This window comes from Sebastes umbrosus, chromosome 1 (genome assembly GCF_015220745.1).
Source record: "Sebastes umbrosus isolate fSebUmb1 chromosome 1, fSebUmb1.pri, whole genome shotgun sequence".
In the NCBI taxonomy this organism is placed as follows: domain Eukaryota; kingdom Metazoa; phylum Chordata; class Actinopteri; order Perciformes; family Sebastidae; genus Sebastes; species Sebastes umbrosus.
Window position 1 is genome coordinate 1,024,591 of NC_051269.1, and position 144,179 is coordinate 1,168,769.

The following is a 144,179-nucleotide window of genomic DNA, read 5'->3' on the forward strand; positions in this document are numbered from 1 at the left end:
TCAATTTCAGCTGTTCATGCACTCGTCTATATTCCTTATACTGCTGGCTAAGGATACAAGATGTTATAAATATTACATTTATCAACCCATGTACTCTGATGTGTGCAGACGTTTGAAAATATGTGCCTTGTAGTGGATCTTATAATTGTTTGGTATTTAATATCTAATTATCATAAAGTCAAACTAGAGTGTTATGAATAAAACAGTTTGTATTTGTCTGTAAAACATCAGATTTGATTTGTTTGTGCTCCTTCAGATTGTGAGGAGGAGATGTTGGTGATGCTCAACTCGACCTCCTCCGGCCCTCTGGACCTGCTGATGAGTAACAGCAGCTCTACGCTGCCGGGGGGCGCTGTGGCGGGCTCTAAAGACAGCTTCTCTAACGCCCTCGCCAAGAACATAGTGGCCATGCTGGTGTGGCTCGCCCTCAGTGTCATCAACGGCAGCATGGTACACACCTTCCTACGACACAGGTAGACACACGTCTCTATGTGATGACTGATGAGCTGTTCAGTCATGTGATGTTTGACATGATTCTCACTGTAGATGTAATGAGCATCGCCTCCTAAAGTGGTGGCAGAAGCAAAACATGTATAAATACTAGGGCTGTCAATCGATTAAAACAGTTAATCGCAAATTAATCACATTTTTTTATCTGTTCTAAATGAACCTTAAAGGGAGATTTGTATTTAATCCTCTTATCAACATGGGAGTGGAAAAAAAATGCTGCTTTATGCAAATGTATGTATATATTTATTATTGTAAATCAATGAACAACACAAAACAATGACAGATATTGTCCAGAAACCCTCACAGGTACTGCATTTAGCATAAAACAATATGCTCCAATCATAACATGGCAAACTGCAGCCCAACAGGCAACAACAGCTGTCAGTGTGTCAGTGTGCTGACTTGACTATGACTTGCCCCAAACTGCATGTGATTATCATAAAGTGGGCATGTCTGTAAAGAGGAGACTCGCGGGTAGCCATAGAACCCATTTACATTCACATATCTGGAGGGCAGAGGTCAAAGGGACCCCTTTGAAAATGGACATGACAGTTATTCCTCAATGTATTCAGTTATTAATTATTCTAAAGGGCAATTTGATAATAGGACTGCGTGGCTTTTGCGGCCGCTAAAGCTGCACAAATAAGACAAGAAGAAATACACCTCTAACTGAGCTGCCAAGCAGACAGTGTCTCAGTGCTCCTGTGATAATTGCACGTAATTAAATGAGGTAATATACTATCTTATATAATACTGTATCTTTGGGATTGTACTGTTGGTTGGACAAAACAAGATATTTGATGGCATCCCCTTGGACTTCAGAAACTCAATTATATACACCACACAATACATCGATAAGCAGGTGAATAATCATAGTTTCAGTCCCACTGTAATCACAACGGTTCAGCTCTTGTTTGTCTTTGACCTCAGTCTCTTCTATGAGAACCCGCGGTACATCATGTTCATCTGCATGGTGATCAACGATGCTCTGCAGCTCAGCCTCGTGACGGCTCTCTACATGGTCAGCTACATCTTCAGGAAGATCCACGCCTCCGTCTGCTGCTTTCTGGTGAGTCCTCACTACGTCAACTTCCTATTTATTTCTAAGACATTTAACCTTAAAGACCTTAAACACAACATCCTACTGAGCCTCACCTATCCTGGACTGTCTCGAGCATCCGATATTATGAACAGAGGAAATAGCAGCGGCGGGAAAAAGAAGTGATTCGCCTATGTATCGTGATTTTTTTTTTACAATTTCTAAACAGATGTTTTAACGCCAGAGTCGATATATTTGCTTCATTTGAGTCTATTTGGAGGTAGAAGGAAGTTACCGCTTTTATTGTTGTAGTCTGAGTAACGTGACGTCATATCCGTTCCGTATCCGTCAACCAAAACAAACCTTAGAAAGTCTAAAAACGTTGGAGGGTCAGCGTGGATACGACCTGCACCCTCCCATGTTAAATCCAGCGTGGTAAACACTACACATCCAGTAAAGGATGGAAACACTTTGGGTTTCACACATTGACAGGAAAAGCAGAGCTAGACATCACGGCTAAAGATGCATGCTAACTCTGTCACGGACAGGAAACGTTATCGTATCGGCAGTAACGTGCGGTTGAGCCGGCCGTCGCTCTCATCTCCGTGGTTCAAATGGGCCGACGCTACAACTGTAGAGCACCCAGATACTGACATTTATGTTCTCTGCATTCAAACGGCCCCGATGGAGCTGACCATGGATGGATAAAGAGAACGGAGCTGACGGGAGAGCTAGAGACCACCTTGGAGAAGTTAGAGGAAGTAGACACGTGGGACTACATCCACTTTTCAAAATAAGGTGTTAACAAAGGGAACTGTATATACAAAATACATCTATGGAAATAAGATTGATAGATTATATTCACCAGAAGTATAAAACATTACATGTCCTTTATAAATTAAAAATAAAATACCACTAATCTGTGAGGGAAATGTCTTTATTCTTTGATTTTTGGGTTGCTGGATAATAAATGTAATAAATAATTCCTGACAATGATCCTGATATATTTGACTTCAGGACATCTCTGACTACATACATGCTGAAAATCAAAATTTTTACTGGATTCATTTAGAGATTTTCCAAAGTAAAAGTCCCTAGAAGTGTATGATTCAACTTGTTCCCATGGTCTAGAGTTAAAACAGTTAACAAAAATCACAATAAATCAGAATATCGAATCGCGATACTTGTAGAATCATAATACATATCGAATTGGCATCTAAGTGTGGTGATAGTATTGAATCCAGAGATAGGTGTATCGTCCCAGCCCTAGTGTTGGGGGAACGGCTCCTTTAAGGCTGCTTTGAATTCAGGTTAGACGCTACCACTACTAGGTAGTCACAAGTTTAACTAAGAATAACAACAACAAACTACTAAGCCAGTATTATTTCAGGATCGACAAAATAATTAATTATGTATATTTTCATGAACTATTCTTTTTTACTCCTCAGATCATGACGGCGGTCCTCACCACCCGCTCCACCCCTCTCATCCTGGCTGGCATGGCGGTGGAGCGCTACATCTCCATCTGCTTCCCCTTACACTACATCCATATGTGCACCGTCCCTCGCACCCTCCTCCTCATCGGTGTCATCCTCATCCTCACCGCCACGCCGCCCATCACTGACCTCATCATCACCATCGTCCACCGCCCTCTGAGTTTCTTCCACACCACCATTTTTTGCGACCACCCACTTCTCTTTCGCCACCAGTCCATCTACTACAAGAACTGTGTGTTTGACGGGGTGTACCTGTCCTTCGTGGCGCTGACACTACTCTACACCTACTGTAAGATCATGCTGACGGCAACAAGCTGCCTCCATGGGCCTAGCCTCGGTGAACAGAGCCAGGAACACGGTGCTGCTTCATGGGCTGCAGGTCGGTATTTCTACACTGAAATTGACTCCAACCAGCCGATATTAGACTGTTGTCAGGCTATTGAATAGGCGTTATCAGTCGCTATAACCCACATCGCTATATATAGATGTGGGTCAGTAGGGGCCTACTACACCCACTAGTAGGTTTTATCATCTATTCACATGGTAGATCACAAAAGAAGGTATAAAAGAACACAACAGCGACCTGTAACGACCATAATAATTATGACAGGACAGAAGGCACTGTAGTTTAGACGGTGTGGAACTCCATAAGGGGTCGAGGTCTGGAACGATGGATGGGACCAGGAGATCGGAGTTCACATCCAATGTAAAACAATGTGTAGTTGTCTTTGTGGTCGTAATTATTTTAACCCAAAACACAATGTTTTTCCCTAAACTTAACTGTTTGTTTTTGTTGGGTAAACCTAAAGAAGTTGTAGTTTTGTTGTCTAGACCTAAAGAAGTTGTAGTTTTGTTACGTAAACCTAAAGAAGTTGTAGTTTTATTGCCTAAACCTAAAGAAGTTGTAGTTTTGTTACGTAAACCTAAAGAAGTTGTAGTTTTATTGCCTAAACCTAAAGAAGATGTAGTTTTGTTGCCTAAACCTAAGAAGTTGTAGTTTTGTTGCCTAAAAACTAAAGAAGTTGTAGTTTTGTTGCCTTAACCTAAATAATTTGTAGTTTTGTTGTCTAAACCTAAAGAAATTGTAGTTTAGTAGCTTAAACCTGAAGAAGTTGTAGTTTTGTTGTCTAAACCTAAAGAAATTTTAGTTTTGTTGTCTAAACCTAAAGAAGTTATAATTTTGTTGTCTAAACCTAAAGAAGATGTAGTTTTGTTGCCTAAACCTAAAGAAGTTGTAGTTCTGTTGTCTTAACCTAAAGAAGTTGTAGTTTTTGTTGCCTAAACCTAAAGAAGTTGTAGTTTTGTTGCCTAAAACTAAAGAAGTTGTAGTTTTGTTGCTTTAACCTAAATAATTTGTAGTTTGTTGTCTAAACCTAAAGAAATTGTAGTTTAGTAGCTTTAAACCTGAAGTTGTAGTTTTGTTGTCTAAACCTAAAGAAATTTTAGTTTTGTTGTCTAAACCTAAAGAAGTTATAATTTTGTTTGTCTAACCTAAAGAAGATGTAGTTTTGTTGCCTAAACCTAAAGAAGTTGTAGTTCTGTTGTCTTAACCTAAAGAAGTTGTAGTTTTTGTTGCCTAAACCTAAAGAAGATGTAGTTTTGTTTGCCTAAACCTAAAGGAGTTGTAGTTTTGTTGCCTAAAACTAAAGAAGTTGTAGTTTTGTTGCCTTAACCTAAATAATTTGTAGTTTTTGTTGTCTAAAACCTAAAGAAATTGTAGTTTAGTAGCTTAAACCTGAAGAAGTTGTAGTTTTGTTGTCTAAACCTAAAGAAATTTTAGTTTTGTTTTCTAAAACCTAAAGAAGTTATAATTTGTTGTCTAAACCTAAAGAAAATGTAGTTTTGTTGCCTAAACCTAAAGAAGTTGTAGTTCTGTTGTCTTAACCTAAAGTAGTTCTAGTTTTGTTGTCTTAACCTAAATAAGTTCTAGTTTTGTTGTCTTAACCTAAAGAAGTTGTAGTTTTGTTGCCTAAACCTAAAGAAGTTGTAGTTTTGTTGTCTAAACCTAGAGACATTGTAGTTTTGTTGTCTAAAACTAAAGAAGTTGTAGTTTTGTTGTTTAAACCTAAAGAAGTCTTAATTTGGTGTTTAAACCTAAATAAGTTCAGTAATAGAGCATCAGCTCAATAATCAATACTTTGATACCCAAATAATTGTCATTTGGTTTTAATAAAAAGTATCATTTAATGTTTTTATTTGAAGGGTTTTGATTTATATGTTTGTATAAGTTGAACGACCGTTAGTCGACCTGACTGTTTGTTATAAAAGTCATCATAACTATTAATATGTTTCTGTCCTGTTGTTTCAGCTGATGCTGTGCATGCTTGCCTTCGTGGTTCCTTCCCTTCAGGCCGCTCTCATCTCGCTGTTCCCCCGCTTCAGTCTGGAGATTCGCTACATCTTCTTCCTGGTCGTCTACATCATCCCCCGCTTCATGAGCCCTATGATCTATGGCTTTCGGGATGAGCAGTTCAGGAAGTACTGGACCCGGTACTTGGCTCGTCGGGGCCAAAGAATCGCCAGGGTCAGACCGGTGTTTACAGAAGGTGACCCTGTAGGTGACCCTGTAGGTGAAATAACCACATCAAGAACCCACAGTTCCCACTGACTGTACGGGAGCTCCTGGTTCAGCTCACCTCAGTTCAGGTTTTGTAGCTCTATTGCATTAATTTGTTTTTTTAATGCATTTAAGGCCTTCTGTCCACGGCGACCAATGTTGGAACGTATTTTCAGAATAAAGCTTTAATCACCGTTAACAGAAAGTCAGCGAGACATACTTGGATGAATGGATGAACTCACAGTGAAACATATGAATATTAGGGCTGTCAAAGTTAACGCTATAATAACGCGTTATCGCATACTCAATTGATATTTCGGAGGTTGTAGCGGCTCAGTTTTAAAGCTAGAGTTGAGATACTGGCATCATATGAAACTAGAAACCTCAGTAATCCATTGGTACTAGGCTTGACACGGTAGTTGGTGTTACTGGTGTTACACGGTGGTCGGGCACACACGATTACATTATGTACCCATCGCCCCCACCATCGTTTTGCTTTTTTTACAGAAATAAAACCCATTTAGTTCATTTGGTGTATCAGCGCCATGTTATCAATACAAAGTTGGACGACGGACGCTATAATAAATAAAAATAATAATAATCATAATAAATTTGACTTATATAGCACTTTTCAGGAACTCAAAGACGCTTAACAAAATAGACGGGAAGCGGTGTGAGACAAACAGCAGACAAACGACACACACAGGCGCACACTCATACACACACAGACAAATGGGTGAGGGTAGGGGGGCTAGGAGTAGGCAGAGGAGAAAAGATGGGTCTTGAGGAGGGACTGAAGTAGTGAGAGGGATTCAGAGTCTCTGATGTCTTGTGGGAGGGAGTTCCAAAGCCTGGGAGCTGCCCTGGAGAATGCTCTGTCCCCAAAGCTGGGAAGGTTGGACTTGGGGGTGGAGAGGAGACCAGCTGAGGTGGATCTGAGGGACCCTGGGGGTTGGTAGGGGGAGAGGAGGTCAGAGAGGTAGGGGGGAGCCAGTTGGTGCAGGGGTTTGTAGGTGATGATCAGGATTTTGTAGGTGATCCGGTGAGAGACAGGGAGCCAGTGGAGGTCTTTGAGGACTGGGGTATGTGGTGCCATGATTTGGTGTGAGTTAGGAGTCGGGCAGCTGCGTTCTGGACCAGTTGGAGTTCATTGACGGAGGTAGTGCTTATGCAGCACAGAAGAGAGTTGCAGTAGTCGAGGCGAGAGGAGATGAAGGCGTGGATGAGCCTCTCGGTGGCAGGGGGTGTGAGAGAGGGTCTGATTTTGGCAATATTGCGCAGGTGGTAGACAGAGATTTTGACAACTTGGCGGATGTGGGGCTCAAGGGAGAGGGTGGGATCAAATATCACACCAAGGTTGCCAGACTGGGGGGAGGGGGGAAACTGTGGTGCCATCAATGGTGAGTGTGGGGTTGTTGAGTTTGCTGAGGGTAGATTTGGAGCTGATGAGGAGGAGTTCAGTTTTGTCGCTGTTGAGTTTGAGAAAATTCTGTTGCATCCAGGTTTTTATTGCAGAGAGGCAGGAGTTGATGTTGGAGAGGGGAGGGTTGTGGGTGGAGTTGGTGCTGAAATATATCTGTGTGTCATCGGCATAGCAGTGGAAAGGGGTTTGGGGGTTACGGCTGGGGTCATTGATAATGGTGGAGAAGGAGGCAGACTTGGCAACTGTGAGGGCATCTTTGTAGGTGATGAGGTGGGATTTATAGGCTTTGAGGTGAACAGTGAGTGATGTTTTTTCCAGAGGTGTTCTAGTTGGCGGCCAGTCTGTTTGAGGTTTCGGAGGTGGGGTGTGAACCGGGGGGAGGAGGTGTTGAAGGAAACAGTTTTGGTTTTTAGGGGTGCCAGTGAGTTGAGGGAGGCAGACAGGGTGGAGTTGAGGTGGTTGGTAAGATCATCAGGTGAGGTGAGGGGTGGGCCCAGGGAGAGGGCAGTAGATAGCAGGTCGGAAAGATGGAGGGATCGATGGACTTAGTGTTACAGAATTATATGACTCTGGGGAGTTGCAGACGGGGTGTTGGGGACGGGATTGTGAATCAGATGAGTTTGTGATGGTCTGGATATTGTATGTCTGGGTGGTGGGGGTAATAGAGGAGTGTAGATGACGGTTGTGTTTGGGGCCACAGTGAAGGTAGCATTTGCGAATGAGGATACCGTCGGATTGGGCAGAGGAGAGAGCAGTGGGGGATAACCTGTAGTTTTTTCTAAGGCGGAAGAGTTGACAGGGAGAGTAGTGTAGAGGAGGGGAGAAGGTATTGAGGGGAGAAAACAAATGTGGGAACCAGGGGAATCCTTTGAATAGCAGGGGGGGTAATGTAAGAAAAAAACAGGAGAGGGTGAGTAGTGTTAATGGTTCCATGGTTTAGCAGGCGGGTTAGCGGTTAGCAGGCTGGGAGAGGGACAGTAGAGGCAGCACAGGGTAGCATTAGACGGGAGGTGGGGGAAGCAGAGTCAGATTTCACACACAGAGAGAGAGAGTTGACAGACAGACGATGGCGGAGGATTTGGTGTCAAAGTGAAAAGCAAACGCGCCTATTTTGGCAATATTTCAGATTTAAAACCCAATGCTATAAGGGAACCATAACGTTAATGAGATAATCGCTGTGAGGAGGATGGAGCGGTCACAGCCGGTGTGCGCGGCGCAGCGGCGCTGGGTTGAAACCTGCCAGACACACCTGACGGTTAAGATCAGAGTCAGCACTCTGCACATATTGACCGTAATCTTTTCTTGTAAAATGTACGGTGTAATCGGTAACACCGCTGTTGTTACAACTTTATTAACTGGTGGGAAAAATTCCTCACCATCACATCACTAATATGGTACCAACCATGTCATACCAGCTTGTCACAAAGGAGGCTAAATATAACGCTCCTAACTTACACTAAATTTTGGCGAGGAAAAACTGTCATGTCCATTTTCCAAGGGGTACCTTGACCTCTGACCTCAAGATATGTGAATGAAACGGGTTCTATGGGTACCCACGAGTCTCCCCTTTACAGACATGCCCACTTTATGATAATCACATGCAGTTTGGGGGCAAGTCATAGTCAAGTCAGCACACTGACACACTGACAGCTGTTGTTGCCTGTTGGGCTGCAGTTTGCCATGTTGTGATTTGAGGATATTGTGTTATGCTAAATGCAGTACCTGTGAGGGTTTCTGGACAATATCTGTCATTGTTTTGTGTTGTTAATTGATTCCCATAATAAATATATATATACTGGGAAAAAAAAGGGAGGCACGGGAGAACCAGAACCAGGACTGAGCGGGGCAGACGTCAGGTCCTGCTGCAGTAAAATGAGAGGTTTTCTAAAGGGACTCTGGTGCTTGGACCGGCAAAATCAACACAAAATTGAAGTTCCTCGTAGTAGCTTTGAATCTGGAAACTAACAACACCCGTTTTAAGAAAAGGTTTTGAGGACGCCAAGCTAAACGGATCCTCTACAGATGCAGTAAAAGTGGGATATATAACTCATCATTTTAAAAATTAACTCTAGTATCTGTTGCAGGTTGATGGAATACAAAAACACACAGTAACATTCAATAACATAGTAGTGAACTGCTGGGGTCACTAGTATATTAATAATGCACATATCATACAGATACATGACTTACACGTCTATTATTGATCATCACAGTACTGCAGTGTTAATTACTTCATGAGATGCAAAGTAAAGATCACAAAATCTCTCATTCATAGTTTAAACATTTACATTCAAACTGTACAGTAGAGTCGAGGGCTGCAACTAATAATTATTTTTTTAATATCGATAAATCTGTCAATTATTTTCTTAATTAATTGTCTATAAAATGTCAGAATAAAATGAAAAATGACCATCACAGTTTCCCAGAACCCCAAATGATGTCCCCAAATGTCTCGTTGTGTCTGAACAGTTAAACAACCCCAAATATTGAATTTAGAGTGATAAAATATCATATCCTCACACTGGAGAAACTAAAATGACTCAAATAATTAATCAGTTATCAAACGGTTGCAGTTTCCTTTTTGGTTGATCAACTAAATTGCTCAATTGGCTAATTGTTTCAGGGTTATTCCTTAACTAGACACTATCACTCATCGTACAGTTGACCCGATAGCAAAGGAAGGACCCCCCCCTCGGCCGAAGCTAAATTACAAACAGAGGTCAGTTTCAGTGAAGGCCCTGGTTCTGTCCATGGAGACGATTGTGTCTGTTCGAGGAAGCACAAATTACAGGGCGATGTGCACATGCGCAATAGTCACATCGCAGGATGTGCGATGGCGGCAAATGAACTCCAACACGTCATGCTGCAACTTTTTTGCTGCTTGATACGAAAGGAAAACTCTCACAGTTCTCATTATCAGGACTAATGCAGTGTTTCCCAATAATTACAGACGGAGTAGGCCCGCAAGCTGTTTTAATATTTAATAGCTAGACAGGATACTCAGAGATATCACATCAAAGGACGATGACATCACTGTAATACATAAAAAGGATATGTATGAATATTCTAAATGACGTATTGGAAAACTAAATTTAAAATGTCCAGAAAAGTGGCAGTGTTGCTGTGCAGCAGTGTCTGGTGACCATTGTGAAGCTGTGTGTTGAGCAATGCGAGTTGCATCCAACTCATATTTACTTGGCATGAAGATACAATGATCAAGTATTTCATGACAATAATTTGTTTTTAAAGTTAAAAACAAATACAGATTAATATCAGCCATATTCTTGAAAAGAAGCATTATTTTGAAGAAAAAAATATGTATGTTACAAATATCCAACTGAGTAGAGATTGTCAACTGTGAGTGTATTGTAGCAGCACGCTTCAAGTGTTTACCCAAACTAGCCTAATGTTCCAGAATGTGTGACAACATCAAAGGATGATGACATCACATCAAAAGACGATGACATCACATCAAAGGACGAAGACATCACATCAAAGGACGATGACATCACTGTAATACATAAAATGATATGTATGAATATTCAACATGACGTTTGGAAAACTAAATTTTAATGTCGAGAAAAGTGGCAGTGTTGCTGTGCAGCGGTGTCTGGTGTACATTGTGAAGCTGTGTGTTTGAACAATGCGAGTTGCATCCAACTCATATTTACCTGGCATTGGAGATACAATGATCAAGTATTATATAAAATATATTTTTTTAAAGTTAAAAACCAATACAGATTAATACCATACATATTCTTGAAAAGAAGCATTATTTTGAAGAAAAAAATATGTATGTTACAAATATCCAACTGAGTAGAGATGTCAAGTGTGAGTATATTGTAGCAGCACGCTTCAAGTATTTACCCAAACTAGCCTAATGTTCCAGAATGTGTGACAACATCAAAGGACGATGACATCACATCAAAGGACGATGACATCACTGTAATACTTAAAAGGATATGTATGAATATTCAAAATGACGTATGGAAAACTAAATTTAAATGTCCAGAAAAGTGGCAGTGTTGCTGTGCAGCAGTGTCTGGTGACCGTTGTGAAGCTGTGTGTTGAGCAATGCGAGTTGCATCCAACTCATATTTACCTGGCATGGGAGATACAATGATCAAGTATGTTATGACAATAATTAGGGCCCGAGCACGAAAGTGCCAGGACCCAACGGTGTCCTGGCACGAAGTGCAAGGAAACCTATTGTTTTTCTGGGGATTATTATTATTATTATTAGGGCCCGAGCACGAAAGTGCCAGGACCCAACGGTGTCCTGGCACGAAGTGCAAGGAACCTATTGTTTTTCTGGGGATTATTCTTTTTCTGCTGGAAGTGCTGGAATGATAGACACCTGTGAACTTTATGTAAATGTATAGCCATTAGGCTCAGTGTGTTTAGCCGGCTCTATAGCGCCCCCTAACGCGTTGAAATTTTAACTTTGTCAAAGTTGATCCGATATTCATGAAATTTGGTATGCATATCCCACTCATCATTTGAAACATATTCCTCATTGGGTTTCATTAGCTCCACCCACCCAGAAGTCGGCCATATTGGATTTCATGTCATTTTTAGAGTTTTATAGGCCGCGTACTTTAACGAACTCCTCCTACAGATTTAATCAGATCGAGTTGAAATTTGGTCAGGACCATCTTAAGACCTTGAGGATGAAAAGTTATTAAAATCGTGAGTTTTCACTTAACGACCTGACCGTGGCGTGGCGGCCATTTTGAGCCATTCGCCATGAAATGGAAAAATTGATATCCGCGCTCCGGTTTCACCTACAAGTACAAAATTTGGTAGACAGATGTAAGATGTGGAGAGAAACAAAAAAGCCTCTTGGAGGTATGCCCAAAACTCAACAGGAAGTCAGCCATATTGAATTTTACGTGCGATTTTGCCCATTTTTCGCCCATTTCTGGGTTTTTTTGTAGGCCGTATACTTTAACGAACTCCTCCTACAGATTTGATCAGATCAAGTTGAAATTTGGTCAGGACCATCTTAAGACCTTGAGGATGAAAAGTTATCAAAATGGTGAGTGTTCACTCAACGACCTGACCGTGGCGTGGCGGCCATTTTGAGCCATTCGCCATGAAACAGGCAGTTATTGTAACTCAACTGTACATAGTCCGATCTGCCCCAAATCTCTCAGGTATGATGGTGGTCCAGTACTAATGACATGTATATGAAAAAATATACTCATAGCCCCGCCCCAAGACGTTAGCCCCGCCCCCTTTCATATCTCATGAACTGTTTATAGTAGAGTCTTGTGGGATGTGTCATATCACTCAGCAGAGAGTGGGTTAACCCTAACTCAACTGTACATAGTTCGATCTGCCCCAAATTTCTCAGGTATGATAAGGGTCCAGTCCTGATTATATGTAAATGCAAAAATATAGTCATAGCCACGCCCCCTACACATTAGCCCCGCCCCCTTTCATAACTCATGAACCGTTTGTCGTAGAGTCTTGTGGGAGGTGTCATATCACTCAGCAGAGAGTGCCTGTTTCATTGGTGAAGGTTATGCCCGCCCCCTACACATTAGCCCCGCCCCCTTTCATAACTCATGATCCGTTTGTCGTAGAGTCTTGTGGGAGGTGTTATATCACTCAGCAGAGACTGCCTGTTAAGTTGGTTTTGTTATCCCCGCCCCCTACACATTAGCCACGCCCCTCTTCATAACTCGTGAACCGCTTGTCGTAGAGCCTTGCGGCAGGCGTCGTGGCGCTCGTCAGAGTTTCGGCTTCACCGTGCCCGGCCGCATCGGTCCGCGTCCCGCCAGCATCCCCGACGCGCAAGTAGGGGCGAGGGCCCGTTCATCGCTGCTTGCAGCTTTAATTAGGGCCCGAGCACGAAAGTGCCAGGACCCAACGGTGTCCTGGCACGAAGTGCAAGGAACCTATTGTTTTTGTCGGTATTATTAGGGCCCGAGCACGAAAGTGCCAGGACCCAACGGTGTCCTGGCACGAAGTGCAAGGAACCTATTGTTTTTGTCGGTATTATTATTAGGGCCCGAGCACGAAAGTGCCAGGACCCAACGGTGTCCTGGCACGAAGTGCAAGGAACCTATTGTTTTTGTCAGTATTATTATTCTTTTTCTGCTGTGAGATCGCTTTTTTAGGACCTTTTCCATCCCCAAAAACTCATGAAAATTGGAATATGCATCAGAAGTCGCGAAAATTGTAAAGTTCTGTAGTGATTGGGCTCGGGTGTCTCCAGCAAGGCTCCATAGCGCCCCCTAATGATGGCAGGCTGTCAGACAAAGTTACTCCGATCTTCACGAAATTCAAGTATGTCATTGATCACGACCTCATACCTGGATTAAATGATTTTGAGATTTTTTCGGCAAACAGGAAGTCAGCGATCTTGGACTTCCTGCGTTTTTTTTAAATTTACGAACACATGTTTGAGGACTTTAGGATGCACAAAAACTCATGAAACTTAACACGCACATCCAAACTCGTAATTTCTTTGATTTAGTGGTGAAATTTTTCTTGGGCGTGGCATGTTGGCTCTCTAGCGCCCCCTTATGTCTTTTAGCCTTTGAACATGCCTTTGACACCCTTGGGATACTCGAAAACTCATGAAATTTGGCAAAATGATGGACACCTGTGAACTTTATGTAACTGTATAGCCATTAGGCTCAGTGTGTTTAGCCGGCTCTATAGCGCCCCCTAACGCGTTGAAATCTTAACTTTGTCAAAGTTGATCCGATATTCATGAAATTTGGTATGCATATCCCACTCATCATTTGAAACATATTCCTCATTGGGTTTCATTAGCTCCGCCCACCCAGAAGTCGGCCATATTGGATTTTATGTACGATTTTCCCAATTTTCGCGTTTTATAGGCCATGTACTTTAACGAACTCCTCCTACAGATTTGATCAGATCGAGTTGATATTTGGTCAGGACCATCTCAAGACCTTGAGGATGAAAAGTTATTAAAATGGTGAGTGTTCACTTAACGACCTAACCGTAGCGTGGCGGCCATTTTGAGCCATTCGCCAGTTATTGTAACTCAACTGTACATAGTCCGATCTGCCCCAAATCTCTCAGGTATGATGGTGCTCCAGTACTGATGACATGTATATGAAAAAATATACCCATAGCCCCGCCCCAAGACGTTAGCCCCGCCCCCTTTCATATCTCATGAACCGTTTATAGTAGTCTTGTGGGATGTGTCATATCACTCAGCAGAGAGTGGGTTAACCCTAACTCAACTGTACATAGTTCGATCTGCCCCAAATTTCTCAGGTATGATAAGGGTCCAGTCCTGATTATATGTAAATGCAAAAATATAGTCATAGCCACGCCCCCTACACATTAGCCCCGCCCCCGTTCATAACTCATGAACTGTTTGTCGTAGAGTTTTGTGGGAGGTGTCATATCACTCAGCAGAGAGTGCCTGTTTCATTGGTGAAGGTTATGCCCGCCCCCTACACATTAGCCCCGCCCCCTTTCATAACTCATGATCCGTTTGTCGTAGAGTCTTGTGGGAGGTGTCATATCACTCAGCAGAGAGTGCCTGTTTCATTGGGGATGGTTAGCCCCGCCCCCTACACATTAGCCCCGCCCCCTTTCATAACTCATGATCCGTTTGTCGTAGAGTCTTGTGGGAGGTGTCATATCACTCAGCAGAGAGTGCCTGTTTCATTGGTGAATGTTAAGCCCGCCCCCTACACATTAGCCCAGCCCACTTTCATAACTCATGATCCGTTTGTCGTAGAGTCTTGTGGGAAGTGTCATATAACTCAGCAGAGAGTTCCTGTTTCATTGGGGATGGTTAGCCACGCCCCCTACACATTAGCCCCGCCCCTTTCATAACTCATGATCCTTTTGTCGTAGAGTCTTGTGGGAGGTGTTATATCACTCAGCAGAGAGTGCCTGTTAAGTTGGTGTCTTTATCCCCGTCCCCTACACATTAGCCACGCCCCCCTTCATAACTCGTGAACCGCTTGTCGTAGAGCCTTGCGGCAGGCGTCATGGCGCTCGTCAGAGTTTCGGTTTCACGGTGCCCGGCCGCGTCGGTCGGCGTCCCGCCAGCATCCCCGACGCACAAGTAGGGGCGAGGGCCCGTTCATCGCTGCTTGCAGCTTTAATTAGGGCCCGAGCACGAAAGTGCCAGGACCCAACGGTGTCCTGGCACGAAGTGCAAGGAACCTATTGTTTTTGTCGGTATTATTATTATTATTAGGGCCCGAGCACGAAAGTGCCAGGACCCAACGGTGTCCTGGCACGAAGTGCAAGGAACCTATTGTTTTTGTCAGTATTATTATTCTTTTTCTGCTGCGAGATCGCGTTTTTGGGACCTTTTCCATCCCCAAAAACTCATGAAAATTGGAATATGCATCAGAAGTCGCGAAAATTGCAAAGTTCTGTAGTGATTGGGCTCGGGTGTCTCCAGCAAGGCTCCATAGCGCCCCCTAATGATGGCAGGCTGTCAGACAAAGTTACTCCGATCTTCACGAAATTCAAGTATGTCATTGATCACGCCCTCATACCTGGATTAAATGATTTTGAGATTTTTTCGGCAAACAGGAAGTCAGCGATCTTGGACTTCCTGCGTTTTTTTTAAATTTACGAACACATGTTTTGAGGACTTTAGGATGCACAAAAACTCATGAAACTTTACACGCACATCCAAACTCGTAATTCCTTTGATTTAGTGGTGAAATTTTTCTTGGGCGTGGCATGTTGGCTCTCTAGCGCCCCCTTATGTCTTTTAGCCTTTGAACATGCCTTTGACACCCTTGGGATACTCGAAAACTCATGAAACTTGGCAAAACGATGGACACCCGTAAACTTTACGTGAATGTAAAGCGATTGGGCTTTGCGTGTTTAGCCGGCTCCATAGCGCCCCCTAACGCGTTGAAATCGTAACTTTGTCAAAGTTGATCCGATATTCATGAAATTTGGTATGCATATCCCACTCATCATTTGAAACATATTCCTCATTGGGTTTCATTAGCTCCGCCCACCCAGAAGTCGGCCATATTGGATTTTATGTACGATTTTCCCAATTTTCGCGTTTTATAGGCCATGTACTTTAACGAACTCCTCCTACAGATTTGATCAGATCGAGTTGATATTTGGTCAGGACCATCTCAAGACCTTGAGGATGAAAAAGTTATTAAAATGGTGAGTGTTCACTTAACGAGCGGACCGTGACGTGGCGGCCATCTTGAGCCATTCGCCATGAAACAGGCAGTTATTGTAACTCAACTGTACATAATCCGATCTGCCCCAAATCTCTCAGGTATGATGGTGGTCCAGTACTGATGACATGTATATGAAAAAATATACTCATAGCCCCGCCCTAAGACGTTAGCCCCGCCCCCTTTCATATCTCATGAACCGTTTATAGTAGAGTCTTGTGGGAGGTGTCATATCACTCAGCAGAGAGTGCCTGTTTCATTGGTGAAAGTTATGCCCGCCCCCTACACATTAGCCACGCCCCCTTTCATAACTCATGATCCGTTTATAGTAGAGTCTTGTGGGATGTGTCATATCACTCAGCAGAGAGTGGGTTAACCCTAACTCAACTGTACATAGTTCGATCTGCCCCAAATTTCTCAGGTATGATAAGGGTCCAGTCCTGATTATATGTAAATGCAAAAATATAGTCATAGCCACGGCCCCTACACATTAGCCCCGCCCCCTTTCATAACTCATGATCCGTTGTCGTAGAGTCTTGTGGGAAGTGTCATATAACTCAGCAGAGAGTGCCTGTTTCATTGGTGAAGGTTATGCCCGCCCCCTACACATTAGCCCCGCCCCCTTTCATAACTCATGATCCGTTTGTCGTAGAGTCTTGTGGGAGGTGTTATATCACTCAGCAGAGAGTGCCTGTTAAGTTGGTGTTGTTATCCCCGCCCCCTACACATTAGCCACGCCCCCCTTCATAACTCGTGAACCGCTTGTCGTAGAGCCTTGCGGCAGGCGTCGTCGCGCTCGTCAGAGTTTCGGTTTCACGGTGCCCGGCCGCGTCGGTCGGCGTCCCGCCAGCATCCCCGACTCGGAAGGGGCGAGGGCCCGTTCATCGCTGCTTGCAGCTTTAATTATTATTATTTTTCCGCTGCAAGAACGCGTTTTTGACGACCTTAGCCATCCCCAAAACTCACGAAAAGTGGAGTATGCGTCAGAACTGGTGGGAAATTCAATGTTCTGGAGTGACTGGGCTCAGGTGTCTCCAGGGGGCTCCATAGCGCCACCTAACGTACGCAGTTTTTCAGAGAAAGTTTCTTCGATCTTCACGAAATTCAAGTATGTCATTGCTCACGCCCTCATACCTGGATTAAATGATTTTGAGATTTTTTCGGCAAACAGGAAGTCAGCTATGTTGGACTTCCTGCGTGATTTTAGAATTTACGAACGCATATTTGAAGACTTTAGGATGCACAAAAATTTATGAAACTTTACACACACATCCAAACTAGTAATTACTTAATTTTAGTGGTGAAATTTTGCTTGGGCGTGGCATGTTGGCTCTCTAGCGCCCCCTTATGTCTTTCAGATTTTGAACATACCTTTAGGTACTCGGAATCTCATGAAATTTGGCAAAATGATAGACACCTGTGAACTTTATGTAACTGTATAGCCATTAGGCTCAGTGTGTTTAGCCGGCTCTATAACGCCCCCTAACGCGTTGAAATTTTAACTTTGTCAAAGTTGATCCGATAATCATGAAATTTGGTATGCATATCCCACTCATCATTTGAAACATATTCCTCATTGGGTTTCATTAGCTCCGCCCACCCGGAAGTCGGCCATATTGGATTTCATGTCACTTTTAGCGTTTTATAGGCCGCGTACTTTAACGAACTCCTCCTACAGATTTAATCAGATCGATTTGAAATTATACCATCTTAAGACCTTGAGGATGAAAAGTTATTAAAATCGTGAGTTTTCACTTAACGAGCGGACCGTGGCGTGGCGGCCATTTTGAGCCATTCGCCATGAAACAGGCAGTTATTGTAACTCAACTGTACATAGTCCGATCTGCCCCAAATCTCTCAGGTATGATGGTGGTCCAGTACTGATGACATGTATATGAAAAATTATACTCATAGCCCCGCCCCCTTTCATAACTCATGAACCGTTTGTCGTAGAGTCTTGCGGGAGGTGTCATATCACTCAGCAGAGAGTGCCTGTTTCATTGGTGAAGGTTATGCCCGCCCCCTACACATTAGCCACGACCCCTTTCATAACTCATGATCCGTTTGTAGTACAGTCTTGTGGGTGGTGTCATATCACTCAGCAGAGAATGCCTGTTAAGTTGGTGTTGTTATCCCCGCTCCCTACACATTAGCCACACCACCCTTCATAACTCGTGAACCGCTTGTCGTAGAGCCTTGCGGCAGGCGTCGCGGCGCTCGTCAGAGTTTCGGCTTCACCGTGCTAGGCCGCGTTGGTCCGCGTCCCGCCAGCATCCCCGACACGCAAGTAGGGGCGAGGGCCCGTTCATCGCTGCTTGCAGCTTTAATTTTTTTTAAAGTTATAAAGAAATACAGATCAATAACAGCCATATTCCTGAAAAGAAGCATTATTTTGAAGAAAAAAATATGTATGTTACAAATATCCAACTGAGTAGAGATTGTCAACTGTGAGTGTATTGTGGCAGCAGGCTACAATGTGTCGATCCAAACTAGCCTAATGTTCCAGAATGTGTGAAAACATCAAAGGACGATGACATCACATCAAAGTACGATGACATCACATCAAAGGACGATGACATCACATCAAAGGACGATGACATCACTGTAATACATAAAAGGATATGTATGAATATTTCAAATGACGTATGGAAAACTAAATTTAAATGTCCAGAGAGTGGCAGTGTTGCTGTGCAGCAGTGTCTGGTGTATGTTGTGAAGCTGTGTGTTGAGCAATGTGAGTTGCATCCAAGTCATATTTACTTGGCATGGAAGATACAATGATCAAGTATTTCATGACAATAATTGTTTTTTAAAGTTAAAAACAATACAGATTAATACCAGCCATATTCTTGAAAAGAAGCATTATTTTGAAGAAAAAAATATGTATGTTACAAATATCCAACTCAGTAGAGATTGTCAACTGTGAGTGTATTTTAGCAGCACGCTTCAAATGTCTACCCAAACTAACCTAATGTTCCAGAATGTGTGAAAACTTCTAAGGACGATGTCATCACATAAAAGGACGATGACATCACATCAAAGGACGATGACATCACTGTAATACATAAAATGATATGTATGAATATTCAACATGACGTATGGAAAACTAACTTTAAATGTCCAGAAAAGTGGCAGTGTTGCTGTGCAGCGGTGTCTGGTGTACATTGTGAAGCTGTGTGTTGAGCAATGCGAGTTGTATCCAACTCATATTTACCTGGCATGGGAGATACAATGATCAAATATTTCATGACAATAATTTGTTTTTAAATTTAAAAAACAAATACAGATTAATACCAGCCATATTCTTGAAAAGAAGCATTATTTTGAAGAAAAAGATATGTATTTTACAAATATCCAACTGAGTAGAGATTGTCAACTTTGAGTGTATTGTGGCAGCACGCTACAATATGTCGATCCAAACTAGCCTAATGTTCCAGAATGTGTGAAAACATCCAAGGATGATGACATCACATCAAAGGACGATGACATCACATCAAAGGACGATGACATCACTGTAATACATAAAAAGGATATGTATGAATATTCAAAATGACGTATGGAAAACTAACTTTAAATGTCCAGAAAAGTGGCAGTGTTGCTGTGCAGCGGTGTCTGGTGTACATTGTGAAGCTGTGTGTTGAGCAATGCGAGTTGTATCCAACTCATATTTACCTGGCATGGGAGATACAATGATCAAATATTTCATGACAATAATTTGTTTTAAATTTAAAAAACAAATACAGATTAATACCAGCCATATTCTTGAAAAGAAGCATTATTTTGAAGAAAAAGATATGTATTTTACAAATATCCAACTGAGTAGAGATTGTCAACTTTGAGTGTATTGTGGCAGCACGCTACAATATGTCGATCCAAACTAGCCTAATGTTCCAGAATGTGTGAAAACATCCAAGGACGATGACATCACATCAAAGGACGATGACATCACATCAAAGGACGATGACATCACTGTAATACATAAAAGGATATGTATGAATATTCAAAATGACGTATGGAAAACTAACTTTAAATGTCCAGAAATGTGGCAGTGTTGCTGTGCAGCGGTGTCTGGTGTACATTGTGAAGCTGTGTGTTGAGCAATGCGAGTTGCATCCAACTCATATTTACCTGGCATGGGAGATACAATGATCAAGTATTTCATGACAATAATTTGTTTTTAAATTTAAAAAACAAATACAGATTAATACCAGCCATATTCTTGAAAAGAAGCATTATATTGAAGAAAAAGATATGTATTTTACAAATATCCAACTGAGTAGAGATTGTCAACTTTGAGTGTATTGTGGCAGCACGCTACAATATGTCGATCCAAACTAGCCTAATGTTCCAGAATGTGTGAAAACATCCAAGGATGATGACATCACATCAAAGGACGATGACATCACTGTAATACATAAAAGGATATGTATGAATATTCAAAATGACGTATGGAAAACTAACTTTAAATGTCCAGAAATGTGGCAGTGTTGCTGTGCAGCGGTGTCTGGTGTACATTGTGAAGCTGTGTGTTGAGCAATGCGAGGTGCATCCAACTCCTATTAACCTGGCATGGGAGATACAATGATCAAGTATTTCATGACAATAATTTGTTTTTAAAGTTAAAAACAAATACAGATTAATACCAACCATATTCTTGAAAAGAGGCATTATTTTGAAGAAAAAAATATGTATGTTACAAATATCCAACTGAGTAGAGATTGTCAACTGTGAGTGTATTGTGGCAGCACGCTACAATGTGTTGATCCAAACTAGCCTAATGTTCCAGAATGTGTGAAAACATCAAAGGACGATGACATCACATCAAAGGACGAAGACATCACATCAAAGGACGATGACATCACATCAAAGGACGATGACATCACTGTAATACATAAAGGGATATGTATGAATATTCTAAATGACGTATGGAAAACTAAATTTAAATGTCCAGAAAAGTGGCAGTGTGGCTGTGCAGCAGTGTCTGATGTACATTGTGAAGCTGTGTGTTGAGCAATGCGAGTTGCATCCAACTCATATTTACCTGGCATTGGAGATACAATGATCAAGTATTTTATGACAATAATTTTTTTTTTAAGTTAAAGGGACTATTTGTAACTTTGTATGCGCAGAAATGTAGCGGGTCGTCACACATGCGCGCTCGCATATGCGCATTCGTGTGTAGCCGCTGTACCCTCCTCCTCTGCCTGCTCGCCTTCACTCAGACAGCTCAGCTCGCTCCACCTCTAGACGTGAACGCGCGTTCACTACACACTGCAGAAGAGTTAGTTTAGCTCTGACAATATCTAGTGAATGTACAGGGGACGTTTGTGCAGAAATAACTGCTGCAGCTCCTCCAGACCAACAGAGGTTTTCCGTGTCTTGTGAAGTGACGGAGCTCTACAGAGATTTACGTTGTCTTCTCGTTACCGACCGGGTGCGTGTCTCCTCTGCTCTCTCCGGCTGCGGGCGGAGAGAGCAGGGAGACACGCTGGAGAGCCCTGCTGCCTCAGCCTGCACTTAGGCAGGAAAAGCCAACACTAGGATCAGATCTAAATCATGTTCATGGAGAGACCTTCGTCTGGTCAGCTAACAACAGAGTTAGCAACGTTAGCTGTTAGCAGCCGTTAGCAGCACAGTCCTGATTGGATAAATAGCAGAGATACGAACGTTAACGGAGGTGCCATGGAGTTATAATTATGAGACGTTCAAGCTCTGTTAAGCGAAACGACTATTGGGCGAAGGTAAATTACAACGTTATCATGATGCGTTCATATATAATCTCATAAAATGTTGTTTTTGGTGAGAAACCTGAATAAATCCAGTAGTTTGAAGGAGATGTTTTCACATCAATATAAAATAGATTTGAGAGAGAGAATTATGACCTGTTTAACTTCATAACAACTTAACCAAGATTTTTTTTGATCAAAGCAAATATTTAAATAATCATAATCATTTGAATTGTGTGTTTTTATGCAAATAACCATTATAGATGAATAGGCTACATTACCCTCCCTCTCCTAGAAGCTACGGTGTAATTCAAACTCGTAATTTACTATGTATATATATAATGTTTTTTATGTAAAATATATGGAACATTGAATGACATCAGATCTAAAATGTTATTCCTTCATTTAGCGCAGAGATTTCAAAAGTGGCAGATACAATTGTGGCAGACCAAAAACAATGCTTGTCTTTCACAGTGGCAGGAAGTGAAACAAGTTAATCTCAGACCCTGGCTACAGTGCTTGGTAATTTACAGATATTTTAAAAAACTGATATTTTCCTATACGTTTTGGCCTCTCCACCACAGTTTTGGGTCACAATATTTTTTTTATATATACTTTTAAAGCTGGTTATACACTGTACGATTTTAGCCCATTTGCGGCCCGAATTCTGAGCTGCACGACTCATTTTAGAGTCGGACCGAATTTCAACTTCGGAGGGCGTCGTTTGCTGTGCAGTGTACGAGGGGGGGACCGAGACCGATTAACTTCTCCCGACCGTCCGTCGGACAGTCGGATGAAATTCTGACATGTCAGCAATTCAGACAGTTGAAATAGTTAAAGTTATTTTAACCTAAATTGCGATCTTTTCCTAAAGCTAATGAAGTAGTTTTTGTCAAGCAACTTATGTACTTAAGTTACGGTACTTCGGGAGTTATTTGAACCCAAATCGGTATTTTTTCTCCAAACCTAACTAAGTAGTTTGTTGCCTAAGCCGAACCAAGTCGATCTATTCCTAAACATAAATGAGTAGTTTTATTATGAAAAAACTGAAGCGGAAATTGACACTTGCGTCACGTGTTGTTGGACATTCGTAGGAAAACACACCAAAAATTTGATGAAATTCGTGTCTATCTACACGAATCAAATGGATTAAATTTCGGGATTATTTCACAAACTGCTGTGAGAAGGCGTCGGATCGTGCTACGTACTTCTGTAGAGATAAAAGATGATTTGTGTTGTTTGTGGAAACAGAGACACTCTCACTGCGGTTTCTTCGGCCTCATGTTTGACACGAGGACATTTGTGGGTGGTTCCTCATGCTCACTTTACAAAGCAGGTACCTTCTCATATGAATCCTGAAGGTGTGGTCTCGCAGTCCGTAGACAATGGGACTAACGAACCGTGGCAGGATCTGGACAATGACGTAGGCGACAAAGCGTATGGCCCGGTTCTGTCTGGGCAACAAGTAGAGCAAACCTTGTTCAAACATGGGTTTCACGTACGTGAGCATACATAAGAGCAACTGGAAACCATGCAGGACAATAGTGTTTCTGGCCTTTGTATTGTCTACAGTTGCTTCCTTGGCAGCAAACAGAATCCTGAAGTAGGTGTAGAGGATTGTGAGCCAAACCAGAACCAGAAACACAATGTGTGAAGCGTCCCTCTTCTTCAGGCTGTACGAGCTCCTGAACACGTAATCTCTGTCACACAAAACCTTGGATTGAAAGAAGTGCAGCGGCTCTGTGGCCAGCAGGATGAACAGATCTGGTAGGATGGAGAACGCACTTGCAACCCAGATCAGACCAATCAGGATGTAGGTTTTGTTGACGGTGCAGATCTGCCCGTGACGGAGGGGGATGCAGATGGCGATATAGCACTCAACCGCCATGCTAGCCAGGTTTAGAGGGGTGTTGAGGGTGGTGAGGATGGTGATGATGAGCAGGATGAGGCAGAAACCTACTCTGATGGTGTGAAGGGCGTAGCTGACGATGTGGAGGAGAGTGGACAGGATCAGCTGCATCATGTCGTTTATCACCAGGTGGATGAACAGGATGTAGCGAGGGTTTGAGTTGAAGATCTGCAGTAGTATCGATAGAGCACTGTTAGTATTTCAGATCATTACATCACTGTTTTCTCAAACTTCTATTTTTCTCCTTTCATTTTTTTTCAAACTTGTTTTTCATGAAGAGAGTAAAAAAGGAAACATTGCACTACATTGAAAGCAGACTATGCAATCGGTTGTAACTGACTCACAAAACAGTTGAATTACCTGCTAATAATTAGAACAAATTTACCACCAATACATGACCGATAAATGATAGCTACCTCGCCTCTCAGAGGAGGATGTTTTCTGTAAATAACAATGTGAAATCTGGTCGAATACAACACAGTCTAATGCTGAGATCGGACTGCACGATGGTCACTTTGTCAGATTAGACGATTGAGAGTCATAAATTCTCGGTGTAGAGGAGAATTTCAGGCGCTATCAATCCACTTGACGAGGGCGGCTTCACCCTACAGGAGCTTTCCCCGTGCGCTTTCGGTTTTTCATTCAGAGAAAATGACTTTCCTTTCCCTGTCAGGATATCTACGTGCACGCAGCATCAGCCTAATGTATCCAGCCGGAGAGCAGACGGTCCGCGAGGTGAATTATCATGGGAGTAAAGTAAAAAACAAAACAGAAACTCAAATAACGTCAGTCTAATGTAGTTTTAACATGTTGTTCGAGGTGTTCATGTATGAAAAGACCCCAAATGAACACTATAGGTGGACTACTGGATTACTATGAGCAGATTATTTAAACAGCGTTTCTATAGGAATGATTCTGTCCCAAGCTGTTTGATCATTATCAGCTGTTTGATCATTATCAGCTGCTTGTGATCACTATCAGCTGTTTGATCACTATCAGCTGTTTGTGATCACTATCAGCTGTCTGATCACTATCAGCTGTTTGATCAGTATCAGCGGTTGATCTCTGTATTGAATGAAAATGAGGACAGAAGCAGCAGGTTAAACCACTGTTTATTTAACTTGAATAGAAGTTGGTTTATTACTGTATATGTAGTGTTAAATATTGCTCTGCCTTGTATCTTGAGAACTGAATCAGCAGGTCCTGCAGTTGCACTTTTTATTATTTTCTAATAAAAGCTGTATGTATTTGCCATTAATCGTTGTTTACTTGTTTATATCCATAACAGCTGCGTAGCTGTGGGTGGGCCTAGGTGGGCCTGAGTCCACCCACTTGGCACTCAGGCCCACCAAATCAGAAGGCTTCCTTATTTTTGCTGGATCATCCAGTGAATAGCAGTCAGCAGTGTTGGATTTATTATGTACAAAAGTGCTTACAATGACCTGCAATAACCTGACTGTTGGATTTGTTGTGAATGGAGTGATTGCGAGGAAAGGGAGGCAGGTGCTGTTTTTCTTTTGCAAGGTCAAAGAGAGGAAGGAGCCAGAAGGAGATAACAAAGAAGAAGACATGCAGCAGAAACATCACGTGCCATAAGCTCATGAATATTAATATTGTGTAAACCATGAATAGGCTGGATCAGGGATAGCTCGGGGTTCAGACTTCGCGAACTGACCCATGCACTGTATGTTGTCAGGGACACGTAGGTTGGATCCAGATATCTGTAAACTCTTTTATTTTACTTATGCAACATTGATTGTTCGGAATAAATTGTATTATTATGCTTTAACCCGTCTGTTTGGAAAATCTCTTTGTCACACAAGATTAACCAACACGTAACTGGGCCTTGACCTTTTGGAGGTAGAAGGCCAGTTCCTTCAGCAGTCACCTCCAACCTTTGTGTTAAAGCTGTGATCTACAGTTGAATCAGTAGCCTTAGCGCCCTCGTTGGCTTCCTAATTGTGTAACTTGTTGTAGGTTTTCTTTGTTGCCAAAGATAGACTTCAGTGGTCGGGGTGAACCGCCATCTTTTCTCCTGTTTATCTGCTGTATCCTAGGGAGCCAGAGTCAGGAACTGTCATTGTGTTTGCTTGTTTATTTTGTTCAGGGTTAGTCAGATAATTTGGCCTTTGTTCACCCTGAGTTATATTGTTTCATTTTATTGTTTGTTAACTTGATTTTTAGTAATAAATCTTTTTTACTAAACTTAAAATGTAGTCCTGTGACTGTAGTCTGGGGACCGGGGAGGGAACGTCCTTTATACTTTTATTTTGAGTTCCTACCCTCCTAGACGGGGGCGTAACAGGCCCCTCGTCACCCTACTGTACCCAGAACAAGGCCTACTGGTGGAAGACTCCGACATCAGGGCATCACATCAGACTGAACTCTTTGTCCCTGCTCACTTCTGAAAGGGACTATGAAGTCATTTCAGTGTTCAACACCACAAGAAGCCCCGTCGTCTCCTGTTGAAATCATCAACAGTAAGATCGTTTACAGCTATGGACTAATGGCCTATTTCATTATTATTGTTTGTTGGGTATAGTTTATGTTCGGTGTACAAGTTGGATTTTATGCTGATGATGCTGCCAGCTGTGTGTGTGAATATGTGGCCGCTGTGCCAGGCTATATGTTAAAGTGTATTTTTTAACGATAATGCAGGTGATCTATCCAGACGCTTGATTAAACTGTGTGTGTGAATATGTGGCCGCTGTGCTATGCTATGCTATGCTATGCTTTGCTACACTGTTTATGTTTGTCTCGTTGGATCAGAATCAGCTTGATTGTCCAGAGGTCTGTACTACGAAGTGAGTTCAACATCTCCAGGGTATCTTCTCGTTATCTGGCTTCACTAACCCTAACAAACCAGATCACGCTAAACTCTACTACGAAGCTGGTTATCAACTCGGTAAATCAACCCAGGGTTTCTCAGTCTGGCTGTGAGCGCGTTCACATGAACGGGGAGGTGTTTGCAGTATCTGACCAATCACAGACATGAACAAGTCTACTGTCAGCAGACAGACAGGCAGAGCGGTATATTTAACAAAGGAAGAGTAAACTATATTAGACAAATACGAAGGAATTAAACACTTAATCCAGACTAAAATTAACACAGTTGAAGCTGCCAGATGTAGGAAGAACAGCTGGCAAAAGAAAAAACTCCCGATCATGTGTGAATGCGTAAATTAACAGATTTATTAATTTAACGGAGACTCAAAAGTCAGATTTAGTCGACTAGATATAAATAGCTTTAAAGAATGTAACGGATTAAGGGATTACACTTCTTTATACCCTGAGACTAAGATTCAGCATGTATGATTATTTCAACCTTCTTTCAGCTGCGCCTCCCCTCTCTGGCGGTGTGAAACGGGCTCAAGAGCAAATTAAAAAACATAATTAAAAGCGGTAAACACCCACAGCATAAATCCAGCTGTCCTTCCTGCATCTGTCAGTTTAAACTGTGTTGTCTTTAGTCTGGATTATGACTTAAACTTCTTCATATGTGTGTAATATTATCATACGATCCGCGCACTGAGCTCTGATTGGTCAGTAAGAGGTGCTTTTATACGAGCTACGGAGCAGGTTAGCTGTTCAGCATCCGTTACCATGGTGATCTACCCCGGTACGAAGTGAACCACCTTCGTAGGACGGAAAACCCTGAAGGGTTAACCCTGAAGTTACCTCGCTAACGCCAAATCCTGTTTCGTAGTACAGGCCTCAGGTATGAGTAGACCTACACACAGAGGCTACCAGGAATCTGACTCTGGTTATTTTGCTCTCATTGTATGACGGAAATAGAAATGCAGCTAAAAACAAGGTCAATAAATCTGAACAAGAGTGAAGAGAGAAGATAAATATACATGTCAGGTGCCTGCAACATTCCATCTGATGATGATGATGATGATGATGATGATGATGATGATGATGATGATGATGTACAAGGCTTGTAGGATTAAACTGTGGTGCATGGCCTATTTTGGTTAACGTCTGCCTTTCAGAGTCTTATCAGATGTTCGGACCTGGACGGGACAGGCCCACCTGATGTTCTCTGTGCCCCCCCACACTGTGATTTCTGCCTACGCCACTGATCCATAATTAATTTATCCCTGATTCCCTTTCAAGAAAAACTTTGAGGAATCCTAACCTGCTCTGTCCAGTATCACATATTTATTTCACAGTCACACTGACTGAATGTTTGGCAAAAAAAAGTTACTGTATCGATTTCAAATCATTGAATCGTTTGGTATCGTATCGTATCGTATCGTTTGGTATCATATCGTATCGTATCGTATCGTATCGTATCGTATCGTATTGTATCGTATCGTATCGTATCGCTCTAGATGAGCCAAAAAAGATCAAATAGAATTTCAAATTAAAGATGCAAGCAGCGATGAACGAGACCTCAAAATGGCCGCCACGCCACGGTCAGGTCGTTCAGTGAAAACTCACCATTTTGATAACTTTTCATCCTTAAGGTCTTAAGATGGTCCTGACCAAATTTCAAGTTGTTCTGATTAAATCTGTAGGAGTTTGTTAAAGTACACGGCCTATAAAACACTAAAAATCACCACGTCTGATAAGTGTGCCAAGTTTAACTACTTTTTGAGCATGTTAAGGTCGTCAGAAAGGCGATTCATTTGGGAGAAAAAGAAAAAGAAGAAACACTACAGTTTCAATAGGGCCTTCGTTGGCCCGACGTTGTCGGTGCTCGGGTCCTAAAATATCAGCCATTTGCTTAAAGCTGAGTGTGAACGAAGACAGAGAGAGAGAAAGGAGATGAATTCCTCTCTTCTGCTGACTCCTAATTCTCATTTTCAGCTTACACACACACACACATATATATAGTATATTAGGCCTGCACAATATGAAGAAAAATATTGCTATTGATCAAATATTGAACTGTGCATATTAGTCATACTTATGTCAGCCTGGTTGTCTTTATATTCAGAACCGGATTAGACTGAATACTTTAAATAGAACATTTTGTTTCTAGAGCAGCAACAGTAATATTTACAACAGCAAAGTCACCATGTAAACTCATTAATGTCTCACTGGAACCAGCGTGAATATAAATACTAACGTTGCAGTCTTTAGCCTCGCGGCTCGTTTAATACCAGGTTTTGGTAACCATCCCTAAACAAAATGATTTTATCTTTTGCAGTGTGTTTATCGTGCATGTTCATATCGCAATGATCATGAAAATATGATATATCATTCAGCACACACACACACACAGACACACAGACCTTGTGCTTCCTGAAGGTGTGGACCAGAGTACTGTTGATGTAGTTGATGGAGATGCAGAGGGCTACGACGATCACATTATTGATCACAGCTGTGAGGAAGTTGTCCCGCTGATTCACCGTTACAGTCGAAGTGCCGTTTGAAAAATTCATGTCTGAAATGGCAAAAAATCCTTCCCACCTGAAATAAACACAGATTATTTTCTAGATTACAGAGGAGCCTCCAAAGAGTTTATAGGACTATAAAAGATCACAACGTAAGGGAAACTGCACTGTGAAAAATGCCTGTGAAATCCACAGTGCTGTACTGTGTTTGTGCACAGTAAAGTACTGTATACTCTTTCACAGTAGAATACTGCATATTCTATCGGAAATTACAGTAATCCAAGAGTTACTGTGGAAATTACAGTAATGAAGTTGTTACTGTATAGGATCAAGTCAATTTATTTTACAGTAAGCCACTTGTCAATTGCTGCCAGTTAATTACTGTGAATTTCACAGTAAGTTTCTTACAGTGTGCCCTGAAATCAATCTGACAATAACAGCACTGATCCACAGAATAAATCCTTCTCTTCTAAATCTTTATAATTCTTAATTTCCTGCCTCTGTGTGGAGTGTCTTCTGGCTCCGTCCCAAACTATTCAACTTACACTGAACCCGTTTCAGAGTAGGTGGTACAGCTGGACTCAGTGTTTGCTTTGTCTCAGTTAAAAGCTGAAAATAACCCCGATGAAGAGGATCCTGTCCTGTAAACTACTGAATATTACAGGAAATAGTAATACCCTTCTAAATCATAGAAAATGATATTTGATACAAAATATTCATTACGTACAGTACTCTAACACAATGATATCCATGATAATACAGTCGCAGTAACAGCAGTAAGCATGACTAGACTGCACCTACCGAGCAGGACACCACACAACACCAGACTGCTGTTGGTGTCGATGAACACTTTATATAAGTAGATGGAACACAGTTGGGATTATGTTGACCCATAGTGTGTGTGTGCGTTTGTGTGTGTGTGTGTGTGTGTTTGTTCATGTTGGCACATGTGTGTGTTTAAAGAAATAGTTTCACATTTTGTGAAATATGCTTGTTTGCTTTTTTTTCTCCTCTTTCTTTCTTGAAAGGTCCCATATTGTAAAAAGTGAGATTTTCATATCTTTTATATTATAAAGTAGGTTTAAGTGCTTTATAAATACTGTTAAACTATCAAAACGCTCAATATACGGAGAAATACACACAGCCCGTATTCAGAAATTGTGCGTTTGAAACAAGCCGTCACGATTTCTGTCCATTTGTGATGTCACAAATATACAATATTTGGACCATTACACGGTTTTAAATGTAAACATTCTAAATGTGTCCCAGTTTATTTCCTGTTGCCTTGTATTTTAATAACATCAGCTGACAGGAAGTAAACATGGACCCAAACTGTTGCCTAGCAACGCAATTCCGTTGCAATTCCGTTAAATGCACTAAAACGGAGCGTTTCAGACCGAGGGTGAATATAGGTATATTCAAGCAGACAGTACGAGGAAAATAAAGTTTTTTTTAACATTACAGCATGTAAACGTGTTTCTAGTAGAAACACAAAATACAAGTAAGAACCTGAAAATGAGCACGATATGGGACCTTTAAATTCCAGAAAAGAGCTTCTAGATTAATACATAAAGCTTCTCACTGTGAAACTACAAATCCATTATTCATAAAGTCAGGTATCTTAAAATGTTTGGATATTGTGCATGTAAAGACATTAGAAATAATTTTCTGAGTTAGGAATAAAAGCCTTCCTGTTAGTATTGAAAAAATATTTAAATTAAGAGAAGGACGTTATAATTTAAGAGGGTTGTGTGTTTTTGAAACAGGTAAAGTGAGAACCAATGTAAAATATAGATGTGTCTCAGTTTTGGGAATCAAATTATGGAACTGTAGAAGTGTATAGTGATGAGTAGAATTTTTTGTAGCTCTCTGTTGAGCTCTCCTCCTCCAGTTTATCTCCACTGACTTTATAAACGTCACTATTTTTGGGGACTTTATTTAGCATATTCTGTGTGTTCTCTTCGGTCCAGATGTCAAGCCTTCTGCAGAAGTCCAGGTCAGTCCTCTCCAGGGTCTGAAATTAGCACCCGCCACCTGCCAAATGTCCGTAACTTATTGGCAATGGCGGATAAAATGGCCAGGCCATCCGCCCCCATGGTCGTAGTTGTAAGTTTCACTTTTAGGTGACTTCTATTCAGGTTGTGCCCCCTTCTATCAGTTACTGAAGGTTCAAATGTCGACGTTAGAAGATTATTTTGTCTCTTCTAGTACCTACTCCATCGAGCGGGACCATGTCATTTATTTATGGGGAGGAAAGAAGTAGCCAGCAGTAGCTCTATAATCTGGTGGTACGGCAGCGGATACCTAACCTTAAATATACATAGACTGTATAATATACACAGAACCCTAACCCTGTATCACTTGCCTGACGGCAGCAGGGGGAGGTTGTGTGTATGATCTACTGTAAGGACACCAGAGATGGAAAGTTTTCACCACTCTGAAGGAAAATGTCAACACCTGTCCAGAGCATTAGGGACTCATTAGCTCCAACACTGCACACCGTTAGACTGGCGTCCGGAGGTTTACAGTCTATCTTCAGTATGATGCAATCCAATACAATAACACCAACAGCTTCAAAACATAGATTTGAGTTGAATCAAATGTCTTCATAATGAATTAATCAAAGCTTTTACAAGTACACACTTTATTGTATTGTTATGTCCACCCTGTTGTCCATTTCACTCTATTCAAATGACTTCTCCAAGTATTGAGATGTTTATATAGTAATCTGTATCAGCTCTGGTGGAATCAGAACAGGAGAAAGTGAAGGTATACATCATAAAGTCGGGTTGATTTAAGATAGGGTCCTTTTTATTTTTTCATTTTGTTTTTATTGTATGGAGTACGGATGTTAGGTAGCTTTTTCCTTTGGACTGTTTCAGATTATGTCCGCATATATTCAGGCTAATAAAATATAGATTCTTCTTGGAGTCCTTTACTGGTTTATATCAACTACCTCACTATTACTCCTGATAGCGACCGTGTTTCCTGAGCGGAGCTTGCAGGGTGAGAGAGCTAAACATTTTTCTTTTTTCTTTTTTTTTTAGCTAAATCCATTATTTTATTTTATTTCTCTCTTTTTTATTTTGTTTTCTATTTATTTACTTTTTTATTATTTATTTATTAATTTATTAATTTATTTTTATTTCCCTTTTGTGTGACCAAGACCAACAAGGGGTGGAGGGGTGGTCCTTTTTCAGTTTTATTTCATGTCACAGTCACTGAGTTATATTCTATATTTGATAGATGACCTTTACCATGTCTGTAAAAAACACCAATAAAAAAAGATTTGGAAATGAATAAAATATAGATTGTGTTGTAGTTTAAATAACCGGTGAGAGCTAATTCCTTCTTTATTAGTTGAAAGAGAATAAACAGATTGTAAAGAGTTTTTTTTTACAAGTGAAGACCACACACAGACAAAATCACTGATGTCTTTCCCAGCATTAAATGTATTTGATATTTTCCCCGTTAGTATGAAATAGTGTACGAACAACTCCGAAACAGGACTTCAGGGCTTCTTTAGAGTTTTTTGTGGATGCGTGTCGGCACAAGTTGTACAGAACAGATATCTCTTGAGGTACTTCCTGAACGTCTTGTCTCGTAGCCCGTAAACGACGGGACTGATGAGGCGAGGCACAACCTGAACAAACACTGAGATAGTGAAGCGAATGTCCAGCACCCCTTTTGGGAACAAATAAGTCAGACCGTCGATGATGAGATGGAAAACGTAGGTGAGCATGCACAACAGCAGCTGGAAGCCGTGGAGGAGGACCGTGTTCCTGGCTTTCTTGGCGTCTGTAGAAGCTGCCTGTGCGGTGAACAGGATCCTGAAGTATGTGTAGAAAAGAGTGAGCCAGACAATGACCAATAACACGGTGTTGGACACGTCTCTCTTCTCTGTCAGATAGGGCTTTCTGAAGATATTCTCTCGAAGACAAAAAACTCTAGAGCGAAAGAATTCCTGCGATTCTGTCGCCAAAGCGACGAATAAATCTGGTAGGATGGAGAGCGTACTTATCACCCAGATCAGACCGATCACAACGTACGTCTTCCTGACCGTACAGATGTTGGTGCGGTGGAGAGGGAAGCATATGGCGATGTAACAATCGACGGCCATGACAGCCAGCGTGAGGGGATTGTTTAGGTTGGCGAATACGGCTGTCATCAACAGAACGATACACAAGGAGACGTTGAGAGTGAAGACGATGTAACTCAGGACCTGAATGAGGGTGAACAGGGTGAGCAGGATGATGTCATTGATCACCAGGTGGATGTACAGGATGTAGCGAGGGTTCATGTTGAAGACCTGCAGGGACGGACACAAGTGGTTAGGAAATAAGAGGACAAGAGTAAAAACCACGTTACTGACTATATTAAAATCAGGGCTGTCAAAGTTAATTTAACGGCGCTAATTTCTTTAACCTATTAACACAATGTAGAGTGAAGATACTGGTATCATATGAAACTAAAACACCTGATGAATCCATCGGGACAAGCCATGTAATTTTAGCTTGTCATGAAGGAGGCTCCAAACTCACGCTAAAGTTTGGCAAGGAAAAACTGTCATGGGCATTTCCAAAGGGGTCCCTTGACCTCTGACCTCCAGATATGTGAATGTCAATGGGTTCTATGGGTGCCCACGAGTCTCCCCTCTACAGACATGCCCACTTTATGATAATCACATGCAGTTTGGGGCAAGTCATAGTCAAGTCAGCACACTGACACACTGACAGCTGTTGTTGCCTGATGAGCATATTGTTTTATGCTAAATGCAGTACCTGTGAGGGTTTCTGGACAATATCTGTCATTGTTTTTTGTGTTGTTAATTTATATTAATTATATTATCATATTAATTACATTTATATATATATATATTTTATAAAATTAGACTTCAAAATCTAGATATTTCATATTTTAGTATCTTCACTTGTTCGCAAGAGAGACAATGTATTGAAATGTCAAATCATCCCTCGGCCTTTAAATTCAGTTGTATATTTCCTCGGCTGCCTGTTTTGTATGGAGGACCACAAGAGCCACGTAAATAGTTATAGAGCATTTAATTGGTTAATAACTAATTATACAATAAAAATAGGCATTAAAGGTCCCATATCGTGCTAATTTTCAGGTTCATATTTGTATTTTATGTTTCTACTAGAACATGTTTACTTGTTTGCTTTATAATATAAAAGATATAAAAATGTCACTTCTTACAATATGGGACCTTTAATAAATGTGTTTTACAATTTGTGTTGTACAATAAAAATAGGTATTAATAAATTATTATTGATTGATAATGATTGATGGATTAATATTTCATTTGTAAATTATTTTCATAATTAATCTTTTTATTGCCCATTAAAATATCAAACAATGAAATACTTTGTAATTTTGTCCATAGAGTAATAAATTGATTTGTAAACACATTTATTAATACCTATTTTTATTGTACAATTAGCTATTAATCAATTAAATGCTCTATTACTATTTACGTGACTCTTGTGGTCCTCCATAGTTTTAATCCACAATTTTATAACAGAAAAAAACAGTAAATAGCAGGAGGGGTGATGTAAATGCTAATGTATGTACAAACACTGATGTAAGTAGAGAGAGTTTTCTTCTTGTAGGTTTGTCATCACCTTAAAAAGCCGGAAAAATATGATTTTGTGTGTTGTCTGTTGTTAATTGATTTCCAATAATAAACATATACAGTACATACATTTGCATAAAACAGCATATTTGTCCACTCCCATGTTGATAAAAGGATTAACTACCTGACAAATCTCCCTTTAAGGTTCATTTTGAACAGAAATGAATGGATTGACAGCCGTGATTATAATATTTATCAAAGCACACGGCTTACTCCTAAAGAAATCAAATGTACACTTTTTTTAGAAATAGACATTACTGAGACCTGATGTTTAGTGAATGTGTGTACCAGGGTACCGTTGACGTAGTTGATGGCGATGCAGAGAACCACAGTGATCACATTCTTGATTATGGCGGTGTTTAAAGTGTCCCGGTAGACGGCGGTCGTGAAATTCCTGCTGGTGTTTGAAAGACTCATGAGTCAACCGACGAGGTTCTCCAGACCTGTTTTACTGGAGAGAACCGTCGGGTACGTTACAGAACATAATAATAGATTAATATTATATTTGATCAGCAGGTCAAGTTCTTTGAAAAGCTTGAAAGCATCTCTCATAAATACAAAGCTTTACAATGTTAAATGAAAATTAGATTTGGACTCATACAGGCCATAAACGGTAATAGTTTTATTTTGAGTTAATTTCTCACTGATATTTGCACCATAAATGAATAATGTGATCATTTCTGTATTCATCACCTTCCTGTTACAGATCAGAGTGTTTTTTTTAGATTATTATTATTGTGCTCTTTAAAGATTCCACTTATTGCCCTGAATAAAGAATAAACTGAAATGAAATAACATCAATAAAATAGCCTGCTAGTTTTTATCAATACAATAAAATCTGAACTGCAACAAGTGTAAATAATACAGTTAATAATGACTGGTCCTGGTATCGTGCATACTGCCTCACTATCAAACATCATTTATATTATTAGTTACACCAATAAGTCTGCTCATACTGTATATATATATATATATTTTTTTTTTCAATCAGACATTAGACATAATCAGACATGATTGTATGAAATAGATGTTTATCAACTTAAAGATTTTGTCTTGTCATAGCAGGAGAAGACGTGTTGCATTCAGTGTCCCAGTATAACATCAGCACCCTGAAACCAGACAGCTAACTGGAATACAGTTATTAATCACACCTGTTGGTTTTCCTGCTGTTACATGTAAGAACGCTCAGTACATTGTATGAAATAGATGTTTATCAACTTAAAGATTTTGTCTTGTCATAGCAGGAGAAGACGTGTTGCATTCAGTGTCCCAGTATAACATCAGCACCCTGAAACCAGACAGCTAACTGGAACACAGTTATTAATCACACCTGTTGGTTTTCCTGCTGTTACATGTAAGAACGCTCAGTACATTTGCTATAACTGGTGGTGCACCAAAACACAAAAAGTTTTAAGGTTATAACAAATATATTCTGAGCACACAAATAATGAACATCTTGATAGGCACGAAGGGAGATTCCATCCATGTTAATGAGAAAAAAAAAACATTATTGTTATTTTCAAGAATGAGAATGAGCCACACGCACAAAATCTTAGTAAAAATGAAGATATGGCCTCTTAATGAACACAGAATAACGCAGAAGGAATATGTACCCACCTTGGTAATAGTCATGTATGTTAATCCTCCACACAGTGGGTCAGATGTCTTTTATACAGTAGTAATTAAATGTAGATGTCATGGGATCAGGAGCATCGGTTGGTTCAATGTGTGTGTTTGGGCTTTCATTAGCAGGTAGACATTAACGAAGGCCTGAGACTATTTACACACAGTGTGCTGTTCACCTTTTTTGTTTAGTTTTGCTTCCCAGCTGTACACTTTAGATCAAATTACAATAAAATGACATTACTGTGCATTGATTTGATGCTTCTGTACAAAGTGACTTACTGTAGAACTTAAAGGGGACATATCGTGCTCATTTTCAGGTTCATACTTGTATTTTGTGTTTCTACTAGAACATGTTTACATACGTTAATGTTAAAAAAAAAGCTTTATTTTCGTCATCCTGTCAGCCTGAATATACCTGTATTTACCCTCTGTCTGAAACACTCCGTTTTAGTGCATTTCAATGGAATTGCAACGGAACTGCGTTGCTAGGCAACAATTTGGGTATTGTATATTTGTGACATCGCAAATGGACAGAAATCCTAACAGCTTGTTTCAAACGCACAATTTCTGAATACGGGCTGTGTGTATTTCTCTGTTTATTGAGCGTTTTGATAGTTTAACAGTATTTATAAAGCACTTAAACCTGCTTTATAATGTGCAAGACCTGAAAATCGCACTTTTTACAATATGGGACCTTTAACAAAGGCCTGAGACAATTTACACACAGTGTGCTGTTTGCCTTTTTTGTTTAGTTTTGCTTCCCAGCTGTACACTTTAGATAAATTTACAATAAAATGACATTACTGTACATTGACTTGATGCTTCTGTACAAAGTGACTTACTGTAGAACTTTAAATAATCTCCTCATGTACACCTGCCCTTTAGGCAACAATACAACCACAATCATTTCAATATGTAGGAACTTAATAAAAACAAAAAAACTTTACAAAAAACACCTTTTTCTTGTTAGGGAATCAGGGATAAATGAATTCTGGATAAATAAAGACAACGATTAATGGCAAATACATACAACTTTTATTTGAAAATAATAAAAAGTGCAACTTCAGGACCCGCTGCTTCAGTTCTCAAGATACAAGGCAGTAGAATATTTAACTCAAATTAAAATGAACCAACAGACTTTCCAGCTAGATACGTGAGGGCGATGCTGCGTGCACATTTATATCATAACGGGGAAAAGGTAATTTTCTCTTAATAAACAACAAATGTGGACAGGGAAAGCACCTGTGGATTGATAACACCTCGTCACTTAACACCCCCAAAGTGAAACTCTGCCGACCGGCTCCTCTGCACCGCAGCGCCAGCAGCTCATGCAGACCGGCGCCCGTCTCCCACCACGCCGCTACCGGGCGAGGGAGCGAGAAGTCCCGGTATTGTGCCATAAAGTGATCATCCGTCAAAAATTGATATCCACTCGTGGGAGCGCATGCAGCATGTCATTTGCATGATATAGGCAATAATAGGCTACAATTGTTTCCAATTATGTGTTTGGAATGTCAAATTTCCAGGTTTATATTTGGAATTAGACTGTAATAATAATGGATGGGTTATGGGGATGGGTTATAGAAATGATCTCCTTTGCATTATGGCTATGGATTATTTGACGTGCTCTGTGCCCTAGATTATAAACCAGCACAGTACTTTTTACCTTTGCTATTACCACGGACATACATTGATGTGTATTTGCACATAATGACCGTTTGATCCAGATAACAGCAGCTGGAGACTATAAACTGGCCGATAGCAGCAAGATGGCGCATGTTGATGAAGTCATACACAGGGAGAGTGACCTGCAGTAACGTTTAACATTTCTTTACTAATAAAAGTGCTAATAAACTAATGAATACAAGGTGCAAATTCTTAGTATCGATACAATCGATTATTTACCATGCAAATGGATTTTATATCGATAAACGTCTCCAGTGAAGGACAACTTGCAGAGTACCTATTGATGCAGTTGGATCGTAGGAATATAAATCGATACATCGATGTAGTAGATGACTCGTTACACCCCTGTTAGTTCTAAAGACATAAGACGAAGCCCTCTCCTCTCCTCTCCTTTCTTTCCCTTTTCTTCTCCGCTCGTGAAAATGATAAAAATTCTGCAAAATCAGCAGCGGTCATAATTTTTGCCGCTGCATTCATATTGGGGAAACACTGAGTGTACTTTCACACCGTAAAGTCTAACCCTCTTTGTTCTCAGTGGCGTTTAAGATGCATCCATCTATCTATCTATCCATCTATCCATCTATCCATCTATCCATCTATCCATCTATCGCTCTATCTCCCAGCCAACATTCGTATGTATGGCCCATGTGGGTAGTAAATGGGCTGAAAAATGGGCCCTATATGGGATTGCTATGGTTTCCATAATGGCCCAATTTCAATTGCCCACATGGATTCCATGAAGGATTACAATGGGTGTTATACCTGGGCAACATACCCAAGACCCATCTTAGTCCCAGCCTTAAGTTCTATGTGGGTACTACATGGGGACTCCATGGGCTGAAATATGGGTTGTAAGTGGGTTTTTCCACAGTTTCCATGTTGGCCCCATGCCAGTTACCCTTGTGGGTTTCATGCAGGAGTGCACTGGGTGTTATATGGGCCCAATCTGGGCAACATAAACCAAAACCCATCTCTAATTTCCCATTAGTGACCCACCTAGGTCCCACATGGGTAGCCCACTTGGGGGAGCCCATGTGACAGGGCCACATTTGTGTTGCCCATTCTGAGCCCATACACTAATTTCCCATTAGCGACCCACCTACAACCCACATTAGTTGACCCAGATAAGATGCCCATTTTGGTACCCAGGTACCTCCAGCATAACCCATGTGGGGCCCAAATAACCATGTTGGCTGGGCTATCTATTTATCTATCTATCTATCAATCTGTCTCTCTATCTGTCCATCTCTCTATCTCTCCATCCATCCATCCATCTATCTATCTATACCTATGGGTTGATGTTTGCTCTCACTGTACACAGCAGATACTTTTGTAAATGCTGTCTAAATATTTGGTCTCGTAGCCCGTACACCATGGGACTGACAAACCTGGGGAATATCTGGACGATGATATAGGAAACAAAGAGGATATGTACATAATGTTTCGGGAACCAGTACACCAGGACCCTCTGTAACAGATGGGATACATAGGTCAGCATACACAGCAGCAGCTGAAAGCCATGAAGCAGGATGGTTTTTCTGGCCTTATGTGTGTCTCCATCGGCTGATTTAGCCGCTTTAGCTGATTTAGCAACTGAGAAGATCCGGATGTACGTAAAGAAGAGCGTGAGCCAGTTAAGTAGATAGTGTATGCAACATCCCTCTTTTTCAAGTGTATAGGGTGTCGGAACAGTATATCCCTGTTACAATAAATAGTGGAATAAAATACCTGTACGGGCTCTGTCGCCAGAATAACGAAGATGTCCGGCAGGGCTGAGACCGCACTCATGGACCAAATCCAAGCAATCAGAATATAAGTTCTCCTGATGGTACAGAACTCAGCATGTCGCAGCGGTAAACAGATAGCGATGTAGCACTCCACCGCCATGACGGCTAAATTTAACGGGGTGTTGAGGGTGGTGAAGACGCTAAAGGTAATAATGAGGCAACACAAGGAGACATTGATTTTGTAGAAGACGTAACTGAAGACAAAGAGGCTGATGGTCGTAGTGAGCTGGATCATGTCGTTCACCACCAGGTGGATGAAGAGGATGTAACGGGGATTCACATAAAACACCTGGAGGAGGGGGGGGGGGGAGGGAGAACGGAACCAGTCAGTTAAATCATCTCAACTTTTTTATAACTTTAATCCATCTATTTCTTTCTTAGATTATTAAGATCAATATCATTCATTTATCAGTTATTATAAATGAATCAAATTGACCTTTATGGAGCCCCAGAGGAGAGAATTAAGTACAGATAAATAGAGAAATTAAATAATAAGAGGAATATAAAACTCAAATTGGAATAGAAGTAAAAATAGAAACTACACAAGAGGAAAATTACTAGGTTACATTGGTGTTGTGGTTTGTCAGCAAGGTATATGTTACATACACAGACTAATATATATGATTAAGTAATGATACCTGGTGTTTATCTGTATTAACCCCCTGAGACGCGCTGACTTTACTGTCTTTCAGAGGCTCAAGTAGGTTCATTTTTAGTACTCGAGTGAAGCTACTAATATCATATGAAACTACAAAACCTAATGAATCCATATGTTGGGAAGGAGGTTAAATAACGCTCCAAAGTTGGGCTGAATTTTATCAAGGAAAATTTGGCATGGCCATTCTCAAAGGGGTCCCTTGACCTCTGGCCTTCCAACAAAACAGCCCCTCTCCTCTATCAGCCCTAATGTTACCTGCAGCAGTTCACATCAGCAGAGGGAGGAGGACAGGAGGACAGGAGGACAGAGGACAGGGGACAGGAGGAAGGACTGATACTGACTGATGTCTGTTTTCTTCAGTCTTTAAAGACTTCACTTAGTATTTTCGTGTCAGGAATATGATTTTATTTATTAACATCCTAGATTGTTTCCAGTGAGATATTAAGGAGTTTATATGGTGGCTTTGCTGCTGTAAACTTTACTGTTGCTGCTCTAGAAACAACATTTAGCCTAGCTATACATAAAATACAGTATATGTATATGTATAGCTAATATGCACACTTCAATATTTGTTTATTTATCGCAAGTCATATCATCATCGCAATATTGAACAGTGTTATCCTCATATGGTGCAGGCCTAGTGTGAGAGGATGCCCCTTGCGTAGTATGAGAGTTGTGTGGAAGAGTGCCAGTTCTAGTGCTACCTTTTTGTACAGCGTGGCTGTGGCTTACAAAAGTCAACAATAAGTAATATTCTTATTAGGAATAAATTTGCCTCCTGCGTGAACTGTGCATTGCTGAATAGGGAAGGCCTAGCTACGTTACTGTATTTTAACATCGGTCATAATGGTGGTACTTGGAGGGCCAAATATTTTCTTAGGTGGTACTTGGTGAAAAAAGTTTGAGAACCACTGCACTAGAGCATTCAGAGGATGGATGGATCAGACCAGAGACCTAGAGCATTCAGAGGATGGATGGATCAGACTAGAGACCTAGAGCATTCAGAGGATGGATGGCTTTCCTAGCTACATTAACAATAAAGGGGTTTCTGAGCAGTTTACACAACACAAGTGCTCGCCATCCAATCACTGAAAAATGCAATTCTTGCAGAAATCTCCAAAATTCAAAAGTTTTTGATCCCCATCACAGCATGGCTTTTTCTATGGTGTTCCTCAAGGTCTTGGAGTCTTAATGGAACAACTTATGAGACATAATAGAGCATGGGGATGGATTCATGTTTTTCCTGATTTATGACTAGAATAACTTGACACACAGGGCTGAGCAGCATCTCAAATTAATCTTGGGCTTTCAGATGATGTACACCACTTCTATGTGACATCTACAGTTGACCTGCTATCTCCCCCTAAAGACCCCCTTAAGACCTCCTATACCCCCTAAAAAAGACTAAAACAACTCTAGAGGGTATATCTCAGAGGGTATATAAATATAATAGAAATATAATGCTGTATAAAATGTAATAAAACAGTATAACATATTAATGCACTACAGTGTAATACAAAAACAATGATAAAGGATTGTGACCTGGTGTTTTCTGAAGGTGTGAATCAGGGTACCATTGATGTAGTTGATGGTAAGGCCAAGACACAGAACAATCACATTTTTGGCCACAGCTGTGGTGTAGGAGTCTCGATAGGTCGGACCGGTCGTCACATTAGAACCATAAGAAGAGGAATTCATTGAGCTGATTTGAGGATCCTGCAAGCAAAAATATTTGAATGTTAATTCAGTGCAAATTTAAACCGAATGTGTTCATCTTTATATCAATAATGTCCTATTTTCACATTTTCCCTCCATGGCAGGAATACCTCGGTAAATAATTCAAAGGACAGTAAAGTAAATGTAAAACCAAGTAGCTCATCTTTACTTTTTATAGTAAAAGCATTCATCCTTAAATATTATCCATCCAGAAACATCACGCTTATATTTGCATGGATCGTAAATGTTCCACAATGTTAGTCTTTTCTTCAGTACCAAGAGTCACATGTTCAGTATTATTTCAGAAGGACACCGTCACACTTTTCCAACAAGCTGAAGATCATTTATGTGAAAGTGAAAAGTGGAAATCGTATTTGCTTCTGTAAAAATCGTCTAACAAGTTTGAAATGAGATCAACAAATTGTGAATATATTGTTGTTGTTGAATGATCATCTCAAAACAACAAAAACAGGCTGTCATTTTTTTAAATGAACAGCTTCTTTAAACACACGTTTACCATCTAGTTGTTAAATTGTATGTTAGAAAAGTGTGCCGTGTTTGAGCATAATATTTTCATACAGTTCAAAAGGGTTTCAGTACTATAAACAACAGCGTAATAAAGTACGGCACTAATACAGTGTGACTCTCTTACCTCAGATAGTACACTCCACTTTATGAAATGGGTCTGAAATCAGGTTCATGGTTTTATATGAAGCAGGATGATGCAGGACGACCTGCAGCATGTCAGAGAATGGTAGGTCATTGGACCAGGACCTGTCAGTAGGGTTGGCCGACTGTTTCATATTGTCCAATCGTGGCTACTCCAGATTTCGATGGGCGATCCGATCTACAGGGAGCATCTCCGTGGCTCAGCGTCTGGCGGAGCTTTAAAATAATACAACCTTTAAAGGACCAGTGTGTAACATTTCTGTGGCTCTATTAGCAGAAATGTAATATAATATTAATAACCATGTTTTCATTAGTGTATAATCAGCTGAAACTAAGAATGGTTGTGTTTTCATTAGCTAATGAGTCCTTCATATCTACATAGGGAGCGGGTCCTCTTCATAGAGTCCTCCATGTTTCTCCTCCATGATGCTCCTCCATGATGCTCCTCCATGTCTCTCCTCCATGTTGCTCCACCATGTTTCTCCTCCATGTCTCTCCTCCATGTCTCTCCTCCATGTTGCTCCTTCATGTTTCTACATTAGCCCAGAAGGGACAAACCAAACTCTGGCTCTAGAGAGAGACTTTCACGTTTTTACCTGAAGGCCACCGTAGTTCTCCGACACTCTGGTGAAACTGCGGTAACGTGAGCCGCAGAGTCTTAAACCGTGGTGCCGCCCGCCGCCATCTGACTTCCTGTTGCTCCATAAAGTTGTGTTATTATGGCCAACACCGTTACCACGGTTTAACACTCATCGGCTCACGTTACCATAGTGTTGTAAAGGGAGGAGTGAGAGGAGGGGGACTCAGTTGGTTGCAATCTGCAAACACACCACTAGATGTCACCAAATCCTACACACTGTACCTTTAAGCTGCAATTCATAAAAGAGTGAACATTTTATTTTAAATATTTAAACATTACTTTTAAAAATCTGTTTCTGTGCTTGGTGCAACTATATCACATCATCATGTTCTGTTTATCATTGTTATCATTAATGTCACAATAAACAAGTCATTAACTAGGGCTGTACCAAATAGTTCCAAGCGTCATTCATAACGTTGACATTCAAACTATTATTATTATTACACCGCTGTGTTGAATACTCGATTCTGATTGGTCAATCACAGGGTTCTAAAGTCTGTTATTTCTTTACAGCAGACCGTTACTATGTATAACAGACCGTTGCTATGTATAACAGACCGTTACAATTAGGGATGTTAATAATTAACCTTTTTAACCGTTAACCAACATACACTGACAAACGCTATCGGTTAAAAAGGTTAAAGGAAATATTAATAATTAATTAAAAAGCTGAGAAAAACATCCGCTGCTACGTATAACAGACCGTTGCTACGTATAACAGACAGCTGCTACGTATAACGGACCGCTGTTACGTATAACAGACCATTCCTACGTATAACAGACCGTTGCTATGTATAACAGACCGTTGCTACGTATAACAGACCGTTGCCGTGTATAGCTGACCATTGCTACGTATAACAGACCATTGCTACGTATAACAGACTGTTGCTACGTATAACAGACCGTTGCTACGTATAACAGACCGCTGCTACATATAACAGACCGTCGCTACGTATAACAGACCGCTCCTACGTATGACAGACCGTTGCTACGTATAACAGACCATTGCTACGTATAACAGACCGCTGCTACATATGACAGTACGCTGCTACGTATAACAGACCATTGCTATGTATAACAGACCATTGTTACGTTTAACAGACCGATGCTATGTATAACTGACCGTTCGTTGCTAAGTATAACAGACCGTTGCTACGTTCGCAGTTCTGATGTCGGACTCTGGAGGACCACTTTTGTGTCAAATTATTGATTTCTTTGAAGCTAGTATGACATGGTTGGTACCGATGGATTCATCAGGTTTTATAGTTTCATATGATACCATTATCTTCACTCTAGCTTTAAAACTGAGCCACTACAACCTCCGAAAGGTCGTTTGCGTTAATGCATTAAAGAAATTAGTGGCGTTAAGCTGTTATTATCGCGTTCACTTTGACAGCGCTAGTTGATATACTATGAAAAATAAAACCACTTAATTTTAATTCAACAATATCTTAGAAATGATTACAATACAATATTATTTCTTACAACAATTTAATTGCAAAGAAAACATAGTGACCATGAATTGGAAAATGAGGGTAATATAAAAACAGTTTTTCTCTACACTCTAGTTTAAACCTTAATGATGAGGTGATCCACACATTATAAGTCAATAAATAAAACCGATAATGTCAGGTTTCTCCAAATTTAAGTGTTGGTAAATGACAGTGAATTTAGCTCTAAGCCGGACCACTGCATAGGCCATGACTTGTACTAAAGACGTGGCAAATAGAATTAAAAAGTCAGTTCATGTAATCTTATTATACTGCAGCTTTGATTACTGCATTAGATATGAAAGGTTATCACTAATATCAGATGAGGATCATAACACGCTACAAAAGTTACATAATGATCTAAAATGTACTCAGCTATAATCCTCTCATGAGGCTGGTGAAAAGTTTAATCACAGAGACATTTGTTGCGACTATATCACATCATCATGTTCTGTTTAACATTGTTATCTTTGATTTCACAATAAACAAGTCATAAACTAGGGCTGTACGGAATAGTTCCAAGCTTCATTCATGACGTTGACATTCAAACTATTACTATTATTACACCGCTGTGTTGAACCCTCGATTCTGATTGGTCAATCACGGGGTTCTAAGGTCTGTTATTTCTTTACAGCAGACCGTTGCTCTGTATAACAGACCGTTGCTACGTATAACAGACCGTTGGGATGTATAACGGACCGCTGCTACGTATAACAGACCGTTGCTACGTATAACAGACCGTTGCCATGTATAAAGGACCGATGCCATGTATAACAGACCGTTGCTATGTATAACAGACCGTTGGGATGTATAACAGACCGTTGGGATGTATAACAGACCGTTGCTACGTATAACAGACCGTTGCTACGTGTAACAGACTACTCCTACGTATAACAGACTGCTGCTATGTATAACAGACCGTTGCTACGTATAACACACAGTTGCAATGTATAACAGACCGTTGCTATGTTTAACAGACCGTTGGGATGTATAACAGACCGTAGCTACGTATAACAGACCGCGGCTATGTATAACAGACCGCTGCTACGTATAACTGACCGTTGCTACGTTTAACAGACCGCTTCTACGTATAACAGACCGCTGCTATGTATAACAGACCGTTGCTACGTATAACAGACCGTTGCCATGTATAACAGACCGTTGCTATGTATAACAGACCGTTGCCATGTATAACAAACCGTTGCTATGTATAACAGACCGTTGCTACGTGCAACAGACTACTCCTACGTATAATAGACTGCTGCTATGTATAACAGACCGTTGCTACGTATAACACACCGTTGCTATGTATAACAGACCGTTGCTATGTATAACAGACCGTTGGGATGTATAACAGACCGTTGCTACGTATAACAGACCGTAGCTACGTATAACAGACCGTTGCTACGTTTAACAGACCGCTTCTACGTATAACAGACCGCTGCTATGTATAACAGACCGTTGCTACGTATAACAGACCGTTGCCATGTATAACAGATCGTTGCTATGTATAACAGACCGTTGCCATGTATAACAAACCGTTGCTATGTATAACAGACCGTTGCTACGTGTAACAGACTACTCCTACGTATAACAGACTGCTGCTATGTATAACAGACCGTTGCTACGTATAACACACAGTTGCAATGTATAACAGACCGTTGCTATGTTTAACAGACCGTTGGGATGTATAACAGACCGTAGCTACGTATAACAGACCGCGGCTATGTATAACAGACCGCTGCTACGTATAACTGACCGTTGCTACGTTTAACAGACCGCTTCTACGTATAACAGACCGCTGCTATGTATAACAGACCGTTGCTACGTATAACAGACCGTTGCCATGTATAACAGACCGTTGCTATGTATAACAGACCGTTGCCATGTATAACAAACCGTTGCTATGTATAACAGACCGTTGCTACGTGCAACAGACTACTCCTATGTATAACAGACCGTTGCTATGTATAACAGACCGTTGGGATGTATAACAGACCGTTGCTACGTATAACAGACCGCGGCTACGTATAACAGACCGCTGCTACGTATAACAGACCGCTGCTACGTATAACAGACCGTTGCCATCTATAACAGACCGTTGCTATGTATAACAGACCGTTGGGATGTATAACAGACTGCTACTACGTATAACAAACCGTTGCTACGTATAACAGACTGCTGTTACGTATAACAGACCGCTGCTATGTATAACAGACCGTTGATACATATAACACACCATTGCTACGTATAACACACCATTGCTATGTATAACAGACCGTTGTTATGTATAACAGACCGTTGCCACGTATAACAGACCGTTGCTACGTGTAACACACCGTTGCTATGTATAACAGACCGTTGCTATGTATAACAGACCGTTGGGATGTATAACAGACCGCGGCTACGTATAACAGACCGCTGCTATGTATAACAGACCGCTGCTACGTATAACTGACCGTTGCTACGTTTAACAGACCGTTGCTATGTTTAACAGACCGCTTTTACGTATAACAGACCGCTGCTATGTATAACAGACCGTTGCTACGTATAACAGACCGCTGCTACGTATAACTGACCGTTGCTACGTTTAACAGACCGCTTTTACGTATAACAGACCGCTGCTATGTATAACAGACCGTTGCTAAGTATAACAGACCGTTGCTAAGTATAACAGACCGTTGCTATGTATAACAGACCGTTGCTACGTATAACAGACCGTTGCTACGTATAACAGACCGCTGCTAGACCGCTGGATGATAGTGATATAGTAGATATCGAGTTGACAACTATGTAAGTGCAATAAAACTTTGCAAGTGTAAAGCCAAGATACATTATTACACCTGTTCAACAAGCATAAACATGATGAAACGGTTAAACATGGAGGAAAGCAACGTTTCAATCTGCGCTGTCCGCTGTCTCTCATCCTCTGCTGCTGTTTACACAAGCAGAGCGCGTTAGCTCAGCGGCTAACAGCTAACCGTAAACACGTGTAAGTTATATAGTTGAGTTGTGACTGACTTTAGTTCCTCTAGTAAGCCGTGTTTCAGTGTATGTGTCCCGGGAGTTTATTGTGAAGGAACGGAAGACGTGAAGCTGTGATGCGCTGTTATTGACGAGGCTGCAGACTACAGAGCCTCTGTGTTACTAATTTATTATCTTCATAAAGTATAGGAGCAGCGTAACCCTCGGCTACACAAGACTGAAACTAAAGCTGGCAGTAGGGTGTGTAGTCCAACTGTTTAGGTTAGTTTGTCATGTATCTTACTGGTAAACTGATCAGCTGGCTGTAATCAATTCTAGATCTGATAATCTGCAACCACTCTCCTCGTTTGTGTGATGCAACCACATTTGGTTTAAACTCCTGTATTCAGAGCCCAGCCTTATAATTAATCTGGATACAACGATGACCTTCATTTACCGACAGCATGAGGATAAACGTTATTTCCTAAGATGTGCCATCTTTGGATGGCAGTTTACTACACACAGATACCTTCTGATGTACTTCCTGAACGTTGTGTCTCGTAACCCGTACACAATAGGACTAATAAAGCGAGGGAGGATTTGGTATATGATAAAGGAAACGAAGCGAATTAAGACAACAAAACTTGGGAAATGGTATGTGAGCACTTGATTTAACAGTGGCTGCACATAAACCATCATACACAACAACACCTGGAAGCCATGAAGGAGGATAGTGTTTCTGGCCTTTTTAGCATCTGCATTAGCAGCTTTGGCCACAAACATAATCCTGAAGTACGTGTAGAACAGAGTGAGCCAAACCATGACCAGAAACAATATGTTGGATACTCCCCTCTTCTTTTGACTGTAGGTGGTCCTAAATACAGTTTCCCTGTGGCAGAACACTCTGCTATTCAAGAACTCCAGAGGTTCAGTGGCCAAAAGGATGAAGACATCCGGCAGCACGGACAGCGAACTCATCGTCCAGATTACGCCAATTACAATATATGTTCTTTTGACCGTATGTAGCCGGAACGGTCTGCAGGTCCCGACCACACTGCGTTGTGTTCTGGTGCACAATCAGACGCTGGACACTGGCATGTCTTGTTGAACTCAGGTTTATTCCTGTTTTGAGCCCAGAGAGAGCAAAATGCTGTCATGTGGTTTTTATCCTCATAGAAACACACCTCTCGCAGTCAGGTTCAGTGCAGACTCATTATAAACATGAAAATAACTCAAAACATGTAAATCAAATAAGACACAATAAAATATAAATGAGTGTGTCATTACTTTGTGTCTCCAATTACATAACATTCAATTATATTATCAATAACAATTGGCTTTAGGCTTAGCCTACATCGCCATGACATGTGAAATAAATCATATAGATGTGTGTTTGTCATTAAATGACACACACACAAAAAAAAAATACATATTCAATAAAAAAAAGATTATACAGACCCCTATGGCTGTCATGAAAATTACACTGTTCCACAATCACCTCACACAATATACTTAAAATGAATACTATAATTACTGAACACGGTAATGGGAGTACAACACATATACACATACCTGTTTTGAGCCCAGAGAGAGCAAAATGCTGTCATGTGGTTTTTATCCTCATAGAAACACACCTAACATGAGAAAAGGACAAGCTTACATGTGTATCCCACGGGAAGATAAAACGGCGACACCAGCACACACACATGTTTAGCTAGTTAGCTTAGCCTCTCAAAACTCACTTTACAAGTAAAAAGCACGACAGAAAATTACCCAGTTCGTCTGTCCTAATGATACTATGAAAGAGTAAACTGCTCTGTGTAATTAAATCAACATTAAAACATTAGAATTCACACTTTACATCGCGCCACTTTAGATACATACCTCTCGCAGTCAGGTTCAGTGCAGACTGACGAGAGAGCGGAAGAGACGCAGTACGTCTGCTAACAACCACTAGAGGGCGCTGTAGCACAAACTAAAACAGTACTCCCAATACCAAGGACAAACTTAGGAACAACACAACAAGTGAGGGATTTTGGTGAAATTAATACATATTGCAATAAAACACATAACATAAGAAATAAAAATTACAAATATTATTTACTGTCACTTCTTCTATCTGTTACATTCACCCCTCTTTAATTTCGCCAAATCCCGAAAACATACAGAGGGTTGTGCAAGATAAATAAATAAATTTTACAAAGCACAATTTTCACATTCTTTCGGTCCAAGATAACCCTGGGAATCTAATTCCCCACACAGCATATTAGCTACTTGCTAAGTAAGTTCAGAGAAAACAGAAGTTGATCAGGCTACTGCTTCTCCTAGTATATATGATGCCTTTTACACCACATGAGATCTTGGCATTCAATCCCGTCAATGTGAACATTTTATGACCCAAAACAAAAGAAGAAATGTACTGTATAAAAACAAAACACAAAACTCATTTCTATACCTCTTCTGCCCTGTTTAAAACAAGGTGAGTAAGGACTGTGACCTACTGTTAAACCTGTCTATAATACCCCGTGTGAAAGGTTTTTGCGCCATGTTCTCTATCAGGCGATTGACTGCTTTGACAACCCTGCCTGTACGTGTTCTGACTACGTGCCTGTCAGGTCCTGAACCTTGTGTAGGTATCTGTCTATCAGTCACTGTTGTGGGTGAGGTGATGTTACAGGGTTCTGGCTCATCTAGGTCAGAAACGGTGGCTAAAGGGTCAACATCAGTGTCAGTCATGTATGGCTCGGGGAGCTCACTGGAACCGGGCAAGTCTCTCACAGGTAAGGTTTCCTCTCTTTCTTCCTTGTTTCCACCACCATTGGCAGGATCAGACTGGGGCCTTACAAGTGGCAGCTGATCAGAGTCTATGGGTGGGGAGTATGACATCTCAACCTCCATTCCTGACTCTCTATCATCTCCCAAAGACTCACAGTCAACATCAGATGATGTGCATATCCATGAGTGGGTACGGTCCTCAGAAGCTTCGACCGCCAGGCCACTCAAAGTATCAATGGACGGAGACTGAAACTCGCTCTCCTCGTCTGAAGCACCTGAATCCAGCTCCCCACTGATTTGTTCTGGGATTGGTAGGAAGCTCACATCCAATATCAAGTTCCGGTGTACAACTTTGGTTTTCCCGCCATCGTCCGCAACTTTATAGATGTGAGTCTGAGGTTTCCGATCCATGACAGTGTAGATAGTGGGTTCCCATTTATCTGCCAACTTCCTCTTTCCTCTTTCCCCTTTATTTGCGAGCAGAACTCTGTCACCAACATTCAGGCAAGTGCCACGGACTCTCTTGTTGTAACCATCAGCTTGATGCTGCTGCTCTTTCCTTGCATGCTGCTGAGCAATGCCAGCGGCTTCATGGAGGCTTGCCGTCAGTTTCTCGGCGTAGGTCTTGTAGTCAACCACGACTGTGTCTTTCAGGACTTGCTTGAAAACCACATCCACCGGAAGTCTGGGGACCCGACCATACATTAAGTAGAATGGGGCGTATCCAGTTGTTTCATGGATGGTGGCGTTGTAAGCAAAGGTCAAGGTTTGTATCTGTTGTGCCCAGTGTTGTTTTGCTGCTAATGGTAAGGCACGCAACATACTGCCAAGTGTCCTATTAAACCTCTCAGTTTGCCCATTTCCCATGGGATGGTATGCAGTTGTGTGTGACTTTGCGATCCCTGTGAGGCTGAGGAGTTCTGCTAGGAGTTTACTTTCGAAATTGGCTCCCTGATCTGAATGGATTCGCTGTGGAAAACCATATATGCAGAACACATTATCCCACAACTTCTTAGCAACTTGCTTTGCAGTCTGGTTAACACAAGGGAACGCGTGAGCCAACTTAGTAAAGTGGTCGGTTATGACCAAGACATCAACTGATCTTTGTTTGTTATCCTCAGCGCTCCAGAAATCTATGCATACCAACTCCATGGGTGCAGAAGTGTGAATGCTCTCCAAGGGAGCTCGGGCAGCTGGTTCAGGAGTCTTTGCTAGGATACATCGTTGGCAGCATTTCACATATTCCTTTATGTCTCTTTCCATTTGCGGCCAGAAAAAGCGTTGTCTGGCAAGGTGTAGGGTTCTGGCTTGCCCTTGATGCCCTGCGAGGTCATGCACACCAGAAAGGGCATTGACCTTCAAACTGGCGGGTAAGACAAACTGGTACCTTTTCTGCCTGGTTAAAGAGTCTTTGGTAATCCTATAGAGGACTCCATCTTGGACTTTCATCCGATGCCACTGCTTGCATAGCATCTGTGCTCTTGGACTTAGCCTACATCTCTCTCTTCTAGATGGCAGCTTACCCCGCTCCACAAACAGCCGGACCTCCCCAATGTCTGGATCCTGTTGCTGGCCGTGCCGAAGCTCATCAATAGAGAAGGCTGGAAGGGTGTCTTGTTCTGAGTGTGCCACCTGGGGCAGAACCTGGAGGAACTGAACTGCTCTTGACTCTGCAGCTTTCTCCCACTCAATGTGAGCTTCACAGATGGACTTAACATCAGCGGAATCCTGATTTCCAGGTGGCTTGTGCTGTGGCGCATCTGTGATCACACAGCCTGAGTTATATGCCTGAAGACATTGGACCTTGCACCGGAAAACATCCTGGACTCCTTCCTCCTTTGTTCCCTCGGCTTCTACCAAAAGGTTCTCATATGGCTCGCTGATCAATCTTTGGCCCACTGACCTAGCAAAAGGGTCTCTACTTAAGGCATCTGCCACAATGTTTTTCACCCCAGGTATATGTTTAAGATCGAACATGTATGGGGACAGCTTGGCCACCCACCGCTGTTCGCAAGCGTCAAGTTTTGGTTTTGTCATTATATAGGTCAATGGATTATTGTCGGTCCACACTGTGAAACAGTGACCCTTCAACCAGTGACTGAATTTTTCACAAACACTCCACTTGAGCGCTAGAAATTCCAGGCGATGGGCGGGATACCTCTTTTGTGAGCCAGTGAGGGTCTTGCTCGCAAAAGCAATCGGACGGGCTTTGGTTTCACCTTCTGGTAACTGTGACAAAACGGCCCCGAGGCCATCAAGAGAAGCGTCGATGGATAGGATCAGTGGTTTGGAGAAATCCGGGTGAGCGAGGACTGCACAGTTCAGAAGCTTCTCCTTGAGGCTGAGGAAGGCAGAGTCACAGTCATCAGTCCAGTCTGCAGGTGTGAGCTTTCTGAAGACACCGGGATTCTGGTTTAACTTTCTAACCTTCCCTCTCCGTTTTTGACCAGCTGTAAGGGCAAACAGAGGCTTTGCTGTGGCGGAGCAGTTGGGCATAAAGTGCTGATAGTAGAACACCATTCCCAAAAATGACTTTACTCTCCGAACTGAAGGTGTGCAGCCGTCATCCTCCATTAAATCCTTCTTTGACATTTTGACGATAACTTCAACTTTCTCTGGGTCAACAGCTACCCCATCACCGTCAATAATGTGTCCGAGGAATTTCACGGACCGCTGCAACAGGTGGCATTTTTTTGGACTCAGCTTCAGGTTGTGCTCTCTCAGCCTCTGAAAAACAACCTCCAGCCTATTGAGGGCTTCTTGCTCAGATGGGGCAAAGACCAGGAGGTCGTCAAGATAGCACAGCAAGCTACTGAAGTTTAGATCACCAAAAATGCTCAGCATCATTCTCATGAAAGATGCGGGACTGTTACAAAGTCCCTGGGGCATTCTGTTGTACTCATGTAAGCCCAGGGGTGTTGTGAAGGCGGTGAATTTCTTGTCTTCCTCGTGCATGGTCAGGTTGTAAAAACCTGATGTTAGGTCCATGGTGCTGAAGACAGTGTTTCCGCCAAGAGCCGCCAAGCAGTCCGACTGATGAGGCAGGGGATGAGCATCTTTGATGGTCCTTGCATTCAGCCACCGGAAGTCTGTGCATATCCTGAGGTCACCATTTTTTTTCCAGACCATCACGAGTGGGGATGCATATTCGCTCATTGACTTCCGAATGATTCCCTGCTCTTCCATCTCAGTGAGGACCTGGCGCAGCTTTTGGTAGTGAGCTGGAGGCACTCTGCGATATGGAAGACGGAAAGGACGGTCATCTGTAAGCCGGATCCTATGTACAAAGCCCTTTGCTTCTCCACAATCTAGATGGTGTTTTGAAAACACATCCTGGTACTGTTCCATAATTTCCACCAGTTGGATCTTGGTGGAAGAGCTCACTTGGCAATTATCGATGTTGACATCCCCCAGGCCAACATTCTGCAGTCTCTGTTTCAGGTCAGTATTATCAGCGTGTTTGTCATGAGTCACTTTATCTGCGTCATTTTCTTTCTCACAGGAGCCTTGGAGCAGTGTGAAATCTTCAACTGCAACGCAGGGAGAAACATCTGCCAGCTTGCAGTTTCTTTTCAGGGTGAGTGGCTTTTCTGTGTAATTGGTGACCTTCATGGGAACCCAGCCATCTCCCCACAAAGGTGTGACCACTCTGCCAACCATGATACCCCGAGGGATGCACTTGGAAGAGGTAGGTTCCACCACTACTGTGCTCCCAGGTGACATAGGGACATTACTTGGCAACTTGCCCCATAGCAGGTATTCTTGTTTGGGGAGTAGAGTCACTGCTTGGGTTAGCTTAACTGTACCCACCTTGTCTGGTACATCAGCCCCGTTCCACCTTGTGAGACCAGCCATCATCTCCAGAAACTGCTCGCACTCAGAGGACCCCTGTACATTGCACGAGACGAGTTTCCAGTAGTTTTCGTCATTTTTCAGCTGACTCATCACATATTTCAACATGTTGGTGCCTATGATGATGTCGTCCTTCTGACCAGCAACCACCAGGACCGGGACCATGCACTTTACCCCATACAGACCCAGCTCCATATCATATATGCACTTGGGGCTCACCTGTAGTCCTCCACAGCCAACAAGAATAATGCGCTGTGTCGGCTCTTGCCGCTGTGTCAAAACGTTCTCTGATAGGAGTCTCTGCTCTGCTTCTTCGCTTATTGTACAAGCCATTGATCCCGTATCAAGCAATCCTTGCAACTGAGCAGAATCACTGATCATCACTGGTGCATGGAATAACTCGTCAAATGGCTCAACTTTGTGTATATTCTGAATGATTACTGTGCAATCCTCTGGCATTGCTTTGCAGACATTTGCATACACCTCTTTCAAATCCTCATTTCCTTCAAGGGTTGGTCCTTTAACACCCACACGTCCCCTCGCCAAATGTGAGCTGTCTAGTTTAAACCTGCTCCACCTTGCTCATTTCTGGGCTGTGTTTGGACAGGTTGTGATGTGGCATTATTTCTTGACTTTCGTTGGTGGCATTCTCTTCTCCAATGGCCAGGCTTGAAACAGCTCATGCAGAGATTTTCCTGCCTGCAGTGCATAGTTGTTGAGTGGTCACCGGACTGGCAAACCTTGCATCTCCTTTGAGTAAAATTTGCTTGCTCCCCAATAGGTGGTGTAACTACTGCTGACTGAGCCTTCTGCTCCAGCACGCGGTCCAGCAAGCTGATGAGGGACTGAATGCAGACACTCTCTGCCTGAGAAGAGGATGAGGGCCCCATTGCATTCTGGTCGCAGGTAAGCTCCCTGGCATTATCAGTAGCTACAGCCTCCATTGCTGAAGTCTGGGCATGTGCACCAACCTGCTTTGGTTGTGGAGGCCGACATGTTTTACCTTGAGACTTGGTCCTAGCCTCTCTCTGGTTTTCAGTGAGGCGCTCCTGGATCTCATCTGCTGTCCATTTCTCTGCTGTTTTAAACTTCAGAACACTTGAAAGTGCAGGGTCGGGGCAGTGTTTCACAAACATCATTGTGACTTCATGAGAGGGATCTTCAATATTCTGTCCCTGCCTCCTCAGACACTCATCTGCCACATCCACAGCTTTATTCAAACGGATCCAATAGTCCATTGGGCTTTCTCCGGCCAAAGGGAGAGTGTTATAAAAATCTGCCAAAGGCATCGAAGAATATGTTACCTCACTAAAATGTTGTTTGAGTATATCAAAGACAAGCTTGGAGTCTTCAGCAGGCCTTAAAGATGGAATGCTGCGCAGGGTGACCTTGACAACATCTCTAGCCTTTCCCATCAATCTTGAAATTATTTCTTGGGAATGCTCATGAGGCGGGACACCCCTCTTATTCAGGTAAGCATCCATGATTTCCTCCCATTCATGTACTGTGTGTTTGTCGGTTCCATCACCCCTGAAGTGTGGTGGCTCCTTCACATCTGACTGCATCACTAACTTCACCCCAGTCATGTTTAACTCAGAGAGACCCAGGCCCGTGTTCAAACTAGGTGCATGAGTAGTTCGATCTTCTTGGCTACCTGCAGTTTTCTGCATCTGGCTTGCAATACTCTCTCCAATTTGGTTGGCTAACTGTGTTATGAGATCCCCTATGTCTGGATAACTCATGTCTGGACTAGGCATGTGCTGTCTGGGAGAAAGTACATCGGTGTGCATGTGAGTGGAAGAGAATGCAGGGTGGCCTACTACACTAGCACCCCTTACTGAAGTTGATTCTACTTCACCAAAAAGCTTGCCCCGCCCGGAGCTTACTGCCCCAGCACCCCTAACTGGAGTTGAGTATACGTCTCCCAAAAGCTTGCCCCGTCCGAAGCTTACTGAACCAGTACCCCCATCATGGCCAAATGGTATCTTAACATTTTTACCATCAGTCATCTTAGCTAGGTTTGTTATCTCTTAACCAAAGCTAATAAGAGGTAAGTGAATACTCAACATACACAAAAAAAACAGGATAAAAATGAACTTGTGAAGACTAAAGCACCAACAACACTTAACACTCACAATATATGCAGTATTTGTCACAGCATTAATGTCTCTGAAGTGTGTTAGTACTTGTTACAGCATCAGTGTCCTTGAAATGTTAATACTTGCTGCAGCAACCACCGGCGATCACGCTGACGATGATCTGAAGCGGAGAAATCCGGGTCACGGCACCAATGTAGCCGGAACGGTCTGCAGGTCCCGACCACACTGCGTTGTGTTCTGGTGCACAATCAGACGCTGGACACTGGCATGTCTTGTTGAACTCAGGTTTATTCCTGTTTTGAGCCCAGAGAGAGCAAAATGCTGTCATGTGGTTTTTATCCTCATAGAAACACACCTCTCGCAGTCAGGTTCAGTGCAGACTCATTATAAACATGAAAATAACTCAAAACATGTAAATCAAATAAGACACAATAAAATATAAATGAGTGTGTCATTACTTTGTGTCTCCAATTACATAACATTCAATTATATTATCAATAACAATTGGCTTTAGGCTTAGCCTACATCGCCATGACATGTGAAATAAATCATATAGATGTGTGTTTGTCATTAAATGACACACACACAAAAAAAAAATACATATTCAATAAAAAAAAGATTATACAGACCCCTATGGCTGTCATGAAAATTACACTGTTCCACAATCACCTCACACAATATACTTAAAATGAATACTATAATTACTGAACACGGTAATGGGAGTACAACACATATACACATACCTGTTTTGAGCCCAGAGAGAGCAAAATGCTGTCATGTGGTTTTTATCCTCATAGAAACACACCTAACATGAGAAAAGGACAAGCTTACATGTGTATCCCACGGGAAGATAAAACGGCGACACCAGCACACACACATGTTTAGCTAGTTAGCTTAGCCTCTCAAAACTCACTTTACAAGTAAAAAGCACGACAGAAAATTACCCAGTTCGTCTGTCCTAATGATACTATGAAAGAGTAAACTGCTCTGTGTAATTAAATCAACATTAAAACATTAGAATTCACACTTTACATCGCGCCACTTTAGATACATACCTCTCGCAGTCAGGTTCAGTGCAGACTGACGAGAGAGCGGAAGAGACGCAGTACGTCTGCTAACAACCACTAGAGGGCGCTGTAGCACAAACTAAAACAGTACTCCCAATACCAAGGACAAACTTAGGAACAACACAACAAGTGAGGGATTTTGGTGAAATTAATACATATTGCAATAAAACACATAACATAAGAAATAAAAATTACAAATATTATTTACTGTCACTTCTTCTATCTGTTACACGTACATATGGTGTTGTAGCGGAGAGGAATGCAGACTGCGATATAGCACTCTGCTGCCATAAAAGCTAAGTTGAGGGGGGTGTTCTGTGTGGTGAAGATGGCTGGCAAGATGAGGAGGCAGCAGAGGTGGACGTAGATGGTGTGGAAGGTATAGGTGAAGATGAAGAGGGAGATGCTGGTCGTCAGCTGGATCATGTCGTTGACCACCAGGTGGATGAAAAGGATAAATCGAGGGTTCATCTTGAAGATCTGAATTGAGCAGAAAAAATTGGGGGTTAGATTGCCGTATATTACACATCTCATGCTATACAGACACATTGTTAAAATGTACGTTATTACACCTACACCAATATTTCTAACAGTAATGACTAGTTGTCTCCTCAATGTTTGTTCTACCATCAGCACTCGTTTTGTACCACTTGATATGCGTCAGTCGCATTTATCTTAAACCCCTGTGATAGTGACATTACATTTAGTGACAGAATTATTCAGATTGGATCAACTGGCTATAACATGATGTTCACATATTGTCAAAGTCAAGTTAAAGTTTATGTGGAAGTGTTGCTTACAGAACAATTCTATGTGAGTAGAGGAATTGCAATTATTTAGAAAAAAAAAATGCATTCTTGCAAACGGAGAATGGTGGTGTGGTTAATATGGTGCCTTCAGATGAAACTGGTGAGCTCGTGTTTACAACATGGGAAGTCGTGTACACGACATTCTTTGCATTCAAGTGGTTAAGTTGTGAAGAACACCGCTTCTAAGCAACGACAATATTAACCATGCTGTCGGTCAAAGAGGATAATGATTTAGCAAGCTATCAAGTAGGTAACAATGCAGTAAAGGTATGATGACAGAGGAAGAAGATGAGGGCGTTGGGAATATCAACATTTTTCTCAGACATATTATAAAATTATGAAGAAAAACAATATACGATTTGTACTGTATAGCATCATTGCATCATTTTTCAACCCAGTTTAGATGAATTTTCTGTTCATCAGACCACTAATGAGACCAGAATTATCTCAACAACACCGACTCTCTCTCTGTCTGGCTCTCTTCTTCACCGTCTACCCATGGCAAGGCGGCCGGCTGCTGCACCGAGGAGCCGCACCGCCGCACGCCACTCACAACGGGACTTTGCGCTGGTTTTTCTATTGGGATGAAAGTTGTGCTCCCCGACGTTCAGACCTGTTAGAGACCCACAAACCTCCGGTATCGCCTGCTTTCCGTTAATTTATCTCCAGCAGGAGGAGACGGTAAACAAGAGAGAGAGTGAGATAAACAGTCAGTGTGTTGTGTTCATTCTGACGGTGGGATTTGTGTAATTTCACTGTGCTGATTTCACCTGTTCACCGCACACACAAACACTGCTGTGAAAATAAACACACTAAACTAAAAATAAAAGGAAAACCCTCAGTTAGCTGATGGAACAAGTTGCTCAGACTCAAACCAGCATGAGTGAGCCTGCAGCTTGGAGGATGACCTTTGACCTGCAGCTTCTACTATAGTCCTACTATGTCCTTTCACATTTTAATAACAAGCTTCTTTTTTTTTTAACTTTGAGCACAAACTTAAATTATTTGTCAAAATGACTCAAATAAATATGACATATCATAGAAATGCCAAAACACAAGTTGTGTGATATTGGTGCTCCTTTGTCATTCTTGCATTAAGACTCTCTTCGTGCAGTCACTGGAAGATGACTGTACTTTTGTAATGTTGCTCTCTATTATAGAATAAAACATGGTAGTGAAGCTTCAAGTTGAATAATTATTTTTTTTTTTGTTCCAACATAGCTACCTGTCCACTAAATTGATGTTTAGTGCCTTTGGTATTCAAGTATGAAATAATTAAACCAAGTAAACATGCAATTTACACATGTGAACCTGTAGTAGGATAAAATTGACATAAGACAGGTTACAGGAGCTAGAAAATGAAGTGTTGATGCAAAAATAATCTGACAATTGTTATATTAACCAGAAGGAGAACACTATATTTTTAAAACCAGCTGTTTGGGAGAAAAGCAGCTACAAAAGAAAAGAGAGAAAATTAAAGGGAGGAGAGATATTTCCAACTTTCTTTCCTTGCTTAACTAATAAAACTTTCTCTTCAGTAGAAATATAATTCCACACACGTGATGCTTGTTGAATGTGTGGATCATAGTGGCGTTGATGTAGTTGATGGTGATGCCGAGGACGACAACGATCACATTCTTGCTGACAGCCATAACGAACGTGCTCCTGTAGTTCGCCGCTCCTGTCACGTTGCTCTCCCCTGGTGTCACATTCATGGCAGCATCTGATCAACTTGTTAAAGCAGAAGACAACATATATGATGGTAAAATACCACATGTATCATTTTCCATGCTTATATATTCAGACTTTTTTCATTTTTAATGAAATTATTAGAAGTCAAGTGGAGCAAACAAATACATACTGACCTCAGATAGCAGAGTCTGATCCGGAGATGAATCGGATTTAACATCATGGTACTTGGTGGAGTTTTTTTAAACAGCAAGTGCGTGTGCACACTTCTGACATGAAACAAACCCCCACCATGTGTGACGTAGTAGATGTGTATTTTTAGATGTAGCCTGGTATTAACTATGTGTACACAGTTTACCACAGTGGACAACATGGGATGGTTCTACAGCTGAATGAACTCTGAAGGAAGAAATTAAAAAACTCCTACATGCTTTGGAAAACAATTCACTGTTTTGAAACACCTCGAAACGCTGTCACCATTCTGTTATCAACATCCTCCTTCTCTTCCCTTCGTGGTCTATTAGTGATTTTAAAAGCAATAACACACATAAAAAAAAGTTATAATAGACATCTTTATTGTCTAATTTGTCTTTGACTTCACAGACACGGATACACTTAAAGGGACGTACGTTTTTACACATATAAATGTTTTTGAATTGTTTTTTATTGCCAATGTGTGAACAGGTTGTAACCTAACCTAAAAAATGAGACCTTCTACAACTATGTTTCCTCTCTCAGCGTGTAAACTGCTTTTAATATGAAGAATGCGGGCCGTTTTTTCCGGGAAAATCCAACAGATGTGACCAGGGTCTGAAATTAACTTGGTTCACTTCCTGCCTCTGTGGCAGACAAGTATTTATTTTTGTCTGCCACTCAGAAATTTTATCTGCCACATTTGAAATCTCTGCGCTAAATGAAGGAATAACTTTCTAGATCTGATGTCATTAAATGTTCGATATATTTTACACAAAAAAGCATTATATGCATTGTAAATTACAGTGTTCGAATTACCCCGTGGAAGGAGGGTAATGTACACAGTACTGTACTTTGTTATTGTCATTTATAATGGTTATTTGCATAAAAACACACAATTTAATGATTATGATTATTAATATTTGTTTTGATCAAAAAAAATCTTGGCAAGTTGTTATGAAGTTAAATAGGTCAAAATTAATCTAATATCTATTTTTTATTGATGTGAAAACATCTCCTTCAAACAACTGGATTTATTCAAGTTTCTCACCAAAAACGTAATTTTACGAGATTGCATTTGAAGGATCGCGATAACGTTGTAATTGACCTTCACCCAATGAGCATTTTGCTGAGCAGACCATGAACGTGTCATAATAATAACTCAGTGGAACCTCCGTTAACGTTAGTAGCTCCGCTATTTTACCAGTCAGAACTGTGCTGCTAACGGCTGGCAACAGCTAACGTTACTAACTCTACTCCAGCTGATTTCAACACAGGTTTGCTGTTCACAGTGTCGCTTTTTCAGGTAAAAATAGGGTGCATCCCCTCAGGTTTAGTAGCACCACGCTGTTGAGTGCTTTTTTTTTTCTCTCCGCCGTGTCTCCGATCAAACAAACTGAAACATGATACGGCGTGCTTTTGCGTCATTGTGCAGCGTAACTGTGGGAAAGCATCAATAAGAGGAATCGATAGTCACGGAGACATGAGATGCCAAGAAAGCGGACAAGTACAGTTCTCTATTCCTATCACTAGCATTTTCCCTGCCTGCCAAAGTGGCGGATGTCCTGATGATTTCACCTGCCACTGCCAACAATTTACCCACATTTGGCGGGTGCTAATTTCAGACCCTGATTGTGACGTCATCTGCGCTCGCAAGTGCCTTTATTTTTTTTCAGCTCCGTTACAGGGCGACCAGTGTGCAACCATAGCTAATGTTCATGGAGTCCGCTAACGCCAACAAACAACTGGCCGCCACCACAACTCAGACTCCAACACAAACTCCACAAAAGCACAACAAAAAACAAAGTTGTGTCTAGTGTCAAGCCCGTCTGGCATTACACAAGGGCGTTGAAGTCCTATAGAGTCCCCAGTCGGCGCCCTTTCCAGGACGCCAGCCAGAGATTCCAAGAAGGTCGGGTACTCCGAGCTGCCGTTTGGTGCATAAGCGCAAACAACAGAGACTTGCTCTTAGCGACCTGCAGCCGCAGAGAGGCAACCCTCTCGTTCTCCAGTGAGAACTCCAACACAGCGACACTCAGCCGGGCCCCCCACATCAGTATGCCCACATCCGCCCGGTGCCTCTCACCCTGGGCTACTCCTGAAAAGGCGAGACTCCAGCCTTTCTCCAGGAGTTTGGTTCCAGAACCAGAGCTATGCGTGGAGGTGAGCCCAACTATATCTACTTGATACTGCTCCAACTCCCACCCCAGCTCCGGTTCCTTCCCCGCAAGAGGGGTGACATTCCACGTGCCAGGAGCCAGTCTGCGATGCTTGGGATCAGCACGCCTAGATCCCCGCCTTAGCCTGCGGCCTGGCTCATACTGCACCTGACTAAATGCCTAGCCCTACAGGGGGGGGGGCCCACAGGGTGGCGGCTCTATGTAGTTGTTTCGGGCTCTGCCCGGCCGGGCCCCATGGGCCAAGGCGTGGCCACCAGACGCTCACCGGCGAGCTCCCCTCCCAGGTCTGGCACCAGGAGGGGGCCCCGATTTCCCTATTCTGGGTGAGGTTACACACCTCTTTCGGTGCTTATTCATAGGGTGGTGTGAATTAACTAAACTATTAACTTAACAAAAATTAACAAATTCAGTCTCAGTAACTCAATTTACCAAACACGTAGTTTCTAACTTGAAATCAACAAAGTCAAGGACATCATTGGGTAAGTTTTAGGATTCTGATGTTTCTGTAAGCCCTCGGTATTATAATCCGTGAACTGATTCTTACTGCGGGCTCATTTTACACAACAGATACCTTTTCAGGTACGTCCTGAAAGTCTTGTCTCGTATGCCATAGATGATTGGACTAATGGATCGTGGAAGGACCTGTACAATAATGTAACAAGCGAACAGGGAGTCTGGGTAATTCTTTGGGAACCATTGCAGCAGAGCCTCTTTTAACAGGGGTGTTGCGTATCCTGCCATACAAAGCAGCACCTGAAACCCATGGAGGAGGATTGTGTTTCTGGCCTTTTTAGCATCTTTGCTAGCTGTTTGTGCTGTGAACAGAATTCTGAAGTAAGTGTAAACGATAACAACCCAAACTATAACCAGATACACAATATAGGTCGTATCTCTCTTCTTGATGATGAGGGGATTTGGGAAGACAGTTTGTCTGAGACAGAAGACTCGGGAATGAAAGAAGTCCAACGGCTCCGTGGCCAAAGTGATGAACAGATCAGGAAGAACAGACAACATGCTCGTCGCCCAGATTAAACCAATCAGCATTAACGTTCTCTTCAAGGTACAGATCTGCATGTGGCGAAGGGGGATGCAGATGGCGATGTAGCACTCCACCGCCATGCAAGCCAGGTTCAGAGGGGTGTTTTCAGTGGCGAATAGAGCAAGCAGGATGAAGGTGCAACAGATGGAGACATTTATTTTGTAGAGGATGTAGCTGATGATGAACAGCAGGACTGTCAGCGTCACTTGGATCATGTCGTTGACCACCAGGTGAATAAAAAGGATGTAGCGTGGATTCATGTAGAAGATCTGACGGTTGGAAAAAAGAGTGAAGGTTTGTTCAAAAGTACACGTAAAACAGTATTATACATGAATAGCACCACTTACATTAAAGGGACATTCTGCCACCTATTATTTGGATGTCCAATCAGTGCTAATTGTAAATGTAGTCCACTAAAGAAATTTCAGACAGAGAAAGCCATGCCGGCTGTGTCTACATGTACCAGGATGCATTGTGCGCAAACAGCGAGTTCACTATGTCTGATAAATAAACTAAATAAACTCACAAAATGTCAATAAAGGAAATATTCTTACACCTAAACAGAAAAATACATCCGTACACCTTCTGAATTAAGGTTCTGACACTCACTCATCTCACTCATCTTCAACTGCTTCTCCGAGGTCAGGTTGCGAGGGCAACAGCTCCAGCAGGGGACCCCAATCTCCCCTTTCCCGGGCCACATTAACCAGCTCTGACTGGGGGATCCCGAGGCGTTCCCAGGCCAGTGTGGAGATATAATCTCTCCACCTAGTCCTGAGTCTTCCCCGTGTCCTCCTCCCAGCTGGTCATGCCTGAAACACCTCCCTAGGGAGGCGCCCAGGGGGGCATCCTTACTAGATGCCCGAACCACTTCAACTGGCTCCTTTTGACGCAAAGGAGCAGCGGCTCTACTCCGAGTCGCTCACTGATGACTGAGCTTCTCACCCTATCTCTAAGGGACACACCAGCCACCCTCCTGAGGAAACCCATTTCGGCCGCTTGTACCCGCGATCTAGTTCTTTCGGTCATGACCCAGCCCTCATAACCATAGGTGAGAGTAGGAACGAAGATTGACCGGTAGATCGAGAGCTTTGCCTTTCAGCTCAGCTCTCTTTTCGTCACAACGGTGCGGTAAAGCAAATGCAATACCGCCCCCACTGCTCCGATTCTCCGGCCAATCTCACGTTCCATAGTCCCCTCACTCGCAAACAAGACCCCGAGGTACTTGAACTCCTTCACTTTGGGTAAGGACTCGTTCCCTATCCGGAGTAGGCAATCCATCGGTTTCCTGCTGAGAACCACGGCCTCAGATTTAGAGGTACTGATCCTCATCTCGACCGCTTCACCCTCGGCTGCGAACCGATCCAGTGAGTGTTGTAGGTCGCAGACCGATGATGCCAACAGGACCACATCATCTGCAAAAAGCAGCGATGAGATCCTCAGCACACCGAACTGCAAAACCACCTCCCCCCGACTACGCCTCGATATCCTGTCCATGAATATCACGAACAGGATTGGTGACAAATTGCAGCCCTGGCGGAGGCCAACCCCAACCGGAAACGAGTCTGGCTTATTGCCGAGAACCCGAACACAGCTCTCGCTTTGGGCGTACAAAGATTGGATGGCCCTGAGAAGTGACCCCCTCACCCCATACTCCCACATCACCCCCCACAGCATCTCCCGGCGGACCAGGTCATACACCTTCTCCAAGTCCACAAAACACATGTAGACTGGATAGGCATACTCCCAGGCCCCCTCCAGGATCCTCGCGAGAGTGAAGAGCTGGTCCGTTGTTCCACAGCCAGGACGGAATTCACATTGTTCCTCTTCGATCCGAGGTTCGACTATTGGCCAAAACCTCCTTTCCAGCACCTTGGAGTAGACTTTACCAGGGAGGCTGAGTAGTGTGATACCCCTGTAATTGGCACACACTCTCTGGTCCCCCTTTTTGAATAGGGTAACCACCACCCCGGTCAGCTTCCTACAGCTTCAGGCTCTTCCTCTACAATAGAGGGTATATCAGTCGGATTCAGGAGTTCCAGTATAAACTGGAAAACACAACCAAGACCAGCAGGGTGATTTTTGTGATTGGATTTAGCTAATTTAATGGTTTGCCATACAAGCCGACAACAAGCAGAGAGATACAGCGAGGGGAAAAAAGCTTGTAGAGCAGTCCGGCATATTTTCAAATCTTACTTCGTGAATTGAGGATTTATTTCAACCAAACCAGAATTGCTGATTGTTGGAAACTAGATAGACTAACAGACTAATGGTTTTGTTGAGTTTTATTTTGATTCTCTCCAGTTTGCATGAAGTGTGTTTTACGATGTCTTAGTTTGATGTAAGAGAGAAACTTAAACTCAGAAGGTAAATGGTTGTATTATTCTGTTTATATGTAAGAATATTTCCTCTATTGACATTTTGTGAGTTAATTTTGTTTATTTATCATACGTAGTGAACTCGCCGATTGCGGGCAATGCGTCCTGGTACATGTAGGCACGGCTCCACAGCAGGAGAGATCAGCTTTCTATGTCAATATAACAGCACTGGGGAATTTCTTTACTGGACTACATTTACCATCAGCACTGATTGGACATTCAGTAACGTATTTTAAAACTGCTGTTGTTCCCCTTTAATGTGCTCTCTGCAAGCAGGTGTCTGTACTCATCACAGATTGTTTGTGAGGGAAGATGTACCACTCTGTAACACCACCGAACAACTGCAAGTGGAATGTTTTTATATGGAGTAATACGTCTTCTCGAGTAAAACACTATTGCTGATCATGTCACATCAGTTTCAGAAGTGTTCTTCTGACAGTTAAACTTTTACTTATATCAATAATTTAAGGTGATCAATGTAATGAAAGGAATGTCTTACCTGGTGTTTACGAAAGGTGTGGATGAGGCTTGCATTGATGTAGTTGATGGAGATGCCGAGAACCACAACAATCACATTCTTGGTCACAGTTTTAGTAAAAGAGTCTCGATACTCTATAACCACGGTCATATTGACAGATGACTCGCTCATCTCTAACAAAGGAGAAAACAGGATAGTAAATATGGACAATAATTTAAAGGAAATGCATTATTAATCCACATGTGAGATAATCACAACAACATGCACAGTTCTCAGATTTAAGACCACAGATTCCTAGAAGAAAATGTATTATTATATACTAACTATTCTTTAAACTATTAATATGAGTTTTATGTGTTGTTTACTATTATAAACATTATTATTATTAAAAAACACACATAACGTTCGTTAAACTGAGGAAAAAGTTTGAATGACTTCCTGATAAATAGGGAAGCATTGTTGGAATATGTTCTAAAATGCAAGTACAACATACACACTTGTGTGTGAAATCATAATTATATTCTATAACAGCATCACTTCACATTAAATTATGATGCGGTAGAGAGTCCGAGATTTACACTATTTAAACTGGATCATGACAATTTCCACAGTACTAGTTTTTACTCATCTACAATATTTCTACCTGTATTAATATAATTTAATATAATATCATAGATATTCAAATTTAATATTTTTACGACCAAAATATCTGAAGCAACAGTTGGACATTGTTGCTGTGAGGTAATAGTTGTGAATTCTATGTGTTCTGGCAATCAGGATGAGAGAATTCAAAGTATAAAATGTCCTGTAACATTAAAAAAAAGTCACATTAAACATAAAATACACCTGTAAACTTCACCACAACAGGCCTGTATGGGTAAATCTCTCATAGACAATACACAACCAACCAACACGGTTATATACAGTTTATATGTCAGTAGTGTCAGAACACAGTACCAGGTACAGAACAGTTCTAAGCAACATGAAAGAACTGGTACGCAGTTTATTCACTGTGGTTTCAGTACTCCATTTATTTCTACAGTGACAGTACATACCTTACCACATGCACATAGACCAGGACACCAGATAGACCAGGACACCACATAGACCAGGACACCATATAGACCAGGACACACACATGCTGCTTCAGAAAAGCTAAGACTTTATATGTGGTTTGGTTGGCTGGGGTGTGCGTACGTATATTTAGATACTGCATGTGTGTGTTTGTGTGTGTGTGGGGTGGGGGGGTGGGGGTATTCAGAAACAGATTGTGCGCTGTTGCGGCCGCTAAACCTGCACAAACAAATAAATAGTTGTGTTTATACGTTAAAGAAATTAGTGGCGTTAAAACAAATATGCGTTAATGCGTTATCACGTTGACTTTGACAGCCCTAATTTTTATTCATTAAACTATCCAGCATCATATTAGAATTAAAATCTCCACCTTGAACAGACATTATGTACATTTAAGTACATTGTCCTTTTTTTTTTGTGATCAATTCTTTTTTATTGAAAAGGTATAGAGAAAGATGTTACATATCATTCATTTTATCTCTTTTATACATCCCCCTCCCCCCATACACAGGTACATATACAAAGCCCTCATTCCAGGTCTAATGCACAACCCTATGTCCCCCCTCCCTTCCCAAGGCGACCCCTAAATACCCCCCGCCCCCACCCCTGATCTCTTTCCCCCAAAACAAAAAACAAAAAACAAAGTCAAAGTTACTGTCGATCACGCTATGTTTTATCTTTAACTAGATTGTAAACTGCATCCCACGCTCTGAGGGTCTTACCGCTGGCCCCGTGCATTCGGGCCACGGACCCCTCCATCAAGATAATTTCTAACATCGAGTTAGCCCACTGTTGTCTAGTCAAGGAGTGCGGTGGTTGCCATCTTAAAGCCAGCATTTTCTTGGCTGCAGTAAGACCAGCCCATAAAATACGTTGCAATTCAATTTCTGTTGCAAAGACAGATTTAAAGAGGAGTCATCAGTTAATAAAAATAAAATAGGTGAGAGTGGAATCCTAACTTCAAGAATGTCGCTTAAGGTGAGAGATATTTGCTTCCAGAATTGAGACACAGCGTGGCATTTCCAGTACATATGCAAGAATGAACCCAGAGCACCAGATGGACACAGATCGCAATTGGGAGATGTAATGATCTTCATAGAGTGACGCTTTCTAGGGGTGAGGTACATCCTGTGGGCAAATTTATAGTGTATTAATTGATGATCTGGATTTTTAGATGTACCACACAAATTTTTCCACACCGTGTCCCAGGAAACCTCTTCGTCATTTATATCGGTTAAGTCCCTACGCCATGCAACTTCTACTGATAAATGTTTACATGGTACAGAAATAAATGTGTAAAGTTTAGAGACCATCCCTCGTGTTAATCCCACTGAAGCCAATATTTTATGAAAAGGGTGTGTAAGGAGCGTTAATCCCCATGGTACACCATATGTCCGCATGGCTGACCTCAACTGCAAGTAGAAAAAAAACGATGAGCCCGGGAGATCATATTCAGCGCGTAAATTGTTAAAGGCTCGTAAGCCACTATCACCATACAGGTCCTTTAATATATTTACTCCCCTGGTCTTCCATTGTGGAAATGAAAAAGGTATGTTGCCGGAAAGAAGGGAGAAATTATTGAAAATTGGTGAATGATTGTGCCATTTAAGATCTGCATGCGTCTGCTTCATTACAGTACGGTAGGTTACAAGTAGAAATGAAATTATAGGGCCTAAACGTAATTTGGCTTTTTTCAGTGGTATGTTGGAATACACTAGGTCTTGTAGTCTATGAGGCGACGATAAATTTTCCTCAATTGGTCTCCAAGAGGCTGAAGAACTTGGGTTGAGCCATGTAGAGAGAGGACGTAACACAAAGGACCAGAAGTACACCTTAAAGTTTGGTAGACCCAGCCCTCCCTGTGTCCTGTCTCGTTGGAGAGTTGTCAATTTTAAACGAGGCCTCTTTCCTTTCCATATGAATTTGGAGATTGACGTATGAAGTTTTTCCCAAAACCCAATAGGAGGAGCAAGAGGTATCATAGAAGAATAAAAATTAACACGAGGGAGTACATCCATTTTAACTATTGCTATTCGGGCTTGGAGTGAATTTGGGAGATTTGCCCAGCGTTCGAAATCCTTCTCTAAGCAATTGTATATATTTTGAAAGTTTCGTAGTGCAATGGAAGATATAGAGGGGAAAATATCAACACCAAGATATCTGAAACACTTAACTATTGGTATATGGGAGGGCATGGGGGTTTGAGAAATAACTGAATTTAAATGCATCAATGCTGATTTTGTCCAATTGATTTTATATCCCAATAGCAAGCTGAACGAATCGAAAGTGGAAAGCAAATGTGGTAAAGAAGGACCTGTGTTACCTAAATAAAGAAGGATATCATCAGCATACAATGATATCCGGTGATCAGTGTTACAAAAAGTGATGGGATGTACTAATGGATGTTGTCTGATTTTATGCGCCAAGGGTTCAAGGGACAGAGCGAATAGTAGCGGCGAAAGGGGGCAGCCCTGGCGAGTTCCCCTAGAAATTGGAAACTGAGCGGAGCAAGTATTGCCAGTGATGACCATTGCCGAAGGATTTGCATATAAAACTTTGATCATGTTAATGAATTGTGTACCTAGTCCAAATTTATCTAAAGTAGCCCAAAGATAGTCCCATTCTAGCCTATCAAACGCTTTCTCAGCATCCAACGATAGGACCGAACAGGGAGAGTCAATACTACCCGTTGCATGGATAATGTGCAACAGACGACGTACATTATCAGCTGCATGACGAGTTTTAATAAAACCAGTTTGGTCATTGTGTATCAGTTTTGTAAGATGTACCTCTAATCGGGTTGCCAGTACTTTAGCATATAATTTAATATCTCCATTCAGAAGGGAGAGGGGTCTGAAGTTACCGCATTGAGTCAAATCTTTATTTGGTTTGGGAAGCACTGTGATTATGGCTGTGTTGGCACTTATGTTAAATTTACCCTTGTCAATTGCTGTATTAATCATATCCAATAACAGTGGGCCTAGTTTATCCCAAAAAGTAAGATATAGTTCCGGTGGAATTCCGTCCAAACCTGGGGATTTGCCTTTCTTCATATTACTCAAAGCCATCCTTACCTCTTCTAGGGAAATGGGGGTATTGAGCACTTCGTTGTCATTGTCAGATACAGAAGGCAGATTGAGTCCTTGAAAAAAACCTATACATGTACTTATATCAAGTGAGATTTCAGATTTATAAAGGGTGGAATAAAAGTTCTTAAATTCAGTGTTGATATCCCGAGGGTCAATCAAAGTACGGTGAGGTGTTTTAATGGCCGTAATAATTGAATATTTTTCATGTTTTTTCAATCTTAAAGCTAAAAGATGGCTTGGTCTGGCTCCATTAAAATAGTATGTTCTTCTGGTCCTGTGCATCAAAAACTCTGCTCTACATCTCAACAAAGAGTTGAGTTCAGCTCTTGTCACCACTATACTCCCCTGTAACACCTCTGAATGTGTAACTTGTTGTTGAGCCTCAAGCTGAGCGAGAAGATTCTCCAGTTCAGCTATCTTGCTAAGTTTGCTTTTATGAAGGTGAGAGGAGAACGCAATTGAGGAGTCCCTAATACAGCCCTTTATGGCATCCCATAAGAATCTCGGGTCATCTACTGAGCCAACATTAAAACCTATAAAGGTATTTAGTTTTTCCCTAAGAGAGACACAAAATTCTTCATTTTTGAGAAGCAAGACATTAAAGCGCCATCGTGATGCCCTGGGAGGCGTGCCCTGGAGTGTGAACTGCGCTGAGACAATACTGTGATCTGATAGAGAGCAGGGCTTGATTACAACACTATGTATTTCAGAGAAAGATGCAGGTGAAGCTAGTACATAATCTATTCTAGAGAAACTTTGATGTCTTGCTGAGTAAAAAGTATATTGTTTAGATGTAGGATTGATCGTTCGATATAAATCTGTTAGATTAAGTGCTGATATGAAGTTCTGAAAATCTTTAGATGTATGTAACTGGGTGGACGTGATACGCTGAGCAGATTTATCCAATGTGAAATTTAGAAAAGAATTCATGTCTGCACCAATAACAAGTGAGAAATCCTGAAGATGTAGTAAGGTTGCTGTTAAATTTGGGAAAAACTCTGGTTCATATTAGGATGGAGCGTAAACAGAAATAAAAGCGAATTTACGCCCAGATACATTAGTCTTGATATAAGAAATCCTACCGTCCTCACTACCAAATTGTCCTATTATATTAATTGAGAGATTACGTTTCAGTACTACTAATGAGCCCCTGGTTTTGGTATCTACCGATGCAGATGCAGCCACATAGTAGTGTTTATTCGAAAAACGACGAACATCTGCCGTTCTTAAATGAGATTCCTGTATGAAGGCAACATCCACTCGTAATCTACGCAGGAAGTCTAAACAGGCCGTGCGCTTAATTTGACCATTCAGCCCGTTTACATTCCAGCTGACTACATGTATATTACTCATGTTGACTAAAAATAACTAACATATGTTACAGTATATTTGAAATCAGAGAGGAAAAAATAGCATATTCCCCAAGTAATGCAGTGATCCGACCACAGTATGAATTTAGAGAAATGAAAGAGATCAGTCCCATCCCAAAAACCCCAGTCGCCATAAACCCGCCACTCTCCAAACAACATGAGAGCATAACAAATAAAAATAATAACAAAAAAAAAAGAACCCCACACATATACATAATAATAATGATGTTAATAAATAAAGTGAAATTATAAAAAACACACAAACAAACAAAAAACTCCCTGACTCCTCCTAGGGAGTCGGAGTTTTCCCCATCAGCTGGACCCGTGATCCTCGAGTGGCATGTTGCGGCGTTATTGCCACCATCGCGTACATCAGCCACCCTTCCCTCCCCATAATAGAAACAATTGTATCATACCTTAGTCGTTTTAATTACACAGCAGATTTAAACTAAATTAATCAAGTGTACTGTATAAGTATTGAGTTTTAAGAACAAAAAGAGTGCAAGCTTAGGGCTTGTAGCTTATAGCACAATTAGCATCGTGTCAGATATCTACTGCTGCAAAAGTCCAAAGCCAGCCTGTCCTAGTTAGAGACACAGCATACAGAACAGAGCAGAGCACAACATTGAAGTTGGCTTTCCTTATTAAGAAACAAAGAAAAACTGATACTTAAATAAAAGAGATGCAAACCAGTAATGAGTTTGCATATGCCATATCTTATATCTTACAGTCCACTTCTTATAGTTCACACAGAGCTATCCAGCCAAGTTACCTGAATGAGTGGAGGCTCTATTCTTTTAAGGAGTGCACGAAGTTATTCGCATCTTGTGGAGTGTTGAAGAGATGGGTCACTCCTCCACCTGTTGCCTTAAGTTTCGCTGGATAGATGAGAAAAGTACGAAAATCCAGTTTCTGCAGAGCGTCCATTGCGTTGGAGAAGGCCAATCTGCGCTTGAAAGTATGCGGGCTGTAGTCAGGGGTGAAGCGGATGGTCTTCCCTCCTATTTCCACGGCGGTGCTCCGAGCGGCTTTAAGTATCATGTCTCTGTCGGTAAAACGCAGCAGCTTTAAGATGAATGAGCGAGAGAAAGGCTTGCCATTTGCGTCTTCCTTGGGAGCTCCTACGCGGTGTGCGCGCATGATTTCAACTGGACCCAACGCTGGAAACCACTGTGGGATGGCATCCGACAGGTAAGCAAGAGCATGAGATGTCTCTGCGTTTTCGGGCACACCGTGCACACGGATATTATCTCTGCGTGACCTGTCCTCCATGTCAGCTATCTTGTCCTCCAACCGGGCGCGACATACAGCGAGCCGGCTGTCCCACTCCACCGAGCGATTTTCGCTCTCCTCTATATAATCCACACACTTTGAGATATCAGCTTTCATGACAACCATCTCGCCACAAAATACAGCAGCTTGCGCATCCACCAGAGCCTGCGTCTTACTTGTCAGTTGAGCGACAACGTCCTCCACAAGTCCAGGGATAGCTTCCTTGATAGCTTCTGAAACTGCTAGCTTAACTAGCTCAGCCAACTCCTCGTTGTCAGCTGAACGAGAAATTACCGACGTTTTACCAGCCATCTTCCTTGTGTTCGCCGCCATCAGCGTGTGTGAAATGTGTTTAGAAATCAATTGAGGCGACCAAAACTTTTAAAAAGTTTGCTAAAGTATGAAGATATCATTAAACTCTGCGGGGGTTCTGCGGAGCGATGGTCTATGCCTACTACATCTCCTCGCAACGGTCACGTGACATTGTCCTGATAATACATCTCTTTCACTATTTATTGCATCTCTTCTCATCTTCAACCATTTATCCGGGGTCAGGTCGCGGGGGCAACAGCTCCAGCAAACAGCTCCCCAAACTTCCCTTTCCGAGGTGGAGAGATATAATCTCCGCTTGTAACCGCATCTAGTTCTTCCAGCCCTCGTGACCATAGGTGAGAGGAGGAACAAAGATTGGCCGGTAGATCGAGAGCTCATCAATCCCCGGGGCTTTGCCACTGTGGAGTGGTTTGACTACCTCAGTGAATTCCACCAGGGAAATTGATTATGATCCCCTATCAGCTTACAGCTCTGCCTCTACAATAGATGACGTATTAGTCGGATTCAGGAGTTCCTCAAAGTGCTCCTTTCACCGCCTGAATACGTCCTCAGTTGAGGTCAATAGTGTCCCATCCTTATTGTACACAGTTTGGATGGTTGCCCGTTTCCCCCTTTTGAGGTGCTGGACGGTTTTCCAGAAGCACATTGGTGCCAACCAAAAGTCCTTCTCGCTGCTCCGAACTCTTCCCACACCCGCTGCTTTGCCTAATTCCCAGCAGTGGCTGCTGCCCTTCGGGCCTGTCAGTACTTTGCAACTGCCTCCGGAGTCCTCCGAGATAACATATCCACCTGACCACCAGTGTCCACCACGGTGTTCGAGGGTTGCCGCCCCTTGAAGCACCCAAGACCTTTTGACCACAGCTCACCGCCACAGCTTCAGCAATGGAAGCTTTGAACATCGCCCACTCGGGTTCAATGCCCCGAACCTCCACAGGGATGCCAGAAAAGCTCCGCCGGAGGTGTGAGTTGAAGATCGCTTGGACAGGGGCCTCCTCCAGACGTTCCCAGTTCACCCGCACTACCCTGTTTGGGCTTACCAGGTCTGTCCAGAGTCTTCCCCCACCCTCTGACCCAACTCACCAGATGGTGATCAGTTGACAGCTCCGCCCCTCTCTTCAAAAGAGTGTCCAAAACATGCAGCCACAGATCAGACAATACGATCACAAAATTGATCATCAACCTTTGGCCTAGGATGCTCTGGTACCATGTACACTTATGAGCATCCTTATGTTCGTTATAGACAGTCTATGACTAGCACAGAAGTCCAGTAACAAACGACCGTTAAGGTTTAGATCAGGGAGGCCATTCCTCCCAATCACGCCTCTCCAGGTGCCTCTATTGTTGCCCACATGCGCGTTGAAGTCTCCCGGCAGAGACCCATACAGGACTCCATTTAGGGTATCCAAAAAGGCCAAATACTCCGAACTGCTGTTTGGTGCATATGCACAGACAACAGTCAGAGTTTTCCCCCCATAACCCAAAGAGGTAGGGAGGCGACCCTCTCGTCCACCGGGGTAAACTCCAATTTAGCGGCACTCATCTGGGGATTTCTGAGTATCCCCACACCTGCCCGGCACCCTCACACCTAGGGCAACTCCAGAGAAGAATAGAGTCAAACCCCTATCCAGGAGTACGGTTCCAGAACCGAGGCTGTGCGTAGAGGCAAGCCCCACCAGATCTAACTGATAGCGCTCCACCTCCCGCACAAGCTCCGGCTCCTTCCCCCACAGAGAGGTGACATTCCACATCCCCAGAGCCAGCCTTTGCCACCCGGGTCTGGTCCGTCGAGTTCCCTGGCCTTCACTGCCACCCGTGTGGCAGCGCACCCAACCCCAGCGGTTCCTCCCACAGGTGGTGAGCCCACAGGATTCTTTCAGTATTCACTTGAAGTAAATATTTGAATGCAGGAACTTTACTGGATTTGTCCAGTAAAAAAATCCAGGAAAAGAATTTAGTTTCGAGACTTACGGTTCAAAAGCTACAGGACAAAATGTAAAGTTCATTGTTTTAGCGCCACCATCTTGCCGAATTGCACCATATTCGACACTGCACTCCATGGGGTCTCCAGTAATACACCTGCCAAGTGTGAAGTAGATCAGATGAGCAGTTCTTGAGATATGTAAAGGACATACCCACGTACAGACAGAGATTCCTTTCTTTTCAGATAGACTAGTGCAGTGCCTGTTCGGAGTGCATGCCCGTCCAGACCGGGCCGATTGATCGGCCCCCAGTAGTGCTGCTTGCAGCGTTGTTGAGAACCCCGTTTACCATGGTCACTCAGACATCCTATCTACACATATCTACCAAATGTGGTTGCAATAGTATTAAGGCAGATGAGCGGTTCTCGAGATATACAAGGGACATACCCACGTACAGATAGAGATTCCTCTCTTTACAGTTAAATGTGTTGATACCGCTGCCGAAGGACAATACAATATCTTAATTATTTTACGTTGAGATATATGAGCATATTTTTCTATAGGAACTTTTTTTCAGATTTAAAACTTTTCTAGGAGTCGGAAAGAAAAATATAAAAGGTTGGAAGGAAAATCATTGAACAATCATTGTAATGTAAGTGAAAAATGCATCACAAACCAGCCTGCTAAACCAGAAGCTGTTAAGTTAAATAAAAAAAAGATTAAGAATATGAATAAGTGTTCAATGCCACCTACTGTATCGGTAGATATGATACTCGGTACCAAAATAGTAATGAGGTTTGATCATCAGCCCTTATTTTAACACACTTTTGCTGAAACAACTATTTTTTCCACAATTTAATAAACTTAAAACATATTCAGTCTCAGTAACTCAACTTTGACCAAACACGTAGTTTCTAATTTGAACACATTAAAGTCAAGTTTTAGGATCTGACGTTTCTGAAAGCCCTCGGTATTATGATCCGTGAACTGATTCTTACTGCGGGCTCATTTTACATAACAGATACCTTTTCAGGTACGTCCTAAAAGTCTTGTCTCGTAAGCCATAGATGATTGGACTAATGGATCGTGGAAGGACCTGTACAATAATGTAACAAGCGAACAGGGAGTCTGGGTAATTCTTTGGGAACCATTGCAGCAGAGCCTCTTTTAACAGGGGTGTTGCGTATCCTGCCATACAAAGCAGCACCTGAAACCCATGGAGGAGGATTGTGTTTCTGGCCTTTTTAGCATCTTTGCTAGCTGCTTGTGCTGTGAACAGAATTCTGAAGTAAGTGTAAACGATAACAAACCAAACTATAACCAGATACACAATATAGGTCATATCTCTCTTCTTGATGATGAGGGGATTTGGGAAGACAGTTTCTCTGAGACAGAAGACTCGGGAATGAAAGAAGTCCAACGGCTCTGTGGCCAAAGTGAAGAACAGATCAGGAAGAACAGACAACATGCTCGTCGCCCAGATTAAACCAATCAGCATTAACGTTCTCTTCATGGTACAGATCTGCATGTGGCGAAGGGGGATGCAGATGGCGATGTAGCACTCCACCGCCATGCAAGCCAGGTTCAGAGGGGTGTTTTCAGTGGTGAATAGAGCAAGCAGGATGAAGGTGCAACAGATGGAGACATTTATTTTGTAGAGGATGTAGCTGATGATGAACAGCAGGACCGTCAGCGTCACTTGGATCATGTCGTTGATCACCAGGTGAATAAAAAGGATGTAGCGTGGATTCATGTAGAAGATCTGACGGTTGGAAAAAAGAGTGAAGATTTGTTTTAGAGCAGTGTTTTTTTAAACCTTTCAGGTCAAGGACCTGTAAACTGACACAAATTAGACCACTGACTACCATTTGATTCAGTCCGAGGGTCTCCCATCTGACATGCTTTTTGCCTTTACAGAAAATGTATGAAACCTATGACCAAAATAGTCATACTTTCTTTTATTGTGTTACTTATGGATGGGATTATAGTGAAAATAAATGATCCCCCTTTTTGCTGTGAACCCCCCTGGAACCCCTCAAGACCCCTGGGGGTCCCCAGTCCACACTTTGAAACTCAATGTTCAACTGTACAAGTAGAACGAATAGCAACACTAACATTAACTTGATGTTTGTTCCATTTCTGACAATCTGCTGTGAAATCATTAAACTATGAATACTTTTAAATCCAGCACAGATTAGGGTTGGACATGACAACATGTACCATGAGACAATAAAAACTTTTCTCTGTACTTTGGCAGGATTTAATTAACAAAAACACATATTACCATTGTTTTGTTTAAATCTATAAATTTCCATATAATTCCTTATATGGTACTATAAAGTAGGGGTTGTATACGACCTGCATCCTCCCATGTTAAATCCAGCATGGTAAACACTACACATCCAGTAAAGCAGGGGTTCTCAACCTTTTGCAACTGAAGGCCCACTTGTGATTGTCAAAACATTTCCGAGGACCACCTTCCCAAATAAATGAGTAAAAAACCTAACATGTTTATACAACAAATAATAAACTGGGCTGTAGATATGTGTTATGCCACTGTCAGCTGTAATGACCAAAATACATATTCTGCTTACCCTCAGTGAGACACTTGGGCTTGCCTCTGGGAAATAATGAGATCAAGTCGTGGTGGGATGGGTGAGAGGCTGACACGCAGAGTAGCATTCAAAGTTGCTTTCAGTTTGTTCCTTGCCTTTGATTTTGTGACAATCACAATGGAAAACCCTGACTCACATAAATAGGTGGTGGTGAAAGGCAACAGAAATTTGATTGCCCGTTTTGACAGAGAGGGATATTGACTGGCAGCCAGTATCCAGAATGAAGCAAGGTCTACTTGTGTGAGCTGAAGCTTCAGGCTGCTGTCTGCTGATAGTTCCATCAGTTCATTTTCCAACACAGCGGAGAGAGCTATGTCTTCTGAAGCAGGATCCACAGAGAAAGGGTCCAAAATCCAAAGGTTTCCATCTCGTGCATCTTCTGGGAAGTAGTCTGTAAACTTTCCTGACAACTGAGTCAAATGCTGGGTTATAACACTGGATATGTTGACATGAGGAGTGGCTTCCAAAGTTTCACTTAGGAGTGAAAACACGTCAAATCGTCCCTCCTTGACTCTTCTGTTCCACAGAATAAGTTTTTTCTCGAAGCCCTCAATTTTGTCTGAAAACAAAAACACTGTGCTGTTTCTGCCTTGCATTGATATATTGAGCTGATTTAACTGGTCAAATATATCTGATAAGTAGGCCAGTTTTGCACAAAAGTTACCATCAGTGTAATGTTCAGCAAGAGGGGAGTGCTGCTCTTCCAGAAATATGTGCACTTCTTCTCTCAGTTCAAAAAGGTGATTAAGCACGAATCCAAATTTAATGTATTCAGGGTCATATTTCCTCACCACACGCTTCGGAGCTTTTACTGGTGCAGGGTTGTCTCCCACATCACTTTTTCGCTTTAAAAACCGATCCATTTTGTCTCACTGCATCCGAGAACGTTAGCTAGCTAACAGTGGCAAACACGTTTGTCTCTACCTGATGATGTTTGGTGTTTTTACACAAGGCCTATTGAAGGAGGTTGGGTCACACTTAATCAACGCGCCTTCGGGGTACCGCACATGCGCAGTAATATCTGCTCTGCACTCGCCGAAATTGAGCCGATCGCAACGCACGACCGCAGCTCCAGTTACACTGCGCATGTGTTATACCCAATACAAGACCCGTGTCCGCCCGTGTCTCAGCCTCCTTCAATAGGCTTTGGTTTTACAGCAGCTGGCATCTTACCTCCTTTAGGTTTTACCTGTTCACTTTGCTAAATAATAATAAAAAAAGAATCTAGTACCACTGCCTCCGCGGCACACTAGATGGCGCTCTGCGGCACACCAGTGGGCCGTGGCACACTGGTTGAGAATGGCTGCAGTAAAGGATGGAAACACTTTGGGTTTCACACATTACCAAGAAAACAAACTCTGTCATGGACAGGAAACGTTATCGTATCGCGGTAACGTGTGGTCCAGCCGGCCGTCGCTCTCATCTCTGTGGTCAAATGGGCCGACGCTTTATACTGACATTTATGTTCTCTGCATTCAAACGGCCCAGATGGAGCTGACCATGGATGGATAAAGAGAACGGAGCTGATGGGAGAGCTAGAGACCACCTTGGAGAAGTTAGAGGAAGTAGACACGTGGGACTACGTCCACTTTCAAAATAAGGTGTTAACAAAGGGAACTGTATATACAAAATACATCTATGGAAATAAGATTGATTGGATTATATTCACCAGAAGTATAAAACATTACATGTCTTATTAAGAAAATACCACTAATTTGTGAGAAAAAATTTAATAATTAATTCCTGACAATGACTGATAGATTTGACTTCAGGACATCTCTGACTACATACATGTTGAAAATCAAACATTTTTACTGGATTCATTTAGAGGTTTTCCAAAGTAAAAGTCCCTAGAAGTGTATGATTCAACTTTTTCCCATGGTCTAGTGGTAAACAAGTCAACAATAATCACAATAAATCAGAATACTTGAAAAACGCAACACATATTGAATCAGCACTCAAGCATGGTGATAGTATTGAATCAGGAGATAGATGAATTGTCCCAGTCCTACTATATAGTGCTATTGTGTGATATGATTATATACTGTGGTAGAAAATTATCAATATTGTGATCAATATAATAATTATGAAACAGAACCTCCTGTATGAAGATTAAATAGATAGTAAAAATAAAAATGTAGAAGGCTATACATGTTATTTAAATGTGTCAGGTATTTATTTAATTGACATTAAATATGTTCTGCTGTTAGTAACAGACATTGACTCACTAATTTAAATATGTTTTCTTAGCATATTTCTTCAGTAAATCTATCCAGCCCGCATTAAATACTGAGGTTCTGTTATGGCCGTCGGCGTTCGGTACCGCCACACACAGCACCCTTCAGCGTCGGTATGAAACGCAGCAGGCTTTCCATTAACTATAATGTAAACCTATCCGCGGCAACAGTAAACGCTCAGGGATAATATGCCAGGAGTGTGGTGAAGTAGTTTAAAGAGCGAGGTGGGGGGTCCAACAAACACAAGACGTCTGTTCGTGCCCCATGTTGTGTCCCAGTGATATTTTCACCGTACAAACGTAGTAGTTTTAAGCACAACCATGTATTTCTTTCCTAAACCTAACTATAGTGCTTTTGTTGCCTAATCCTAAAGTGACGCCAAGCGGCGTGAAAAAGCGGCGGTATGTGACGAGTTGGGATGAGAACGTATTGATCTATCATCAGTGTTTTCATGTAATGAAAGGAATGTCCTACCTGGTGTTTACGAAAGGTGTGGATGAGGCTTGCATTGATGTAGTTGATGGAGATGCCGAGAACCACAACAATCACATTCTTGGTCACAGCTTTAGTAAAAGAGTCTCGATACTCTATAACCACGGTCATATTGACAGATGACTCGCCCATCTCTAACAAAGGAGAAAACAGGATAGTAAATATGGACAATGATTTAAAGGAAATGCATTATTAATCCACGTGAGACAATCACAACAACATGCACAGTCCTCAGATTTAAGACCACAGATTCCCAAAAAAAACGTATTATTATATACTAACTATTCTTTAAACTATTAATATGATAGTTTTATGTGTTGTTTACTATTATAAACATTATTATGATTAAAATCAACACATAACGTTTGTTAAACTGAGGAAAAAGTTTTAGTTGAATGATTTCCTGATAAATAGGGAAGCATTGTTAGAATATGTTCTAAAATGCAAGTACAACATACACACTTATGTTTGAAATCATAATTCTATTCTATAACAGCATCACTTCACATTAAATTATGATGCGGTAGAGATTCCGAGACTTACACTATTTAAACTGGATCATGACAATTTCCATAGTACTAGTTTTTACTCATCTACAATATTTCTACCTGTATTAATATAATTTAATATAATATCATTGATATTCAAATTTAATATTTTTACGACCAAAATATCTGAAGCAACAGTTGGACATTGTTGTTGTGAACAGTAATTTTTGTCCAATAGTAAGAAAAAGAAGCTCATCTCAGGTTCAGGGCGTCAACTTGAAAGATGAAAATCAATGTGTTGTTATTTCAAATTGAAGTGAATAAATTTGAAATGTAGAAGTTAATATGTAGGATCCAACAGAACATGAGGTGAACTCATTTAATCATTTTTAAGAATTTAAAAATTATGGCATATACCGTATATCTATATTTGGTAAGAAATTAATCAGTTAATTAGATGTTTAAATTTGGTCATAGTTGTGACATTCAATGTCCTTTAAACAGCAGATGCATTCATTGTTTTGCTATCAATCATTTTTGTAGAATTAGTCTGTCATGTCTTCTCAAATAGTCTATTCTGTATTTGAGTTTTTAACCAAACTTGTCTTATCTTCTTATCACATGGACGTACTGAGGAGAGATGCTGGACAGTGCTGGCGAGCTAGCCAGATGTATGGTGGACTGAGACAGCTGGAAGCTCCACTTGAAAGCCCGTCTGGGGACGACCCAATGATATCAATTCCGATAGTTGTATTATCACTCTTTCCATCCACCACTATTGGTTTTGTGTTATCAGTCCTACTTGTATTAGCTATTACAGCTGCTAGGCTACTATTGTGGCTGCTTCTCTATCTCTCTCTCTCTCTCTCTCTATCTCCCTCTCTCTCTCTCTCTCTCTCTCTCTCTCTCTCTATCTATCTATCACCCCAGCCGGTCTCGGCAGATGGCCGCCCGCCCTGCGCCCGGTTCTGCTCCAGGTTTCTTCCCAGTAATTGGGGAGTTTTTCCTGGCTACAGTGCGCTTGGTGGATCCTGTTGGGTCTCTAAACTATGGTGTATGGTCATAGACCTGCTCTATATATAAAGCGTCTTGAGATAACTTCTGTTGTGATTTGACGCTATACAAAAATAAATTGATTTGATTTGATTTGATTTATTGCTTCATCCAGCAGACTCAGATCTGTGTTCTGGCAATCAGGATGAGAGAATTCAAAGTATAAAATGTCCTGTAACATAAAAAAAAGCATCAAATTAAACATGAAATACACCTGTAAACTTCACCACAAACAGGCCTGCGTTGGTAAATCTCTCAGGGACAATACACAACCAACCAACATGGTTATATACAGTTTATATGTCAGTAGTGTCAGACCACAGTACCAAGTACAGAACAGTTCAAAGGAACATGAATGAACTGATAAACACTTAATTCATGTGGTATCAAAACCATTCATTCCTACAGTGCCAGTACTTACCTCAGTTCATGCATCTAGACCAGGACACCACATAGGCCAGGACACCACATAGACCAGGACACCAACAATGCTGCTTTAGAAAAGCTAAGACTTTATATGTGGTTAGGTTGGCTGGGGTGTGCGTACAGTATGTATATTTAGATAGTGTGTGTGTGTGTGTGTGTGTGTGTGTGTGTGCAAAAATGAACATCCAACTAGTGATGGCACGATACCAGAAATTTCGTAGTCGATACCAATACCAGTGAAATTCCACGATTCTCGATACCAATTCAATACCACGGTAAAACAACAAAAGTAAAACAATAAATCCCATCATGTACTTCAACTTCCACTCCTTTATTATTGTTTGCATTCTGGTTTTTGTTAGGAAGTTAAACAGGTCATGATTCCCTCTCTAATATCTATTTTATATTGATGCAAAAACCCAGTACTCATTTTTACTGAATAGAGCTTGAACACATCATAATGTAAATCAATAGCACCTCCCGTGTTGAAATTGGCCAACCCGTTCTCACTCCCAACTCATTAAATACCGCCGTTTGGTCGGCGCCCCTCGGCATCGGAGACCGACATACGGAGGCACCCTTTAGCGACAATATGTGACGAACCGGGGCCCAATTACGGTACGGAGCGTTCACCCTAATCAAATGGACTTTGGGGACAAGTGGACTCGGATCCGGGCCCAAGTCCCTGGTATGAAAGCACCTTGAATGAATGGGCATGTTTACCATTGATGTACACTATTAAAATAACTGGATACAGCGTTGGAGGCGGGGCCCCGTTCATTACTATGAAAGTCGCTCAGTGGAGCATGAAGCCTAAATGGCTTGACTTCCGTCTGGAAAAGTACCCGGATCTTGGGCACATGGAACATGCGCAGTAGCGTCCGCTCGGTCACATGACTCGGTCAAGTGGTCCCAACGTCACGCCGTTGTCACGGCTGGCTTGTGCTGTCGTCACGGTCTGGGTCTCATTCACATGAACGGAGGAAGGGAAATAACTCTGGATTCAGCTATTAGTGCATTTTACAACTTTTAGGACCTAATGATTTAAATAAGGACCATTACAGTGTTCTTACTGGGAAGTTGATTTACCTAAAAAATAAAATTATCCGCTGAGTCACAGATGTCTCTTTCCCAATGTAAGTCTATGGGAAAAAGTAATTTTTGGGCCCAATGGCATCACGTGACAGACACGGAAGTTGCAGTACCGCCGTTTGGCTACTACAACAGTTGGAATCAATGACCGGCGCTCTTCCTGGAGGCCTTGGTGTTTACAGTCGAATCTAGACGAGTCCTGTCAGGAAACAGGAGGAGGGGGGAGACTCCCAGCGGTTGGAGGTTGGCTGGGAACTGGCTGGCAGTCGGTTGGAAGTCAGCTGGGAGGAGAAATTCTAGGTGGCTGCATCTGTAGAGACCACGATCAAACTATTTAGAACAAATATTGGCCGATAACGATCGGTGGCCGATCCATCGGAGCACCCTTATTCAAGTTAAATCAACGTGACTCTGGTGTGACCACGTCCACCAATCAAACCTCAAACCTCCATCTAGTTTCTATTTTTGTACATGTTTAGAAAACATCTGTGAGGTTCAACAGTAGGGTGTCAGAGTGGGCTGGGGCCTTTCCTCATCTAGAACCACACTTATCATCTCATCTGTGGGACGTCTGTCACTATCATGTATAGACCTTGGTTGTTTTTTTCGGGGAGTCTTTTCCTCATCCGATGAGAGGGTCGTGCTGTAAAGGACAGAGGGTTTTATATCCTGTACAGATTGTAAAGCCCCCTTAGGCTAATTTGAGATTTGTGATATTGGGCTATACAAATAAAATTGACTTGTCTTGACTTTTTCATTGCCATTATGTTGCCAAGGCAACGGCTATTGTCCAAGTTTACTTCCTGCCAGCTGCTGCATTTAAAACATTGCAACAGGAAGAAAAAAGGGGCCAATTGAGAATGTTTATGTTGTCTCGTTTGAAAAAGTCTGTAGTTTTTGTATCATGATCATGATGATTCACCTATCTCCCGATGCGATACTACCCCGATACTTGGGTGCCGAGTATATGTGTTGTGATTTTTAAGTATTGTGATTCGATATTGTGATTTATTGTGATTGTTGTTAACTTGTTTACCACTAGACCATGGGAAAAATTTAATCAAACACTTCTAGGGACTTTTACTTTGGAAAATCTCTAAATGAATCCAGTAAAAATGTTTGATTTTCAGCATGTATGTAGTCAGAGATGACCTGAAGTTAAATATATCAGTCATTGTCAGGAATTATTTATTACATTTTTTTATCCAGCAACCCGAAGACCAAAGAATAAAGACCTTTCCCTCACAGATTAGTGATATTTTATTTATAATTTATAAAGGACATATAATGTTTTATATTCCTGGTGAATATAATCCATCAATCTTATTTCCATAGATGTATTTTGTATATACAGTTCCCTTTGTTAACACCTTATTTTGAAAAGCGGACGTAGTCCCACGTGTCTACTTCCTCAAGGTGGTCTCTAGCTCTCCCGTCAGCTCCGTTCTCTTTATCCATCCATGGTCAGCTCCATCGGGGCCGTTTCAATGCAGAAATGTCAGTATATGGGTGCTCTACAGTTGTAGCGTCAGCCCATTTGACCACGGAGATGAGAGCGACGGCCGGCTCGACCGCGCGTTACCGCAATACGATAACGTTTCCTGTCCGTGACAGAGTTAGCATGCAGCTTTAGCCGTGATGTCTAGCTCTGCTTTTCCTGTCAATGTGTGAAACCCAAAGTGTTTCCATCCTTTACTGGATGTGTAGTGTTTACCACGCTGGATTTAACATGGGAGGGTGCAGGTCGTATCCACGCTGACCCTCCAACATTTTAGACTTTTTCACTTCGGCTCGCTAGAGGGGGATTAGGCCTCTGGAATAATATTCCTCTGTCAACATATTTTGTTTTGGAATCACTCAGCTCTTTCTGGAACTTTTTGTCTGTGACTTCTTGTGTTTAGCAGCCCAGCTACACACTAACGCTCCTCCTGCGCTCAATAAACTTACTGACTCACTGACTTTGTTGCACAGGAACGACTTCTGGGACCTCCTGACATTTTCAAAAATCCTCAGTGTATTCATGAAGCGAGTCATGCTGCAGGACGAGCAACCACCTCATCAGCCCTCATTAACAGTAAAGGTCAGTCTCTCTGGGGCAGCTCGTTATGTAGCATCAGAGGGATTCATCCCAGATGTCTTCTGAGAGAGTTTCTCATCATTGTCATTAGCTGTGATATTTAAGATGATTGACTTTAAATGGCTTTTTTAGTTGATTAAAAACAAGTTGCAGCATTCTCAGTAGAGAACAGGTGATTAAGTTCACTACTGTTTAAAACAAAACGATATTGTCTGTGGACACGCTCTTCATCAACAACCACAACGGACCTGTTTGTTCTTTTATGAACTTTCACCATGAAACTAATTAACAGAACATTTCCTTTAGTGCAAGTCAAAGTTTGTTTGTGGTGATCACAACTTTCTCTTGAAACCACAAGAAAACATTTATAGTAATTAAACAAAGTTACTATTAAATTAATGTCTATATCCAGTAAACGTATCTGTTATATAGAGCTGATACGTTTAAATGAATGTTCAGTTAATCAGTCGATAGAAAGTGATACTTTCAGGTTTTTTGATTGTAAACTGAATATCTTTCTCTTTTGGACTGCTGGTCCATCAAAACTAGATATTTGAATATATCAACGTGGGCTCTGGAGACTGTGATGGTTTGTGACATTTATAAGATACATGATTAATCAATTAATCAAGAAATTAATTAGGGATGCACCAATCAAACCTTTTCTCTCCCGATATCAATTCCAATACATCGATTCAGTGTATCTGCCTCTACTGAGTACTGATCATGTACTCTATTGAGTACTGATTCTAGACCCTACAGAGTACTGATCCTGGACTTAACCAATATCGACCCTGTGCTCTACCAAGTACTGATCCTGGACTCTATTGAGTACTGATCATGTACTCTATTGAGTACTGATTATAGATCCTACAGAGTACTGATCCTGGACCTTACAGAGCACTGATCCTGGACTTTACAGAGTACTAATCCTGTGCCTGTACCAAGTACTGACCCTGTGCTCTACCGAGTACTGACCCTGGACTCTACTGACCCTGGACTCTACCGAGTACTGACCCTGTGCTCTACCGAGTACAGATCCTGGACTCTACTGAGTACTGACCCTGTGCTCTACCGAGTACTGACCCTGTGCTCTACCGAGTACTGACCCTGTCCTCTACCGAGTACTGACCCTGTGCTCTACCGAGTACTGATCCTGGACTTTACTGAGTACTGACCCTGTGCTCTACCGAGTACTGACCCTGGACTCTACCGAGCACTGACCCTGGACTCTACTGAGTACTGATCCTGGACTCTGCCGAGTACTGACCCTGTGCTCTACCAAGTACTGACCCTATGCTCTACCGAGTACTGACCCTAGACTCTACTGAGTACTGATCCTGGACTCTACTGAGTACTGACCCTGTGCTCTACCGAGTATTGAGCCTGTGCTCTACCGAGTACTGATCCTGGCCTCTACGAGTACTGATCCTGGACTCTATTGATCCTGGACTTTACAGAGTACTTATCCTGTGCTTTTCCGAGTACCAACCCTGGACTCTACCGAGTACTGATCCTAGACTCTACCGAGCACTGATCGTGGGCGCTATAGAGTACTGACCCTGGACTCTACCGAGTACTGATCCTAGACTCTACCGAGCACTGATCCTGGGCGCTATAGAGTACTGATCCTGGACTCTACTGAGTACTGACCCTGGACTTTACCGAGTATTGATTCTGGACTCTACTAACTAATGATCCTGGACTTTCCCGAATACTGATCCTGGACTCTACTGAGTACTAACCCTGGACTTTACCGAGTACTGATCCTGGACTCTACTGAGTACAGATCCTGGACTTTACCGAGTACTGATCCTGGACTCTACTGACTACTGATCCTGGACTTTACCGAGTACTGATCCTGGACTCTAATGAGTACTGATCCTGGACTTTACCGAGTACTGATCCTGGACTCTACAGAGTACTGATCCTGGACTCTACTGAGTTAAAATAATTACTGGGTGAAAGCAAATAACACCGTTATCATGATATGTTTGAATGGAATCTTGTAAAATGTAGTTTTTGGCGAGAAAATTTAATAAATCTAGTAGTTTGAAGGAGATCAATTTCAAAAGTGGCAGATACAGTGTCTGAGTGGCAGACAAAAAAAAATACTTGCCTGTGTAGATCAGTCACTTCATAGCTCATAATAATTCTGTTAATTACTGCCCAAATAACAAATCTAATCATGTTTATTAAAAACTTTGTTATAGTTGGTCATGTTTGTTCGAAAGAAAGAAAGGAAGGAAGGAAGGAAGGGAGGGAGGGAGGAAGAAAGGAAGCACTGGAACAAACATGTGTTGCATCACAGTCTACTGAGGAAATGTGGTAAAGGTCATCATCAGTAATGACGCTGTTGTTTGAAGCAGCAGCTGATCCCCGCGGAGCTGCTCTTTAAACACGATCCACCAGGAGTTAGCTCTGTTCCTCTCAGTGTTTCACTCACGTCTCAGCATGTCTGCTCACCTTCTTCAAAAGTAAACTTATCGTTGACCCGCTGACATCAAACTTTAGTCATCAGGGTACGCTTCACCTTTCAAATGCAACTTGAGTTGTGAAGAAATTCTCAACATTAAAAGTTATACAAATGAAAGTGAAGTGAAAATGTTTTGAGTTCACTAAGTCTTGTTTTTTAAACGCCTTTTCACCAGAAATATAAAAGCTTGAACTCTCTTTTCACGTATAGATCTTGCTAATATATACTGTGTATAGTGACATTAGTAGCTTAAGTTGATTAGAAGTTTGTCTCCTGTATTAGAGATTCTGTGAATTTAAGAGATGAATCATGAATCATCAGAAGTGAATTCTTGAGCACATTTACATATAGAAATAACAAGCTTTGTGTATTACCAAATCATTTAGTTATTAATTGAACCTAATCATGTGGCAGTACCTCTGCAGCCCACTAGATGGCGCTCTGAGGCCCATCACTGGTTGAGAGTAGCTGGTCTAAACCAAGTTCTTAGTATCTCATCACCTTCTGGTTTAACAGAACTGCTATTGAACGTAAAAAAGCACCAAACTGAGTGTTTATTGGACGTCCTTTTGAGCAGAATGTTCTTTGTGCTGATACTGAACAGGCATACTGGGCACAGGTCCAGGGGCCCAAAGAGTCAGGGGTCAGGGGGCCCCTGGACCAGAGTTCTTGATCCTGATCAGACTCTTGTAATATCGATTATCTGTCAACCACATCCAATCCAATATTGGTTTTTGATAAGGTTTTATTTTAATAGGGCTGTCAAAGTTAACACGACAGTAAAGCGTTAATGCACATTTGTTACTAATTTCCTTAAAGCATTAACACAACTTGTGATTTTAAGGTTGTAGCGGTTCAGTTTTAAAGCTAGAGTGAAGATACTGGTATCATATGAAACTGTAAAACCTGATGAATCCATCGGTACCAACCATGTCATACTAGCTGGTAGTGAAGGAGGTTAAATAACGCTCCAAACTTAGGCTACATTTTGACAAGGAAAAACTGTCATGTCCATTTTCAAAGGGGTCCCTTGACCTCCTCCCTCCAGATATGTGAATGTAAATGGGTTCTATGGGTACCCACGAGTCTCCCCTTTACAGACATACCCACTTTATGATAATCACATGCAGTTTGGGGCAAGTCATAGTCAAGTCAGCACACTGACACACTGACAGCTGTTGTTGCCTGTTGGGCTGCAGTTTGCCATGTTATGATCTGAGCATATTGTTCTATGCTAAATGCAGTACCTGTGAGGGTTTCTGGACAATATCTGTCATTGTTTTGTGTTGTTAATTGATTTACAATAATAAATATATACATACATTTGCATAAAGCAGCATATTTGTCCACTCCCATGTTGGTAAGAGTATTAAATACTTGACAAATCTCCCTTTAAGGTTCATTTTGAACAGATAAAAAATTTGAATAATTTGCGATTAATAGTGATTAACTACGGACAATCATTTGATTAATCATGATTAAATATTTCAATTGATTGGCAGCCCTACATATAACATGATGCATTGCTGCAGTTTAAACTGCCATTAATTTGCGATTAATCACGATTAACTATGGACAATCATGCATCTCATCGCGATTAAATATTTAAATAGATTGACAGACCTAATTTTAATATCTACTTGTATTTTCTCAAATGGATAATGTAATTTACTACTAATTATAGGAAATTTAGAGACAAGAACATTTTCCATGTAATTTGTACCAAGTTATGTATTCTTTCCAGGAAACCTCTTGAAAGTTATTAAACCATTACAGACCTGTAAAATAAAATGCATGATTCTCAGGCTTTCTTTGACACTTTTATTTTGTTAAGTGTGCTGTAGTATTAAATATAATCTTCATCCGCAGAGTGATGAGTTCAGCTGCAAAACGTCTACAAACTAAAACATATAATTCTGAAGTGAGACATGAAACCTGAAATGTAAAAATACTTCTTCTCCCCAAAACAGACACATCACACCAAAAGTGAAAAGTTGACTCTTTTATTGCCTTCTGTGCTGTAATACAGGGATTCATCAGGAAAATACAAGAAAGGCAAAGCTAATAGAAAATATACAAAAATACATACAGGCATTCAAATATAAAGGGGTATACTTATGTGGTGGTCTTTTGTTTTGTTTTTTTATACAAAACTACAAGAGTGAGATAAACTACCAAAGTTCTGGTGGTCATTCATTTACATACAGAGCCCCTTTAGTCTAATGTGATTAGATGATGACAGACTGAATCACGTTATTACAATAATAATACTCAGACATGTGACACAGGGCACTGTAAGACACAATCTATGTGAATGTAATGAATGTAAGGCCGTATTTATTCGGAGTAAAATAACTGATTCCTGTCCATCAACAACAGACCACAGCGTTAGTGAAGAGGGGATCGTTTCAACTTCTTAACTTCCCTTTTTGTTTTAAATCTAAACCACGTTCCTCTTCAACAGAAAACGACCCGAGCCAATTGGGAGTGGTAACAACATTTTTTTTTTAATCTAATTTGCTATTCTACTGTGGTAGAAAAACAGACAATCTGCTATAAATACATCATATTCAACAAACCGTACAAAACAGATCAAGTATAAACAAGGCACTAACAGACCAATGGTGTGTGACTACGAAGAACACTGTGTGTGATGAAAACTCGTAATATTTTGTGCTTATATCTAATATCTACAGTACATTGATTACTTCTAGTTTACAGAGATAGCCGACATGATGATCCTCTTTGTGAGTGTGACTGTTGTGTAACATCAATCGATCAATAACAGACCTCCTGAACGTCGGTACCCTCAGGTTAACAGAGGAAATGTTTTCTCTGCTCGGTGACGGTGGGAACGTAGATGTGGTGTTGTTGTATCTTTCTTTTCTTTTTTTTTATTTTAAGATAAAAAAGTGTACAAATCCGGTGATTTACAGCTATAGGATAGCTATATAACCGCTGAGCATTCTGGGGCGCGCCGCAATTTTTGGAGGGTAGCGTACGGAGCTACTGTAGACTGTCGTTATATATCATCGGTCTGTTCATCCGTCATCAATCGATCATCATCAGACATGTATAAAGTACGTGTGAATTAGGAGGACTTTGACAGTTTGACTCCCGTTATGGTCACTGATGTGTTTTTGTGTTAGTGAACACCTGCAGTAGGTCAAAATATGTCAATCTTGGAGGTCGATGTCCAGTTTATAAACAGGTAGGTATATGACATTAAGATCTACAAGCCAAATGACGACTACACAACCATCCAGATAAAGATAAGCTAGCTAATGTTATGCTAACAGAATACTAATAAAACATTTGTTAATACTGCATATTTAATCTACAGGTATCTTGTAAAATGATAAACCCATAATGTTAGCCTACCTTTGTGTCTGACTGTATACTAGGGCTGCACGATTATGGCCAAAATGATGGTCAATATTGAGATCATGATTATTCATTGATTTTTTTGCGACAACATATTTTTATTTCTGCACTTTCACTTTAAAACAAACAGAGAACCGCTTTCACTTCCACGCTGTGTTACATTCCTGCTGATGTATAAATCAAGGCTGCACCATGTCGGTAAAAAACTGACATTACAACAGTTTTTTTTCCTGCAATACGAAAAGATACGTGAATATTCACCCTACCCTTTTTGCTATCTACATTTTAAAGTTAAATGCATCAATCTGGTGCACTTTGAGAGTAAAATAAGAGGCTAAATAAACAATGTTATGCTCTCAATTTAATCATAAACACATTGGTTGTATAGATAATCTCTGTAAGTAATAAAAACATCTGGATCAGTGGCTGGTGGCTGTTAGTTTAGAGAGCGCTTGCTTCGCAGCGTTTTCTATGAGCAGAACACATTTCAAACGTCAGTATCGTAGTCGATAATGTTCATTTAATTGTGGGAAGCCAAAATCGTGATTAATATTCTATTAATTGTGCAGCCCTACTGTATACTATATATACCACAATTCAGCTTTTGAATCTTATTCTCTGTGCAGTGTTTTGTGTTATCTATTGATACTTGCAGTAAACAGCCAGCGGATGGCGCTCTCACCCTTTATCCTCCAAAAAATGTCCGACCCGCTGTCGGTGACGTCCCATTCCCATTCCCTATACCACAAATCTGATTCTATACCACGAGCTTTTTGATAAATGTCGTCCTTGTCAGCGTGAAGAGCAGCAGGCCGACCGAAGGCTACAAAGGCTCGGTGTGAAAAGACACACAAAGGTTTTTTGTCTGTTTGTTGGAAGGGGTTTCTGATGAGCCCTCCTCTTCCTCAATCTGTTATTCTTCCTCCGTGGCGTCCCGTCGGCTCACTGGGATGCAGATCAGATCACTTCCTGGAGAGAAGCTGGTTCTCCAGCTGCTCCAGACGAGCCGTCATCCCAGTCAGTAGACGCTCGGTTAAGGATTAATAACACTGTATGTCTGCTCATGAATATGTGCATGAACAAAAGTCACATATTTGTAGGTTTACAAATTAAGACGTCTTTTTGTTCAGACGTCTAAACATGAATTAAAGGATAAGGCCGGCATTAATCTATATTTTTCTTACTGTTAACAAATCCCATGAAAACACCAAAACCATATTAGTCCATCATCATACTGTCTGAGTGACTTCCTGTCTGTGTCTCTCAGCTCCAAGCTCACTGGTTCCTACTGAAGATATCAATCTCTAAAAACACAAATATATAGTTTAGTCAGCTCCAGGGATGACGTATTTCTGTATTCCAACAGGAAGTCATCATTTCCCTGGTTCCCTCCACTAACAGGAAGTGATCATCTCCCTGGCTCCCTCTACTAACAGGAAGTGATCATCTCCCTGGTTCCCTCCACTAACAGGAAGTGATCATCTCCCTGGTTCCCTCCACTAACAGGAAGTCATCATCTCCCTGGTTCCCTCCACTAACAGGAAGAGATCATCTCCCTGGTTCCCTCCACTAACAGGAAGTCATCATCTCCCTGGTTCCCTCCACTAACAGGAAGTCATCATCTCCCTGGTTCCCTCCACTAACAGGAAGAGATCATCTCCCTGGTTCCCTCTACTAACAGGAAGTGATCATCTCCCTGGTTCCCTCCACTAACAGGAAGTCATCATCTCCTTGGTTCCCTCCACTAACAGGAAGTGATCATCTCTCTGGTTCCCTCCACTAACAGGAAGTGATCATCTCCCTGGTTCCCTCCACTAACAGGAAGTGATCATCTCCCTGGTTCCCTCCACTAACAGCCAATGGGATTGTTCAATAGAGTTTTGGATTATTAGAGTAAATAATCTCTGTGGTAAACACACGTTTATGATACTGACACGTTTTGTTCATCAAGATAATCTCCACTTATGAACACCACTTTATGATTTATGAAGTGTGAAGTAAAAAGCTGACGTTAGGCTATAAATGAACTACACCACGGTCACAAAAGTATAAACATCGGCGTGATGACGTTTAGTAGTCTCATTTAGACACGTGTCTAACTCACCAGCGGGATATTTACTGACGTATTTAATGTCGTAGAACAAAACGTTAAAGTCTCTCCAGCTGGTGTTAACCACAGACCTTATTTCAGACATCTAACTAAAAACACATTGACTTCCAGACGAGGGAACAGGAAGTGACATCATGCTGACTCATTTCTGGCATTCAGGACTCATTCCTATTTGGGACTTATGTGAGGTCTCGGTCTGCCAATGGACCGAAAATCAGTCAAAAGAGAGATGCAACTCAAGCCATAGTTCCACATCTGTAACATCCATCATCTTGGCCTTAAAATCACATTTTCTTTATATGACCACTGAATCAAATGACAGGGTGTAATTCTGCAGGTTGGTCATCAGGATGAACCCACAGAGGAATGTATGTGGTCACTTTATCTGATGGTTCCTGTTTGAACTGCCAACCGGTTCTTACCACCGGTAAGGCTTATTAGTGTTTGGATGTCGATGTGTTTTTAAAGGATATGTTTGGTTGTGAGCTGCTCCAGGCTGCTCATGGTGGCCTGCTGGAACTCCACCAGACTCTCACAGGCACACGGGTCCTTCACCTCAATCTCCCCCTGACTCTCCTCTGTAGAGACACAGAACGACACCTTCACTTCATCTGGTCATGTTATGAGACACTTACTTACTTCCACTTCATCGCTCTGCTATAAGTTCATCACATAAACTAGGGCTGCCAAAGTTAACGCGTTAACGCAAATTCATTTTAAAGCCAGAGTGAAGAGAAAACCTGATGAAAGTATTAGTACCAACCATGTCATCCTAGCTTGTCGCAAAGGAGGTTAAAACATGACCATTTTCAAAGGGGTCCCTTGACCTCTGACCTCCAGATCAGTGAATGTAATTGGGTTCTATGGGTACCCACGAGTCTCCCCTTTACAGACATGCCCACTTTATGATAATCACATGCAGTTTGGGGCAAGTCATAGTCAAGTCAGCACACTGACACACTGACAGCTGTTGTTGCCTGTTGGGCTGCAGTTTGCCATGTTATGATTGGAGCATATTGTTTTATGCTAAATGCATTACCTGTGAGGGTTTCTGGACAATATCTGTCATTGTTTTGTGTTGCTAATTGATTTACAATAATAAATATATACATACATTTGCATAAAGCAGCATATTTGCCCACTCCCATGTTGATAAGAGTATTAAATACTTGATAAATCTCCCTTTAAGGAACATTTAGAACAGATAAAACATGTGATTGATTTGTTAATTAATAGTGATTAACTACGGACAATCATTTGATTAATCATGATTAAATATTTCAATTGATTGACAGCCCTACATATAACATGATGCATTGCTGCAGTTTAAACTGCTCTTCAGCACTGTGTGGATTATTTAGTGTCATTTGTTTATGTGTGAAAAAGTTTTTTTTTTATGTGGTTATCTTTTTGGTATGATATCATGTTATTGATTTATACTTTAGTTCTTTTTCTACATCTGTCATGTACTTCATCTGTCAGCAGAAGGAGCCAAAGAACACAACATCGTCACACTGGGACCAGTTACACATGTGAATCTCATCTCTTAGATGTTACTTTATGTTGAACAAAACCTTTAGAAACTAGTATTATGATTAACCCCCTGAGACCCACTACTGTTGACCTGCTATCTCCCCCTAAAGACCCCCTGTACCCCACTAAAAAAGACTAAAACGGGTCTATTGTGGGTCTCAGAGGGTTAAAAAGAAAACTCAAGGGTCAGCTGGTGAAACATGAATATATATATATAATAAAATATATATATATATATAAATAATATATATATATAATATATATAATAAAATCCTGTGAGATATTTTGTAGTATTGTATTGAAGTATTGCAGGATGTGAGTGTCGTACCTGGGCAGATGTTGAGTTTGAGGTTCTCAGCGATGGTGCTGATGGCGCTGAAGTCGGTGGTGTAATAGAAATGTTTCTCCACAGGCTCAGATGCAATCACACAAAGCTCGTCCTCCACAGCTTTTCCGACACCCACCGCGTACATGGTGATACCTGGAGACGTGCACGGACACGTACACATATATATGTAAACATTAATCTGGAATAAGAAGAAGAAAACAAACCCTCACACTAGCTAGTCTTACCGGCTTCTTTGGTCATCTTGGCGTACTCCGTGATGTCGTCCTGCGAGCGTCCGTCTGTGAACACCAGTCCGATTCGGGGGATGTTGCGGCTGGAAGGACATGCGCCCTCTGCCTCTGAGAAGCTGTTCTCCAGCATGTGTTTCAGGGCCAGACCGGTCATAGTGCCTTTCTCCATGTAGTCCACCTAGACCAGGACAGGAACAACAGTTCACTGTTGGCATCTGTTCCTGTTGGACGCCCACCAGGGCTGGGCAATATATCCATAACATATGGATATTTATAACTTTGCGGTTTTGGTGCTTCCGTGTAGTTTGTGTTGGAACAGCGTAGCCAAATGCGATTGCGCATATGGAACACCGACCCGATTTATACGTGTTAGAAGTTACAAACAGTCCCTTTAAGGAACGGATCAAAAAATGTGCGATTTATTTGCAATGAATTGCAATTAACTATTAAATTAAATATTGATGAAAGCCCTAGCATTAAAACATGAACGTGAAAAAAACAAATCAATTCTACATTCATGACTGCAGCTTTGATGTCATCAGCAGTGTGGTACATGTTGAGAGGGAACTCGGTCCGGACCCGGCTGGAGTACTGAACCAGACCCACTCTGGTGCCGTGAGCAGACACGTCCAGAGAGTCCACGACCTGAAGCACAGGAAGAGGGGAGGGACGTTCATCGAACACAGCACAACTGACACAAGCTACTCTATTACAGAGGTGGAAAACAAATCGCTTCACCTATGTATCGCAAATTTTTTTTTTTATGGTTTCTAAATAGATGTTTTAATGCCAGCATTGATATATTTGCTTTATCTGAGTCTATGTGGAGGTAGAAGGAAGTTACCGCTTTTATTGTTGTAGTCTGAGTAAAGTGACGTTATATCCATTCCGTATCCGTCAACCAAAACAAACCTCAAAAAGTCTAAAACGTTGGAGGGTCAGCGTGGATACGACCTGCACCCTCCCATGTTAAATCCAGCGTGGTAAACACTACACATCCAGTAAAGGATGGAAACACTTTGGGTTTTACACATTGCAGAAAAAGCAGAGCTAGACATCATGGCTAAAGCTGCATGCTAACTCTGTCACGGACAGGAAACGTTATCGTATCGCGGTAACGCGCGGTCCAGCCGGCCGTCGCTCTCGTCTCCGTGGTCAAATGGGCCGACGCTACAACTGTAGAGCACCCATATACTGACATGTATGTTCTCTGCATTCAAACGGCCCCGATGGAGCTGACCATGGATGGATAAAGAGAACGAATGTGAAGTTGTAGTTTTGTTGCCTTAACCTAAATAATTTGTAGTTTTGTTGTCTAAACCTAAAGAAATTGTAGTTTAGTAGCTTAAACCTGAAGAAGTTGTAGTTTTGTTGTCTAAACCTAAAGAAATTTTAGTTTTGTTGTCTAAACCTAAAGAAGTTATAATTTTGTTGTCTAAACCTAAAGAAGATGTAGTTTTGTTGCCTAAACCTAAAGAAGTTGTAGTTCTGTTGTCTTAACCTAAAGTAGTTCTAGTTTTGTTGTCTTAACCTAAAGAAGTTGTAGTTTTGTTGCCTAAACCTAAAGAAGATGTAGTTTTGTTGCCTAAACCTAAAGAAGTTGTAGTTTTGTTGCCTAAAACTAAAGAAGTTGTAGTTTTGTTGCCTTAACCTAAATAATTTGTAGTTTTGTTGTCTAAACCTAAAGAAATTGTAGTTTAGTAGCTTAAACCTGAAGAAGTTGTAGTTTTGTTGTCTAAACCTAAAGAAATTTTAGTTTTGTTTTCTAAACCTAAAGAAGTTATAATTTGTTGTCTAAACCTAAAGAAAATGTAGTTTTGTTGCCTAAACCTAAAGAAGTTGTAGTTCTGTTGTCTTAACCTAAAGTAGTTCTAGTTTTGTTGTCTTAACCTAAATAAGTTCTAGTTTTGTTGTCTTAACCTAAAGAAGTTGTAGTTTTGTTGCCTAAACCTAAAGAAGTTGTAGTTTTGTTGTCTAAACCTAAAGACATTGTAGTTTTGTTGTCTAAAATTAAAGAAGTTGTAGTTTTGTTGTTTAAATCTAAAGAAGTCTTAATTTTGGTGTTTAAACCTAAATAAGTTCAGTAATAGAGCATCAGCTCAATAATCAATACTTTGATACCCAAATAATTGTCATTTGGTTTTAATAAAAAGTATCATTTAATGTTTTTATTTGAAGGGTTTTGATTTATATGTTTGTATAAGTTGAACGACGTTAGCCGACCTGACTGTTTGTTATAAAATCATCATAATTATTAATATGTTTCTGTCCTGTTGTTTCAGCTGATGCTGTGCATGCTTGCCTTCGTGGTTCCTTCCCTTCAGGCCGCTCTCATCTCGCTGTTCCCCCGCTTCAATCTGGAGATTCGCTACATCTTCTTCCTGGTCGTCTACATCATCCCCCGCTTCATGAGCCCTATGATCTATGGCTTTCGGGATGAGCAGTTCAGGAAGTACTGGACCCGGTACTTGGCTCGTCGGGGCCAAAGAATCGCCAGGGTCAGACCGGTGTTACAGAAGGTGACCCTGTAGGTGACCCTGTAGGTGAAATAACCACATCAAGAACCCACAGTTCCCACTGACTGTACGGGAGCTCCTGGTTCAGCTCAGCTCAGTTCAGGTTTTGTAGCTCTATTGCATTAATTTGTTTTTTTAATGCATTTAAGGCCTTCTGTCCACGGCGACCAATGTTGGAACGTATTTTCAGAATAAAGCTTTAATCACCGTTAACAGAAAGTCAGCGAGACATACTTGGATGAATGGATGAACTCACAGTGAACATATGAATATTAGGGCTGTCAAAGTTAACGCTATAATAACGCGTTATCGCATACTCAATTGATATTTCGGAGGTTGTAGCGGCTCAGTTTTAAAGCTAGAGTTGAGATACTGGCATCATATGAAACTAGAAAACCTCAGTAATCCATTGGTACTAGGCTTGACACGGTAGTTGGTGTTACCGGTGTTACACGGTGGTCGGGCACACACGATTACATTATGTACCCATCGCCCCCACCATCGTTTTGCTTTTTTTACAGAAATAAAACCCATTTAGTTCATTTTGGTGTATCAGCGCCATGTTATCAATACAAAGTTGGACGACGGACGCTATAATAATAAAAATAATAATAATAATAATAAATTTGACTTATATAGCACTTTTCAGGAACTCAAAGACGCTTAACAAAATAGACGGGAAGCGTTGTGAGACAAACAGCAGACAAACGACACACACAGGCGCACACTCATACACACACAGACAAATGGGTGAGGGTAGGGGGGCTAGGAGTAGGCAGAGGAGAAAAGATGGGTCTTGAGGAGGGACTGAAGTAGTGAGAGGGATTCAGAGTCTCTGATGTCTTGTGGGAGGGAGTTCCAAAGCCTGGGAGCTGCCCTGGAGAATGCTCTGTCCCCAAAGCTGGGAAGGTTGGACTTGGGGGTGGAGAGGAGACCAGCTGAGGTGGATCTGAGGGACCCTGGGGGTTGGTAGGGGGAGAGGAGGTCAGAGAGGTAGGGGGGAGCCAGTTGGTGCAGGGGTTTGTAGGTGATGATCAGGATTTTGTAGGTGATCCGGTGAGAGACAGGGAGCCAGTGGAGGTCTTTGAGGACTGGGGTAATGTGGTGCCATGATTTGGTGTGAGTTAGGAGTCGGGCAGCTGCGTTCTGGACCAGTTGGAGTTCATTGACGGAGGTAGTGCTTATGCAGCACAGAAGAGAGTTGCAGTAGTCGAGGCGAGAGGAGATGAAGGCGTGGATGAGCCTCTCGGCGGCAGGGGGTGTGAGAGAGGGTCTGATTTTGGCAATATTGCGCAGGTGGTAGACAGAGATTTTGACAACTTGGCGGATGTGGGGCTCAAGGGAGAGGGTGGGATCAAATATCACACCAAGGTTGCCAGACTGGGGGGAGGGGGAAACTGTGATGCCATCAATGGTGAGTGTGGGGTTGTTGAGTTTGCTGAGGGTAGATTTGGAGCTGATGAGGAGGAGTTCAGTTTTGTCGCTGTTGAGTTTGAGAAAATTCTGTTGCATCCAGGTTTTTATTGCAGAGAGGCAGGAGTTGATGTTGGAGAGGGGAGGGTTGTGGGTGGAGTTGGTGCTGAAATATATCTGTGTGTCATCGACATAGCAGTGGAAAGAGGTTCGGGGGTTACGGCTGGGGTCATTGATAATGGTGGAGAAGGAGGCAGATTTGGCAACTGTGAGGGCATCTTTGTAGGTGATGAGGTGGGATTTATAGGCTTCGAAGTGAACAGTGAGTGATGTTTTTTCCAGAGGTGTTCTAGTTGGCGGCCAGTCTGTTTGAGGTTTCGGAGGTGGGGTGTGAACCGGGGGGAGGAGGTGTTGAAGGAAACAGTTTTGGTTTTTAGGGGTGCCAGTGAGTTGAGGGAGGCAGACAGGGTGGAGTTGAGGTGGTTGGTAAGATCATCAGGTGAGGTGAGGGGTGGGCCCAGGGAGAGGGCAGTAGATAGCAGGTCGGAAAGATGGAGGGATCGATGGACTTAGTGTTACAGAATTATATGACTCTGGGGAGTTGCAGACGGGGTGTTGGGGACGGGATTGTGAATCGGATGAGTTTGTGATGGTCTGGATATTGTATGTCTGGGTGGTGGGGGTAATAGAGGAGTGTAGATGACGGTTGTGTTTGGGGCCACAGTGAAGGTAGCATTTGCGAATGAGGATACCGTCGGATTGGGCAGAGGAGAGAGCAGTGGGGGATAACCTGTAGTTTTTTCTAAGGCGGAAGAGTTGACAGGGAGAGTAGTGTAGAGGAGGGGAGAAGGTATTGAGGGGAGAAAACAAATGTGGGAACCAGGGGAATCCTTTGAATAGCAGGGGGGGTAATGTAAGAAAAAACAGGAGAGGGTGAGTAGTGTTAATGGTTCCATGGTTTAGCAGGCGGGTTAGCGGTTAGCAGGCTGGGAGAGGGACAGTAGAGGCAGCACAGGGTAGCATTAGACGGGAGGTGGGGGAAGCAGAGTCAGATTTCACACACAGAGAGAGAGAGTTGACAGACAGACGATGGCGGAGGATTTGGTGTCAAAGTGAAAAGCAAACGCGCCTATTTTGGCAATATTTCAGATTTAAACCCAATGCTATAAGGGAACCATAACGTTAATGAGATAATCGCTGTGAGGAGGATGGAGCGGTCACAGCCGGTGTGCGCGGCGCAGCGGCGCTGGGTTGAAACCTGCCAGACACACCTGACGGTTAAGATCAGAGTCAGCACTCTGCACATATTGACCGTAATCTTTTCTTGTAAAATGTACGGTGTAATCGGTAACACCGCTGTTGTTACAACTTTATTAACTGGTGGGAAAAATTCCTCACCATCACATCACTAATATGGCACCAACCATGTCATACCAGCTTGTCACAAAGGAGGCTAGATAACGCTCCTAACTTACACTAAATTTTGGCGAGGAAAAACTGTCATGTCCATTTTCCAAGGGGTCCCTTGACCTCTGACCTCCAGATATGTGAATGAAAACGGGTTCTATGGGTACCCACGAGTCTCCCCTTTACAGACATGCCCACTTTATGATAATCACATGCAGTTTGGGGGCAAGTCATAGTCAAGTCAGCACACTGACACACTGACAGCTGTTGTTGCCTGTTGGGCTGCAGTTTGCCATGTTGTGATTTGAGGACATTGTGTTATGCTAAATGCAGTACCTGTGAGGGTTTCTGGACAATATCTGTCATTGTTTTGTGTTGTTAATTGATTCCCAATAATAAATATATATATACTGGGAAAAAAAAGGGAGGCACGGGAGAACCAGAACCAGGACTGAGCGGGGCAGACTGTCAGATCCTGCTGCAGTAAAATGAGAGGTTTTCTAAAGGGACTCTGGTGCTTGGACCGGCAAAATCAACACAAAATTGAAGTTCCTTGTAGTAGCTTTGAATCTGGAAACTAACAACACCCGTTTTAAGAAAAGGTTTTGAGGACGCCAAGCTAAACGGATCCTCTACAGATGCAGTAAAAGTGGGATATATAACTCATCATTTTAAAAATTAACTCTAGTATCTGTTGCAGGTTGGTGGAATACAAAAACACACAGTAACATTCAATAACATAGTAGTGAACTGCTGGGGTCACTAGTATATTAATAATGCACATATCATACAGATACATGACTTACACGTCTATTATTGATCATCACAGTACTGCAGTGTTGATTACTTCATGAGATGCAAAGTAAAGATCACAAAATCTCTCATTCATAGTTTAAACATTTACATTCAAACTGTACAGTAGAGTCGAGGGCTGCAACTAATAATTATTTTTTTAATATCGATAAATCTGTCAATTATTTTCTTAATTAATTGTCTATAAAATGTCAGAATAAAATGAAAAATGACCATCACAGTTTCCCAGAACCCCAAATGATGTCCCCAAATGTCTCGTTGTGTCTGAACAGTTAAACAACCCCAAATATTGAATTTAGAGTGATAAAACATCATATCCTCACACTGGAGAAACTAAAATGACTCAAATAATTAATCAGTTATCAAAACGGTTGCAGTTTCCTTTTTGGTTGATCAACTAAATTGCTCAATTGGCTAATTGTTTCAGGGTTATTCCTTAACTAGACACTATCACTCATCGTACAGTTGACCCGATAGCAAAGGAAGGACCCCCCCCCTCGGCCGAAGCTAAACTACAAACAGAGGTCAGTTTCAGTGAAGGCCCTGGTTCTGTCCATGGAGACGATTGTGTCTGTTCGAGGAAGCACAAATTACAGGGCGATGTGCACATGCGCAATAGTCACATCGCAGGATGTGCGATGGCGGCAAATGAACTCCAACACGTCATGCTGCAACTTTTTTGCTGCTTGATACGAAAGGAAAACTCTCACAGTTCTCATTATCAGGACTAATGCAGTGTTTCCCAATAATTACAGATGGAGTAGGCCCGCAAGCTGTTTTAATATTTAATAGCTAGACAGGATACTATTAATTGTTGCAACTAACTCTGCCTTTTCTATCTTATTCAGGTTGGAGGTATATGAAATGGCATGTCCACGCATATAAGCTTTGAAAGTTTCCCACAAAATTGATCTATAGATCTCCGGGACATCATTAATGTCAAGGGGAGGTGAAGCTATTCAAACATACTATGGCTGCTGCACTGCAGCCGTATGGGTTTATAAAGTGTGTCTGGAGACAATAATTCTACAACACGCTGTAAATTTCTAGCACAACTCTCTAGTGAACAAAGCTCTCGTGGGCCACAGACTCCTGATGATGAGCTCGTTCTATTTCATGTCATTTTCTAACTATCTGATCCGCAGCGATCCCCGACCACTCGTCTCACAGCCGGCTGCACATAGAGACCGATGTTATGTGTCCAGCTCGGAGGACTAAAGGCTGGTTGTGATTAAAATGAGCTTGTAGCTCGTTGTCTACCTCACTACGGTTAGAAAGAGCCCTCGTTGGTGTTTTAACTCTGTTTCTCTGATGAGTTATTGATCCGGGGAGTTTGAATCTGTGAATATCTTTCACACTTTACCAAACTATCCAAGTTAGCAAAAGTTGACACTGTACAGATGTTTTGTTGGGCCGATATCCAATGAGAAGCCTTGATGAGCAACGTCATGACAACAACTCTGACTAGTCACAATGTAGTTATAGATATCTCTGTTAATTCCTGATAGAAAAGCTCAGCTGTTAAATGTTAAAACAGCTCGCCATACAAAGCGTTCAGAACATTAACAGCATTTCATTCATTACATGTTAACAAAGTTTATTATCATTCTTTAAAGGTTTTATGAGCTGAAATGAGAGTTCAGATTTTGCAGAATGTTTCACACAACATAATCTTTTTAATTTGGTCCCAGTGTGATGATGATGATGATGATGATGATGATGATGATGATGATGATGATGACGATGATGATGATATTGGCGGGGGAGATGGAATGTATCTCTCTATGACATTACCTGTCATTTCATCACAGTGTGATGTCATCACATTGTGATGTCATCAGCCTTCCTTTTATGTTGGCTGTGAAGTTTTGATCCTTTGACGTACGATTCTTATGGATAGACCAACACATTTAAATCTTACACACTTGCTGAGATTGTTAACAGACCGGTAACCGGTTGAACATTAACAATCGACGAGGGTGACTGCATTATTTACATCTCCATGGGACAAGCGTTATTGTTACCAAGCTCTTCAGAGCTGACGACCAAAGTAGTTGAACTCCTAAAGAGCCAAGAAGCCTGGGAGGAAAAATACAAGGCTCTGAAGGAGCTCTCAACAGAAATGTCCGAGAGAGAACAGAACTGGGAGAGGAGACTAAAACAGTTGGAGGACGACAACAATGATGATGATGATGATGATGATAATGATGTGGGGGGGATGGAATGTATCGCTCTATGACACTACCTGTCATCTCATCACAGTGTGATGTCATCACAATCCCATGACATCACATTGTGATGTCATCACATTCTCATGACATCACATTGTGATGTCATCACAAATGTGATGTCATCACATTCCCATAACATCACATTGTGATGTCATCACAAATGTGATGTCATCACATTCCCATGACATCACATTCCCATGACATCACAGTGTGATGTCATCACATTCTCATGACATCACAGTGCCCTTGTGGGCTCCCAGTGCGACTGTCAACCGGGGCGGACTGTCCTCAGTTCGAGGGGGGGGGTCTATGGGCGATGTCGGCAACCAACCCGACCCGTCTTGAAACACGAACCCCGTCTCGTTAACCACACTTTGAGGGTGTGACTTCATCACCGTTCATATCTATACAACCAGAGTGATTAGGGTTTACTTGAGCACAAAGTTCTTCATAGATCTATCCTCTTCGTGTTGCTCCTAAAGTGCACCACATTGATGCATTTAACTTGTAAATGTTCAACATTTCAGGGTGAAAATTCCAGTATTTTTTTTGTACCGCAGAAAAATAAAAAAATTACAATCTCAGTTTTTTCCAATATTGTGCCGCCTCAGCACACGATAACACTGACTACAATGATAAAGCTTCGACCAGGCAGTACATTAAGCAGTATAACGCTGTTTCATGTGAGTTGTTTGATTTGTTTGGTGTGAGGTTGGAGTGCAAGGCCTGACCATTAACAGTCTGCCATCATAGTGGTCCCATCTGACGGGTTGGTGGTGTCAACAAATCCTCATCTGGGTCTCTCCTCTTTGAAAATAATCTCTAAAACTTTCATTTTGATGAAGGCAAACCGCATCACATTAATGATAATGAACAAACTTCTGCGTAACCTTTTGTATTCATCAACAACGAGCACAGCTGCTATAAATACTAAAGAAGTGTGTTGAGTAATAACGGATTAGAAGTTTATTTTACAACCACTAAATCAAATCTGACATATAGACATGCCGATGTCCCTTCCTCACTCCCCACCTCGCAGAATAATAATCTCATCTCACTGCATATGAAAATCTATATGAAGTGCATCTCTTCCTGGTCCTCTCACTGCTTACAGACAGTTGGTATCTCGACATAGAGCAGTGTGGTGTTGAAGTAAGTTTCACTTTATTTCTTCAAACTTTACATTTCAAGTGTATCTTAAAAAGTCAGACGGCAGCAGAAGAATAAAGTTGTGTCCTCGTTATCATCTCACCACAGTTAGAAACGAAAGAGGCGTTGTTAGATTTACTATATGAGATAAGAATGAAGCTGCTCCTCCTCACACAGACACTAATAGAACTTGAAGTACCCAACAGGACATTTTAAATTCAGTCAGTTCATTTCATTACAGACAACATCTGCAGCTTTAATCCAAAATTGTCCTTTTTTCTGTATTTTTTTACTTGCTTAGCCTCGATTACAAAACGTAATGATGAAGACAAACTCTTTAAATTGTATTCATACCGTTCAGATTAGAAAATGTGATACTTTATTTTGTTCTTAATATATTTGAAATGTTTTAATGAAGCTTCCTAATCATAGACTTATTATCTGTTTATAAATCACAACTTTAGTTTTAATGTAATCGTAGGCTCTGTTATAAATGAGATCCTACTTTATCCAGACTTTATCTCTGTCGTAGTTCTTCTGTTGTATTTCTTCTTAATCGTGTGACATTTTTAGATGAATCCAGTCTTTGGAAGACATTTGATGTGAACTGACCCACTTCCAGCACAGTGAGAAATGATTAAGAGAAGAAATAATGTGCTATATTTTCATCTAAATGACACCTTTTGGATTAATTTGTATTTTCCATTTGTTCTGTGGTTTGTGTCTTCCAGCACGGAGACATGAACTCGACCGGACGTCTGGACAAGTGGAACAGCGCTTTCGCAAAGAACTTCATCACCTTCGCCCTTGGCTTCATCATCAACTGCATCAACGGAGCGTTTGTCTACACCTACTTTAAGAGCCAGGTCTTCTACAGAGACCCCAGGTGATAGACGGACCCGGGGTGATTCCTTTTCTTTTAAACAAATATGTGAAGATGGTTACAGTAAAAATCGATTATATTTGATATTCAGATCTGATGAGTTGTTTGGTCGTGTAATTTAATATACACTACTGTTGAAAAGTTATCAATCAGCTGTTCTACTGATGTTCTTCTTTCCTTCAATAATTACTTTTAACAGAAATAGAAACAGAATAATTCAGACACCGAGGCTGTATTCAAAACCGCCTACTACATACTACTGAGGAACGCAGTATACAGTATACAGTACACAGTACACAGTATACAGTTTACAGTATACAGTATACAGTTTACAGTATACAGTACATAGTATACAGTATACAGTTTACAGTACACAGTATACAGTATACAGTATACAGTATACAGTTTACAGTATACAGTACATAGTATACAGTATACAGTACACAGTACACAGTACACAGTTTACAGTATACAGTATACAGTGTACAGTATACAGTGTACAGTATACAGTATACGGTACATACTGCATACTGTGTTCCAGTGATATATTTAGCAGTATACTAGACGAGGCTTTAGTCTTTAAACCAGCTCTTAAAGCTCTGGACAAAAACAAACTCGTACCACTATTACAATATTATCAAAAAATACAACTTTCTTTTTTTTCTTCTTGACTTTATGAGATACTGCAGGTTTAAACTATTAATTCTAACAGCTCATGGTGAAGTCAGACAAACAGGATCATCAACGAGGAGAGACGGGAAATATAAAATATTGATCAGCAACATTTACTCCGACTGCTTTTTCAGTTCCGCCGACTAAACGCTGGACTGATCTCCCTCCAGATATCAGAGTCATGTGTTGTCTCAGCAGGTATCTCGTCTTTCCCTTGTGGATCAGGACGTATACTGCTGGTATAGTATGAGGCTTTAGAATACAGCATAAATGTTTTATTTACATTTGAAAGTAGTGGATGTCCCCGCAGTGTTGCATGATGGGAGAATACTGTTGAACACGGACTGCACGACATGAGGGAAATATGTGATAATGTTGTTAAATATTACAATAAGGATATTACTTGTGATAAACAAACAGATATTAAAGTGTACTCAGTTCTGCTGCTTTCAGTATTCTGCTAAAATACCAAAAATTGCTTGTTGTGTTAAGAATGAAGGAAATTATTTCCAACATTGAACTGAACACAAAAGAATAATAGTTGCATGTTAAAGTGCAGATTTCTCCTGATGCTCTCTTTCAACTAAGTCAAAACAAAATTCCTGACTGAAACATCACAGTGTTGACATCACAACGACTATTAAAAAATGATACAGTGCAGCTGGAACTTGGATGTTGAATTAGTTTTCAGTGAGCCTCAGTGATCATTATTGAACCTCAACGGGTCAACTTGGCTCTAAATACTGAGTTAGTCCCTCTGCAGTCGACTCAGTGGTGAGACTGGAGAGGGTTCAACTGGGATTATGTTCATCTGATATTACAGTAGTTTAGTATTCTGCTTTGCTAAATCATCACGTTGTAGCTGTAAATTCCAGCTTGTTCTCGGCTGCATTATTGTGACGTTGACACTGAAACAGGAACCTGTTCACATGTTGATGCTCAGCTTCAGTTTCTTTCACCAATAACTGATTTATTCTGTTCTGATTCAACTGGTGCTCAGAGGGATCCACGTCTCTCTCAGTCTGGTTGAACCGTTGGACAGCGTTTTGTTCTGCATGTACTAAACTAAAAAACATCTATTAGTAAAGAGGACTTTCTGCAAACTAAAAGCATCAAACACCATTCAGACATATGTGAAAAATACCAGTAAATTATCAGTAAAATATGTGAAAAATATCCAAAACATGTCCAAAAAATGATTATTAAAACATGTGAAAAAAATGTTGACAAATTTCCGAACGGTTTTCGAAAAGTTTTGGAAAATATCAGAAAAATATTAGTAAAGTATCTGAAAAATATGATGTGAAAACTAAACTAAATAACATCTATTAGTAAAGAGGACTTTTTACAAGCTAAAAGCATTAAAGAGCATTCAGACATGTAGAGTCGTCCTCTCACACATCTGACTGACTCAATCAAACTCTGTGGCAGCACGTTAACAACTTTTCAGCCGTTGTGTGTTTTGCCACATGTTGTGATTGTGAGTGATTTAGTGATTTGAACCGAGTTTGGAGCTGACTGAAAATTCAACATTCTCTCCTCTTTCCTATAAACTCTCTTCTCATCTTGCTTATTTTGCTCTTGTCCTTCCTCGTCTCCTTCACTCTTCCTCCTCTATAACTCCTCTGCAGGTATGTGCTGTACATCCATCTGGTGATAAACGACATGATCATGCTGACGCTTTCTGTGCTGCTGCAGATCATGACCTACACCATTCCCACGAGCCTCGCTTCCTGCTGCATCCTGCTGCTCATCTTAGTCACTGCCAACAAGTAGGTGTTTAAGGAAGAGTAAACCACAGAACACCAGTTTATCAAGATGGACATTTGATATGAAGAATAAAAGAGCAAGCAGCCATTTAACATTTATAAATCACTGGCTTTCAGTCTAAATACTTCTTTAATTAATTCATAAATAAATTCTTAATAAATTCAAGATTCCTTTATTGTCACTACACAGAGTAGAGTGAAATGTGAAGCAGTCCTGATGGTGCAATCACACAGAACAGACATTATAAAAGATACAACCTTTATCCAATACAAGCTTAACCTACTAAACTACTTAATGAAATCAAATCAAATCTCTTTAACACTTTACATGAATAAACAAATCAATGTTTGAACCTGCTGTTCAAATACACAGAAACTTCACATTAAAGATATAATCAATAATCAATAAAGGTAAACCAAAGAGTAGCCCCTCCCACCTCCATCATGTTACTAAATAAAGCCATAATCCATGCAGCCAGGAACTCTGCTGACTGCAACGATGCCTCCCGTTTACGAGTCCGTCTACAAGTCCGTCTACGACGAACTGGTCCTGAGTTGTGGAAGGGGCGGGGCTTAGATTTAGGGGCGGGATCTGCGGTCTCTGCGTCCTCAGGTGAATAGACAGGAAGACGCCTCGCGTCATGGAAACAGCCTCTGTGCTCTACTGTATCCTGTCGGTACAACTGTATTTTTGTTTAAATATATCTTGTTTCTAGGCTACATATCTACAGACTATCAGACTACTATAGGCAGGGGAAGTGCATTATTATCATACTGTCGGAGATGTGTCAGTGTGTTTTTGTTCCGCTGCTTTGCGCGGAGCTGACACCCGCTCGCTCTATCTCATCCCCAGCTCTCTGAAGCTCTGTACGCCGCTGTTTCCTGGCAAAGACAGCGGTGTCGGTAGCACTGAGGTCACCGGCTCTCTGCCGGTACAATAACCTTTTATTTTGATGTTAAAGGTCCCATATTGTAAAAAGTGAGATTTTAATGTCTTTTATATTATAAAGCAGGTTTAAGTGATATATAAATACTGTGAAACTATCAAAACGCTCAATATATGGAGACATACACACAGCCCGTATTCAGAAACTGGGGGTTTGAAACAAGCTGTTAGGATTTCTGTCCATTTGTGATGTCACAAATCTACAATATTTAGACCATTACACGGTTTTAAATGTAAACATACCAAATGTGTCTCAGTATATTTCCTGTTGCAGTGTATGTGAATGAGATCAGCTGACAGGAAAAAATGGACCCAGTTGCCTAGCAACGCAATTCCGTTGAAATGCACTAAAACGGAGCGTTTCAGACAGAGGGTGTATTCAGTCAGACAGGATGAGAAAAATAATGTGTTTTTTGAACATTAAAGCATGTAAACATGTTCTAGTAGAAACCCAAAATACAAGTATGAACCTGAAAATGAGCACGATATGGGACCTTTAATAAAATGTGCCCGAATTCATAAATATGTAGGATATCACTACTGACATTCCTGTAGTATTACATGGCAGCGTCTGCTGTGTTAGCCGTGTGTTTACTACGTGTTTATTTGCATACAGAACGGGGAATCCGATCCGATCACAAGAGCTTCTATTATTTAAAGTTTTACTGTAGATGTCATCCTGATCACCATGACAACCAACATCATCATCATCATCATCAGGACGACACAGTCACATGTTCCTCAAAGACTCAGAGAAGAAAATTCAGTATATGTTGAAATACATCATCATCACCTTCTATTACTGTTGTCCCACAGTCACAGCGACCTTCACTGGTAGAACCTTCAGCGGGTGATTCTCAGTGGCAATGTATGGAAACATCCTCTCAGTGAAAGTGTGTGTGATTGTGTGTATGAGTGTGTCAGTATCAGTATCAGAGAACGACAGCTGTCCTTCGTTCCAGTCCAGATTCACTCAGATCATCTGGAGCTTCTTCTGCACTGGGAGATCAGTGAACGGACCCGATGGGGAGAACCTTCTGTACTCACCATTAGAGAATCATATTGTCCATAATCCAGACCGTATGTCTCCCTTCCTCTGGGCAGACTCTGCTGCCACACCCAGAGACCAGCATGTACTGTCTCCGACCTGGACGTCCCAGCTGTGAGTCCCTGAGTTAAAGCCCTCGGAGCCCAGGACGGAGTAGTAATCATGAATCCTCTCTGGATTATCAGGAAGCTGCTGTCTCTCTGCTCGTCTCACACTGGTCAGATCTTTGGACATGAGTTCTGGATCAGCGGTGTTTGGGTCCAGAATCACAGGAGTGTAGCAGACCATGTCCTTCATCTTGTTCCAGATGTTGAAGGTCAGGTTGCCCAGGTGTTTGGCCTGGTCTATCAGAGCTCCTGAGTCCAGCTGTGGATCCTCCAGCAGGGGGCGCTGCTGGACTCTTTCCACTGCGACCTTGTAGTTGAGCAGGAACGAGACGTCTTCGTCTCTCAGCTCGTCCTCTGTGGCTCTGACCGCGTCTGAAAGAGCTGCTATCTCTCTGCTCACAGCCTCCATATTCTCCTTCATCATCTGACTCTTCTGCTCCTCTTCCTCCCTCAATGCAGCCATCCTGGCCTCCTCTTCCTCTTCTAGAAACTGGTGAAGCTTCTTAAACTCCTCCTTAATCTGCGTCTCTGTGTGTCGGGCCTGGACCTTCAGCTGTTCTGCTGTTTGATCAAACTTCACTTTAACTTCTTTAAAATCCTTTAACTTCTCCTTTAAGGGCTCCAGAGTTTCCTGAAGTTCCTTCTTGTGTTGTCGTGCAGCTTCATCAATGGATGTGAATCTGTGATCGATGTGTGTTTCTGAATCTCTGCAGACGTTACACACCGGCTGCTGATGGTCCAGGCAGAAGAGTTTGAGTGTCTCAGAGTGCAGACTGCAGAGAGTCTCAGAAGCTCTCTGATCTCTCTCACACAGCTTCTTTAAATCCAAGTTATCGAATAGAGCCATTGAAGATCTTCTCTTACAAAGTGGACACTCTTGGACGTGTTTCTCCGTCCACTACTTCTGCAGACAGGCCTTACAGAAGCTGTGGCTACACGACAGGGTGACAGGATCTTTAAAGACGTCGTGGCAGACAGAACAGCAGAGATCGTCCTCTAATCTGGACGCCATTTCGTCTCCGAGCGAAGCTGTAAACACAGCAGGCAGACGGCTCAGCCACTTCCTGTTCTCTGAAAGTTACTTTCACTTTGAGTCTTTGTTCTTGTAAAACTCTGGTTCAGTTTGTGGACTCAGCAGCTGGTTGAAGTGGTGGTATTCCAGTATTCCCAGTATTCCCTCCTGTAGATGTCCTCTCTCAGTGGAAGTGGTGGTTTTGGTCTGAAGGTGAATCTTATCTTCCGTCTCTCAGTGTGTGTTTGAGTGTGTGGTCTCAGAGAGGCAGAATAACAACCTGTTTCCTGGTTTGTCTCAAGGATATTAAATGAAGGCTGAGACGCCGTCTTTGACCCCGTGGAGCTGTGACTCATGCTCAGTGTGACTGGAGCTGTGATGTTGGAGGGTTACAGCAGATGGCACTAGAAATAAAGAGCTGGTACCCACTCAGGTGCTCTTTGGGTGGACTCGGACTGACTGAATTTTGTGGGTATATGCTTTCTATTTTTCAGATAGAAATCATTTGTTTATGGTCCTTTATTTAAGATCTTTAAATAACTGCAGAGTTGTAATTCTCACCCATGGAGTGGTAGGACACCCTGCCTATATTTGACACAACATGCTTTTGTATTAACCCTCTGAGACCCGACCAACTTTACTGTCTTTCAGTTTTAAAGCTAGAGTGAAGAGACTGGTATCATCTGAAAGTACAAAACCTGATGAATCCATCGGTACCAACCATGTCACACTAGAGGTTAAATAACGCTCCAAACTTACGCTAAATTCTGGCGAGGAAAAACTGTCATGACCATTTTCAAAGGGGTCCCTTGACCTCTGACCTCCAGATCAGTGAATGTAAATGGGTTCTATGGGTACCCACGAGTCTCCTCTTTACAGACATGCCCACTTTATGATAATCACATGCAGTTTGGGGCAAGTCATAGTCAAGTCAGCACACTGACACACTGACAGCTGTTGTTGCCTGTTGGGCTGCAGTTTGCCATGTTATGATCTGATCATATTGTTTTATGCTAAATGCAGTACCTGTGAGGGCTTCTGGATCAATATCTGTCATTGTTTTGTGTTGTTCATTGATTTCCAATAATAAATATATACATACATTTGCATAAAGCAGCATATTTGTCCACTCCCATGTTGATAAGAGGATTAAATACTTGACAAATTTCCCTTTAAGGTTCATTTAGAACAGATAAAAAAAAGTACAATAGTTGCCTCTGAGATGTAGTAGAGTAAAAAGTACAAACTGTACTACTTCAATACTTCTTGGGACTAATTTAGTTTATAAAAGTATACTTCAAGTGTAAGTATTGTACTGATAGTTTACTAGTTATATACTTGTAGCCCAATTCTTATTTTATGAAAGTACACTTTAAAGTATACTCTCAGTAAACTACTATTTTAATAGTTTTTACTGCAAGTATACTTGTAAGTTTTCTCAAGTGAACTGATAGTACTTAGCCAAATATACCATAGAGTAGTTAGTATTAAGCTTGTGTTTAGTTGGTGTCTGGTAACTCCTCAGGCTTTTGTAGACGTGCACGCTGCTTTACAGTTTGTACATTGAATCCTAAACAAATGAAATGTTGTGTGTTTGTGCTGATCCAGGAACAGCCCTCTGAACCTGGCTGGCATGGCAGTGAAGCGTTACATTGCCGTTTGTCGACCTCTTCATCACGTCCAGATCTGCACCGTGCAGCGAGCCTACGCTCTCATCGCACTCATCTGGGTCGTCTCCTTCATCCCTGCCCTCACAGATATCCTCATCATCCTCGCCACCCAGCCCCCGTCTGTCTTCTCGAGGGTCGTCGTCTGTTACCCTCTCAACGTGTACACCACGCCGTACCACAAGGCCCAGAGTGTGGTGGTCCAGGTGGAACAGAGATGAATTCTGTTTACTGTGTTCCAGGTTTTATTTTCATTTCCTGTCTTGATGACTTCACTGATGGAGATTAAAGTGTCTTCACGTCTTCCCCTCAGATCCTTCTGTTGTCCTTCGTCTTCCTGACTCTCATCATCACCTACCTGAAGGTCCTCTGCGCCGCCTGGGCAGTTTCTGGTTCTAACCAGGCCTCGGCCAGAAACGCCCGCAACACCATCCTGCTGCACGGAGTCCAGCTCCTCATCTGCATGTTGACCTTCATCTCTCCCTTCATCAATGTCCTTCTAGCCACCGCCTGGCCTCGTGAAATAACCAGCATCTTCTTCACCAGCTTCCTGTTTACCAACGTGCTTCCACGTCTGCTCAGTCCGCTCATCTACGGCGTCAGAGACCAGAAGTTCAACACACACATCAGGCTGCACTTCTGCTGCAAGTTCAGCAGCTCTGAAGAAAAGAGGGTGAAGCTGAGGGTGGGAGCCCGGAGAGGGTCCAAACAGGTGTTACACTGAATGGCCTTTATAGACTACACCTGCTACTACTACCATGTTTAAATAACACTGAACCACACACGCTCATTCTGGTGTGAACTGAAAGGATGCATGTAGACCTACATGATCTTTGAATGGGCTAAAACCTGCAGAACAGAACTGATCTAATGCTTTCAGGCCCACTTTTGATGTGTAAAAGCTACATTTGGGTCTTAAAGTCACCAGCTATAATAGTAATTGTACCTATTTATGAACTGCAGTAGTACAATACAAATGTCAGTGTCCCATAGGGCAGCTCAGGGAGCATGAATAAAGAAAAAAGGCCTTAAAATTCAGTTGCTTTAGCCATTATTTCTCATTAAAAACTGTTTTTATTACTTTACCTTCAAATAATTCCAAACATATAAACAGTCTCACAATATAATACTATTCAAGGTTCATTTCATTTCATTGTCATTTCAACCATAAACAAAGGATGACAGCCGAGATGAAACTTTGGGAAACTTTTTCAGGATCAGGACTAAAAAAAACAAAAACTTAAAAAAAAATGCTTTTTAAAAATTAACTAATTTAATGAATTTATTATTGTATTATTATTATTATTATTATTATTATTATTATTATTATTATTATTTTAATTTTTATTATTATTATTATTTTCTCTTTGTCTTATTATTATTATTATTATTATTATTATTATTATTATTATTATTATTATTATCATTATCATTATTATTATTATTATTATTATTATTGTCATTGTCATTTTTATTTATTTATTTTATTTTAATGCTGATGTTGTTTTCTCTTGTGTACTTATTTTGTTTGTTTCTAAGCTCAATTACTTAAAAAAAATGCTTCATAAACTATTTTAATTACAAACTGTAAATTGCATATATGAAAACAACCTTGAAAGAAAGGGGAAAAAATAAAGTATAAAAAAATAAAATGCATGCGGGCATAAAAATGATTTTAATGAATGTAAATCTGTTACATATTTTTATCGAAATATATTAACTTATTTTATTTTGTTGATATAAATCTGTGAATGAAATGAATAATTGAAAAGGTAGATGATGAAATGATAGATGATGACCTGCAGCATGTGACTCAGGTAATGTACTGTCTGTTAATTTGGGCCACACAACACAACAGTTTACAGCAGCTAATACAATTAAACATTTTAATGACAATTTACCCCAAATAGAATGTCAATAATATAATGACCCATACAGCTCCTGATCCATGGTGAAAAGGGGAATGGGTGGGGATGTTAATTGATTAAATATTAATCCTACACGTTAATGAAGATGACAGATATTTGGGTTAGTCACAGCTAATCTGTTATTTCACTTTGGTTCCATCTCCCTCCTAAAGGTCTGGGGACGGCCCGAAGCAATGACACCCATAAGCAAACTAAATACAAGGAGACAAACTCCGGCCACCTCTTTCCCAGGCTACACCAAACCCCTTAAAGGGGCTGTGGCTCAGAGGGCAGAGCAGGTCGTCCACCAATCGGAAGGTCGCTGGTTCAGATCACATGTCGATGTGTCCTTGAGCAAGACACTTAACCCCAAATTGCTCCCGAAGGCTGAGCCATCGGTGTGTGAATGAGTATTTAGATCCTGATGGGCAAAGTTGCCACCTTAGCAGCCTCTACCATCAGTGTGTGAATGTGTGTGTGAACAGGTGAATGCTGACATGCAGTGTAAAGAGCTTTGAGTGGTCAGAAGACTAGAGGAGTGATGTAGACATGCAAGTCCATTTACCATTTACCATACTGCCTGGGGTTTGGAGGCTGGAGAAAGACAAATAGGACAATCTATCAATATCGACGTATTTATCTATCTATTTATGTATTTAGGTTCAGTTTTGTGACATGAATTTAATATTTAATAAACTCAGTCATTTTAATGTTGGTGTGTGTTTTCTTTTGTATTGAACTTTAAATGGCTGTTGTAAACTACACAGTAGTGTAAAAAAATCTATAGTCATAAATAGTTTGTAATATATTTATTTATTCTGCTGTATGTTGGTGCAAACACCAAGTAGAAAAATAAGTCAAAAAAGTATAGATAATTATGTGCAACAGTAACTGATTTGCATTTACTATGTGCACGACTGCACAAAGTTACAATCAAACAGTATTTATAGATGTATTCTGTTCTCTGTTCTATGCTTTTATGTAATGATGAGTCTGATTACAGCACAAACACAACTTTAGATGACTGGAACACTAAGGATGCCAGCTACCGTAAAACCCCGAAGAAGAAGACATTTTGGTGGGTAGCGAGCAGCGGTGAAATGTTGCGATCGTCATTTCCGGTAAGTGCAGCGTTTTTGATTTGAGACGACCCCACCCTGTTGAAATTCATGCACTATTCAAGTAAGTACAGAGTGCATACAGTGCATAACATTGAAGTGTACTTGCGGAAGTACGTGGATTGGAACACAGCGCAGTTTTCTCTCAGAACAATTGAATTACAATATGTATATCTTCTTGTTATCTGGCTTAACTAACTCTAACAACCCCAATCCCGCTAAGCTGTCCTACAACGCAGGTTATCAAGTTGGTAAATCAACCCGGGGCTTTTCAATCTGGCTATGAGAAAGCTCACATAAAATGGGTGGTGTTTGTAGCATATAACCAATCACAGACATGGACAAGTATGCTGCTAAAATACACTCACAGTTGACAATCTCTACTCAGTTGGATAACATACATATTTTTTTCTTCAAAATAATGCTGCTTTTAAAGAATATGGCTGTTATTGATCTGTATTTCTTTATAACTTTAAAAAAATTATTGTCATAACATACTTGATCATTGTATCTCCCATGCCAGGTAAATAGGAGTTGGATGCAACTCGCATTGCTCAACACACAGCTTCACAACGTACACCAGACACTGCTGCACAGCAACACTGCCACTTTTCTGGATATTTAAATTTAGTTTTCCATACGTCATTTTGAATATTCATACATATCCTTTTATGTATTACAGGGATGTCATCGTCCTTTGATGTGATGTCATCGTCCTTCGATGTGATGTGATCGTCCTTTGATGTTGTCACACATTCTGGAACATTAGGCTAGTTTGGATAGACACATTGAAGCGTGCTGCCACAATACACTCACAGTTGACATCTCTACTCCGTTGGATATTTGTAACATACATATTTTTTTCTTCAAAATAATGCTTCTTTTCAAGAATATGGATGGTATTAATCTGTATTGGTTTTTAACATTAAAAAAAAAATTAATGTCATAAAATACTTGATCATTGTATCTCCAATGCCAGGTAAATATGAGTTGGATGCAACTCGCATTGCTCAACACACAGCTTCACAACGGTCACCAGACACTGCTGCACAGCAACACTGCCACTTTTCTGGACATTTAAATTTAGTTTTCCATACGTCATTTTGAATATTCATACATATCATTTTATGTATTACAGTGATGTCATCGTCCTTTGATGTGATGTCATCGTCCTTTGATGTGATGTAATCGTCCTTTGATATGATGTCATCGTCCTTTGATGTTTTCACACATTCTGGAACATTAGGCTAGTTTGGATCGACACATTGTAGCGTGCTGCCACAATACACTCACAGTTGACAATTTCTACTCAGTTGGATAACTGTAACATACATATTTTTTTCTTTAAAATGATGCTTCTTTTCAAGAATATGGCTGGTAATAATCTGTATTTGTTTTTAACTTTAAAAACAAATTATTGTCATGAAATACTTGATCATTGTATCTCCCATGCCAGGTAAATAGGAGTTGGATGCAACTCGCTTTGCTCAACACACAGTTTCACAATGTACACCAGACACTGCTGCACAGCAACACTGCCACTTTTCTGGACATTTAAATTTAGTTTTCCATACGTCATTTTGAATATTCATACATGTCTTTTCATGTATTACAGTGATGTCATCGTCCTTTAATGAGATGTCATCGTCCTTTTATGTGATGACATCGTCCTTTGATGTTTTCACACATTCTGGAACATTAGGCTAATTTGGGTAGACATTTGAAGCGTGCTGCTAAAATACACTCACAGTTGACAATCTCTACTCAGTTGGATATTTGTAACACATATTTTTTTCTTCAAAATAATGCTTCTTTTCAAGAATATGGCTGGTATTAATCTGTATTTGTTTTTAACTTTAAAAACAAATTATTGTCATGAAATACTTGATCATTGTATCTCCCATGCCAGGTAAATAGGAGTTGGATGCAACTCGCTTTGCTCAACACACAGCTTCACAACGTCCACCAGACACTGCTGCACAGCAACACTGCCACTTTTCTGGACATTTAAATTTAGTTTTCCATACGTCATTTTGAATATTCATACATATCGTTTTATGTATTACAGTGATGTCATCGTCAATTGATGTGATGTCTTCGTCCTTTGATGTGATGTCATCGTCCTTTAATGTGATGTCATCATCCTTTGATGTTTTCACACATTCTGGAACATTAGGCTAGTTTGGATCGACACACTGTAGCGTGCTGCCACAATACACTCACAGTTGACAATCTCTACTCAGTTGGATATTTGTAACATACATAATTTTTTCTTCGAAATAATGCTTCTTTTCAAGAATATGGATGGTATTAATCTGTATTTGTTTTTAACTTTAAAAACTAATTATTGTCATGAAATACTTGATCATTGTATCTCCCATGCCAGGTAAATATGAGTTGGATGCAACTCGCATTGCTCAACACACAGCATCACAATGTACACCAGACACTGCTGCACAGCAACACTGCCACTTCTCTGGACATTTAAATTTAGTTTTCCATACATCATTTTGAATATTCATACATGTCTTTTCATGTATTACAGTGATGTCATCGTCCTTTAATGAGATGTCATCGTCCTTTTATGTGATGACATCGTCCTTTGATGTTTTCACACATTCTGGAACATTAGGCTAATTTGGGTAGACATTTGAAGCGTGCTGCTAAAATACACTCACAGTTGACAATCTCTACTCAGTTGGATATTTGTAACATACATATTTTTTTCTTCAAAATAATGGTTCTTTTCAAGAATATGGCTGGTATAAATCTGTATTTGTTTTTAACTTTAAAAACAAATTATTGTCATGAAATACTTGATCATTGTATCTCCCATGCCAGGTAAATAGGAGTTGGATGCAACTCGCATTGCTCAACACACAGCTTCACAATGTACAACAGACACTGCTGCACAGCAACACTGCCACTTTTCTGGATATTTAAATTTAGTTTTCCATACGTCATTTTGAATATTCATACATATCCTTTCATGTATTACAGTGATGTCATCGTCCTTTGATGTGATGTCATCGTCCTTTGATGTGATGTAATCGTCCTTTGATGTGATGTCATCGTCCTTTGATGTTTTCACACATTCTGGAACATTAGGCTAGTTTGGATCGACACATTGTAGCGTGCTGCCACAATCCACTTACAGTTGACAATCTCTACTCAGTTGGATATTTGTAACATACATATTTCTTTCTTCAAAATAATGCTTCTTTTCAAGAATATGGCTGGTATTAATCTGTATTTGTTTTTAACTTTAAAAACAAATTATTGTCATGAAATACTTGATAATTGTATCTTCCATGCCAGGTAAATAGGAGTTGGATGCAACTCGCTTTGCTCAACACACAGCTTCACAACGTCCACCAGACACTGCTGCAGAGCAACACTGCCACTTTTCTGGACATTTAAATTTAGTTTTCCATACGTCATTTCGAATATTCATACATATACTTTTAAGTATTACAGTGATGTCATCGTCCTTTGATGTGATGTCATCGTCCTTCGATGTGATGTGATCGTCCTTTGATGTTGTCACACATTCTGGAACATTAGGCTAGTTTGGATAGACACATTGAAGCGTGCTGCCACAATACACTCACAGTTGACATCTCTACTCAGTTGGATATTTGTAACATACATATTTTTTTCTTCAAAATAATGCTTCTTTTCAAGAATATGGCTGGTATAAATCTGTATTTGTTTTTAACTTTAAAACAAATTATTGTCATGAAATACTTGATCATTGTATCTCCCATGCCAGGTAAATACGAGTTGGATGCAACTCGCATTGCTCAACACACAGCTTCACAATGTTCACCAGACACCGCTGCACAGCAACACTGCCACTTTTCTGGACATTTAAATTTAGTTTTCCATGCGTCATTTCGAATATTCATACATATCCTTTTATGTATTACAGTGATGTCATCGTCCTTTGATGTGATGTCATCGTCCTTTGATGTGATGTCATCGTCCTTTTGATGTGATGTCATTGTCCTTTGATGTTTTTACACATTCTGGAACATTAGGCTAGTTTGGATCGACACATTGTAGCGTGCTGCCACAATACACTCACAGTTGACAATCTCTACTCAGTTGGATATTTGTAACATACATATTTTTTTCTTCAAAATAATGGTTCTTTTCAAGAATATGGCTGGTATAAATCTGTATTTGTTTTTAACTTTAAAAACAAATTATTGTCATGAAATACTTGATCACTGTATCTCCCATGCCAGGTAAATAGGAGTTGGATGCAACTCGCATTGCTCAACACACAGCTTCACAATGTACAACAGACACTGCTGCACAGCAACACTGCCACTTTTCTGGATATTTAAATTTAGTTTTCCATACGTCATTTTGAATATTCATACATATCCTTTCATGTATTACAGTGATGTCATCGTCCTTTGATGTGATGTCATCGTCCTTTGATGTGATGTCATCGTCCTTTAATGTGATGTCATCGTCCTTTGATGTTTTTACACATTCTGGAACATTAGGCTAGTTTGGATCGACACATTGTAGCGTGCTGCCACAATACACTCGCGGTTGACAATCTCTACTCAGTTGGATATTTGTAACATACATATTTCTTTCTTCAAAATAATGCTTCTTTTCAAGAATATGGCTGGTATTAATCTGTATTTGTTTTTAACTTTAAAAACAAATTATTGTCATGAAATACTTGATAATTGTATCTCCCATGCCAGGTAAATAGGAGTTGGATGCAACTCGCTTTGCTCAACACACAGCTTCACAACGTCCACCAGACACTGCTGCAGAGCAACACTGCCACTTTTCTGGACATTTAAATTTAGTTTTCCATACGTCATTTCGAATATTCATACATATACTTTTAAGTATTACAGTGATGTCATCGTCCTTTGATGTGATGTCATCGTCCTTCGATGTGATGTGATCGTCCTTTGATGTTGTCACACATTCTGGAACATTAGGCTAGTTTGGATAGACACATTGAAGCGTGCTGCCACAATACACTCACAGTTGACATCTCTACTCAGTTGGATATTTGTAACATACATATTTTTTTCTTCAAAATAATGCTTCTTTTCAAGAATATGGCTGGTATAAATCTGTATTTGTTTTTAACTTTAAAAACAAATTATTGTCATGAAATACTTGATCATTGTATCTCCCATGCCAGGTAAATACGAGTTGGATGCAACTCGCATTGCTCAACACACAGCTTCACAATGTTCACCAGACACCGCTGCACAGCAACACTGCCACTTTTCTGGACATTTAAATTTAGTTTTCCATGCGTCATTTCGAATATTCATACATACCCTTTTATGTATTACAGTGATGTCATCGTCCTTTGATGTGATGTCATCGTCCTTTGATGTGATGTCATCGTCCTTTTGATGTGATGTCATTGTCCTTTGATGTTTTTACACATTCTGGAACATTAGGCTAGTTTGGATCGACACATTGTAGCGTGCTGCCACAATACACACAGTTGACAATCTCTACTCAGTTGGATATTTGTAACATACATATTTTTTTCTTCAAAATAATGCTTTTTTACAGGAATATGGCTGTTATTGATCTGTATTTCTTTATAACTTAAAAAAAAAATATTGTCACAACATACTTGATAATTGTATCTCCCATGCCAGGTAAATATGAGTTGGATGCAACTCGCATTGCTCAACACACAGCTTCACAACGGTCACCAGACACTGCTGCACAGCAACACTGCCACTTTTCTGGACATTTAAATTTAGTTTTCCATACGTCATTTCGAATATTTATAAATATCCTTTTAAGTATTACAGTGATGTCATCGTCCTTTGATGTGATGTCATCGTACTTTGATGTGATGTTATCGTCCATTGATGTTGTCACACATTCTGGAACATTAGGCTAATTTGGGTAAACACTTGAAGCGTGCTGCTACAATATACTCACAATTGACATCTCTTCTCAGTTGGATATTTTTAACATACATATTTTTTTCTTCAAAATAATGTTTCTTTTCAAGAATATGGATGGTATTAATCTGTATTGGTTTTTAACTTTAAAAAAAATATATTTTCATATAATACTTGATCATTGTATCTCCCATGCCAGGTAAATATGAGTTGGATGCGACTCGCATTGCTCAACACACAGCTACACAATGTACACCAGACACCGCTGCACAGCAGCACTGCCATTTTTCTGGACATTTAAATTTAGTTTTCCATACGTCATTTTGAATATTCATACATGTCTTTTCATGTATTGCAGTGATGTCATCGTCCTTTGATGAGATGTCATCGTCCTTTGATGTGATGACATCGTCCTTAGAAGTTTTCACACATTCTGGAACATTAGGCTAGTTTGGGTAGACATTTGAAGCGTGCTGCTAAAATACACTCACAGTTTACAATCTCTACTGAGTTGGATATTTGTAACTGTAGGGACCTCACCAGACAAAGAGCCTTGGTCTGGTGACATGGGAAATTAGAAGCCTGATAACAGTAACAAAGACTAAACCGCCAGCTCTTGAAATCTGTCACCTAGGTGCGAGATTTCATTTTGAATCCAAACAAGGGCTCCCATTGGGTGAGGCTAACAGGAAATGTGGGGTCTTTCCGGTGACACGCCCACAATCTCACAGGAGATAAAAGCACGCCAACCTGAACATCATTCCCTTTCCATTGTGACTTTGTTTGCTCCAGGAGGTACCCAACACTACAGCGTTCACCTTAAGATCGAGCCACAGTTCCTGACCTCGCTGGACGAGTTAAGCTATTGTTGTGTCCATCAGACTTTGAGATCCTCATACCTGCAGAAGGAAGAAACGTCCAGCCCCCGCTCTTCACCAAGGAAGACAAGGACCCCGTTCTTCACCAAGGAAGACACGGACCCCGTTCTTCACAAAGGAAACGTGCGCACTGCCTTTTCCTTCATCAATGGCTGCTTTCCCTACGCTGCCACACGGAGGTCCAGCCCTGCCGTTCATCAGCTGACGAGCATCATAACGGCCCGTTATTGTCCGAGCCTGCGCGACGCCGCCGGACCAATTAACGACGATATACTCCACTATCGCTCCGAAGAAGCGATCCAAGTAAGAGGCTTGTGTCTGGGCAGAGACTAGTGAAATTGTGTATTCCAATAAGTTAATAACTATTGTTGATTTATACTGAACGTACGGACCGCCAAGTCCGCTTGTTTGCTTTGTTTACTTTACTTGCTTTGCTTTGCTTTGCTTGTTTGTTATGCTTTGTTTACTGTTGCTGACTGTTTGATCACTGTGTGCTCCTTGTGTTAGCTTCTGCCAAAACGTGAAGATCTGTAGCTGTAGTTTATTAGTAAAAGACCAGTGCACGGCTGACAAACGTGAGTTTGCCTGCCGAGCCTCTGAGTAATAATAATCCAGCTGTTACATCTCTCGCGCGGCAGTTAGGATTCCTGCTGCTGCTTGTTTGCTGTGTTGACAGTGCGCCCCGCCGTGGGTTTCTTGTGTTCGTTTCTGCCATCACGGTTTAAGACTTGTAGCTGTATTCTATCAGTTAAAGGACCAGCGCACGGCCGACAAACGTGAGTTTGCCTGCCGAGCTTCTGAGTGATTATAATACGGCTGCTACGTCTTTTGCCGAGGCAGTAAGAACCTCTTTTTGCTGCGCTCTGAGCGCGCCTTTTTTCTCAACTTCTACTACACACAAACATTCCTATTTACCGACCACGTGGGGACTTTACGTTCCCGTTCGTGCGTTGTCGGTAACTTTCGTGGCGCTTCCGTCACTAGAGCAAAACCTCCCTTACGTGACGTAACCACTTACGTGGTGACGTCCACCTCGGGGTTTCTCTTGCTCCTCCCACACACACACACACACACACACATAGACACGTCTCCTCACATAGGCTCACACACGTTCCTACCTTACCGACACGTGGGACTGACATCCCGTTTGTGCGTGGTCTGTAACGTTCGAGCAACCCCCCCTTACGTGACGTAACCACTTACGTGGTGACGTCCACTTAGGACTTCCTTTGCTCCTCCCACACCACACACACACATAGACACTCCTCCTCCTACACACCCATTACCTTACCGACATGTGGGATTCACATCCCGTTTGTGCGTGGTCTGTAACGTTCGAGCAACCCCCCCCATTACGTGACGTAACCACTTACGTGGTGACGTCCACTTAGGGCTTCCTTTGCTCCTCCCACACCACACACACACATAGACACTCCTCCTCCTTCACACCTAGACACATACACATATTCATTCAAACACACACACACACTCACACACACATTCTCTTGTTTTTGTGTTTTGTTTAATTCTAGTTTAGTGCTTAGAGCTGCATTGTAGAATATCCATTTGTTTATTGAAAGTGTTGTTAATCTTTAATTACTACTGTTTAACTATTGATTTAAATTGATGTTGTTAGAGTGTTGTTTATTGTTGATTGAGATAACTATATTTAAATAAATGGTCTTACTTTAAAAAGCAGTTGTCTGTGTTTATTGTGAATTTATATTGTGGTAACAGCTGGTTGTGAGAGTTAGTGCTCGGATTCACCCTTCACCGTTCATATCCCAAATGTAAAGTAGTGTTTAAATACTGGCATTTGGAGTGAACAACCCCCTTATGAGACTGAATTGACGTTTTGGTTATTGGTCCCTGATTCCAGGGTGGTGCCCCGTTCATTATTAATGTCGATTGATAATTCTTATTAATAATAATAATTCTATGAATATTATTTATTAATTAGCTAATAATCAAACCTGTTCCCATTTGTAAATCCCCTACATAACATACATATTTTTTTCTTCAAAATAATGCTTCTTTTCAAGAATATGGCTGGTATTAATCTGTATTTGTTTTTAGCTTTAAAAAAAAATTATTGTCATGAAATACTTGATCATTGTATCTCCCATGCCAGGTAAATATGAGTTGGATGCAACTCACATAGCTCAACACACAGCTTCACAACGTACACCAGACACTGCTGCAGAGCAACACTGACACTTTTCTGGACATTTAAATTTAGTTTTCCATACGTCATTTAGAATATTCATACATATCCTTTTAAGTATTACAGTGATGTCATCGTCCTTTGATGTTTTCACACATTCTGGAACATTAGGCTAGTTTGGGTAGACACTTGAAGCGTGCTGCTACAATACACTCACAGTTGACAATCTCTACTCAGTTGGATATTTGTAACATACATATTTTTTTCTTCAAAATAATGCTTCTTTTCAAGAATATGGCTGGTATTAATCTGTATTTGTTTATAACTTTAAAAAAAAATTATTGTCATAAAAAACTTGATCATTGTATCTCCAATGCCAGGTAAATATGAGTTGGATGCGACTCGCATTGCTCAAAAAATAGCTTCACAACGTACATCAGACACTGCTGCACAGCAACACTGCCACTTTTCTGGACATTTAAATTTAGTTTTCCATACGTCATTTTGAATATTCATACATATCCTTTTATGTATTACAGGGATGTCATCGTCCTTTGATGTGATGTCATCGTCATTTGATGTGATGTCATCGTACTTTGATGTGATGTTATCGTCCATTGATGTTGTCACACATTCTGGAACATTAGGCTAGTTTGGGTAAACACTTGAAGCGTGCTGCTACAATATACTCACAATTGACATCTCTACTCAGTTGGATATTTGTAACATACATATTTTTTTCTTCAAAATAATGCTTCTTTTCAAGAATATGGCTGGTATTAATCTGTATTTGTTTTTAACTTTAAAAAAACAATTATTGTCATGAAATACTTGATCATTGTATCTCCCATGCCAGGTAAATAGGAGTTGGATGCAGACACTGCTGCACAGCAACACTGCCATTTTTCTGGACATTTAAATTTAGTTTTCCATACGTCATTTAGAATATTTATACATATCCTTTTATGTATTACAGTGATGTCATCGTCTTTTGATGTGATGTATTCGTCCTTTGATGTGATGTCATCGTCCTTTGATGTGATGTCATCATCCTTTGATGTGATTCATCGTCCTTTGATGTGATGTCATTGTCCTTTGATGTGATGTCATCGTCCTTTGATGTTTTCACACATTCTGGAACATTAGGCTAGTTTGGATCGACACATTGTAGCGTGCTGCCACAATACACTCACAGTTGACAATCTCTACTCAGTTGGATATTTGTAACATACATATTTTTTTCTTCAAAATAATGTTTCTTTTCAAAAATATGGCTGGTATTAATCTGTATTTGTTTTTAACTTTAAAAACAAATTATTGTCATGAAATACTTTATCACTGTATCTCCCATGCCAGGTAAATATGAGTTGGATGCAACTCGCATTGCTCAACACACAGCTTCACAACGGTCACCAGACACTGCTGCACAGCAACACTGCCACTTTTCTGGACATTTAAATTTAGTTTTCTATACATCATTTCGAATATTCATACATATCATTTTATGTATTACAGTGATGTCATCGTCCTTTGTTGTGATGTCATCGTCCTTTGATGTGATGTCATCGTCCTTTAATGTGATGTCATCGTCCTTTGATGTTTTCACACATTCTGGAAGATTAGGCTAGTTTGGGTAAACACTTGAAGCGTGCTGCTACACTATACTCACAATTGACATCTCTACTCAGTTGGATATTTGTAACATACATATTTTTTTCTTCAAAATAATGCTTCTTTTCAAGAATATGGATGGTATTAATCTGTATTGGTTTTTAAAGGGACTATTTGTAACTTTCAGAAATGCTTCTAAACAGCGACATCTGTGGCCGTGAAATCAACGAAAGTCAGCATCGGGCTCGCGCTTGCTCGCTCTCAATATACCTGAACCAGCATCACTCAAAACAGTGAGGCGACACAAGTCAGCTAAAACCACAATATCACTCTATATTTCAGCTGCTTGGCAGTAATGTTAGCTGACCAGATGAAGGTCTCTCCATGAACATGATTTAGATCTGATCCTAGTGTTGGCTTTTCCTGCCTAAGTGCAGGCTGAGGCAGCGGGGCTCTCCAGCGTGTCTCCCTGCTCTCTCCGCCCGCAGCCGGAGAGAGCAGAGGAGACACCGGCACCCGGTCGGTAACGAGAAGACAACATAAATCTCTGTAGAGCTCCGTCACTTCACAAGACACGGAAAACCTCTGTTGGTCTGGAGGAGCTGCAGCAGTTATTTCTGCACAAACGTCCCCTGTACATTCACTAGATATTGTCAGAGCTAAACTAACTCTTCTGCAGTGTGTAGTGAACGCGCGTTCACGTCTAGCGGTGGAGCGAGCTGAGCTGTCTGAGTGAAGGCGAGCAGGCAGAGGAGGAGGGTACAGCGGCTACACACGAACGCGCATATGCGAGCGCGCATGTGTGACGACCCGCTACATTTTTGCGCGTACAAAGTTACAAATAGTCCTTTTAACTTAAAAAAAAAATTATTGTCATAAAATACTTGATCATTGTATCTCCAATGCCAGGTAAATATGAGTTGGATGCGACTCGCATTGCTCAACACACAGCTTCACAATGTACACCAGACACTGCTGCACAGCAACACTGCCACTTTTCTGGACATTTAAATTTAGTTTTCCATACGTCATTTTGAATATCCATACATGTCTTTTCATGTACTACAGTGATATCATCGTCCTTTAATGAGATGTCATCGTCCTTTTATGTGATGTCATCGTCCTTTGATGTGATGTCATCATCCTTTGATGTTTTCACACATTCTGGAACATTAGGCTAGTTTGGATCGACACACTGTAGCGTGCTGCCACAATACACTCACAGTTGACAATATCTACTCAGTTGGATATTTGTAACATACATATTTTTTTCTTCAAAATAATGCTTCTTTTCAAGAATATGGATGGTATTAATCTGTATTTGTTTTTAACATTAAAAACAAATTATTGTCATAAAATACTTGATCATTGTATATCCAATGCCAGATAAATATGAGTTTGATGCGACTCGCATTGCTCAACACACAGCTTCACAATGTCCACCAGACACCGCTGCACAGCAACACTGCCACTTTTCTGGACATTTAAATTTAGTTTTCCATACGTCATTTTGAATATTCATACATGTCTTTTCATGTACTACAGTGATGTCATCGTCCTTTAATAAGATGTCATCGTCCTTTTATGTGATGTCATCGTCCTTTGATGTGATGTCATCGTCCTTTGATGTGATGTCATCGTCCTTTGATGTTTTCATACATTCTGGAACATTAGGCTAGTTTGGATAGACACATTAAAGCGTGCTGCCTGAATACACTCACAGTTGACTTCTCTACTCAGTTGGATATTTGTAACATACATATTTTTTTCTTCAAAATACTGCTTCTTTTCAAGAATATGGATGGTATTAATCTGTATTTGTTTTTAACATTAAAAACAAATTATTGTCATAAAATACTTGATCATTGTATATCCAATGCCAGGTAAATATGAGTTTGATGCGACTCGCATTGGTCAACACACAGCTTCACAACGTACATCAGACACTGCTGCACAGCAACACTGTCACTTTTCTGGACATTTAAATTTAATTTTCCATACGTCATTTCGAATATTCATACATTTCCTTTTAAGTATTACAGTGATGTCATCGTCCTTTGTTGTGATGTCTTCCTCCTTTGATGTGATGTCATCGTCCTTTAATGTGATGTCATCGTCCTTTGATGTTTTCACACATTCTGGAACATTAGGCTAGTTTGGACAGACACATTGAAGCGTGCTGCCACAATACACTCACAGTTGACAATCTCTACTCAGTTGGATATTTGTAACATACATATTTTTTTCTTCAAAATAATGCTTCTTTTCAAGAATATGGCTGTTATTGATCTGTATTTCTTTATAACTTTAAAAAAAAATATTGTCATAACATACTTGATCATTGTATGTCCCATGACAGGTAAATATGAGTTGGATGGAACTCGCATTGCTCAACACACAGCTTCACAACGGTCACCAGACACTGCTGCACAGCAACACTGCCACTTTTCTGGACATTTAAATTTAGCTTTCCATAAATCATTTCGAATATTCATACATATCATTTTATGTATTACAGTGATGTCATCGTCCTTTGATGTGATGTCATCGTCCTTTGATGTTTTCACACATTCTGGAACATTAGGCTAGTTTGGATAGACACATTGAAGCGTGCTGCCTGAATACACTCACAGTTGACTTCTCTACTCAGTTGGATATTTGTACCATACATATTTTTTTCTTCAAAATAATGCTTCTTTTCAAGAATATGGATGGTATTAATCTGTATTTGTTTTTAACATTAAAAACAAATTATTGTCATAAAATACTTGATCATTGTATATCCAATGCCAGGTAAATATGAGTTTGATGCGACTCGCATTGGTCAACACACAGCTTCACAACGTACATCAGACACTGCTGCACAGCAACACTGCCACTTTTCTGGACATTTAAATTTAGTTTTCCATATATCATTTCGAATATTCATACATATCCTTTTATGTATTACAGTGATGTCATCATCCTTTGATGTGATGTCATCGTCCTTTGATGTGATTCATCGTCCTTTGATGTGATGTCATCGTCCTTTGATGTTTTCACACATTTTGGAACATTAGGCTAGTTTGGATGGACACATTGAAGCGTGCTGCCACAATACACTCACAGTTGACAATCTCTACTCAGTTGGATATTTGTAACATACATATTTTTTTCTTCAAAATAATGCTTCTTTTCAACAATATGGCTGTTATTGATCTGTATTTCTATATAACTTTAAAAAAAAATATTGTCATAACATACTTGATCATTGTTTCTTCCATGCCAGGTAAATATGAGTTGGATGCAACTCGCATTTCTCAACACACAGCTTCACAACGTACACCAGACACTGCTGCACAGCAACACTGCCACTTTTCTGGACATTTAAATTTAGTTTTCCATACGTCATTTTGAATATCCATACATGTCTTTTCATGTACTACAGTGATATCATCGTCCTTTAATGAGATGTCATCGTCTTTTTATGTGATGCCATCGTCCTTTGATGTGATGTCATCGTCCATTGATGTTGTCACACATTCTGGAACATTAGGTTAGTTTGGGTAAACACTTGAAGCGTGCTGCTACATTATACTCACAATTGACATCTCTACTCAGCTGGATATTTGTAACATACATATTTGTTTCTTCAAAATAATGCTTCTTTTCAAGAATATGGATGGTATTAATCTGTATTTGTTTTTAACTTAAAAAAAAAATTATTGTCATAAAATACTTGATCATTGTATCTCCAATGCCAGGTAAATATGAGTAGGATGCAACTCGCATTGCTCAACACACAGCTTCACAACATACATCAGACACTGCTGCACAGCAACACTGCCACTTTTCTGGACATTTAAATTTAGTTTTCCATATATCATTTCGAATATTCATACATATCCTTTTATGTATTACAGTGATGTCATCATCCTTTGATGTGATGTCATCGTCCTTTGATGTGATTCATCGTCCTTTGATGTAATGTCATCGTCCTTTGATGTTTTCACACATTTTGGAACATTAGGCTAGTTTGGATGGACACATTGAAGCGTGCTGCCACAATACACTCACAGTTGACAATCTCTACTCAGTTGGATATTTGTAACATACATATTTTTTTCTTCAAAATAATGCTTCTTTTCAACAATATGGCTGTTATTGATCTGTATTTCTATATAACTTTAAAAAAAAATATTGTCATAACATACTTGATCATTGTTTCTTCCATGCCAGGTAAATATGAGTTGGATGCAACTCGCATTTCTCAACACACAGCTTCACAACGTACACCAGACACTGCTGCACAGCAACACTGCCACTTTTCTGGACATTTAAATTTAGTTTTCCATACGTCATTTTGAATATTCATACATGTCTTTTCATGTACTACAGTGATATCATCGTCCTTTAATGAGATGTCATCGTCTTTTTATGTGATGCCATCGTCCTTTGATGTGATGTCATCGTCCATTGATGTTGTCACACATTCTGGAACATTAGGTTAGTTTGGGTAAACACTTGAAGCGTGCTGCTACATTATACTCACAATTGACATCTCTACTCAGCTGGATATTTGTAACATACATATTTGTTTCTTCAAAATAATGCTTCTTTTCAAGAATATGGATGGTATTAATCTGTATTTGTTTTTAACTTAAAAAAAAAATTATTGTCATAAAATACTTGATCATTGTATCTCCAATGCCAGGTAAATATGAGTAGGATGCAACTCGCATTGCTCAACACACAGCTTCACAACATACATCAGACACTGCTGCACAGCAACACTGCCACTTTTCTGGACATTTAAATTTAGTTTTCCATACGTCATTTTGAATATTCATACATATCCTTTTATGTATTACAGGGATGTCATCGTCCTGTGATGTGATGTCTTCGTCCTTTGATGTGATATCATCGTTCTTTGATGTATTCGTCCTTTGATGTGATGTCATCGTCCTTTGATGTGATGTCATCGTCCTTTCATGTCTTCATCCTTTGATGTGATGTCATCGTCCTTTGATGTGATGTCATCGTCCTTTGATCTTTCCACACATTCTGGAACATTAGGCTAGTTTGGGTAGACACTTGTAGCGTGCTGCTATAATACACTCACAGTGGACAATCTCTACTTAGTTGGATATTTGTAACATACATATTTTTTTCTTCAAAATAATGCTTCTTTTCAAGAATATGGCTGGTATTAATCTGTATTTGTTTTTAACATTAAAAAAAATTATTGTCATAAAAAATTTGATCATTGTATCACCAATGCCAGGTAAATATGAGTTGGATGTGACTCGCATTGCTCAAAAAACAGCTTCAGAACGTACATCAGAAACTGCTGCACAGCAACACTGCCACTTTTCTGGACATTTAAATTTAGTTTTCCATACGTCATTTTGAATATTCATACATATCCTTTTATGTATTACAGTGATGTCATCGTCCTTTGATGTGATGTCATCGTCCTTTGAGGTTGTCACACATTCTGGAACATTAGGCTAGTTTGGATCGACACATTGTAGTGTGCTGCCACAATACACTCACAGTTGACAATCTCTACTCAGTTGGATATTTGTAACATACATATTTTTTTCTTCAAAATAATGCTTCTTTTCAAGAATATGGCTGTTATTGATCTATATTTATTTATAACTTAAAAAAAAATTATTGTCATAACATACTTGATCATTGTATCTCCCATGCCAGGTAAATATGAGTTGGATGCAACTCGCATTAATCAACACACAGCTTCACAATGTACATCAGACACCGCTGCACAGCAGCACTGCCACTTTTCTGGACATTTAAATTTAGTTTTCCATACGTCATTTTGAATATTCATACATATCCTTTTATGTATTACAGGGATGTCATCGTCCTTTGATGTGATGTCATCGTCCTTTGATGTGATGTGATCGTCCTTTGATGTTGTCACATATTCTGGAACATTAGGCTAGTTTGGTTAGACACTTGAAGCGTGCTGCTACAATACACTCACAGTTGACAATCTCTACTCAGTTGGATATTTGTAACATACATATTTTTTTCTTCAAAATAATGCTTCTTTTCAAGAATATGGCTGGTATTAATCTGTATTTGTTTTTAACTTTAAAAACAAATTATTGTTATGAAATACTTTATCATTGTATCTCCCATGCCAGGTAAATAGGAGTTGGATGCAACTCGCATTGCTCAACACACAGCTTCACAACGTACACCAGACACTGCTGCACAGCAACACTGCCACTTTTCTGGACATTTAAATTTAGTTTTCCATACGTCATTTTGAATATTCATACATATCCTTTTATGTATTACAGTAATGTCATCGTCCTTTGATGTGATGTCATCGTCCTTTGATGTGATGTCATCGTACTTTGATACGATGTTATCGTCCATTGATGTTGTCACACATTCTGGAACATTATGCTAGTTTGGATAGACACATTGAAGCTTGCTGCCACAATACACTCACAGTTGACAATCTCTACTCAGTTGGATATTTGTAACATACATATTTTTTTCTTCAAAATAATGCTTCTTTTCAAGAATATGGCTGTTATTGATCTGTATTTCTTTATAACTTTAAAAAACAATTATTGTCATAACATACTTGATCATTGTATCTCCCATGCCAGGTAAATATGAGTTGGATGCAACTCGCATTGCTCAACACACAGCTTCACAACGGTCACAGCTTCACAACGGTCACCAGTTGAATCCACTCCCCCGAGTCATATTAATACTCACATTCCTCGAGACACCGGCCGAGGAGGTGGAGTTGGAGTCATCTTCGACTCAAGCCTATTAATAAACCCTAAAACTAAACTAAATTATAACTCATTTGAAAGCCTTGTTCTTAGTCTTTCACACCCAACCTGGAAAGCACTACAGCCAATTTTATTTGTTATAGTGTACCTCGCTCCAGGCCCATATTCTGAATTTTTATCTGAATTCTCAGAGTTTCTATCAAGCTTAGTCCTGAAAACAGATAAAGTCATTGTAGTAGGTGATTTTAATATTCATGTGGACGTTGATAATGATAGCCTCAGTACTGCGTTTATCTCTTTATTAGATTCAATTGGTTTCTCGCAGAACGTGCATAAACCCACTCACCGCTTTAACCACACCCTCGACCTTGTTATGTCATAAGGCGCTGAAATTGAACATTTAATTGTTTTTCCACAGAACTCTCTTTTATCAGACCATTATTTAATCACTTTTGAATTCTTATTACTAGACTATACACCATCAGACAAAAGTCTGTACACTAGATGTCTATCCGATAGTGTTGTAGCTAAATTTAAGGAAGCGATTCCATCAGCATTAAATTCAATACCATGTCTCAATATAACAGAGGACTCGTATGTTAATTTTAGCCCTACCCAAATTGATCATCTTGTAGATAGTGCTACAGACTCACTGCGAGTCACACTTGATTCTGTTGCCCCTCTAAAAAAGAAGTTAATAAAACAAAGGAAGTCAGCTCCATGGTATAACCCTCAAACACGCAAATTAAAGCAAGCATCGAGGAAACTGGAAAGGATATGGCGTTCCACCAAGCAGGAAGAATCTCATTTAGTCTGGCAAGATAGTCTTAAAACATATAGGAAGGCTCTCTGTGATGCCAGAGCAGCCCATTACTCATCATTAATAGAGAAAAATAAGAACAACCCTAGGTTTCTATTCAGCACTGTAGCCAGGCTGACAGAAAGTCACAGCTCTATTGAGCCATGTATTCCTACAACCCTCAGTAGTAGTGACTTCATGAGTTTCTTTAATGATAAAATCATAACTATTAGAGACAAAATTAATCACCTCCTACCGTCAACTGGTACCAATTTATCCTCAAACTTAGGAACCTTAGAAACAGCTGTACAACCTGATATATATTTAGACTGCTTTTCTCCTATCGATCTCCACAAACAAACTTCACTGATCTCCTCATCTAAATCATCTACCTGTCTCCTAGACCCTATTCCAACTAGACTGCTTAAAGAAGTTTTACCTCTAGTTAGCACCTCTTTACTGGATATGATCAATGTGTCTTTACTAACAGGCTATGTACCACAGTCCTTTAAAGTAGCTGTAATTAAACCTCTTCTTAAAAAGCCCACTCTTGATCCAGAGGTCCTAGCCAACTATAGACCTATATCTAACCTTCCCTTTGCCTCCAAAATACTCGAGAAAGTAGTTGCCAGTCAGCTGTGTGACTTTCTACAGAACAATCATTTATTCGAAGATTATCAGTCAGGATTTAGAGTGCACCATAGCACAGAGACAGCACTAGTGAAAATTACAAATGACCTTCTAATGGCATCGGACAAAGGACTTGTCTCTGTACTTGTCTTGCTAGATCTCAGTGCTGCTTTCGACACCATTGACCATGACATCCTATTACAAAGACTGGAACATTTAATTGGCATTAAAGGAACTGCACTAAGTTGGTTTAAGTCCTATTTATCAGATCGATCTCAGTTTGTACATGTCAACGATGAGTCCTCCATGCACGCCAAAGTTAGTCACGGAGTTCCACAGGGTTCTGTACTTGGACCAATTCTATTTACCTTATATATGCTTCCCTTAGGCAATGTTATTAGAAAACACTCCATAAACTTTCATTGTTATGCAGATGATACCCAATTATATCTATCGATCAAACCAGACAAAACAAACCAGTTAACTAAACTTCAAGCATGCGTTAAGGACATAAAAACCTGGATGACCTGCAATTTCCTGATGTTAAACTCAGACAAAACTGAAGTTATTGTACTAGGCCCTGAGCACCTCCGAAACAAATTATCTAATGATATAGTTACTTTAGATGGCATTGCCCTGGCCTCCAGCACCACCGTAAGGAATCTGGGAGTTGTCTTCGATCAGGATATGTCCTTTAACTCTCACATAAAACAAACCTCACGGACTGCCTTCTTTCATCTACGTAACATTGCGAAGATCAGGCACATCCTGTGTCAAAATGATGCAGAAAAATTAGTCCATGCATTTGTTACCTCTAGACTCGATTACTGCAATTCCTTATTATCAGGCTGCTCCAATAAGTCTCTTAAGACTCTCCAGTTGATCCAGAATGCTGCAGCACGTGTACTGACTAGAACTAGAAAAATAGATCATATTACGCCTGTATTAGCTTCTCTACACTGGCTGCCTGTAAAATCCAGAATAGATTTTAAAATCGTCCTCCTCACCTACAAAGCGCTAAACGGTCAGGCCCCATCATATCTTAAAGAGCTCATAGTACCCTACTACCCCACTAGAGCACTGCGCTCACAGAATGCAGGGTTACTTGAGGTTCCTAGAGTCTCCAAAAGTAGAATCGGAGCAAGAGCCTTCAGCTATCAAGCTCCTCTTCTCTGGAACCAGCTCCCAGTTTCAGTCCGGGAGGCAGACACCGTCTCTACATTTAAGAGTAGGCTAAAGACTTTCCTCTTTGATAACGCTTATACTTAAGCTGCTATAGGCATAGACTGCCGGGGGACTTCCTATGACACACTGTCATAAGGAACTTCCTATGACACACTGAGCTCCCCTCTCCTTCTGTATATACTCATGTACCATGTCCATGTTGTTACTAACTTCCTTCCTTCCCGGGAGTCCTTGTGCCTCCTTGTCTCGCAGCTAACCGTGGAGTGGGGTCACACCTGGAGCGAGGTCATACCTGGAGCAGGATCACACCGGGAGCGAGGTTATACCTGGAGCAGGGGTACACTTGGAGCAGGGTTTCACCTGGATCTTGGTGGTCTCCGGTATTGTGGCTGCATCTGCTGCCGCGTCGGTGCCTGCTTGACACCAACTGCTACCAACCTTAATTAACTACGTCTGTACGAGGGACTACCAATGCTAACGAGGGATTTCCAACACCTAGTGACAATGTGGCAGCCTGGAGAATAACACTTCTCAGTCACTGCCAAAGACATCAAGAGCTCCCAGCAAGCATGCTAATGCTGCGGGAACCAGCGGCATCGATCGCAGGGACGTCCCACACCATCACACATGGACGTACTGAGGAGAGATGCTGGACAGTGTTGGTGAGCTAGCCAGATGTATGGTGGACTGAGACAGCTGGAAGCTCCACTTGAAAGCCCGTCTGGGGACGACCCAATGATATCATTCCCGATAGTTGTATTATCACTCCTTCCATCCGCCACTATTGGTTTTGTGTTATCAGTCCTACTTGTATTAGCTATTACAGCTGCTAGGCTACTATTGTGGCCTTTTAAGTATTACAGTGATGTCATCGTCCTTTGATGTGATGTCATCGTCCTTTGATGTTTTCACACATTCTGGAACATTAGGCTAGTTTGGATCGACACATTGTAGCGTGCTGCCACAATCCACTCACAGTTGACAATCTCTACTCAGTTGGATATTTGTAACACATATTTTTTTCTTCAAAATAATCCTTCTTTTCAAGAATATGGCTGGTATTAATCTGTATTTGTTTTTAACTTTAAAAATAAATTATTGTCATGAAATACTTGATCATTGTATCTCCCATGCCAGGTAAATAGGAGTTGGATGCAACTCTCATTGCTCAACACACAGCTTCACAACATACACCAGACACTGCTGCACAGCAACACTGCCACTTTTCTGGACATTTAAATTTAGTTTTCCATACGTCATTTAGAATATTCATACACATCATTTCATGTATTACAGTGATGTCATTGTCCTTTGATGTGATGTCTTCGTCCTTTGATGTGATGTCATCGTCCTTTGATGTGATGTCATCGTCCTTTGATGTTGTCACACATTCTGGAACATTAGGCTAGTTTGGGTAGACACTTGAAGTGTGCTGCTACAATACACTCACAGTTGACAATCTCTACTCAGTTGGATATTTGTAATATACATGTTTTTTTCTTCAAAATAATGCTCCTTTTCAAGAATATGGCTGGTATTAATCTGTATTTGTTTTTAACTTTAAAAAAACAATTATTGTCATAAAAAACTTGATCATTGTATCTCCAATGCCAGGTAAATATGAGTTGGATGCGACTTGCATTGCTCAAAAAACAGCTTCACAACGTACATCAGACACTGCTGCACAGCAATACTGCCACTTTTCTGGACATTTAAATTTAGTTTTCCATACATCATTTTGAATATTCATACATATCCTTCTTGGAAAGACTCGTATGAATTGAATGATGATTTATTACAAAGTGCACAAATTATGAATAGTAACAGTCTTTGGCGATTTAGACCCGATGTGAAATAATAAAGGGGAAGTGAAGCTGTAGTAGGATGTAGAAATATTCCCCCCGGGTCTAGACACTGGTGGTGGTGATGGTGAAGACTGATGCAGATCCGATGAATGAAGTGGAGCAGGATTACTCTGATGTGATAAATCTGGAGGTGATGGGGTGGTGGAGGGTCACGATAGACCAGAGCAATAGAGAGGTCATAATAGACCAGCACATAATATAATAATAATAATAATAATACATTTTATTTAGTGGCGCCTTTCTGGACACCCAAGGACACCTTAAAAAGATCAATTAGAACATTGACAGATAAAACAATATAACAACAACGGGACATGAAAGAGACATGATTGTACAGACACATAGGATGGGTGATGATGAGTACTAGAGAGTGAATAAGAATAATTACCTAAGCTGTGAATAATGGAAATAGCTGAATATAAGATATATATATATAAGAGTGTAGGAGTATCCAAAGGTAGTGAATTGATTGTAATGATCTGAATTAATTAATCTGAACAGATGATTTGATAAATGCCGAGGTCAGCTGTACAGGACCCAGATAAAATAGAGGGACGATTAGTAGCAATGCAGCAGCTAACTGAACACCACCACCAGTTATATGCATGAATATAGTTATATGCATGAATATAGAGGATCTGCTGTTATTTGTGTGAAGGTCGTGATGACTTTCTGCAGAGGAACGCGTGATGCTTCCGTTCGATCTGAAGTGTACTAAGGCCAGATCCGATTTGATGATTAGTTGAATATGAGATAAGAAGAGAGTGTATGGTTATGAAAAGGTTGAGAATACGATGATAATAAATAAAAGCATTTATTAGAAATGATGATACGAAGCACTCGCCTGAAATATGATGAATATAAACATTTTGCAAAATAAAACGTGAATATGTAGTAATAAGAACCCATACTTGAGAGATTAGCCGGAAGGCCAAGATTTGCTTGCGATAATCCAAATGAATTAAAATGAATGATACCTGATGAATTCCAAGGTCAGCTGCAACCAGCCAAAAGGGACGATTAGCAGCATGCAGCCGCTAAACGAAAACCACCACCATTTATATGCATGAACATGAAGATCTGTTGAATGACGCCGAGGATCCGCAAATTGCTGTTGCCGCTGAGATAGGTCGTGATGACCCTCTGTGCAGATGAGCGAGTGATGCCTCCGTTCAATCCGAAGAGTTTACCATTGGGATGCCGACGATTGAGGGACACATGAACCAATGTGATTGTGCTCCGATGAAGGCCCCGACATGTAGCCCACGAGCCTATGATGAACGCTGGAGCCAGAGGGAGGCTGGCGCTGAGACCGTACCATTATATTCTCCCCCCAAAAGAAACCCCACGGATGACGTGTCCGTGGAAACTGAGACTGTGTAATTTGCTTGCTCGTGAAGAAGAATGTATGCCGTTATGCCACTGCACAGGTGTGTGTGATGTTGAGATGAGGTCAGCCATGACTAAACGCTGTTTAAAGTGGATCGTGTGATCGAGCATATGTCAGAAGGCGACGCGTCCCTAGCCATATGTCCCAGTTGAACCGTAGCTGCACCGTGGTTATGAGTTGATGCCAGAGGTGACGTTGTTTCCACGTCGAATGCATTCATCGAATGCATTCGCATTCCCGGTGTCGGAACGCCGAAGCTTGTCGCAGCCATCGCATATATATATTAGCCATAAGGCTTTGTTGTTTCCGCGAGGCACTGGCCTTCCTTTACCACGATGTGACTTTTATTTATTTATTTCGAGCATGGTTTTGAATCTGCCTCCAGCTGCCGTCCATGAGAGCCACGAGACGTTCATTTGCCAACACCTACCGACTTTCAGACCAGTTTATGATTATTATGAATCATATTCTGTTACTGTAATGCCTACTTCTCTCTCAAATGTTTTCATAAACATTTTGTAGTGTACTGTTATCTGTAATTGTTCCCAACGCATCTGCAAGACCTCACTCGGGAGGAAACAGGCAGTAAGAGCTGATCTGAGGTCTGCTGCCCCTCTGTCGTCTATGAGCCGGCTGTCATGAATCAATATTCTGTTACGTTAATGCTTATTTCTTTCTGCATATTTCTCAGATCATCTTGTAGTGCACAGTTTAGCTGTAAGATGAGAAGGTTTGTGACGCTGCCGCCATTGTGAATTTGGTGAAGGAACAACGAGTTCTGTTCACATGACCGGAGCACACCCGATAGGAACGCTCTCTGATGAAAAGACCCGTGATTGGTCAAAGTCTCCTGTCCAGGGTTAGATCTTTTAAGCCTTAAAACGGAGCCATGAGGAGGAGCAGAAGTCTAGTTATCTCTCAGAACACTTGAATTACTATATGCTGAAAGTTTATGGAATTGTTCCCAATGCAGCCAATACTGACTCTGAGTTTTAACTGATATAATGACTATAATGTATTATCTTGCATTTAAGTCCAATTACACAGGACTTGTAGGGACGTACAAGCGCCACTAGATGGAGACAGCATGAAGACAGCGTATGAGACTTGTAGTGCTTATTACCGTAATACACGTATTTAAGGTTCCACGTGATTTGCGATGCTTTATGAATTATGCTGAGTGATATTTGTAGGGTTTAAAACACATAGTGTTGTCGAGATTACCCAAGTAAACCGAAGTTTGATATATGTCACAGATTTCAGGAACAGAAGGCTGCTTCAGTCCAGAGTCTGTAACCCTGTACGCTGTAGAATTAGAGTGCACCGCTATTACAGTATTTACGGTATTAGTTCTCTTTGAGCCGTGATGCGCCGAGAGAATGAAAAGTGTTACAGTTTGAACAAACACCTCGAAAACTAGTTAAAAGACAGCTGGTTATCTACAAGTACTGGATCCCGTGATGTACCCGCTGAACTTGTGGATTTATTGAGCAGATGACTTTGAATCACGCCGGTTCTTCTGTGAGGAACCCGGAAATGTTTGAACTCTGACTGAATACGGAGCGAGATGAATGATGCATGATATTGAAGCTATCCAAACCTCGAGTGCGATGTCTGTAGCCTGGAGTAGTGAACAAGAGGGAGAAACTCCTTTGCTGAGGATAAGACGTCGCTGGTTATAACACTGAGACTGGATTAAAGTACATGAACTATTTGCCGTTTGAATCGAGCTGCTCGCATCCGTTTGAGCTGAATACTGACGCTGTATTTTCCGTTTGCATCGAGCTCTCTTTACTTCTCGATGACTTTGAATCATGCCGGTTCTTCTGTGAGGAACCCGGAAATGTTTTAACTCTGACTGAATGCGGAGCGAGATGAATGACGCATAGATATTGAAGCTATTCAAACGTATGACGACGTTTCCTCGATGGTGATATGTGGCCTCTTGCCAGGTAATATGAGGCTGTGAATTTTGTGAAGCCTTTACATTAGATGAACGGCTTGAGGTAGGATGAACGTAGTAACGAGGCGGCTGTGATGAAGAAGCCAGACGCTGTTGAAAAACGCTGATGAGGCACGAGCCTGAGCATATGAGCTGAATGCATAATGTTTGCTGGATTTACCCGAGACTGCGAGTGCGATGTTTGTAGCCTGGAGTAGCAGATGATGCTGCCTGAGCAGTGAACCAGAGGGAGGAGAAACTCCTCTGCTGAGGATCAGACGTCGCTTGTTATGCCACGAGACTGGATTAAAGTACGTGAACTATTTGCCGTTTGCATCGAGCTGCTCACGTCCGTTAGTGCTGAATGCTGACACTGAAAACTCATAGAGGAGAATGGTTTTTAAACTTTTGACAGCAGCATGTTATTGGTTGAGGGAGATATGGCAAGCTCTGATTGGTCACTGAAAAGAGAGACGCCCATAATCAGCTGACATATTAATAGCCCATGAGAGAGAGAGAACCAGAATGAATGAGAATGAATGAGCTTGCACCCCCAGTCTTCCTGTCTGAATTTACGCTTAAGCTTCATTTAAAGTGTCTGTGTGTCTGTCTGTGTGTGTCAGTGTCCTTCCAGTCTCAGTGCAAGGTGAAGCTGCTCTGTGTGCTGTACACAGTGCTGATAGTGAAGAGTCTGGTGAACTGCTGTGGACTCTCTCTGCTGATGATCCTCAGAAACAAGGGACCGTCCACCAACTGCACACATGCTGACTGACTTGCCTTTTCTCACCATCAAATCTCATCAATTCATCTGATTCATCACTTTGATCACTATTCACAAATATCAGTTATGACGTTGTGGCGACCCCTGCTGTCGCCTATATAGTAGGGTTCCTGTTAACCTGCCATTAGGGCCTTCTGGGAACACCTGGGCCCAGTGTTCCCAGCCTATAAAGCCTAGGCCCATGACTCATTCTCTCTCTCTCTTTCCCCGCAGACACCATCCCTGGGCATGTGGCGGCCTTAGGTTCTCCTTGGTTAATCTTTTGCTTGTTTTATACATTTTAAAACATGCACACACCATTTATATTCTCAATGCACACCTTACACCACTGATAGTACTGATATTCACACTCCATACCTTTTGATCCTTTTATTCTGGTTAATTTACTTTTGTTAAATAAATTAATTGATTTTATCGTTACCACATGTGTCTTCCTATTTGTCATGGCCTTGAGAGACAGGTTGTGACAAATTGGGGCTCGTCCGGGATTTGAACCCGGGACCTCTCGCATGTTGTAAAATCTTTTTATGCAGGTTAGATACTGTCATCCTAAAAATATAAACGCATACACACACACACATACACACACATACTGTATATATTTGCAGTTAATCAGTATAAATTCTGTGTAGTGTTATTTTGATGCTGTTTTTTTCCATTTTCATTGTGCCTTTATAATAATAGAACATTAAGATGAATCATTAACTGTCTGGTAGATATTTGATTGTTTACAGTATTTTTCTGCTCTTATGTTTCTTTTTAATACATTATACAGAGTCAGATTTGTCAAATTCATTCAGTGTAACATTCTCAATAAAGTGTCTGTGTTTTATAAACATACTTGTGTTCATGGATTTCAGTTTGGCTTCATAGCAAATAATCAGAAACAGAATCAATGTCATTGGCCATGTTTGTTGACACCTACAAGTGATGTGACTCTGGTTTTTAGTAGCTCTGAATACACTTTCACACAGCGCCAAGAGAGTGGAATATAATTACAATCCACATCAGACAACTAAACACCTATAGATCTTTCAGTACCCAATTAAAACAATGGACGATTAATACATGTCAGCACTAAACTCTCTTTTTGCTGCTTCTATCTACATGTCCTGCTTGTCTGTAATGTCGTTTTATATGTATAAAGTCACTAATGTTTCTACTGCTTTTAAAAGTGTATTCTTTTACAACTTTTAAACCTCATGTCCTGTTTTATGTTTTTGTTCTGATGTATTTTAGGCTACCTTCTGTAACACTTTGGCTAGGAACAACAGATGATAAATAACCTTTTGGCTAATTCTGTCATTTGTTATACCATGTGTATTTATTAATTAGCTCTGTCCCTTCACACATGAACTAAACTAAAGAACAAGG

At 41.0% G+C, this 144,179-nt stretch overlaps 7 protein-coding genes, 2 long non-coding RNA genes and 2 pseudogenes across 10 annotated transcripts; 3 read left to right on the plus strand and 8 right to left on the minus strand.

Annotated features, from left to right (window-relative positions):
* Positions 1-372: 372 nt before the first annotated feature.
* On the plus strand, positions 373-5,653 carry LOC119474327 (annotated as a pseudogene).
* A 17,538-nt stretch (positions 5,654-23,191) lies between these two features.
* On the minus strand, positions 23,192-29,214 carry LOC119474895 (odorant receptor 131-2-like). Its single transcript, XM_037747275.1, has 2 exons — positions 29,065-29,214; positions 23,192-23,989 (listed from the first exon to the last, which is right to left on the minus strand). The coding sequence occupies exons 1-2, from the start codon at positions 29,212-29,214 to the stop codon at positions 23,192-23,194; spliced, it is 948 nt and encodes a 315-aa protein (XP_037603203.1).
* A 3,387-nt stretch (positions 29,215-32,601) lies between these two features.
* LOC119497933 (odorant receptor 131-2-like) lies at positions 32,602-35,233 on the minus strand. Its single transcript, XM_037786375.1, has 2 exons — positions 35,081-35,233; positions 32,602-33,475 (listed from the first exon to the last, which is right to left on the minus strand). The coding sequence occupies exons 1-2, from the start codon at positions 35,231-35,233 to the stop codon at positions 32,678-32,680; spliced, it is 951 nt and encodes a 316-aa protein (XP_037642303.1). The 3' UTR covers positions 32,602-32,677.
* A 4,183-nt stretch (positions 35,234-39,416) lies between these two features.
* On the minus strand, positions 39,417-42,271 carry LOC119497959 (annotated as a pseudogene).
* A 6,258-nt stretch (positions 42,272-48,529) lies between these two features.
* On the minus strand, positions 48,530-60,369 carry LOC119475288 (odorant receptor 131-2-like). The gene is made up of 3 exons (XM_037747850.1): positions 60,214-60,369; positions 58,078-58,325; positions 48,530-49,088 (listed from the first exon to the last, which is right to left on the minus strand). Exons 1-3 carry the CDS (start codon positions 60,367-60,369, stop codon positions 48,530-48,532), a joined length of 963 nt encoding a protein of 320 aa, XP_037603778.1.
* A 2,886-nt stretch (positions 60,370-63,255) lies between these two features.
* Positions 63,256-66,781, minus strand: LOC119497986 (odorant receptor 131-2-like). The gene is made up of 2 exons (XM_037786459.1): positions 66,632-66,781; positions 63,256-64,023 (listed from the first exon to the last, which is right to left on the minus strand). Exons 1-2 carry the CDS (start codon positions 66,779-66,781, stop codon positions 63,256-63,258), a joined length of 918 nt encoding a protein of 305 aa, XP_037642387.1.
* A 9,880-nt stretch (positions 66,782-76,661) lies between these two features.
* Positions 76,662-81,143, minus strand: LOC119497975 (odorant receptor 131-2-like). The gene is made up of 2 exons (XM_037786450.1): positions 80,994-81,143; positions 76,662-77,429 (listed from the first exon to the last, which is right to left on the minus strand). The coding sequence occupies exons 1-2, from the start codon at positions 81,141-81,143 to the stop codon at positions 76,662-76,664; spliced, it is 918 nt and encodes a 305-aa protein (XP_037642378.1).
* Positions 81,144-91,584: 10,441 nt separating this feature from the next.
* LOC119475340 (matrilin-4-like) lies at positions 91,585-97,290 on the minus strand. Its single transcript, XM_037747975.1, has 6 exons — positions 97,286-97,290; positions 96,743-96,935; positions 96,224-96,407; positions 95,979-96,131; positions 94,591-94,695; positions 91,585-93,028 (listed from the first exon to the last, which is right to left on the minus strand). Exons 1-6 carry the CDS (start codon positions 97,288-97,290, stop codon positions 92,970-92,972), a joined length of 699 nt encoding a protein of 232 aa, XP_037603903.1. The 3' UTR covers positions 91,585-92,969.
* A 7,554-nt stretch (positions 97,291-104,844) lies between these two features.
* Positions 104,845-114,994, plus strand: LOC119498068 (odorant receptor 131-2-like). The gene is made up of 5 exons (XM_037786556.1): positions 104,845-105,761; positions 106,490-106,644; positions 108,945-109,085; positions 113,804-114,068; positions 114,176-114,994. The coding sequence occupies exons 2-5, from the start codon at positions 106,499-106,501 to the stop codon at positions 114,584-114,586; spliced, it is 963 nt and encodes a 320-aa protein (XP_037642484.1). The 5' UTR covers positions 104,845-105,761; positions 106,490-106,498; the 3' UTR covers positions 114,587-114,994.
* Positions 114,995-120,945: 5,951 nt separating this feature from the next.
* Positions 120,946-121,816, plus strand: LOC119498078. The gene is made up of 3 exons (XR_005209041.1): positions 120,946-121,137; positions 121,297-121,614; positions 121,774-121,816. It is a non-coding gene; the product is annotated as an uncharacterized LOC119498078 (long non-coding RNA).
* A 7,677-nt stretch (positions 121,817-129,493) lies between these two features.
* On the minus strand, positions 129,494-130,247 carry LOC119498090. 2 transcript variants are annotated; one of them, XR_005209052.1, is made up of 2 exons: positions 130,221-130,247; positions 129,494-129,631 (listed from the first exon to the last, which is right to left on the minus strand). It is a non-coding gene; the product is annotated as an uncharacterized LOC119498090 (long non-coding RNA). The 2 variants fall into 2 exon arrangements; XR_005209045.1 differs by lacking the exon at positions 130,221-130,247 and adding an exon at positions 129,787-129,813.
* Between the last annotated feature and the right edge of the window lie 13,932 nt (positions 130,248-144,179).

What these genes read in the sequence shown, in the direction of transcription:
- LOC119475288 (XM_037747850.1), bottom strand. Translation starts at nt 60,369, where the DNA reads ATGAATGTGACACCAGGGGAGAGCAACGTGACAGGAGCGGCGAACTAC. An exon ending in ACACATTCAACAAGCATCAC is followed by an intron (nt 58,326 to 60,213) that starts GTGTGTGGAATT and finishes TGCTCAATTCAG; the next exon opens with ATCTTCAAGATGAACCCTCG. An exon ending in CGCTACAACACCATATGTAC is followed by an intron (nt 49,089 to 58,077) that starts GTGTAACAGATA and finishes CGGGACCTGCAG; the next exon opens with ACCGTTCCGGCTACATACGG.
- LOC119498068 (XM_037786556.1), top strand. Translation starts at nt 106,499, where the DNA reads ATGAACTCGACCGGACGTCTGGACAAGTGGAACAGCGCTTTCGCAAAG. An exon ending in GTCTTCTACAGAGACCCCAG is followed by an intron (nt 106,645 to 108,944) that starts GTGATAGACGGA and finishes ACTCCTCTGCAG; the next exon opens with GTATGTGCTGTACATCCATC. An exon ending in CCCAGAGTGTGGTGGTCCAG is followed by an intron (nt 114,069 to 114,175) that starts GTGGAACAGAGA and finishes TCTTCCCCTCAG; the next exon opens with ATCCTTCTGTTGTCCTTCGT.
- LOC119475340 (XM_037747975.1), bottom strand. An exon ending in CAAGATGACCAAAGAAGCCG is followed by an intron (nt 96,132 to 96,223) that starts GTAAGACTAGCT and finishes GCACGTCTCCAG; the next exon opens with GTATCACCATGTACGCGGTG. An exon ending in CAAACTCAACATCTGCCCAG is followed by an intron (nt 94,696 to 95,978) that starts GTACGACACTCA and finishes GTGTCTCTACAG; the next exon opens with AGGAGAGTCAGGGGGAGATT.
- LOC119497975 (XM_037786450.1), bottom strand. Translation starts at nt 81,143, where the DNA reads ATGGGCGAGTCATCTGTCAATATGACCGTGGTTATAGAGTATCGAGAC. An exon ending in ACACCTTTCGTAAACACCAG is followed by an intron (nt 77,430 to 80,993) that starts GTAGGACATTCC and finishes TCCAACCGTCAG; the next exon opens with ATCTTCTACATGAATCCACG.
- LOC119474895 (XM_037747275.1), bottom strand. Translation starts at nt 29,214, where the DNA reads ATGAATTTTTCAAACGGCACTTCGACTGTAACGGTGAATCAGCGGGAC. An exon ending in ACACCTTCAGGAAGCACAAG is followed by an intron (nt 23,990 to 29,064) that starts GTCTGTGTGTCT and finishes ATACTACTGCAG; the next exon opens with ATCTTCAACTCAAACCCTCG.
- LOC119497986 (XM_037786459.1), bottom strand. Translation starts at nt 66,781, where the DNA reads ATGAGCGAGTCATCTGTCAATATGACCGTGGTTATAGAGTATCGAGAC. An exon ending in ACACCTTTCGTAAACACCAG is followed by an intron (nt 64,024 to 66,631) that starts GTAAGACATTCC and finishes TCCAACCGTCAG; the next exon opens with ATCTTCTACATGAATCCACG.
- LOC119497933 (XM_037786375.1), bottom strand. Translation starts at nt 35,233, where the DNA reads ATGAGTCTTTCAAACACCAGCAGGAATTTCACGACCGCCGTCTACCGG. An exon ending in ACACATTCACTAAACATCAG is followed by an intron (nt 33,476 to 35,080) that starts GTCTCAGTAATG and finishes CCGTCCCTGCAG; the next exon opens with GTCTTCAACATGAACCCTCG.